Source organism: Panthera onca, chromosome X (assembly GCF_046562875.1).
Source record: "Panthera onca isolate mPanOnc1 chromosome X, mPanOnc1 haplotype 2, whole genome shotgun sequence".
Classification (NCBI taxonomy): domain Eukaryota; kingdom Metazoa; phylum Chordata; class Mammalia; order Carnivora; family Felidae; genus Panthera; species Panthera onca.
This window is the reverse complement of record NC_138357.1, coordinates 87,881,312-88,012,994: the sequence shown is the minus strand read 5'-3', so window position 1 is coordinate 88,012,994 and position 131,683 is coordinate 87,881,312. Positions and strand designations below refer to the sequence as shown.

The 131,683-nt window shown below is 39.8% G+C and overlaps 1 protein-coding gene across 3 annotated transcripts; it reads left to right on the top strand.

The window, feature by feature from the left end:
* Positions 1-10,155: 10,155 nt before the first annotated feature.
* Positions 10,156-94,103, top strand: ZNF81 (zinc finger protein 81). Of its 3 annotated transcripts, none has more exons than XM_081793193.1 (6): positions 10,156-10,267; positions 11,754-11,781; positions 16,065-16,303; positions 70,941-71,067; positions 79,659-79,754; positions 91,234-94,103. In XM_081793193.1, the coding sequence occupies exons 3-6, from the start codon at positions 16,232-16,234 to the stop codon at positions 92,940-92,942; spliced, it is 2,004 nt and encodes a 667-aa protein (XP_081649319.1). In that variant the 5' UTR covers positions 10,156-10,267; positions 11,754-11,781; positions 16,065-16,231; the 3' UTR covers positions 92,943-94,103. The 3 variants fall into 3 exon arrangements, with proteins under 3 accessions (XP_081649319.1, XP_081649321.1, XP_081649320.1); XM_081793194.1 differs by lacking the exon at positions 10,156-10,267 and adding an exon at positions 10,274-10,394; XM_081793195.1 differs by lacking the exon at positions 11,754-11,781.
* The last annotated feature ends 37,580 nt before the right edge of the window (positions 94,104-131,683 follow it).

Below are 131,683 nucleotides of genomic sequence, written 5' to 3'. Positions count from 1 at the left end.
ACAATGTAATACTATGCAGCAATAAAAAGTAAGTGACACACAGAACAACCTGAATGATTTCAAAATAATTATGCTGGATGAAAGAAGCCAGAGACAGAAGAGAAACACTGTATTATTCCATTTCTATAATATCCTAGAAAATGCACATGAATCTCTAATGACAGAAAACACATCAGTGGTTATTTGGAAGTGAGGATGGAGGAACTTATGAAGAAATTTGGTGGGGGGCAGTGATAGAAATATTTGTTATCTTGATTGTAGTGATGTTAACATGTGTGTATATTGACTTGTAAAGTTCTGCAGAAAAATAAAAAATTTAGAGCATTCTAATTTAGAAACATCAAAGAAAAAAGTTCCTAAGTAAAACATTAGAAAACAGAATCCAACAGTACATTAAAAGAACATTATGTCATAACCAAATAAGGCTAAAGGAGGACTACAAGGGAGTTTAAAATTTTTGAGGAATATTAGTATGAATCATCATATTAATTGAACTAAACATGGACAAAAATCATTAAGAGAAAAACTAATACAGATGATTTTAAACATATGAAAAGATACTCAATCACTTTCATACTAAGAGAAATGAAAATTAAAACTATACTTGGGATATCATTTCTCACTTATCAGATTGGCAAAAATCTAAAAATTTAACAACTCTCTCTGTTGGTGAAGTTGTGGGAAAATGGACACTCTCATCTATAGTTGGGGGGTAGTCAAAGTGATACAATCCTATGGAGGTGAATATGAAAATATTCAGCAAATTCTAAATGCATTTAATTATGGCTCAGAAACTACATTTCTGGGACTCTATTCTAGGAATACACCTATACATATTTGGAAGGTATAGTACAAGGTGGTTCATTGTGGCATTGTTTGAAATAGAAAATACTGGAAAATCTAAGTGTTCATCAGTAGGACTCAAAGAAATCAATGAAATCAAATGATCAGCATGATTCCAGTCAACAGAATCAAGAAACATCTAGATGTAACATTAGAAGTAAGAATAAACACGGTTTCAGAGCAAGACAAAGAAAAATCAGGGGACTAGTATATATGACAAATTGCAGTTTGGGAGGGAAACTGGAATCTATGAGTACAGACTGTGTCCAGGAGTTCTAGTAGAATGTTATGATAGTACTTATTATTCATTAATTGCACTGATATTTCTTAAGCACTAATTGTGTATTATGTACACATTATGATGCAAATACATTATGATGGTGGCACATGAATATAATAATTCTCAACAAACAAACATGCAAGAGGAAGGAAAACTCTTTTTTTTTTAAGTAGACTCCACACTCAGCGTGGAGTCCAAAACAGAGCTTGAACTCACAACCCTGAGATCAAGACCTGAGCTGAGTCAAGAGACAGACGCTTAACCAACTGAGCCACCGAGGCACCCCAGGAAACTGTTTACAGAACAATGCCAACTAATAAATATAGAAAGATAAAGAATTAGAAAACCGCCATTTTGCAAACCCCAAGTTAATCATTGTTTAGGCAAAGATCATCAATGGATGATAAAACTATTTTGTGAATGCTTACTGAGTGTTGTGGGCTGAATTTTGTTCCCCCCAAATTTGTATGTTGAAGCCCTAACCCTCAGTATCCAAGAATATGACATATTTGGAAATAGGGTCTTTAAAGAGGTGATCCAATCTGACTGGTGTCTTTATATTTTAATGTTTATTTATTTTTGAGAGAGAGACAGAGACAGAGACAGAGACAGAGACAGAGTGAGAGTGAGGGAGGGGCAGAGAGAGAGGGAGACACAGAATCTGAAGCAGGTTCCAGGCTTTGAGCTGACAGCACAGAGCCTGATTTGGGGGCTTGAACTAACGGACCGTGAGATCATGACCTGAGCTGAAGTGGAACGTTTAACCAACTGAGCCACCCAAGTGCCCCAAGACTGGTGTCTTTATAAAAGGAGATTAGAATTTACAGAGAGATACCGGGTACACAGAGGAGCAACCTTGTGAGAATGTGGCAAGAGGGGGACCACATGCAAGCCAAGGAGAGAGGCCTCAGGAGAAACCAAACCTGCCAGCATCTTGATCTTGGATTTCCAGCCCCTGGAACTGTGAGAAAATGGATTTCTGTTATTTAAGCTACCCACTTTGTGGTGTTATGTTATGGCAGCCTTAGCAAACTAATACATTGAGGGAAAGGATTATTCACAGTGTCCCCAAAGAATCACCCCACGGGTAAGTAATTAAATACAAAAGAAAAAAGATTTCTTTGCAATGAAGAAGTTAAACTTAGCATTACCAAATACAGGATGCATGGACACACGTTTCCAGACATGACTCACTGAGAAGGACATATCACCCAAGCAGATTTCTTACCCAAGCTCTTTGACCTGAATCTATTCATGAGGAAACAATCAGAAATGCAGAACCATCTACAACACAATTGGCAAATGCTGGTCAAAAATATCAAGGTCATGACAGACAAAACAGGCTGGGAAAATCCTCTTGGATTAAAGAGACTAAAGAGGCATGATGCTATGCACAATGCCAAATGTCATGCATGAACCCTGTTTGGATTTGGGATTTTAAAAAGTTGGAAAGAAATTTGAGGATAATTAGAAAAATTTGAATTTGGGATGCATAATATTATTGTATCCTTGTTAAATTTCTTAGGCGTGATGAGGTGTTTGTAAGGAGTTGGGGGGAAGTGATGGAATTTTTCTGTATCCTGATGGCAGTGGTGGTTACACAAATCTATACATGTATTCAAATTAATGAACTAGACACCAAAAAGTTAATTTTGCTATATGATAATTTTTAAGTTAAATTGAAAATCATATCTTAAATTTCTTAGATGTGAGAATGGGCTCGTGGCTATGTAAAAAAAAAGTCTTTGTTCTTAGGAGCGTGGAAATATACAAAGATCACCGAAATGAGAACAGAAACTACACAGGTCTCTATAGCAAGGGAGTCAGTCACTATCACGTGGGAAAGTTTTATAGGGAAAGAAGGAAAGACTTCATGTATGCCTTGTGGAAATAAATGAAGACAGACCAAAAGAGAAAAGCAAAGGCCATGTATTCCAAGCTTGCTATAGCAAGGAAGTTCAACATTGTCACTTGCCTTTTGGCAGAGATTCAAAGGCAAACAGAAGAATGGGAAAAGTTTACAGTAAGAAAAGGGAAGGCTTCAGGTGTGCCCTAATTGCAAAGCCATTGGCATGGGGAAGCTGTAGGCAAGCTAACTAGAAGCGGGGCATCCTGGGTGATTGGTTTGGGGAGCAGATTTGGTTTTCTCTGGTTGGACCTGAGCCGGAAGTGGAGAGTGGAGGCAAAAAATAAGGAGGCTGGTGGTCATTGACCAGATCCTAACTATCTAGACCCATTGCTGCAGGGGTAGCGGTTTGGCTTCCCAGGTTTGTTGCTACAGAGCTCGTAGGTCAGAGTTCTATTGTCATATACAGTTGACCCTTTAACAACGCAGGAGTTAGAGGCACCGACCTCCCTTCCCCCAACACAGTGGAATAACTTTTGATTTGCCCCAAATGTAACTACTAGTAGCCTACTGTTGACTAGATGCCTTACCAATAACACAGTCGATTAATACATATTTTGTATGTGCTTTGTATTATATACTGTATTCTTACAATAAAGTCAGCTAGAGAAGAGAATGATATTAAGAAAGTCATAAGAGAAAATACATTTACAATACCGTAGTTATTGAAAAAATTCTGCCTGTAAGTGGACCTCCGCAGTTAAAACTCCCATTGTTCAAGGATCAACTGTATATGGTCTAGCCATTATCTGTTTGTGTATTCAGTCCCTCAGGAGATACATGCTGAGTATTTAGCCTTTAGGGAGCATGATGTCCACAGTTTACTGTAGAAAGGTATTATAAAACAAACATGCCAGAGTCCTTCCCTTCCCTTTCCTTCCTCTTTCTTTCTTCCTCCCTTTCTTTCTTTTTCTTTCTTTCTTTCTTTCTTTCTTTCTTTCTTTCTTTCTTTTTCTTCCTTTCGTTATCTATCCCTTCCCCTCCAGCATGAACTTTGACTAGCAGATAAGCCACAAAGCTTACAAAAATAATTCTCAGAAAGTGCTGTTCTTCTGGTATGTGGCTCTCATCGAGAGAGGGGAACAAAAACAAGAGCAACCCTCTAACTGTGAGTTTCCCTTAAAGTACATAAAACTATCACCTAAGCCCAAACCGCAAAGATACATATTCAACTTTCCCCTATAAAAACCCTAATCCTGCTTCAATCAGGGTGTTACCTAATGCCCATCAGCTGAATACAACCTTCAATGCCTTAAATAATTTTCTTTGGAAATTATTTTTATTTATTTATTTATAAAAGTTTATTTATTTGAGGGGGGCAGGAGCAGAGAGAGAGAGAGAGAGAGAGAGAGAGAGAACCCCAGCTCTGAGCTGTCAGCTTCCACCCTGACATGGGGCTTGAACTTATGAACCGTGAGATCATGACTTGAGCCCAAACTAAGAGTCGGATGCTGACCCACCCAGGCTCCCCTGGACATTATTTTTAAATGATATGGGGCCTGTATGTATGTACGTATGTATAAAAAGATAAAGCAAATGTGGCAAAAGGTAACAGTTATTATATCCAGGTGGAGGGCATTTGAATGTTCATAGCACAATTCTTTCAACTTTTGTGTAATGTAAAAATTTTCCATTAAAAAGCTGAGTGTAGGGGAGTGCCTGGGTGGCTCAGTTGGTTAAGCATCCGACTTTGGCTCAGGTCATGATCTCATGGTTCATGAGTTCAAGCCCTGCATCAGGCTCTGAGCTGTCAGCTAGCTCAGAGCCTGGAGCCTGTCTTCAGATTCTGTGTCTCCCTCTCCCTCTGTCCCTCCCCTGCTTTCTCTCTCTCTCTCTCTCTCTCTCTCTCTCTCTCTCTCAAAAATAAATAAAACAAAACATTTTTTCTTAAGTTGGGTGTAGGGGCACCAGGCTGGCTCAGTTGGTAGAGTGTGTAACTCTTGATCTCAGGGTTGTGAGTTTGAACCCCACATTGGTCGAAGAGATTACTTAAAAATTAAAAAAAAAAAAACTTAAAGGGGCGTCTGGGTGGCTCAGTCAGTTGAGCGTCCGACTTCGGCTCAGGTCATGATCTCACGGTTCATGAGTTTGAGCCCCGCATCAGCCTCTGTGCTGACAGCTCTGAGCCTGGAGCCTGCTTCAGATCTTGTGTCTCCCTCTCTCTCTGCCCCTCCCCTGCTTGCACTCTCTTCCTCTCTCTCCTCTCTCTCTCTCTCTCTCAAAAATAAAAATTAAAAAAAATTTAAAAAACCTAAAAAATAAAAATTAAAAGCTGGGTGTAGAATAAGTAAGCTGAGGTTCCTGCTTAGCCATTGAACCTGATGCTTTCATGAAGTGTTCTATCTCTGCCAGTGGGAGACAGATGATATGTTACAATGTTGTGAAATATTTTTCATCTACTAAAAGAAAGTGTGCAAGACAAGACTGATCAGAAGCCTGATCTTTGTATTTACTGTAGGACAAAGAGGTGCTCATCATTATGTCCTTAGCTGCAGATGTGAAAATATTCTGACCTTGCATTCTTACTTGTTTTCAACTGGACGTTGGCATAAATGGGAAGATTCACAACTGGCCTGCTCCAGGATTCAAGACAGTCATTTGTAGAGTTTAAAAGGAAACTCCGATCTCTAGGGGCTCCTGGGTGACTCAGTCAGTTGAGTGTCCAACTCCTCATTTTGGCTCAGGTCATGATCCCAGGGTCATGGGATCCAGCCCCATATAGGGCTCCGTGCTAAGCGTGGATCCTGCTTAATATTTTCTCTCTCTCCCTCTGCCCCTCTTCCCTTCCTCACGCTGTCTCTGAAATTAAAAAAAAAAAAAAGGAGACTGATCTATTTGACGTGGCAACTCCCCTCCCTCCCACATTTCTAACTCATGTCACTGTCCCATCCATCCCCTTTAGCAATTATCAACTTTTGATAAACAATGTTTATTGCCCTCTTTCCCACTAGGATGCTGGGCTCATGAAGCTAGGAATTTAGGGCCTGTTTTGTTTTGCCAAACATCAAGCATCAAGAGCAGTGACTGGTGATCAACAGATATTTTATGGAAGAACAAATAGGGTCTTATATATACTTATACGTTCTGCATCTTTTTACTGTTTCCTGCATTACTCCTACCAAGTCAATTTTGTAACTAGTTGTGTCATTCAGAGATGCTTGCAGAGTCTTTTGAAGGGAATAAGTAATCTTTTAAGACGATGAACCTGGTTGTGTTTTACTGCTCTCTGCATGTGTGGTGGAGATACCAAAAATAAAGTAGTTGATTACTCCACATACGTGAGAAGCAGAAATCACTTCATTATCAGCGTGAACAAGTAAAGGAGCAAACAGCACACGAATACAATCATTTCCGGTAAAAAGGAAGGGTAGGGGCATCTGGGTGGCTGGGTCAGTTAAGCGTCCAACTCATGATCTCTGTGAGATGGAGCCCCGCATCAGGCTCTGCGCTGACAGTGGGGAAACTACTTGGGATCTTCTCTCTCTCCCTCTCTCTCTGCCCCTCCCCTCCTTGCTCTCTCAATCTCTCTCTGTCTCAAAATAATAATAAAAAAACATTAAAAATGTTTTAAAGGAAGGCTATGAAGAAAACAAAAGCATGGTGAGGAGCTAGAGAGTAGTGGGGTAGGTCAGGAAAGAAAGACATCTAAAGAAAAGACACTTGAGCAGGTGGAATGGAACCAGAGCATCTCTGTCAGGGGCTACAGTAAGTGTCAAGGTCTGGAGTTCCTGCCTCTCTGCTCATCCTACCACTGGATGGCATCTCTTGGCTGGGGCCAAAGATTTTCTTGCCCCATTCAAGGAAAGGACAGCACTTTTCTCCATGCCGACTTTCTCTTTTTATATTTAGATTTTTATCTAACAGTTTAATTTTCCCAATTAATTTAAATAGTTTTAATAATAAGGTTAGTACTTAATGTGCCTACAACCCATTGTATGGCCTTGACAATAACCCCCATCTGTCCATGTGGTCCCCCAATTCATTGCCCTGCCTCCCCTTAACTGAGGTAAACATCATCCTGAATCCCAAGTTCATCAATCTTTTATTTTTTAATATGATTTTATCACAACTACACACAATCCTAAATAATTTATGTTCTTTATACTAGTAGCTTTTAATTTTGTGAAAGTGTGTTATTCTTTATGTAATCTTTTGGGAATTACAGGGCTCTTTTCCTTTAATATTCATCCATATTGTTGAGCATTGTTCTGGTTTATTCATTTTGACTCCTGTTGATGAGCATCCATTTTTGTTTCCTGGTTTTGCTGTTGTGGACAGATTGTCATGCATATCTTAGGTTTGTGCAGAGTGTTTCTTTTGGGTATATTCCTAAGAGTGGACTGGTTGGATTGTGAGATATGTAAATATTCACTGTAGGAGGGAATGCCTACTTTCTAAAGCTGTTACACTGATTCACATTCCTTCAACAGGGCAAAAAGATCCTGTGGGTGCACATCCTCTTGGTATTTACGGAATGAAATTTTTGTAAATTGAATGGGTGTAAAACATAACCTCATTATGTCTTGATTTGCATTTCTCTGATCTCTAATGACTTTGAACATCTCTTCATATGTTTATTGGCTCTATCTTTCCTTCTCTGGAATGGTCTAACAGATGACCTATTATTTTTTTAAACATAACCGTAGTACTATTAGGATGTTCAACAACATTAACAGTGATTCTTTTTTAGTGTTTTTTTATTTTTGAGAGAGAGAGAGAGAGAGAGAAGGCAGGGGGAGGGGCGGGGGGGGCAGAAGATCTGAAGGGGGCTATGCGCTGACAGCAGGAAGCCCAATGTGGGGTTCAAACTCAAGAACCATGAGACCATGACCTGAGCCAAAAGTTGGAGGCCTAACCGACTGACCCAGCCAGGCCCCCATGTAAACACAACTTTTATATGCACAGGGAATCCAAAAAATTCATTTGATTCACTTTATTGCAATATTTATTTTATTGCAATGGTATGGATCCAAACCTGAGATATCTTCAAGGTATCCCTGTAGATCACCACTGAAATGTTTTATATATCAGGAAATCATTTTAATATGATTATCTTTCTTACAAGCCATGAGATCATGACCTGAGCTGAAGTCGGAGGCTTAACCAAATGAGCCATTCAGGCACTGCCTCCCCCTTTTTTCATTAACACTGATTCTTGGAGCTCTGTATAGAAGTGTCTGCATGCCAGACATGCTACCCTTGATTCAATTTCTTCTTCGTTTATTCATTCAATAAACTCTCAGACCAGGCTTATAGATGTAGAAAGAGAATTTGGAATAATTAGAGAGTCCAACACTGTAAAAAGCAAAAATTATCTCAGACTATAAAAACCTGCCCTGCCATTCATCAGGCTGGGAGAACAATCACAGATGCAAAATTAACAGGAAACATTATTTCTCCCAAGGACTGCAGCTGTAATGTCACACAGAGCTCTATTTTGAGTGACTACTACTTTCTTAGTTGCCAGGAAACTTCCTTCTCTACAATCGTAGACTATCAAAAAACTGCCATTCAAAACGGTATCAGTACTAATGAAACATCCTACTCTTGCTGGAGACTCTAAGTCACTTAGACCCAAAAATGCAGCCAAGATTTTCAAACCTGAACAGAGATAAGGGTACTTAGACACAACACTCTACATCTATCTTAATTTTATCGTTTCCAAAAAAACAGGACTCGGTTCACTTTGCAGTTCACATACGGCCTTGTTTTGCTTTCATGTTACCAAAACACTTTCATTTATATTTCATCTGAACTTCACCAGTTTTCAGAATCCTATAACTCTATCTTTTCCTTTGATTAGTGAAATAATCCGTGGTTCCTCTGGTGTGTGGTCTCCCTCATTGATTGATGGATCTTTCAGACCACAAATTAGTCCCAGATGGTCTTAGGCTGAGTAGGACACCCTTACATTCCAGATTGTTAAACTGAGACCCAGAGGGGATGTGACTGGACTGAGAGCATCCAGCAAGTTCATACCTGAGACTGTGTCAGTTCCTCTCAAAACATCTTCCTCACCTGACGATTCAGAAAGGCCTTCAGCGGGACGATTCAGAAAGGCCTTCAGCGGGGCACAGAAAGGCCTTCTACCTCGATCAGGAGGATTCCCTGGAGGAGGAGATATCTGAACTTGGTTTTGAAGGAAAAGTATGCATTCCCAGGTAATGGCAATGGGACTTCTTCTCTTTCTGCCCAGTGACATCTCCTAGAAGGGTATAGGCATCTCCAGAATTTCTATATGAGAAGTACTATTAGGGACAACAAACTGGCTGAAGTCAGGCAGAATCGGTCTTGTCTTAAAACTACATTTTCAAAGAGACTATCACTATGCAGATTTTATTTTATGTGGAAATAAAAATAATGGTTCCCTAAAGATGCTTTTATTGCCATATTGCTTTAGATTAAGAAAAAATCAAAAGATATATTATTTTATACCTTTTATTTTATCTGGGTTTGCTGGAGTGGGAGATAATGTAGACTAATGGGAGCATTCAGACCTCCACAGCCAACCCCCACAAGCACAGCAGAGGGGAATCTAACACTGACTTCTCCCCTTTTCCCCCCAGTGCTACATCCTAATAGGGTTTGCACACCCCCAATTTCTTCCCCTTCTTCCTTCGTGGTATGTTCCAGGAGGGGACTGTAAACCTGTCTGACTTCTCCCCCTGCTCATCCTGTGGTATCTGCCAGGAGAGAACAGCCACTGGCACGTCTGCGTCTTTCCAGAGGCCCTTCAACTTCTCTGAACATTATTGCATAGATCCAGAATACAGATGCAAAGACCCCCTCCCCCAGGAAGACCGCCCAGAATAACGTTCGCACCCATGCTCTGCGCCATCTGTGAGATGGCTCCACTGCTCTGCCTCGTGAGTTTAGAGGCTTCCCCACCCTCCTTACGGAATGATCACTCCCCCAACATGGCGCACCCCACAGGGAAGCGCGACCTGGGCGCGGCCATTTTCCCCGCTTGATAACTCGGGCGAGGGGCACTGAATGCGCCAAAGCACCGACTCCGTAACGTCCCCACGTTGACTTTGGGCTGACAGTGGCTTCGAATGTGGTTTTGCGCGTGTGCAGAACCACGCCCCCTTCGTTCCTCGCCCCAAACCCTGAGAAGGGGCGGTGCTAGGGTTGGTGACCGGAAGCAGCTACGGTTCTCAGCAGTGGTTCAATAGTTGTCGGGAGGATCTCTTTGCACTGTGTCGGAGGGATGTGGAGGTGATGGGTCCCCAGGGAGGGTGAGTGTTGGGGAGTTCTGTGTGGTCAGTGGTAGAGTCGGTTGTCTAACCGTAGTTGGATGATTCGATCATTATTTTCCTCTTCTGTCAACGTTAAGATCCTGAACTTCACTCCAAGACCCACAAGGTTTGGTGCATTATGTTCTGAGTGTTCCCTAAGAGTTGATTTTTCTTCTGCCCACGAGTTACTTAGAAGTGCGTTTTTAGTTTCCAAAAGTTTATCTTTTTAATAGATTTCTAACCTTAGTCTTCTGTGGTAAGAAAAGTGGCTACGTGAAGCTCCCTCCTTGAAATAGGAAGACACTCATGGTCTAGGCCATAGTTAATTTTTATAAATGTTCCGTATTTTAATCAGAAATAATATTTAGTTGTTTAGTTGTCAACTGTGTCATACAAAATTTGCACTCTTTGTTGTCTTTTTCTCCTGTTACTGACAGAGAGGGAAACTCTCCAGTGTGATGGTGATTGGTGCATTTCTCTTTCCTGCTGTCCATGATGCATTTTGAGTTAATAATGTATAAAGTGTGAGACTTAGATTGAAGCTCATCTGTTTGGATGTCCAATTACTCAAGCACCATTTGTTGAAAACTAGCCTTACTTCCTTGACTTGTGTTGTGCCTTTGTCAAAAATAAATTGGCCATACTTGTGTGGGGCTATTTTTAGGTTCTTTATTCTTTATTTTGGAATGTTGAACCAGCCTTACATTCCAGGAATAATTCTCACTTGGTTTTGGTGTATAGTTCTTTTTATATGTTGCAGGAATTGATTAGCTAATGCTTTTTTTCTGAGGAATTTTTGAGACTCAGTTTATGACAGATACTGGTCTATAGTTTTGTTTTTTGTTTTTTGTTTTTTTTTTGTTCTGTCTTTGTCTGGTTTTAGAATTAGGGTAATACACAACTCATAGAATGAGTTGGGAAGTATTCTTTTGTTTTGTATTTTCTGGAAGAGATTGTGTAGAGTTATGCTAATTTTCCTTTAAGTGTTTGGTAGCATTCTCCAGTGAAACCATCTGGGCTCGAACATTTCCTTTTGGAAGCTGTTTCATTATGGCTCCAACTTCTATAGTAGTTATAGGACTATTGAGATTATTTTTTTCAGAGTATCTATTTAATAGTGGGTGAGTTGTGGGAGTTTGTGTTTTGTGGAGAATTGGACTATTTCATCCAAATTGTTGGATATATGTGCATTTAAGTTGGTTATGGTATTCCCTCACTTTCCGTTTAATGGAAAGTTTAGCGTCTGTAGTTATATCTTCTGTTTCAGTTCTGATATTGGTAATTTGTATCTTCTTTTTATATTTTTCAGTCTTACTAGAGGATTACCAATTTTATCAATCTTTTCAAAGAACCAGCTTTTGGTTTCATTGATTGTTCTCTATTGTTTTTCTGTTTTCAATTTCTTTCTTTCTTTCTTTCTTTCTTTCTTTCTTTCTTCCTGTGTTTACATATATATTTTTTTCTCAACTATTTTTGTTTATTTCAGGTGTACTATAGAGTGATTCAACAATTTGGTAAGTGTTTTAAATTTATTGATTTATGCTCTTTTATTTATTACTTCCTTCCTTTGGCTTGCTTTGAGTTTTCTTTGTTAGTTTTCTAGTTTCTTGAGATGGGAGCTTAAATTATTGATTTAAGACCTTAATTCTTTTCTTTTAAAAATTTTTTAAAACATTTATTCATTTTTGAGAGAAAGAGAGACAGAACACGAGCATGGGAGGGACAGAGAGAGAGGGAGACACAGAATCTGAAACAGGCTCCAGGCTCTGAGCTGTCAGCACAGAGCCCGACGCAGGGCTTGAACCCAGGAACCATGAGATCATGACCTGAGCCGAAGTCGGACACCCAACCAACTGAGCCACCCACACACCCCATCTTAATTCTTTTCTAATATAAACATTTAGTACTATAAATTTCCCTCTCAACACTGCTTTATCTGCATCCAAAAAATTATGATATGTTGTGTTTTTAGTTTCAATTCATTACTTTTTAATTTCCATTGATCCATGGATTATATAGAAATTATTGGGGTGCCTGGGTGGCTCAGTCGGTTAAGCGTCCAACTTCGGCTCAGGTCACGATCTCACTGTCCGTGGGTTCGAGCCCCGCGTCGGGCTCTGTGCTGATTGCTCAGAGCCTGGAGCCTGTTTCAGATTCTGTGTCTCCCTCTCTCTCTGACCCTCCCCCGTTCATCCTCTGTCTCTCTCTGTCTCAAAAATAAATAAATGTTAAAAAAAAATTAAAAAAAAAAGAAATTATTGTTTGATTTCCAAGTGTTTAGACACTTTCCTGTTATCTTTCTGTATTGATTTCCAGTTTGATGATATTAGAGAACATACACTATATGATTTCAATTTACTGAGGTTTGTTTAATGACCCTGGGTGTGGTAGGTATTGGAGAATATTGCATGGGTGCTTGAAGAGAAAGTGTATTCTGTTAGTATTTGGCTGGAATGGGATGGATATGTTTAGTTAGTCCACCCTTTTCTTGGTCCTTTGATTAAGGGAAGTAGGCTTTTCTCAGAGTTTCTGTCTCTGTATCTGTTGACAGTTCTGAGTTATAAGCTTCTCCAGTGCCCTGTTTGTGATATATGGGAGGAAAAGGAAACCTAGGGAACTCACCACTGTGTTGTTCCTCAGACCCTGAGATCCATGGGCTATCTGCCTTTCCTTTCTACATCTCAGAGTCTTACTATTTGTATTTGTTGTGTGATGTCATTTTTTTTCCTGGTCTCTTATACATTTATTGTTCTCTTTTGTTTTTTCCCTGTATTAACTTTGTTAATTTACACCTTGCTAGGGAAGCACCTGTTTCACATCAATATGAAAATATGTTGCTATACATTTATGCATAATATCCCACAATAAGTAGTTTGAAACACTGCCTTATCTGGGAAAGATATCTATATCTATATCTACATCTATATCTATACCTATTATATGTTTTAAGCTATCCTCCTTTATCTGGTTTGCCATGGGGTTATCTCTGACATTGGTCATTTCAAAGGACTAGCTCTTTGTTTTCTTTAAACCCCCTATTATATTTATTTGAATTATTTAAGATTTAATTTTTATTAGCAACTACTTTATTTTTTTGGTGGAGGGGGCTTTGCCTAGTTTTGTTTTTTCTAATTCTAATGTTTTAGGCTGAACACATAGTTCTTTTGTTGTTATATTTATTTTTAATTAAAATCAACCATTTAAAGGTGTAAATTTCATTCTATATGACTTTAGTGTGTCCCATGACTTCTGGTAAAAATTGTGTGGCTTCTGTATTGACTTCCCACTTACCCTGGATTATTTAGAAATGCCTTCCTTTTCTTTTAAAACAGATTTATTTTAAAAAGTACAAATTAAAAAATAAATCAGATTTATTTAGCTATACAAAATAGATTTAGATATATTCCAGTAACATAAAATTCATCCATTTAATGTATACAGTTCAGTGGTTTTTAGTACATTCACAGAGTTGTGAAATCATTATCACAGTCTAATTTTAGAGCATTTTCAATAGCCCAGAAAGAAACCTGGTACACATTAGCAGATATTCACCATTCACGCCACCCCACACTCCCAGCCTAGGCAACTACTAATCAAGTTTCTGTGTCTATGTATTTGCTTATTCTGAATATTTTACATAAGTGGAATCATAAAATCTGTGGTCTTGTGTGACTGGCTTCTTTCAAGTAAGATAGTGATTTCATGGTTTATTCATGTTGTAGCATGTATTAATACTTCTTTTTTATTGCCACATGATATTCCATTGTATGGCTATACTAAACTTTGGTTATCCATTTTCAGATGATGGACATTTATATGGTTTCCAGACTTTGGCTACTGTGACTAATACTGCTGTGAATAGTTGTGTATATAAGTTTTGGAGCAGACGTGTGTTTCCATTTCTCTTGGCTAGGTACCTAGGAGTGGCATTGCTGGATCATATGGTGACTCTATGAGTAACATTTTGAGGAACTGCCAAACTGTTCTTCAGGGTGGCTATCCCATTTTACAATTCCACTGACAATATATGATCCAATTGATTTGCATCTCACCAATGCCTGTTACTACTGTCTTTTTCCCCCCCTTATTTTAGCCATCCTGATGGATGTGAAGCAGTCTCCTAATGAATAGAATATTTTGGTTTTGCTTTGCATTTCCCTAATGACTAATGATATTGAACATCTTAAAAAAATTTTATAATGTTTATTTAGTTTTGAGAGAGAGAGAGAGAGAGCGTGAACATGGGAGGGGCAGAGAGAGAGGGAGACACAGAATCCAAAGCAGGCTCCAGGCTCTGAGCTGTCAGCACAGAGCCCAATGTGGGGCTTGAACTCACGAACAGCGAGATCGTGACCTGAGCTGAAGTTGGACACTTCATCAACTGAACCACCCAGGCGCCCCTATATTGAACATCTTATACTATGATCAGACAATGTAGCCTGTCAATTCCCAGTATAAAAACATCTACCAGATTTCCTTCCTGGCCAAACTATTTGGTGGAATTTTATAAAAGTTAATGCGCATAAGAAAAGAAAGCATAGTCCCTCTTTCTTTGGTATAACATGTTTATGTATTTAAAATTCAACTTGATCATGCCTTTTATTTTACTCCTTATTTACTTTCTTGTTGCCTCTTTATCCCATTTCTTATTTTTGTTGTCTTTCTTACTTCTGTTCCTCTTCATTTTATAAAGGATACTTTCCCTTTCCTACCAAGAATGACTAAATCTATAGTGCTTCCATTAGTTGATCAGAATAAAATTGTTCCTCAACATAGACACAGAGACATCCTCTCCTCCCTAGACCCCGTAAAAGGAGAAACAGTTTTACCTCTGAATATTTTGAAGTAATTAAAACATTACAGTCCCAGGCTATTAATATTTTCCTTATGGCGTATCTCTTCTGTTTTAAGAAACTTTCCTCTTTTTTTATTCCAAACCGCAGTCATGTTTTCAACATCTGTTAAACAGAACCCTGTTTATTTTAAGCCAACCACACAAAAGGTACTGTGTTGTAGTGTTGAGAATGTGAGCTTTGAAGCCAGGTAGACTGGGTTTGACTTAACATCACTAAATCCCTGTTTCTGTGTGCATAAAATGAAATAATAATGATTATGGCAACATGTAGGGGACAGGATTGTTGTGCAAATTCAGGGAGGTACCAGCTTTTGCATATTCCATGATTCCGTGTAATCACAATGCTTGCTAATATGAATTAAATGTTTACTTGGGCCAGCCTGGTGCTGTGTCTTATGAACAGCACTGCATTTAATTTTCACAGCCTCATGAGGTAGTTTTGACTCATTTTGAAAAGAAAATGAAGAAACATTTTTTGACATGTTTATTTTTGAGAGAGTGCAAGTGGAGGAGGGGCAGAGAGTGGGGGACAGAGGATCTGAAGCGGGCTCCCCGCTGACAGCAGTAGGCTAGCCCGATGTGGGGCTCAAACCCACAAACTGCATGATCATGACCGGAGCCGAAGTCGGACACTCAACCGACTGAGCTACCCAGGTGCCCCTTTTAATTTTTTAAAAATATTTTTGAGAGAGAGAAAATGAAGAAACATTTTTATGCTCTTGTAGCTAAAAGTTGGCAGAGCTAGAATGTAAGCCTTTATTAATTTTAATCTAAATCTCATGGTCTTGCTCATATTCCATTTTGACGAATAACCAGAATCGATATTGACTGGACTTTGTCTACCCCGCAGTATCCAGTGCCAGGAACTGTACTTGGGTGCCTCCAGGAAGTGTTCGTGGGGTGACTGCTGAATGACTGACTATGTGGACACTGTCTTTCCAGGTTTCTTGGAGTCTCTGTTGAGCCCGCGGGCCAGACCCCATAGCGGAGGCTGCAGAAACTTCCTTCCGGCCCCAGCAGCTCTGTTTGAGTCCGCGGACCCCACCTGGCTTCCGGCTCTTGGGAGGAGCATCAGGAAGAGAGCTAGAGGGCTGAGGCCCAGCGGGAACATGCCAGCCAACCAGAGCTCTCCCGGGCCATCCCTGGCTCTGGCTGTGGGGAGATGTGACAACTCGTGTGAGGTGAGGAGGAAAGGGTGCCCAGGGGCAGGAACTCATCCAGAATGAAAGATAGTATCTGATTATTTTAATTTGTACAACTTGTATTTTAATCAAGCAGCATAATGAGGGAATTTTTATTGGTCATTCCTTTCCCTTGTGTGAATTTCCTTCTCTTGTCTATTGCTGTTTTATTTATCTTAGCTTATGGACTTTTTTAAATTGAGCTATAATTAACATAGGATGTTCTATTAGTTTCAGATGTACAACATATTGATTGGAAAGTTTTATACATTACTAGATACCATAAGTGTACTCACCATCTGTCACCATACAATGTTATTACAGTATTACTGACTCTATTCCCTATGCTGTACTTTTCATCCCTGTGACTTATTTATTTTATATCTAGAGGTTTGTACCTCTTACTCCCCCTTATCTATTTTGCTCCTTCCCCCATTGACCTCTCCTCTGGCAACCACCAGTTTGTTCTCTGTCTTTAAGAATCTGTTTGTTTTGGTTTTTGGGTTGTTCGTTTTGTTTTGTTCTTAAGATTCCACAGATAAGTGAAATCCTATGGTATTTGACTTTCTCTGTCTGACTTATTTCACTTAGCATAATAGCCTCTAGGTCCATTCGTGTTGTCATAAATGGTGAGATTTCATTCTTTTTTAAAAGATTTTATTTTTAAGTAATCTCTACACCCAGTGTGGGGCTCAAACCCACAGCCCCGAGATCGAGAGTCACACACGCCACTGACTGAGCCAGCTAGGTGCATCAAGATTTCATTCGTTTTTATGGCTGAGTAATATTCCATTGTTTATGGTGTGTGTGTGTGTGTGTGTGTGTGTGTGTGTGTGTGTACCACATCTTCTTTATCCATTCATCTATTGACAGACACTTGGGTTGCTTCCTTATCTTGACTATTGTAAATAATGCTGCAATAAACATAGGGGTGCGTATATCTTTTTGAATAAGTATTTTCATTGTCTTTGGGTAAATACACAGTAGTGGAATCAGTGGATCATATGGTAATTCTATTTTTAATTTTCTGAGTAATTACTGTCTTCCAAAGTGGTAGTACCCATTTACATTCCCACTAACGGCGCACGAAGGTTCCCTTTTCTCCACATCATCACCGACACTTATTATTTGATTCTAGCCATTCTGACTGGTGTCAGGTTACATCTCATTGTGGTTTTGATTTGCACTTTCCTGATGATTAGTGATGTTGAGCATCTTTTCATGTGCCTGTTGGCCATCTGGATGTCTTTTTTGGGAAGATGTCTATGTAGGTCCTCTGCCTAGATTTGAATCAGATTATTTGGACCTTTTTGGTGTTGAATTGTATAAGTCCTTTATATATTTTGGATATTAACCCCTTATTGGATATATATTTTTAAGTATCCTCTCCTATTCGCTAGGTTGCCTTCTTGTTTTGTTGATGGTTTCCTTTGCTGTGCAAAACCTTTTTATTTTGGTATAGTCCCAGTAGTTTATTTTTGCTTTTGTTTCTTTTGCCTCAGGAGAAATATCCATAAATATGGATTAGTGCCTGTGTTTTCTTTTAGAAGTTTTATGGTTTCAGGTCTTACATTTAGGTTTTCAATCCATTTTGAGTTTATTTTGCATATATTGTAAGAAAGTGGCCCATTTTCGTTCTTTTGCATGTAGCTGTCCAGTTTTCCCAGTACCATTTACTGAAAAAGACAGTCTTTTCCCTATTCTATATTCTTACCTCCCTTTGTTATAGACCAATTGACCGTATACATGTGGGTTTATTTTTGGGCTCTCTTTCCTGTTCCATTGATCTGTGTGTCAGGTTTTCTGTCAGTACTATGATATTTTGATTATTACAGCTTTGTAGTAGATCTTGAAATCCAGGACTGTGAAACCTCCAGCTTAGTTCTTCTTTCTCAAGGCTGCTTTGGCTATTTGGTGTCTTGTGGTTCTGTACAAATTTTAGGAATATTTATTCTAGTTCTGTGGAAATTGTTGCTATTTTGAAGGGATTGTGTTGAATCTATAGCTAACTTTGGGTAATATGGACATTTAAAAAATATTAATTCTTCCAAACCATGATCTGAGTGTATCTTTCCTTTTGTTTGTGTCATTTTCTTTTTTCAATTTTTTCAAGTTTACTTATTTATTTGAGAGAGACAGAGACAACATGAATGGGGAAGGGGCAGAGAGAGAGGATGAGAGAGAATCCCAAGCAGGCTCCATGCTGCCAGCGCAGAACTCGATGTGGGGCTTGAACTCATGAAACTGTGAGGTCATGACCTGAGCCAAAATAAGAGTCAGATGCTTAACCTTCTGAGCTACCTGGCGCCCCTGGTGGTGTTATTTTCTTTTTTCTTTTTTTTTTTTTTTTTTATCATCAATGTTTTATAGTTTGCAGAGTACAGATCATTTACCTCCTTGGTAAAATTTTTTCCTAGGTATTTTATTCTTTTTTGGTACAATTGTAAATGGGATTGTTTTCTCAATTTCTTTTTTGGCTACTTCATTATTAGTATATAGAGATGCAACAGATTTCTATATATGGATTTTGTATTCTGTAGCTTTACTGAATTTATTTTTCAGTTCTACTGGTTTTTTGGTGAAGTCTTTATAGAGTTTTCTATATAGAGCATCATGTCATCTGCAAATAGTGATATTTTATTTCTTCTTTACTCATTTGGCTGCCTTTTATATCTTTTTTCTTGTCTGATTGCTGTGGTTAGGACTTTCAGTACTATGTTGAATAAAAGTGGTGAGAGTGGACATCCCTGTCTTGTTCCTGATCTTAGAGGAAAAGCTTTCAGTTTCTTACCATTAACTATGATGTTAGCTGTGGGTTTTTCATGTATGGCCTTTATTATGTTGAAGCATGTTTCCTCTAAACCCACTTTATTGAGAGTTTTTATTATGAATGAATACTGTATTTTGTCAAATGCTTTTTCTGCATTTATTGAAATGATCATATAGTTTTTATCTTTTCTCTTGTTAATGTGATATATGGAATAAATTTCACTTGATTATGGGTTAGGATTTTAATATATTGTTGGATTCCATTTGCTAATATTTTGTTGAGGATTTTTGCATCTATGTTCATCAGAAGTATTGGCCTGTATTTTTCTTTTTTTGTAGTGTCCTTGTCTGGTTTTGGTATCAGGGAAATGCTGGCCTTGTAGGATGAACTTGGAAGTTTTCTTCCCCCTTCTATTTTTTGGAATAGTTTGAGAATAGGTAGTAACTCTTTTTTAAACATTTCACCTGTGAAGCCATCTGGTCCTGGACTTTTGTTTGTTGGGTGTTTTTTGATTACTGATTCAGTTTAATTGCTGATAATTAGTCTGTTCAAATTTTCTGTTTCTTTTGGATCCAATTTTGGGAGATCATATGTTTCTAGGAATGTATCTAGTTCTTCTTGCTTGTCCAATTTGTTGGAATGTAATTTTTGATAATATTCTCTTACGATTCTTTGTATTTCTGTGATGTCGCTTGTTATTTCTTCTTTTTCTTTTCTGGTTTTATTTATTTGAATATTCTTTTTTCTTGATGAGTCTGATTCAAGGTTTATAAATTTTGTTGATCTTTTCAAAGAACCAGCTCTTGGTTTCATTGATCTTTTCTATTGGGTTGTTTTTTTTTTTTTTTTTTTTTTTTTTTTTTTGGTCTTTATCCCATTTATTTCAGGTCTAATATTTATTATTTCCTTCCTTCCTTAGCTTTGGGCTTTGTTTGTTCTTCTTTCTCTAGCTCCTTTAGATGTAAGGTTAGGTTGTTTACTTGAAATTTTTCTTGCTTCTTGAGATAGGCTTGTATCTCTATAAACTTCCCTCTTAGAGGTGCTTTTGCTGAGTCCCAAAGATTTTGGACCATTGTGTTTTCATTTTCATCTGTCTGTATGTATTTTTTGATTTTCTCTTTGATTTCTTGGTTGAACTATTTGTGGCTTAGTAGCATGTTGTTTAGCCTCCATGTGTTTGTGTTCTTTCCAGAGTGTTTCTACTTGATTTCTAGTTTCATAGCTTATGGTTTTTTTAAAGTTTTTTTTTAATATTAAGTTTCATGACCCTTTATGGTTCTTGTATATTTTTGTGAATGTTTTTTGCCACTTTGTAATTTGAAATTAGTTTTTTGTTTTATTTACAAGTGGTAAAGGGTGTCAAACAGTTCTGTAAGTCGTATTTTATTTTATTTCATTTTTAATGTTTATTTTTTCTCTTATTTTTTTAATGTTTATTTTTGAGAGAGAGAGAGGGAGAGGGAGAGAGAGAGAAAGAGAGTGTGAGTGGGGGACGGGCAGAGAGAGAGGGGGACACAGAATGTGAAGCAGGCTCCAGGCTCTGAGCTGTCAGCACAAGGTCCTACGTGGGGCTCTAACTCATGAACCATGAGATCATGACCTGAGCTGAAGTCGAATGCTTAACTGACTGAGCCACCCAGGTACCCCTACTTACATGTTTTTAACTTTTTTTTTTCCATTATAACCCAGTACAGTTACTATAATGACCTGGATTTTGTAGTTTAAGTTCCTCTGGAGTTTGATGGGTTTTTTTGTATACTGTGATTCCCTCTTTACTGCCAGCCAGTTGGCTCCAGAATACTGTTCCTTTCAGGAACAAGCTTTTTTTATTTTTTTTAAATGTTTGTTTATTTTTGAGAGAGAGAAAGAGAGAGTGAGAGCATGAGCATGAGTAGGGGAGGAGCAGAGAGAGAGGGAGACAGAATCTGAAGCAGGCTCTGCGCTGGCAGCAGAGAGCCTGAGGTGGAGCTCAAACTCATGAACCCCGTGAGATCATGACCTAAGCCAAAGTCAGAAGCTTAACCCACTGAGCCAACCAGGCGCCCCAAATGTTTGTTTATTTTAGAGAAAGAGAGACAGACAGAGCATGAGTGGGGGAGGGACAGAGAGAGAGGGAGACACAAAATCCGAAGCAGGCTCCAGGCTCTGAGCTGTCAGCACAGAGCCCAATGCGGGCTCAAATTCACGAACTGCAAGAACATAACCTGAGCCATCGGTTCCTTAACTGACTGAGCCACTCAGGTCTAAATTGACTTTTAGAATGGTTCTTTCCTGCTTTGTTTCTGCCAGATTCCAGCTTGCTGGAGGCAAACATTCTTAATCTTTTCAATGGATTCAATTTTTTTTTTTTAATTTTGGCTTAAATTATCTGTTGACTTTCCATTATGGAAGGTGGAGATTTAGCTTTTCCATACACCCCCACCAACATAAACGTTTGCCTATAAATATTGTTTTGATCAGATTCATCATAAGTGTTTATTACTGTGACTATTTAGAGTTGGATCACATAGTGTCTATGCTGTGATTACTGTTTCCGCACAACTCTTTCTTTTCCCTGGGATTAATAATTTTCTGGTTTAGTCATTTCTTTGCTTTACTAGATACATATCAATGATTCAAGTCCAGATTCTTCACAGTTGTTTAAATCTCCTCTCTGCATATTCAAACATATTAGGTAATAATCATAATGACAATAATTATAAACACTCATATCATGTTTACCATGTGCCAGCAGTGTTATATGCACACAACATATACTAACGCATCTTCATAACAACCTCCTGGAGCTGGTTGACTTGCTGAAGACTGGTCAGGTAGCTCTCAGCTTCACCCGCAGCTATTACCTTGGTAATACATTTGCCATCCCCTAAACAATCTTTCTTACCTCTGTCTTGTGTCCTATCCCCTTTCCCGGGGATCCTCTGCCTTCTTTCCTGTTTCCTGGGTCCTGTGTCTTCCTCTTTCTTGATTTACCCCCTCATTTTGTGGGAGTACATTCTTCAGTCTATCCCTGAGAATGGATGCATGACAGGTAGATTTTATGAAACTTTGTATGTTTGACAATTTCATGCAAGAATATATTATTTACTATCTATAATTGTATAAGTACATTTATAGAAATAAAAAAGTAATACATGCCATGGAAATATACTTACTTGACCTTGACACTAAATATATCTTTTTGGCTGATTATAGAATTCTAGGTTGGAAATCATTTTTGTGCAGAATTTTATTGTTAAATTTTTTTAAATGTTTATTCATTTTTGAGAGACAGGGAGCATGAGTGGGGGTGGGGAGGTACAGAGAGAGGGAGACACAGAATCTGAAGCAGGCTCCAGGCTCCGAGGTGTTAGCACAGAGCTCAAAGCAGGGCTCTGACCCACACACAAACCACAAGATCATGACCTGAGCCGAAGTCAGATGCTTAACTTAACTGACTGAGCTACCCAGGTGCCACAATTGTGCAGAGTTTTAAAAGCCTAGTTTCCAGTCTACTCCTTTTCTATTCATGCACACATTTTTCTCAGCTTTACAGAAAAACGGTTATTTGGTTGTTGATTCTCCATTTCAAAAAATTCTTTGTTCTGATTTTCATTTCTTTTTCTTTTGTTCTCTTTTCTAGTAGTTTTTTTTTTTTTAATTATCTTCCAGGTCTTCTGTGTTGCTCATTAATACTTATATTTTTATTTCAAATAGCTCTTTTTATTTTCAGAATTTAAAAAAAAAATTTTTTTTAATGTTTATTTATTTTTGAGACAGAGAGAGACAGAGCATGAATGGGGGAGGGGCAGAGAGAGAGGGAGACACAGAATCGGAAGCAGGCTCCAGGCTCTGAGCCATCAGCCCAGAGCCTGACGCGGGGCTTAAACTCACAAACCGTGAGATCGTGACCTGAGCTAAAGTCGGACGCTCAACCGACTGAGCCACCCAGGCACCCCCAGAATATTTTTAATTTAAGAGAGAGAGAAAGAGAGCAGGGGAGAGGGGCAGAGGGCAAGAGAGAGAGAGAGAGAGCACGCATCTTAAGCAGACTCCACGCTCAGCATGGAGCCCAACACAGGGCTCGATCCCATGACCCTGGGATCATGACCTGAGCTGAAATCGAGAGTCGATGCTCAACCAACTGAGCCACCCAGGTGCCCCCTGTTTTCAGAATTTTATAATAGCTTTATGGGTGTAGTGTCTTATCAGTCTAAGGATATTAGTAATAGTTTTTTAGTTTAATTTTTTGAATAATGATATGGACACATGGCTCAAAAGTTAAAAAATATAAAACTGTATAAAATTTAAAAATGTAAAAGTGTACAGTCTAAATTCTCTTACCGTCTTTCTTCTCTCAGCTTTGTTTTCTCTAATATATTCTAACCAATTTAGTTACTTTTCTCTGAATGATTAGGGTTTTTTATGTAAATAAAAGCAGCTGTGAACACATTCTTACTTTATCCTTTTTATTTCATGAATGGTGGCCTACTAAACATATCATTTTTATTAATTTTAAGTCTTTTGGTGAAATACAGTATGAATTACAAACAATGCTGCCATGAACACTTTTTATCATGTCTCCTCATGTACATGTATACCCGTCTCTTAACTATATATATAGGGGTGGAGTTAATGGGTCATAGTTTAAGCCTATATGTAAAATTTTTTATTGTAGAATACATCTTACATACATACAGAAAAGTGTACAAAACACACATGTATAGCTCAGTGATTTTTCATGATAGGTCTAGAAAGTATCCTTAGTCAGCATTCCAGGATCTCCCTACTCCCAAAGATAACTACTACCCTGACTTTTACAATAATCACTTCCATTAAGAGGATCACAAGCCTCAGGGTAGGAGAAGAAATAGACAAGACAGGACTTATATAAGAATATATAAAGACTTGTATAAGAATATATAAAGAACAACAAAACAGTAAGAAAAAGCAGACTATCCAGTTCAGAGACTTTATTTGAACAGACACGTAACCAAAGAAGATGCACAAATAGCTAATAAACACCTGAGAAGGGGCTCAATCTCATTAGTCATTAGGGAAATGCACAATTTCAACCACAATGTAATACCACTACACTGTCACCAGAATGGCTAAGATTAAGAAGACTGACAGTGACAAGTGTTGAGTGGATAAAGAGCCATATCAGTGTCTCATATGCTCGTGTCAGCGCACACAGCTGTTGATACATTAGCTTTTATCTGCAGTTCTATGCTGCTGGTGGGGCTATAAATTGGCACAGTCTCTTTGGAAGACATATTAGCCTTCTTCCTCCAAGCATGTGTAGACCATATGAGGAAACAATTCTCCCAGGAAAATGTGCAACAGAAACCCTTGGCTGATGTACCAGGACTCGTGTACAAATGCTTCCTGTAGCATTACTTGCAACAGCCAGAACCTAGAAATAGCTTAAACGTCCATTAACAGTAGACTGGTTAAATAAAGTGAATGTAATATTGAGTAAAAGAAGCCAGACACAAACAAATTTGTGTTATTTCAATTTGCATAAAGTTTAAGGCAGGCCAAAAAAATCTGTATTGTACAGGGGTGTATGGTGAGGTTGTCAAACTAGAAAGTAAATCAAGGAAGTGGTTACCATCAGAAGTAGGACAGTGGTTTTCTTGATTGGCGGGAGTTAGGGGTCGGGGAGAGGAAAGAGGCATGAGGAACGCTTCTGGGCAAGGAACTAGCCCTGTTCTGTTTCCACACTAGGGTGAGAATTAGTCGGTATTTGCCTTGAATAATCAGTAAGCCAAATATTTATGTTTCATATATTTTTACATGAATATTATATTTCATAATAAAATCTTTTGAAAATAAAAATTTTTTTAACTTTTTAACTTTAATTCCAGTATCATTAATATACATATTAGTTTCAGCTGTACAATATATGATTCAGCAATTCTGTACATTACTCAGGATCAGGATCATCAGGATAAGTGTACTCTTTAAACCTCTTCACCTATTTAACCCAACCCCTCACCCACCTCCCCTCTGGTAACCATTGGTTTGTTCTCTATAGTTGAGAGTCTCTTTCTTGATTTGTCTCTCTTTCTCTTCTTTTTTCCTGTGCGCATTTGTTTTGTTTCTTAAATTCCACATATAAGTGAAATCATACGGTATTTGTCTTTCTCTGACTGGGTTATTTCACTTAGCATTATACTTTCTAGATCCATCCATGTTGTTGCAAATGGCAAGATTTCATTCTTTTTTATGGCTGAGTAATATTCCAGTGTGTGTGTGTGTGTGTGTGTGTGTGTACCACATCTTTTTTATCCATTCATCTATGGGTGGACACTTGGGCTGCTTCCATAATTTGGCTATTGTAGATAATGCTGCTATAAACAGAGGGGTGCCTGTATCCCTTTGAATTAGTGTTTTTGTATTTTGGGGGGAAATATCCAGTAGTGCAATTACTGGATCATAGGGTAGTTCTATGAGGAACTTTTACACTCTTTCCCACAGTGGCTGTACCAGTTTGCATTCCCACCAACAGTGTATGACTATACCCTCTAATTTTGACCCCAGTCTCCCATATACCCTTTGCAAAGGCAGATGCACACACACGCACACACACACTCACACACTCACACCTCTATATCCATTTTTGAGTTTTCAATATTTGCTTTTCCTACTTAATAAATCTTGGTGATCATTCAGTGTTAGTAGATGTAATGAGTTACATATTCTTTTTAAAGACTGAATTGAAATCCTACTCTAATATGTGGATATGTCAAAATATAACCAGTCTCCTCTTTATGGACATTTAAGATATGTCCAATCTTTTGCTATTACAAACAGTGCTGCAATGAAAATCCTTATACATATTTCACTTGACACAAAAGGGAGTATGTTTAAAGAGAAATATCTGCAAATGGAATTCTCAGAACACATTAATAATGCATTTTCATTTTTTTATTTTTGGAGAGAGAGAGCATGCATGAGTGAGTGAGAGGGGCAGAGGGAGAGAGAGAGAGAGAGAGAGAGAGAGAGAGAGAGAGAGAGAGAGAGAATCTTAAGCAGGTTCCACACTCAGCACAGAGCTCAGCTTGGGGCTTGATCCCATGACACTCGGATCATGACCTGAGCTGAAGTCAAGAGTCGAACACTCAGCTGACCAAGCCACCCAGGCACCCTGGCATTTTGGCCTTCCTTGTGGTTTCTATCAGTTACAGAAGAGTGCCTGTTTTTACCATACCCGGTGGAGTACAGTGTCTTGTCATATTTGTTTTTTCTTTTGGGCACATTAGATAGATGAAAACATGGTGTCTCCGTATGGATCAAATTTGCATTATGGATCTAATTTGCATTACTCTCAGTATGGCCAAAGTTAAATATATTTGACTGTGTTAAAAGAGCCATTTATATTATTTTTCCTGTGCTGTTTTTAAATTTTCTTTGCCCATTTTTCTATTAGGTTGTTGCCATTTTTTAAATGTTTATTTATTTTGAGAGAGAGAGACAGAGAGACAGAGAGAGAGAGAAAGAATGCGAGCAGGGAATGGGCAGGGAGAGAGGGAGAGAGAATGCCAAGCAGTCTCCTTTCTGTCAGCATAGAGCCTGATGCAGGCTCGATCTCACAACCACGAGATCATGACCTGTGCCAAAATAAAAAGTTGGACACTTAACCAACTGAGCTACCCAGGCACCCCTAGGTTGTTGCTATTTGTATCTTAAGGAGAGTAGCTCTTTGTCTTTTATAGGAGACCCAAATATTTGTCCTCATTTGTCTCTTAAATGAAAATTTTGGTGTTTTATCCAGGTATTGTACGTAATTGTGTTTATGAATCTTTTATGTCCTCCAAGTTTTGTATCATAACTAGGAAGGCTTTCCCCAATGCTCAGCTATGCTTGAGCAGTTTTTTTTTCAGTACTTTAATGTTTTTACCTTTAACCTCTACTTCTCTGACTATCTAGATTTTCGGTGGTTGTTTTAAAGCCTTAGGTAGGAATCCATTTTTTTAAAACATTTATTTATTATTGAGAGACAGAGAGAGGCAGACCGTGAGCAGGGGAGGGGCAGAGAGAGAGGGAGACACAGAATCTGAAGCAGGCTCCAGGCACAGAGCCCGGTGTGGGGCTCAGACCCACGAACCATGAGATCATGACCTGAACTAAAGTCAGACGCTTAACTGAGCCACCCAGGCACCCCAAGGTAGAGATCCATTTTCATTTTCTTCAAGATGCCTATTGATCTGTCCCAACACCATTTATTGAATGACCTATATTTTCCCCACTAACATACAATACTACATTAGTGTATGTATATATTCTACTATGTAACTCTGGGTGTATTTATGGACCTTATTCTGTTCCATTGATCTAATAATAGTCATAATCTTTGTGATTCTAATTCCCCTATATTTATAATTTATTCTAATAGATTGTAGGACTAAGTCTCTGATTACCCTTCTTTATCAGAACTATACTGTACTCTTGATTGTTTTAATTTCTGTACACAATTTATAATCAGCTTGCCAAATTTAAAAACAAATCTCTTTGCTGTTGTCAATGAGCTTGCATTACATTTATATTTTAAGGTAGAATCATTTGTCCCTTTATGACGATTCAGATTTCCTGCTAAAGAATAAGGTATGTCATCTATATTTTTTCAAGTAATGTTTGCATTTCCCATTAGTGTGTTAATATTTTCTTCAAATATATTCTTGACATCAGTTTTTGTTTCTATTATCTGAAGGAAAAATAACAATGCAAATATATGAGTGTATATCATCACAAATTGGACCTGAAATTATAATTCTATACACAAGAGGTAGTTGGAGAGTGGGTAAAAGGAAAAACAAAGAATACTGTGGTTCTCTTATTCTTTTGTTTTTTTGTTTTAATGTTTGTTTATTTTTGAGAGAGAGAAAGTGTAAGTCAGGGAGGTGCAGAGAGAGAGGAGGACAGTGGATCTGAATTGGGCCCTGATGTGGGGCTCGAACTCATGAACTATGAGATCCTAACCTGAGCCAAAGTCAGATGCTCAACTGACTGAGCCACCTAGGTGCCCCTCTGTTATTCTTATTATGAGAAAGATATAGATATTGCTAGAGCTTGTTAGAGAAACATACATATATACTATGGTCTTATGCTGGAATAAGTGAGCAGAAAAATGAAAATAGAATGAGTAATTTTCATATGAGCATTAAATAGGGAAACACCCAAAAGTTGATTTGTCAAGGAGATTAAAAGAAATGAAAAGAACTATATAAATAGCAGAAATCAGTCCTAGTGTTATAGTAATCACATATTATGAATGCATTAAAATCATTCCTTAAAAGAAAGAGATTCTCAGACTGGATGGGAAAAAAAAGCAAAAACCGTCCAAGGTCAAGCATTATTTTATAAACTCTAGTTACACTTAAAATGAAAAGATGGAGGAAATGTGAAAATAAAGGAATAGAAAACGATAGACTTGGCAAATAAGAACGAGTAGAAACCTGGAGCTGCATTTTTAATATCAGACCAGAGGGAATGAAAGGTGAAATATATCACAAGGGATGAAGGTAAATGGTTCAAACTATTAAATGCTAAGAAATATAAAAATGATCAACACCCTTAAAGCTGATGATATATATCCTTAAAGTATGTAAAATTGAAACTAGCAGAAGTAGTTGGGGCGCCTGGGTGGCTCAGTCGGTTGGGCATCTGACTTCAGCTCATGTCATGATCTCGTGGTCTGTGAGTTCGAGCCCCACATTGGGCTCTGTGCTGACAGCTCAGAGCCTGGAGCCTGCTTCAGATTCTGTGCCTCCCTCTTTCTCTCTCGTCTCCCGCTCATGCTCTGTCTCTCTCTTCTCAAAAATAAATAAACGTTAAAAAAAAAAGAAACTAGCAGAAGTAGTTAATTCTACCCTTAGCCATTTTAACCTACCCTTGATCACACAAAGCAAAATAATCTAAAGCTTTGCTATAATGTAGGTGGTAATATTCTACAACCACAGAGAAGTAAAAATAAAAAGCAAAAAGCTAGCAAAAATAAATAATATCTGCAAACATTAAAATATTTTACATGAATATGTTTTTAATTTTTTTTAACATTTATTTATTTTTTGAGAGACTGAGGAAGACAGAGTGCGAGCAGGGGAGAGGCAGAGAGAGAGGGAGACACAGAATCCGAAGCAGGCTCTGAGCTGTCAGCACAGAGGCTGACGTGGGGCTTAAACCCGTGAACTGTGGGATCATGATCTGAGCCGAAGTCAGATATTTAACTGACTGAGCCACCCAGGAGCTTCTACATGAATATGTTTTAAATAGAAAACAATTTTACAAAAGACATAGAGGGTGTCTTAGCTCAAGCTGTCATAATAAAATACCTTAGACCGGGTGGCTTAAGCAACAATATTTTTTCCCTTACAATTCTGAAGACTGGAAGTCGGAGATTCTGATGCCAGCAGGGTTGGGTTCTAGTGAGGACCCGGCATGTAGGTAACCATCATCTCACTTTCTTCATGTGATCTCTTCTTTGTGTGCACGCGGATGGGAATTGCAGAGAGCCAACAGGTTCTCTGGTGTTTCTTCCTATAAGGGCAGTCATATTAAAGGCCCCAGTCTAATCCCATCATTAGGGCCCCATCCTCATAAGGTCATGTGTTCATTACTTTCCAAAGGCCATATCTCTGCATACCAAGTCATTGGGATTCCTTCAACATAGGAATTTTAGGGGGACACAAGCATCCAGTCCATAACAGGTGAGCTTCAAGTGGCACATTTTTAAGTTTATGCAGTAAAGCAAAACTTGCAGGTAGAGGGAAAATGATAGGGTTGAATGCCTTTACATTTGCCCTCCCTGTGCCCATGAATTTTCCTTTCTGTTAAAAAGAAATGAGCTCTCCACTGAACCCCTTCCCACCCCCCATATAGGTATCTCCTCTCTTTCCTATATCATCACCTTTCCTCTTCTGTGCTGGTACCTTCCCAAAGCATATAACGTGCAGTCACATTTGTCATGTCAAAAATTCTCCCCTCGACTCCTGATCCACTTCCAGCCAAGGTGTTTCACCAGATAAGTAATTCCTGTAAGCTCACAGACAAGACCTTCTGCTCTATATATGTTTAATGTCCTCTCCTGTTGGTTAGGTTTTTGGCCAGGGACTTGGTTCCTCGAACTGGGGTTGGGGGTGTCACTCCCCCTATAGCCCTCCCCCATTGTACCGTTCCTCTCTGCCCATCCTAGGATTCTCAGTTAACCCAACCTCCCAGCCCTCAACTCTTTGTTTCTTGGGCTCCAAGCCTCCATTCTCCCTACATACTCTATATCCCTGTGAGAATCCTGCTTTCCCTAGGGTCTCTAATACTTTCTGTTTAATGTTTTGGTACAGAAACCTGACCAAGGGAACATTTTTGCTATACAACATATGAACAGTGTGTTTTATATGTCTTCTAATTTTAAAAAAATGTTTATTTATTTTTGAGATAGAGAGAGAGAGGGAGAGAGAGAATCCCAAGCAGGCTCCACATTGTGAGCATAGAGCCCAATGCAGGGCTTGCACCTGCAGACTGTAAGAGCATGACCTGAGCCGAAATTAAGAGTCAGATGCTTTACTGACTGAGCCCACCCAGGTGCCCCTGACGTCTTCTAATTTTAATGCTGCTTTTTAAAATATCTTTCACTACATGGTCTGTTTTGCTTTGTTTTGAGTTCCTTCTAGTAATTTGGGAGGGTTGAATTCTTTTTTGGTTCTTTAAGTGGTTACTATTATAAAAATATAATTAATATTCCAATTATTGAAACAGTGTCTACTAACTGTTCAGTATGAGTAATGACAAGATTTGTATACTGCTATTTCAAGAGTTCTTTTATTTGTTGTAAGCTTTCCTTGAATTTTATTTGAGAGCTTGTCTGTTCAATTTGTTTGGGTCAGTCTAGGGACACAAATTATATGTATATTGAATTTCCTGTCTTCCCTGTTTTTGTTTTTTTTCTCTAGCAGATTTTAAAGTCTTCATTTCCACCTCACTTTGTTTACTAGTCATAATTCTTTCTCTGTCCCTGTTCTCCGGGCAGGAATTGTTCTAGACATCATTTCTATATTATTTCTTGTTTGTTTGTTTTTTCACTTTTTTTTTATTGAGGTCTGCCAATATATTACACCAATTTAAAACAAATTTTTAATGTTTATTTTTTTTGAGAGAGAGAGACAAAGACCGAGCATGAGCAGGGGAGGGGCAGAGAGAGAGGGGGACACGGAATCCAAAGCAGGCTCCAGGCTCTGAGCTGTCAGCACACAGCCCGACGTGGGGCTCGAACTCACGAACTGTGAGATCATGACCTGAGCCGAAGTCAGATGCTTCACTGACTGAGCCACCCAGATGCCCCAATATTACACCAATTTTTAACGCAGCTGAAGCAAGTGTCTTTTCAAAGTTGGTTACTTCAGAATCCACGTGAAGTGCACACATTGCATTTTTTTTTCAGTTTTTATTTTCATTCCAGTTAGTTAACATACAGTGTTATATTAGGTTCAGCTGTGCAACATAGTGATTTGAACACTTCCATTCATCACTCGGTGCTCCTCAGGACGAGTGCACTCCTGAATCCCCATCCCTTATTTCACCCATTCCCCGCCCCCCCACCTCCCTTCTGGTAACCAGAAGTTTGTTTTCTATAGTTAAGAGTCTGTTTCTTGATTTCTCTCTGTCTCTCTCTGTCTCTCTCTCCCCCTTTGCTCATTTGTCTTGTTTCTTAAATTCCACATAGGAGAGAAATAATATGGTATTTATCTTTCTCTGACTTATTTCACTTAGCGTGCTACTCCCTAGCTCCATCCGTGCCATTGCATTTTGTTCCTGTGTCTCTGTCAAGAATGGGAAGGGTCTGAGATTTTATCTACTTGCAAGCTAACAAACAAGCCTGCCACAGTGGCCTGAATGCTGGCAGAAAACGTGAGACTTCTGGGTCAGAGAAAGAGGACTTAATACCCTTGGCATTTGTGCCAGTTCCCTAAGTCCCAGTTCCTACAGGGTGACACGAAGAGGACCACGTGACACTTGCACACACAGTGGGTTACTTAGATTACCCGAATCTTTTTTTTTAATGTTTATTTTTGAGAGAGCAAGGGAGCGTGCATGTGTGCGCAAGCAGAGGAGAAGCTGAGAGAGGGGGACAGAGGATCCAAAGTGGGTTCTGCGCTAAAAGCAGCGAGCCCGATGCGGGGCTCGAACCCTCAAACTGCGGGATCATGACCTGAGCCAAAGTTGGGCACTTAACCCACTGAGCCACTTACGCGTCCCCATCTGAGTCTTTTATAACGAGTAGTAAGCAAACCTATCCTTTGCCCTGGAGCGGGGCACACACATGTTCCAAGGCTGTTTGCAATGAGAACATCCTTGAAGTGATAGTCCAGAGCAAAAGGGCAGTCTGTGCTTGTGCCCACAAGACATGTAGAAGTGTGAGAGTCCCATGGAGAATTGTCTCCCAACAGTGTCCACCCCTCATTTCTATATTGTCTTGCCTTCTGCAAATTTTCTCATGAGTACACTATTCCATTGGCCACTCTGATTAATCTGACTGAGGGAGGCTAGAGCCAAATCTGTTGTCTCATGCAGCACTTAGTTGAAGTTATTATCAACAGGACCCGAAGTGGCAGAATGAGGCCGTTGTACACTATTTTGCTCAACCATGACCTCCAGGGTTCCAGACTCCATCAGCTGAACATACCCCATAAGTCCTTAAGGTTTACCTTTCAAAGCCAGGTGCTTTTCTCCTTAAGTTTCTGTATTAACCTTTCTGCTTGGCCTGAGACACTAATCCAGGTGCCACAGCATGTATTAGCAATTGCACAGATTCTGCCTTGGCAATTTCATCATCTGTGACAACCCTGGACAGTAAGCTGAGGCTGACCAGAACACCCTCCGAGGCCAAGGTAGTATGATTGATCACCTCAGCTAAAATCAAGGACAAATTTCTTAACCACCTTTTCTTTTTCTTTTAATTTTTTTTGATGTTTTATTTATTTTTGAGAGAGAGAGAGAGAGAGAACACAAGCAGGGGAGGAGCAGAGAGAGAGAGGGAGACACAGAATCCAAAGCAGGGTCCAGGCTCTGAGCTGCCAGCACAGAGCCCAACGCGGGACTCGAACCCAAGAACTGGGACATCATGACCTGAGCTGAAGTCAGATGCTTAACCGACTGAGCCACTCAGGTGCCCTTCTTAACCACCTTTTCTATGGATGATTCCTGTTATAGGAACAACTTCCCTCAGTGTGCACGTAAATACCAAGGCATCGGGGCACCTGGGTGGCTCAGTCAGTTGAGCATCCGACTTTAGCTCAGGTCATGATCTCACACCTCGTGGGTTCAAGCCCTGCGTCGGGCTCTGTGCTGACAGCTCAGAGCCTGGAGCTTGCTTCGGATTCTGTGTCTCCCTCTATCTCTGCCCCTAACCTACTCACGTTCTGTCTCTGTCTCTCTCAAAAATAAATAAACATTGGGGCGCCTGGGTGGCTTGGTCGGTTAAGCTTCCGACTTCAGCTCAGGTCATGATCTCACGGTCTGTGAGTTCGAGCCCCGCGTCGGGCTCTGTGCTGACAGCTCAGAGCCTGGAGCCTGTTTCAGATTCTGTGTTTCCCTCTCTCTCTGCTCCTCCCCCGTTCATGCTCTGTCTCTCTCTGTCTCAAAAATAAAAAAATAAAAAAATTAAAAAAAAAAAAAAAATAAATAAACATTAAAAAATTTAAAAAAAAAACCACTAAGCCATTTATCCCTCTAGGAAGCTCCTCCTAGCAAACTAAGAGTAGCCTCCTTTTGGAGAGATCTCCAGAATCATTTAAGGGGTACCTGAACCACCAGTCCCTACCGTAAACACTTGCAGGTCACTTATGACCACCCCTAAGATGCAAAGCACTATGTTTTTTTTGGGGGGGGGGAAGGCAAGTTAATGTCTGGCTTCCACACATAAAGTACAGTTCCAGGGTGTCCCTCCTGAATGAAAGTGGCATTTACAACAGGTGGAGCCCTCTAAGTAGGACCCCTAGCAGTCAGGGGACACAGGTTGAGATTGCTTCCAATGTGACCTGTCAGCCAGCCGATAGCCTTTACCTGTTAAAGACAAAACCGAACAAGAAAGGAGATTGATTTCTGTTCAGGCTGTTGTAGTAAGGAGAGCCCCCCAGATCTGAAGATCAGACTGTCTCAGTAGGGTGGTTTTACCTTTTACTCTCATAGGGAGAAATAGACAAGTTATAGGAGGGCGATTTACAGGTGGGATTGTTTCTGCATTGGGGGAAGTCTCAGCTGAAAAGAAAATGTTTATCTCTGTGTCTAGCTAGTTTAAATTTTTTTTTTTTAACATTTTTATTTATTTTTGAGACAGAGAGAGACAGAGCATGAATGGGGGAGGGGCAGAGAGAGAGGGAGACACAGGATCAGAAGCAGGCTCCAGGCTCTGAGCCATCAGCCCAGAGCCCGACGCGGGGCTCAAACTCACAGACTGTGAGATCGTGACCTGAGCCGAAGTCGGACGCTTAACCGACTGAGCCACCCAGGCGCCCCTGTGTCTAGCTAGTTTAAGTGGGACAGACTGCCAATCTCAGTTAATCATTCATGAGACAAAGAATGGGGAATTGGAAGGTCTGTGTTTGGCCTTTCAGCAGATTCAACAAAAGGAGAAACGTCTGTGTTTGGCTTTGTCACAGGTAAACTCAGGAGTCTTTTTTTTTTTTAATTTTTTTTTAACGTTTATTTATTTTTGAGACAGAGAGAGACAGAGTATGAATGGGAGAGGGTCAGAGAGAGAGAGAGACACAGAATCCGAAACAGGCTCCAGGCTCTGAGCGGTCAGCACAGAACCCGACACGGGGCTCGAACTCACGGACCGCGAGATCATGACCTGAGCTGAAGTCGGACGCTTAACCGACTGAGCCACCCAGGCGCCCCTAAACTCAGCAGTCTTATGGAAGTTATGAGAACAGGTGGACAGCAAGTCTTATCTAAAGTATATGGGGCAAGGTATTATTTGCCATAAGTTATTTCCAAGAATACAAAAGGGTGAGATGATTTCTTAACTGTTGCTATTTTCAGGGCTCAGGTGGAATTCAGCATTCAACATTGTCAGACCCCCTCTTGTTCAAGATAACCATAAGGTTGTCCTTAAGCAACTTTGTCTGGAAACAAGGCGATGTGAGCAATGCCCGGGTCTATATGATTTTCAGTCCAGATTTGGTCTCCACAGGTAAAATTGTCAGTTCAAATTTAGCCTCTATATGCAAAGTCAGTTGGAGGAGTAGTTATTCCTAGGTCTGTTGTTGTTGAATCATTTGTCAAGACTGGCTGAATAGTAGCATTTAAGACTCTGGGAAGGATGCATTCCCAACCGCAAGGGGTAAGATTATAAACAGTAGCCTTCTTGAATTTAGTGATTATTTGGCTTGTGGTGCGTATCCAAGTGCAATGAGATGTGTTGTTGGCTGTGGCACGGATGCCTCCCTGACTAGGAAGGAGGTCAAGAGCTACACCATTCTCCATAATGACTTGGGCCAGTGAGTTTAAATGTACTCACTGTGCTCCTAAGGTAGAAGTGGTATCATTTATTACTTCGGCAAGGGTTGAGTAGGGAGTTTTTTTTCTAGTGGTATAATTCCTTTGGTGGGTGAAATGGCTCTCATAAAGAGATGGTTCCCAGGGGCGCCTGGGTGGCTCAGTCGGTTAAGCGTCTGAATTTGGCTCAGGTCATGATCTCACCATTCGTGAGTTTGAGCCCCGCGTTGGGCTTTCTGCTCTCAGCACAGCCTGCTTCAGATCCTCTGTCCCCCTTTCTCTCTGTCCCTCCCATGCTTGCGTGCTCTCTCTTTCTCAAAAATAAACATTTAAATAAAGAGATGGTGCATAGAGAATTGCTGATTTCCCAGGGAAGTTCAAGGACACCCTATAGTCACCTCATTTTGGAGTGATTGTTTAAGTCTCCAAAGGGACATGTGGTCAGCAGGTAGAGTGGTAGTTTTCAACATTTGAAGGTCCCAGACAAGGATTATAAAGACACAGGAAAGATCCATGTGAGGAAGGCAGGGGTAGGCTGGCAGCTATAAAAAAAAGTAGTTTCATAGGGGTCACAGACAGTGTTTGTGTTGTGGGAACTGTTACTTTTTTTTTTAATGTTTCTTTATTTTTGAGAGAGAGAGAGACAGAGAGACAGAGTGCGAGTGAGGGGGGAGGGGCAGAGAGAGAGGGAGATAAAGAATCCAAAGCAGGCTCCAAGCTCCGAGTTGTCAGCACAGAGCCTGACGCCAGGCTTGAACTCATGAATTGTGAGATCATGACCTGAGCCGAAGTCAGACGCTTAACCGACTGAGCCACCCAGGTACCCCTGGGAACCATTATTAATAAATGGCTGTGGTTAACCTTGGCATGGCCCTTCAGGACAGAAGAGTCTTTAGGGAGAACTAAGCCAAGTCTGTAAGGCTGATCGGAAAGTGGTAGAGGAGAAAATGGTGGTTATCAGGGATGAAGAGGGCTCCTATATATTTTTTTATACCCGATCCTGAGGAAGTGAGTTGTGGAGTTGGGAGATTTCAAGAGAAGCATTAATTATGTTGGGGAATAAGGTATAGTTAGCATATACCGAAAGGTTGGGGTTGATGGTGTGGGGTGGTTTAAATACCAGTATGGACCACTAAGGGCAGACAGGATGTGCTGAAGGGAATGGTTGATTAGATTGTTGGTCCTGAGGGTCTGATGAAGGATGAGACATGCTTGAGTGCAGTATAACAGTTGAAAATCGAACAAGAGATTTCATCTTCTTTGTTCATACGGTGGGGATGTAAAGGGGAGAGGACCACCATGAGGGGCCAATTCACCTTACAGGGTTGGATCGAGAGATGGTTGGGTTAGAGGTCAATGGAAGAGAAGGAGAGATACAGAAAGATGCATAATGCCAGAGGTTAATTTTGACTGAAACAAACCCAAATTTTAATTTTGCTTAAGTGTAATATTTGATGCTAAAACTTCTTAAACAACCTATACATAAACTTTTTAAACCTCAGCCAACTTTGATTACAGCAAATAAAATTCCCTTTCTGTGAACTTTCTACAACTTTTGGTGTCCATTCAGGTTTTGTCCTGCGTTTTCCTCTTTCTCATTCTGGAACAACCAGTCATTTTACTTTAGGAAAAAACTGCTTGCTTTTTCCTTAACAGAAACATACCCTGCATACCTTGCATACAGAATTATCCCTCTCTGCCACTTTTGCTCCTAGCAGAATCTCATTCACATATTATTGATTATGACTTTTTTCTTTTTGAGAGAAAGGGCACAAGTGAGCAAGGGGCAGAGAGAGAGAGAATCCCACAATGGGGCAGAGAGAAAGAGAGAGAGAGAGGGAGAAAGAGAAGTGGGGAAAAAAAGAGAGGCAAACCAGAAAACAGACTCTCAACTATACAGAACAAACTGAGGGTTGCTGGAGGGGAGGTGGGTGGGGGGATGGGCTAAATGGATGATGGGGATTAAGGAGGGCACTTGTTATGATGAGCACTGGGTGTTATATGTAAGTGATGAATCACTAAATTCTACACCTGAAACTAATATTACACTGTATGTTAATGAACTGGAATTTAAATAAAAACTTGGAAAAAGAAAGAGTGGACATGGCTATAGCATTAAAAAGCTGAAATCCATCAGTAATCTAAGAGCTTCCTTTCAAATGATTCTCTACATCAAAAAATTGAGATTGAACAGGAACAAACATACATTTTTATTCTGCTTGGGTAATTCTTTCTAAATTTTCCCAGGTTTACTGCGTAACCTTTGAGCTCACCTGATGTGGGGCTCATGCTTACCCAATGCAGGGCAGGAGATGACCTGATGTGGGACTTGAACTCATGAACTGTGAGATCATGACCTGAGTCGAAGTCAGATGCTTAACGACTGAGCCACCCAGACGCCCTGTTTACAACTTTTAACTGCAATAGCTTCTATTTCACAGAGAAAACCAGGGGCTGTGAATAACTGTGAATTGTCTGCCTGCATCAACATTTTGTAGCCAACCAGCAGGTCTTATGAATATACATCTCACAGTTTTTCATAGCCATTCACATCCTTGGTAGTACAACTTCTCACAGTGGCAAAACCAAACATGTTCATTGACAGAATCAATATATGTAACCTCCCTGTACCATATAAAAATAAGTTGCAAAAGGTATATAAACTTAAAATTAATCTTAATGTTTCAGTTTTATGTCTTATCTAGAAATGATACAGGTGTCTAACGAATATCCATTAACATAAGTCCAAGGTTACAATAAGTTACCTAAAGATATTGGAAACTATCTTTAAGCTAACACACTACAAAACATAATTACTGTTGAAATACAGTTTGTCAGAAAGGTGGTTCAGTTTGGTTAAATACAGATTTACATATTTCATAACCTTAAACCTCTGATAGATGTGATGCTAGCTTATGCACTCAGTAAACGTGGGAAAATTTAGAAAGAATTACCCAAGCAGAATAAAAATGTATGTTTATTCCTTTTCAATCTCGATTTTTGATGTAGGGAATCGTTTGAAAGGAAGCTCTTAGATCATTCATGGATTTCAGCTTTTTAATGTTATAGCCATGTCCACTGTTTTTTTTTTTTTTTTTCCTTTTTCAAGTTTTTGTTTAAATTCCAGTTTGTTAACATACAGTGTAATTTCATACAGTGTAGTTTCAGGTGTAGAATTTAGTGATTCATCACTTACATATAACACCCGGTGCTCATCATAACAAGTGCCCTCCTTAATCCCCATCACCCATTTAGCCCATCCCCCACCCACCTCCCCTCCAGCAACCCTCATTTTGTTCTCTATAGTTGAGAGTCTGTTTTCTGGTTTGCCTCCCTTCCCCGCCCCCCGCCATGTTCATGTGTTTTGTTTCTTAAATTCCACATATGAGTGAAATCATATAGTGTTTGTCTTTGACTTAATTATTTCATTCAACATTATACTCTCTAATTCTATTCACATTGTTGCAAATGACAATATTTCATTCTTTTTTATGGCTAAGTAATATTCCATTATATATATACCACATCTTCTTTATCCATTCATCAGTCAATGGACACTTGGGCTCTTTCCATAATTTGGCTATTGTTGATAGTGCTGCTATAAACATCGGGGTGCATGTACCCCTTCAAAGCAGTATTTTTGTATCCTTTGGGTAAATACAAGTGCGATTTCTGGATCATAGAGTAGTTCTAGTTTTAACTTTTTGAGGAAACTCTATACTGTTCTCCAGAGTGGCTGTAGCAGTTTGCATTCCTACCAGCAGTGCAAGAGGGTTCCCCTTTTTCCACATTCTTGCCAGTGGACCTGTTGTTTCCTGTGTTGTTGATTTTAGCTATTCTGACAGGTGTGAGGTGGTATCTCATTGTACTTTTGATTTGTATTTCCCTGATGAGTGATGTTGAGCATATTTTCATGAATCTGTTAGCCATCTGGATGTCTTCTTTGGAAAAATGTCTATTCATGTCTTCTGCCTAGCCATGTCCATTCTTTTTTTTTTTAAGTTTATTTATTTATCTTTGAGAGAGAGAGAGAGCGAGCACATAAGCAGGGGAGGGGCAGAGAGAGAGAGGGAGACACAGAATCTGAAGCAGGCTCCAGGCTCTGCGCTGTCAGCACAGAGCCTGATGCGGGGCTCGAACTCAACGGTAAGGTCGTGACCCGAGCTGAAGTTGGATGCTCAACTGACTGAGCCACCCAGGCACTCCGCTATGTCCATTCTTAACAGAAGTAATAGTCACTTAGCCTGCAGGGGACTACAGAGAAGTCGGTGATCCAGTGATTGACGGTCATTTGGAATGAAAAGCAAGATGGCAGTTTTCCAGGAAGCACTGATGTGCTGAGAACCTCCCCAGTAATGCTGCCTGATGGACAGAGCTTTCTCTGTCCACTGAGTTCATGCTTATTTTGTAGACTTCAATCAGACATTCTGGATTCTTCAGGCAAATATTTTATCTAATGGAAAATGACATTGCGATCTGTTGCTTTGCTTGTCCTTCAAGGCAATCTGGCACATAGAGCAGAGGCTTTCAAACATGTTTTTAAAAGGTCATTGAGCCTTTTTGCACACATTTTGAACTGTGAGGCAAGGGGAGAAGTACATTTTACATGGTGACTGGTATATACATCCTGACTGTATATATACACATGCTCACACTGTACACACACACATATAATAAACCAAAGTTTTAGAAGCAGTACCCTTTAGAAATAATGTGCTGGGATATTTTCTCTCCTTTTCTCCTTTACTCTATTTCATTAAAAATAAAAGCTGCTTGCAATTTTAGACAAGTATGCTTGTATTATACTTGATGCTGGTAATGCAGAAGACATGGCTGTTTTTTATTAACCAACAATATTAAACTAGTTCCATTTGCCCAAGATTTACCTCAGTTATTTGAACTTGAGTTCTTAAAATATTTGAGTTAGTTTCTGTAAGAATACCTTGTTGTAAGCACATTGAAAGTATTAGAAGTTCAAAGGTATTTAATTTGGTGGAATTTTAGGACTCTTCATTTTTCCCTCGAGGTAGGAATGCATTACTTCCTCATAGACATGTAAACACACATACAGACACAAATAGAGGGCTGATAGCTCACTGGTTCATGTGAAACAGCTATTTTTTCCCCAGGGGGCTTACTGGGGTAGTGGAGCTAAACAGAACCCTGTGCTGGGTACTGAGAGAACCCAGTAAGACAGAAGGAGGTTTAGATGGAAAAAAGTCATGTGGTGGGTTATCCAGATCCACCACAGGTATGGTGTGTATATCCTGAGGGAAGGTGGTAGGAAAATAAGAGGTGTTAGTAGTGGAATTTGTTGCCTTGCGTCCACTAGCAAGGTGATGGGATGTCCATGGCTTGGGGATGATTATTTCCACTCGCACATTGAGTCAGGTGTGGGCACAAGTGGGAGGGTCCCTTTGGAGAAAAAGCCGTTGAGGAGATGGAATTTTAGACTTGTTCCCTTTTTTTAAAAAAAAAATGTTTATCTATTTATTTTTAGAGAGAGAGGGAGAAAGAGAGCAAGCAAAGGAAGGGCAGAGAGAGAGGGAGAGAGAGAATCCCAAGCAGGCTCCACACTGTCAGTGCACAGCCCAATGCAGGATCGGACTCCCAAACCACGAGATCATGACCTGAGCCAAAATAAGAGTCGGGTGCTTAACGGTCTGAGCCACGCAGGTGCCCCTAGACTCTTGTTCCCTTTTGTATTTTTAGGCCAAGAAATCCCAAGTCTGGTGCCCCTTTCCTTTTTAAAAATAATGTGGAGGTTTTGGGTGGAGCAGATTGACCTGGCTTGTTTTCTTCTAATTATTTAAGTTGAAAAGTCTTGGGTTTGCATTGTGTTGACTAGGGGAATCCTTATGGTGTTGAGCTAGTTAGTGTATATATTCAGGAGAGAAGAGTAGTTCGCCAGTTTACATTATGTTTTTGGATAATGTCTTTAATTTCTGGTTGTAAGCCATCAACAGTTAGCGACCAAGGTGGATGCAATTTGATGGTTGAGAGTGAGAGTGGAGTAATTTTTTCAAATGTTTTCTAATCTGTCTGTAGTTAGAGATCAACTCACCTCTCTGTTGTCTGCAGTGTTGTATCTTTGACCAATAAATTTTTGAGGGGACTTCAGTGGGAATGGATTGCAAAAGGCTCTCCCCAACATTGTGATTCAACTTCTCTATACAGTATGCTGAGCTCACCACAAGTGTAGCGACCATCTGTCACCATGCAGTGTTATTACAATACTATGGACTATATCCCCCATGCTGTGCCTTTTATTCCTGTGACTTATTCATTCCATAACTGGAAGCCTGCATCTCCTACTCCCCTTCTCCCATTTTGCCCATCCCCTCACTCTCCTCCCCTCTGGCAACCATCTGTTCTCTGTATTTATGGATCTGATTCTGCCTCTTGTTTATTCATTTTTTTTTAAGATTCCACATGAGTGAAAGCATGTGGTATTTGTCTTTCTCTGACTTATTTCACTTAGCATAACAATACCCTCTGTGTCCACCCATGTTGTTGCAAATGGCATAATCTCATCTTTTTTATAGCTGTATAATATTCCTGTGTGTGTGTGTGTGTGTGTGTGTGTGTGTGTGTGTATTTATTTATACACCACATCTTCCTTATCCATTTGTTTATCAGTGGACGTTTAGGTTGCTTCCATATCTTGGCTATTGTAAATAATGCTACAGTAAACATAGGGGTGCATACATCTTTTCGAATTAGTGTTTTTGTTTTTTTGGGGTAAACGCCCAGTAGTGGAATTAATGGATCATATGGTATTTCTTTTTTGTTTAATGTTTGTTTATTTTTGAGAGAGAGCACAAGCAGGGAATGGGGGTGCAGAGAGAGGAGAAACAGAGAGAGGGAGACACGGAATCCAAAGCAGGCTCCAGACTCTGAGCTGTGTCAGCACAGAGCCCAATGTGGGGCTCAAACCCATGGACTGCAAGATCATGACTCAAGCTGAAGTCGGACTCTTAACTGACTGAGCCACCCAGGTGCCCCTGTGGTATTTCTATTTTTAATTTTTTGAGGAACCTCCACGAAGTTTTCCACAGTGGCTGCACCAGCTTGCATTTCCACCGGTAGTGCGTGAGGGTTCTTTTTTCTTCATATCCTTGCCAACACCTGTTATTTCTTTTGATTCTAAACATTTTGGCAAGTATAAGGTGATAACTCATTGTGATTTTGGTTTGCATTTCTAGGATGATTAGTGATGCTGAGTATCTTTTCATGTGTCTGTTGGCCATCTGTATGTCTTCTATTCAGGTTCTCAGCCCAGTTTTTAATTGGACTCTGTTTTGTTTTTTTTTTTTTTTGATGTTGACTTATATATGTTCTGTATGTTTTCTGATATTAACCCCTCATTGGATAAATCATTTATGAATACCTTCTCCCATTCAGTAGGTTACCTTTATGTTTTGTTGATGGTTTCCTCTGCTGTGCAAAAGCTTTTTATTTTGGTGTAGTCCCAAAAGTTTTTGTTTTTGTCTCCCTTACCTAAGGAGACATACCTAGAAAAATATTGCTACAGCTGATGTTAGAGAAATTATTGCCTGTGTTCTCTTCTAGAGTTTTTATGGTTTCAGGTCTTACATTTATAAAGGGCTTTAATCCATCTTGAGTTTTTTTTCTGAATGATGTCAGAAAATGGTCCAGTTTCATTCTTTTGCATGTACCTGTTTAGTTTTCCCAACACCGTTTATTGAAGAGACTGTCTTTTGACCCTTGTATATTCTTGCCTCCTTCACTGTAAACTAATTGGCCATATAATCATGGGTTTGTTTCTGGGCTCTCTAGTTTGTTCCACTATTCTGTGTGTCTATTTATGTGCCAGTGCCATACTGTTTTGATTACTGAGGCTTTGTAGTAAATCTTGAAATCTGGGATTGTGATCCCTCCAGCTTTATTCTTCTTTCTCAAGATTGCTTTGGCCATTCAGGGTCTTTTGTGATTCTATATGAATTTTGGGATTGTTTATTCTAGTTTTGTGAGAAGTGCGGTTGGTACTTTGCTCTCCCTTATGGTTTTGACTTGCATGCTAGCCTCAGAGGAGGTGTTGTGATTTTTTGAAGGTCCATCGTTGGGGCCCATTAGCAGTTGTATTAGTTGACATAAACCAGGGAGCCCAGGAGACTATGCCCCAAAGGCCAGTCTGAATAGATGGCTAAATTCCTCTTTGTTGTTACAGGAGTCTGGAAAATCTTTAACAATTGTATGTAAAGCTGAACGAGACCAGGCCTTGTTCAGCTAGGCACTCAGGTTGTTGACCTTCCATCATAGTTGGAGAATGGCAGTAATCCAGGTGAGGGTAGGTGTTTGGGAGCAGTAAAGTATAATGAGCCACAGAAGGTAGAAGAGGGGGAGTAGGGGCTAAAGGCGGGATAAAAGGAATCTACAGAATAAGGAGTAATCATAAGTAGGGGAAAGGACTAGGGTGGCACACAAGGAGGGTTCTGGTGAGGAAAGGGTTGTAAGGAGGTGAAGGAAGAGCAGGAGGGGTAGGCTGGTGGTGAGAGAGATAGTCCTTAAGGGACTATACAGTTTGGGATAGATTGAAGGCATTTTCTCATTTTTCAGCCTCTTTGTGCCAAACAAAGAAGCTGACCATTGGTAAAAAGAGATCTTAGAGCCCTAAGATTTGAGGGTACTTCATAAATGAACCGGTTTAGGGAGATCTCAAATGCCCCAAAGGGGACAATGGAGTTCTAAGTTGTCCTTAGTTATCAAAATGTGCTATCTTTGGAGGCATTGAATTGTCGCCATAGTGGCGAGGCATGTAATCAGCAGGAGTTTTTTGAAGGAGTTGAGAACTGGATGGAGAGTTTCCAATGGATACCAACATTAAACAAAATCCAGCAACACGATAAAACCAGAAGAGCATTCAAAGAATGAAAATCGCATCCTTACTGTACTACCATGGACAGTGTCCAAGCACAGAGATCAGAAGTTGAACTCGTCATGGGATCCCCGAATCACCAGTCAGGGAAGGAGCACAGTGTGCTGCAGGGACCTCAGTACCTGGGTGGGGAAGATGGGGTTCCCGGGGTGGGCTTTCCAGTCCTAATTCAAGTCATGGCACCATACTGTCCAAGACAAAAACTGAATAAGCAAGAAGACTGATTTTATTCAGGCTATTGCAATCAAGAGAGCACTTGAAATCTGAAAACTGGAGTGCTTGGGCAGGGCAGTTTTGTCTTTTACTTTCACAGGGGGGAGTAAGCAAGTTGTAGTGGGGAGATTTATGGGTGGTATTGTTTTAGCAATCAGGAAAAGTCTCAAATCAGCTGAAAAAGAAATGTTTTTTTTTTTTTTGAAAAAGAAATGTTTGTCTCTGTATCTGCCTAGTTTAAGAGGGACAAATTTCTTTTATTTTTCTTTACTTTCTTTTTTTAATTATTTTTTAATTTATATCCAAGTTAGTTAACATAATGCTGTAATAATTTCAGGAGTAGATTGCAGTGATTCATTCCCTATGTATAACACCTAGTGCTCATCCCAACAAGTGTCTTCCCTAATACCCCTTACCCATTTAGCCCATCCCTCTACCCACAACCCCTCCAGCAACCCTCAGTTTGTTCTCTTGTATTTAAGAGTGAGAGGGACAAATTTCTCATCTCACTTAATCATTCATGAGACAAAGAACAGGGAGTTGGAGGGTCAGTGTCTGGCCTTGTCTGCAATTTCAGGCCAAAGGGGAAAGGTTTGCATTTGGCCTTGTCACAGGTAAATAAGGGAGGTGTTTGAAACTCTTATGGGAGTCATGAGGAAGAGGAAGAGTGGATAGCCAGGCTTATTTAAGTTCTATGGGAAGAATGATTCTTTGTGGCGAGCCATTTCTTGAGGAAGAACACAAACAGGTGGGGGTATTTCTTAACTGTCACTATTTCCAGGGCTCAGGTGACGTTCAGCATTATCAAGCATTCTCAGTTCTGTTTGGAGGCTGGAGTCTAGTCCTATATGTCTGTGCCACCAGCCACCTGGCATTCTTCTGCCTCTCAGAATGGCTGACTGGTGGCTAAGGGAAGTGGTTCAAGGAGACATTTAGAGGTGTTGACAGCTGTTCTGCTTGTGAGATGCAGGAGCTGGGGCCCCTTCCTGCCGTTTCTGATAGACTTCTCGGCAACATGAAGGGGAAGGGTGATAACATCCTGGTTGCATGTATTGGCAGACCCGATCATCGTTAAATTTAAGGCCCTTGCAACAGTTTGGGGGAGGTGCACCAAGACACTTTCCTTTGTGAGGAAGTCTCCAGGGGCAGTTATGAAAGACCAAGATCATTAACGTCCCTCCTTTTTCTGACCTCTTGGGATCAAAGGTGTTTCTTCTTCAGGTTCTGTGTTGATCCTCACCCTCTACCGACAAAAAAAAAATTGTTATGGCCTATGCTAGTAACTGTAAAAATGCCCACCCCCAAGTCGTCTCCTACTAGTTCCCAGACCTTTCCTCTGACTGGGTCAGATGCAAGAGGAGCAAGGGTGTTTTTATAAATTTACAGAGATCGTTACATTCTGCACTTTAGCCCATGTGGGTCACTGTAAGGGGGTACAGTGAATAATGTTCTAAACCAAGTAGTAATTGTCCTTATGATCTAGGACAATGTCAATCCAACCAGAGAGTTCAAGTGGCTGAACCAGAATTAAATTTATTGTATCTTTTTAATGTATATTTATTTATTTTGAGAGAGAGAGAGAGAGCATGCATGAGCAGGGAGGGGCAGAGAGAGAGAGAGAGAGACAGGGAGAGGTAGAATCCCAAGCAGGCTTCCTACCGTCAGCGCTGAGCCTGATGTGGGACTCAAACTCACGAACCGTGAGATCATGACCTGAGCCAAAATCAAGAGTTGGGCGCTTAACTCACTAAGCCACCCAGGCACCCCCAGAATTAAATTTAAACTTTAGGCTCCCTCCCTTCTGGCTGGGCTGCCACCCAGTGGGTTAGCGAAGTCTGGGGTTGCTCTTAGGTGAAAGAAAGAGGATTATACTCAGGAACTTTTAAGACAGCATCCCAGACTGTCAAAATATGTTCATATAACCCCTAACACCTTTTGTTCTTATCATTACCCAGGGAATGGCTGAAAGATTATTCTGGGGACAGCCATATTCATTGATCAAACTTCCTTGCTAGGGTATATGGACCAGGAAGAGGTGGGGGAGGTAGAGTCTGAAGTTCTTTTGGGCCCATTTTTGAGGAGGCCATTCCAGTGCTCAACAATACCAGATGCCAGTGTAGATGTCCATTGAATACCTTGACTATCAGCCCACAGTTACATGGCTTTTTTGTAATAAAAGAAGAACCATCTTCAGGCTGCAAATAGTCCAGAAAGCTGACAACCTGACGCACATTAATTCTAAGTGCCACAATTGTGTGGCTGGAGCCAGATGAGCAGACCGAAACAGTCACACTTTCACCTGAAAAAAATGTCAACAGGGGTGCAACACCAGTGAAAGCCCTAAGAGGGGGCTTGAGGTGTGATACAGTCAGTTTGTCATGAGTAGGTGGGGCCATATTTCATGCAACATGTCCTTCCTCCTTACAATGAATGGGTCATCTTTGGGAAGGAGTGACAAGTGCATACCCACTGGCATGCAATGGTTAACTTCTGCGTCAGAAAGGTAGAGTCTTGACATTTGTGCCCAGTCTGTGTTGATGGATGTGTTGCCATGTCCAATATGATGATGGATGCAGAAAGCAGTGGCAGTAAGCTGGGCAGAGAAGGCTCAGTCAGCAGCTTTATTCTAGTCAGTGTCATCAGAGAATGGCCCTTTACCATAGGCATCTATCTGGGTGACCCAGACTGTTGCAGTTACAAGCTGCGATTTGTTTCCACAGTCCATGATACCAAAGAGGGCTGTCCAGTCTCTCAGTCTATAGTCTTCCAAGTGGGAGACTGAATAGCTGGACATTGGCAATAGCTCAAGGATCAAAAAATACCAAAGGAGGGTGCACCTGGTTGGCTCAGTTGGTTAAGCGTCCGACTTTGGCTCAGGTCATGATCTCGTAGTTCATGAGTTCGAGCCTCGCGTCAGGCACTGTGCTGACAGCTCAGAGTCTGGAACCTGCTTTGGATTCTGGATCTCCTTTTCTCTCTGCCCCTCCCCCCTCAAAACCAAATAAACATTAGACAATTTAAAGTAAGCAAATTCTTAAGAAAAAAATACATCAAAGGAAATATTGGCTATGTCATGAGAATGGCCTTGACTTCTGCCTTCTGAGTGGAGTGTCCACATCTCGTCTCAGTTCTGCTGAGATAGAATAGCTACAGAGCCTAGTGGAAAACATTAGATTCCAACTTGGCCAAACCATCAGTGGATCAGGTCCACGCATTTGGGGAAACCTCTGTGAATCAAGGCCCTCATTAAGCCCAGCAGCCTTGCTCTCCTTGGCAGAGCGGGAAATACATTTCCTCCAAAGGAATAGCTGTCCTGTTTTCATATAAAGCTAATATGCTGGGGTGCCTAGGTGGCTCAGTTGGTTGAGCATCCAACTTCGGCTCAAGTCATGATCTCACAGCTCTTGAGTTTGAGCCTCACGTCCAGCTCTGTGCTGGCAGCTCGGAGCCTGGAGCCCGCTTTGGATTCTGTGTCTCCATCTCCCTCTGCTCCTCCCCCACTCATGATCTCTCTCTCTCTCTCTCTTTCTCTCTTTCTCTGTCGCTCTGTCTCAAAACAAATAAACTTTAAAAAAGAAATAATTTGCATAATTCCTGAACAACAGTGGAAATAAAGTGACTTCCTCTGTCTGATTCCGTGTGCTCTAGTATCCCCAAAGTGGGAATTATATATTTTTTTAAGCTTATTTATTTTATTTTGAGAGATAGTGTGAGTGGGTGAGGGGCAGAGAGAGAGAGAGAGAGAGAGACAGAGAGAGAGAGAATCCCAAACAGGCTCCACAGTGTCAGCACAGAGCCTGACACAGGGCTTGAACCCAAGGAACTGCGAGATCATGACCTGAGCCAAAATCTAGAGTTGGACATTTAACCCACTGGGCCACCCAGGCGCCCCAGGAGTTATATTTATTAAAGAATGTTTACCATCGCCTGAGCATTGGTTTTGGAGAAAGGAAAACTTCAGACCCTCCTCACATCATATATACCATATCTAGACAAAACCTCTTACCTTCTGCAAGCATCAGTGTATGAAATCCCACTGCCACCAGGTCCTGGTAAAGTTGGTTGGGGAAAACCTCTGGCACTTACCTTGAGAATGGCCTGGAAAGAACTCGGCTGACAAATAGCACATCTCTTTAATATGTTTTGAGTACATTCATCTTTTTGTGAGCAGAGTAAGAGTCTCATGCCTTTAAAATCCCTCTCTGGCTTAGCTGATTTTGTTGATGACCCAGCAATACCCTCCAAGTATGGTAGAGACCATGGACCAGGAATTATATTGTCAGGTAATTCCCATGGTACAGTTGAATTTCTTTTTTGCCCCTTTCTTAATCTGTTTGTCCATTTCCTTTTGGCAGGCATCTTTTTAAAAAAGAAGGAAGGTTTCCTGTTGTATTAGAAGTGGGGCTTCTAAGCCGAGTCTGCCACGTTTTAACAGTGACTTTTGCAGCTCGGGCAGCAAAATCCTTGCCTTTAGAAATGTAGTCATTCTGTCCTATATGTGCTCTGCAATGGAGTACTGATATCTGGGCAGGCAGTTGTGAACCCACTGACAACTCAGATATTAATTTGTCATGAGACATTTTAGTTCTCATTGAAGTCAAGGACCCCCTAGTTTTTCACATTTTCCCTGTTACATAACAGACACCAAACACATATTTACTATCAGTATATAGACTCGCTTTAAGTCCTAAGCCAAGCATTGTAGCCCTAACATTGCTATTAACTTGGCTGCTGCTCATTTAATTTCAGGCAAAGCATAAGCTGCCAAGATTTCCTGAGCAGTCGCCACAATGTTTGAAGCCTCAAGGTGGCCCTTTTCCTCCCGGGTAAATGACCCACCCAACAGTAAATATTTATCAGATACACATTTTGAACAGGAATATCGGAAAAATCAGGTTGCTGCCCAGTGTCTTCTGTTACCATTATACACTCATGATCATCTGTTTGGTCAGGATCCAGTAAAAGAGCAGCAGGGTTTAGGAGATTACATCTTCCAAGCACAAGATTAGGACTGGATAATAATGCTTATTTATGGTCAGATGGGGTACCAATAAATGCTGGCTCTTATGTACTTGGAAGATAGCTGGCATAGCATGTGGGACATGCAGATAAGTCAAGTGACCCAAGGTAAGGGCTTGTGTCTTTTCACTAAGTGTGGTGGCTGCTTCCACCACTCCAGGGCATCCAGAACTGAGAAATATGCCATTGGTCTATAGTTTTAACCCATCTGTTTTTTCTTATGTTTTAAATGACACTTTTTATTTGTATAATAATAAAACAAAAATAATATTTTATTGCATAGGTAACATACTGAAAACTACAATGGGAAGCGAGTGTGCCAATATCTTATACAAATGATATACTTCATAAAGTAATGCACATCTAAAATTGGATTATTAAAAATTTCGCAAAATAGATGTTGCAAAATTTTGTTACTTCAAAAAGCATATTCATCTGATTTTTTTGCAAATGGCAAGATTTTATTCTTTTTCATTGTGGTTTTTCTTATTTTTAATGTTTTATTTATTTTTTGAGAGAGAGAGACAGAGCGTGAGTGGGGGAAGGGGCAGAGAGAGAGAGAGAGACACAGAATCCGAGGCAGGCTCCAGGCTCTGAGCTATTAGCACAGAGCCCAACGCAGGGCTTGAACCGACGAACTGTGGGGTCATGACCTGAGCCAAAGTCGGATGCTTAACCAAGTGAGCCCCCCCGGCACCCTGCACCCCATCTTTTGAGTGAAAATTCCACGAAACAAGTGGGAAGGTTTTTTAAGATTTGGAATCCCCAAAGATGGGGGGAGCCTATAGCCAATTTCAGTTGTTCACAAGCCTCTTCAGGTTCTAGGGACCAAATCAGAATCTCTGAAGACTCACTATGTAAGTGCTCCACTAAAGGTTATGTCCTCTCTGCGGAAGCTGGGATCCACTGTGTATAGTACCCTACCAGTCCCTCAAGTTGTCTGAATGTCTTAGTGTAATAGAACCTTCCATCTGTTAAATTACAGCCTTCCCCCGTCAACAGATTCCCTAAATGTCTTACTTCAGCATGGCAATATTAGAATTTGTCCAAGGAGGCCTTGTGCCTCAGAGAAGCAAGGAATTGTAACAAAGCCAAAGTCCCAGCCTTGTATTATTCTTCAGGTTTCAGAGGCTGCTAGCACATAACCTACATATTGAATAATTGTAGATTCCTCCAGTGGGACAGATTTCACTAAGCTTTCCTGTGAATGGCTAGAGAAAGTAGTAGGAGAGTCCCTTGCCATAAATACTGGAGTCCTTAATGAGTAAAATCAGACAAGAATTTAGACTCATAAGCTAGAGGAACAGAAAAAAAAGCAAGACACAGATACACTACAGAAACACACTTTGTAGACTCTGGTACCAAAGTCAGAATAGTTGCAGGGTTAGGAACTATAGGGGTTAATGGAACAACAAATTTATTTACTTCTCTAAACTCTTGTACAAATCTATATAGCGATTGTCCGTTGTCATCAAATTTTATCTTCCTTCTTTACTGGAAGTGTGGGGGTATTAGAGGGTGAATTCCCTTTTTAAATTATCCCTGGTTTTTCCAATTCTCTTATAACCGATTTTATTCTCTCTAATTGGGCTCTCTGCAAAGAATATTGATTTATACATGGCCACAGCTCATCCTTTTGGAAGGCTACTTCTATCGATTTCTCTGTCTTCAATTGAACCAATATTATTATTTTCTAGGGCCCGAAGCAATGCATTGATTTGTCTCAGTTTGGGGTATTTTTCCAGCACGGTGTGAGACTGCCGCTCTCTCCCACACCCCTTTTCTTTCTGAAGGCACATAGCCACCAAATCAGGTGTCTTTTCTGTAGGCAGCGCCAGAGCAGTCTGTCCAGGGTACAGAATATGGTGGCTTTTATTTTACACAGCAAATTTGCAAGTGGGTCTCTTGCCAGTAGGTTTACAGGAGAAAGTAAGAAAGCATATTCTTCATCAGATGGCCTATCTTTATGGAAACTATGGAAGAAAAGGAACAAGTAGAAAACATCAACAACCTGTGTGGACCTACCACTAGATGAAAGTGGCAGATTTCTGAGGGAATTTCAGAATAAGTAGCATCAATATTTACCAGAAAAGGCAAGCATAGTTTAGCCTGCGGGAAAGTTATTGAACTTGTGGTTCACCAGGACCCACCTCCAAGACTTCCTCGATCTGTCAGGGTTTTTTTTTTTAAGTTTATTTATTTATTTTTGAGAGAGAGCAAGCGGGGGAGGGGCAGAGAGAGAGAGAGAGAGGGAAAGTGAGAATCCCAAGCAGGCTTTGTGCTGTCAGTGCAGAGCAAGATGTGGGGCTCAATCTCACAAACCCCTCCCCCGCTCGTGCTCTGTCTGTTGCTCTCAAAAATAAACATTAAAAAAAAAAAAGAAGGGACTCTTGGAGGTGAAAGCTAGCATAAGCATGAGATGGAATCGGACACAAATCTCACACAGGGCAAATAACTCATTACTGGCTCCAAAAGCTGTGCCCCTGCTCCTCTTTGCAGGGAAATCTGCTAATTAACAGAACTGCCTGTCTCAAAGATCATAGCTTCCTTCTTACCAGGAGTCAGTGGAGACAGGAAGGAATAAAGAGATCCAGCAGAAGAAGGGGAGCAAGGGAGTGGGACAGCAGAGAAAGGAGGAGAGTTTAGTAAAGAAAAAGTGACTTTAATGCTCTCATTTCTTCTTCCATTTTGTCATTCTTTCTAAATAACTTTTAACTTTTTCCCTGGAATGATGTTTATCCCATGAGCACAAGTAATTCATTTGCTCAGGGTGAGGTCCTTCTAAAAACCAACACAGATAAGTTAATTCACTCAAACCAAAGGCATTGTCCTCAGGCCACTGTGATACTGGCTTTTCATTTCAAATAGATTCCATTCCAAATGTTCTCTAGAGATACAAGAGCTCTTTTAGAAAAACACGTGCAGGCAACATTCGTGGCTTACCATATTTTTCCACCATCAAAGCTGGTGGTGGTCCTGATGGATTTTAGGTCCTGTATTTTGCATGTTTACTCAAGAATAAAATCTAGAATTCGAAAAGCATGGTTCATCCAGCTAGTATTTGAAAAGAGCACAGAGCTAGAAGGGAGACATGTTATAGTTCGCCTTCAGCTGGTCTGCTTAGTTCAGGAACTTTAAGGCTATGCCATCCTCAGCAGATTGTTGGGGAAAATTAAAAACAAAATCTCCTGGCAACCCCATGGGTAATCTGCTAAAAAGATTGCAGAGAGAGGGGCGCCTGGGTGGCTCATTCAGTTAAGCGTCTGACTCTTGATTTCGGCTCAGGTCATGATCTCATGGTTCGTGAGTTTGGGCCTCCCATCGAGCTCTGCACTGACAGTGCAAAGTCTGCTTGGGATTCTCTCTCTCTCTCTCCCTCTCTCTCTCTCTGCCCCTCCCAAGCTTGTTCTCTCTCCCTCTCTAAATAAATAAATAAATAAATAAATAAATAAATAAATAAACTTTTTAAAAAGAGAGACAGAGGCAGATTGCAGAAATGGAAGGAAATCTCACCCTCTTTTGTAGCTGAGCAGATACAGTCCATTATATGCACGTTTTCAAGATAAATGGTAACCAGTCCTCATGGAGATTACTTGGTAGCACCATTTGCTCCACATTCTTTCATAGTTCATCCTAAATTCACCTGGTCATTGGAGTGGCCATCTGTGCTAGTTCATTGCATAGAAAGGCAAAATCAAATTTCCCCTGCCTCTGTGACAAGCAGGTAGTACAGTTTAGAGCCAGGCACCTAGGCTAAGCTCCCAACCTGACAGGGAAATAGGGATGCCATCGTCCTTTACATTCAAAGAGATGGCTTCCAGGCCCTTAAGAAAAACCTCCCTGGGTTGTAATGCTGACAAAAGGCTTATTTAGCCTTTTTAAAGATTTGCATACATATCCAAGGGGCAGAGAAAAGATTTACAAATACCAGGGTTTTTTTTAAGTTTTTTTTAATGTTTATTTATTTTTGAGAGAGAGAGAGAGGTACAGAATGTGAGCAGGGGAGGAGCAGAGAGACAGGGAGACACAGAATCTGAAGCAGGCTCCAGGCTCTAAGCTGTCAGCACAGAGCCCGATGCGGGGCTCAAACCCACGAGCTGTGAGATCATGACCCGAGCCGAAGTCGGACACCCAACTGACCGCCCAACTGACCGAGCTACCCAGACTCCCCACAAATGCCAGTTTTCTTAAGGAAATGCTCTAAGGGAAGGGGGTGGGGGGGAAGGGTCTCTATTTGGGCTACAGGGAAAGTTCCCTGTTTTTAACCTTCCAGGCTGTTGGTACCCTAAGCTGCAGTCCCCCCAGGGGCGACTCAGGTTGTCCTTGACAGCTGCCTGCACAGGCAGTGAGTTGCATGACAGAAAATGAACACGGAGCCTGAATAATCGGCTGCTTACCAGCAGCCTGCAAGGCGGCCTCAAGGCTGCTTGCTGCAAACACAAACCTGAAAAATGCCAAGGAACGAGTGTTCAGGGCCTTGCTTTCTTGTCCTACCCAGCAGGCTGTATGGGAGCACAAGAGACCCATGGAGGAGTGTCTTCCAACCCACTGGAACAGAAAAGAAAACTTAAGGCAGTGTCTAACCCAGCATCCCAAATGCCATCGGTCTGTGCAGTATATTTAGTTATAGTCACCATGTCTGGAAGAGCCAGGGCCATGGGACTGACAGCTGAATTCCATTGGCAGAAATCCATAGTGAGCTGCAGCTTCTGCTAGTATTTTTTTTTAAGTTTATTTATTTTGAGAGAGAGAGAGAGAGCAGGGGAGGGGCAGAGAGAGAGGGAGAAGGAGGATTCCAAGCAGGCTCCCCCCGCTGTCAGCACAGAGTCCGATGTGGGGCGCTCAAACTCATGAACCGTGAGATCATGACCTGAGCCGAAACCGAGAGTCTGACACTTAATTAACTGACTGAGCCACCCGGGTACCCCTCTGCTAGTCTTTTTCACTGGCCATATAGGGCTGTTTTATTGATGTGTTCCTTATCTTATTGTACCTGCTGCATATTAGTCTTAATCAAGGCTGTGACTTGCCTTTGTCCTCCAGGGATTCTCTGTTATTTCTGTTGGGCCATGGGGGAGAGGCTAGGGAGATAAGTTGGGGAGTAGTGTGCATGCCTCACTACCATGTCTCTACATATGGCAGTCCCTGAACAGGTGAACCCCCTTCAGACTTTATGAACATTCACAGAACAAGCATGTAAAACACCATACCAGTGATGCATTTAGTCACGGAAGCCGCAATGACAGTACATTGAATTGGCCTAAAGCCACCTCCCCCCACCCCAGTCCCTTTAGCTTCCTTTCCTTGCTAATCCATGCCAAAACCCTATCAGTTGAATTTGGGTGCCCCCTTGTTCCCTTGAGATCAGATAGTTTGGTTTCGGGCAACTCTCCCCAACAGAGCCTTAAAAAATCTGAGCTCTGGGGCGCCTGGGTGGCTCATTCATTTAAGCATCCAACTTCAGCTCAGGTCATGATCTCGTGGTTTATGAGTTTAAACCCCGTATCAGGTTCTGTGCCAACAGCTCAGAGCCTGCTTGGGGTTCTCTCTCTCCCTTTCTCTCTGCCCCTCCCCCGCTCATGCTTTTTCTCTCCCTCTCTCTGTCTCTCTCAAAATAAATAAATAAACTTAAAAAAAAATCTGAGCTCTCCCATCCCTGAAGGGGTGTCTATGGCCTTTGGTCTCTCTTGGGAACAGGGAGCCTCTGTCCCATTCCTAGTCATTTCTTCACAGCAGCTGTTTTCAGGGTAGACAGAGAGAAAGGGATGAGACATGGAGTGAGAGGGCGGATGCACGCCATCCGGCAAGTCCTTATGTTTACTTTTGGGTTCGAACAATAAAGCGGCTACTCAGAGCTCACCCAAATGAACATCTTATGTTTTCAGGATGTGCAGAGCTGTCTATAAGGTGGCTAAGTCTTCATGACTGGCACCATCTATTTCAACTTTGGGGATGCCCCAATTCTACAACCACAGCCACATTGCTTACCAGCTGTGCCCATTGACTCAGGCTTTATGAGGACAGTAGCAACTTTTATTCAAGGATATCCACTTAAAATTTTTTTAATGTTTATTTATTTTAGAGAGAGAGAGAGAGCACAAGCGAGGGCGGGGAGAGCAGAGAGAGAGGGAGACACAGAATCCGAAGCAGGCTCTAGGCTTCAAGCTCTCAGCACAGAACCCGATGCGGGGCTCGAACCCATGAACTGTGAGATCATGACCTGAGCCGGTTAGGATATCCACTTTAATCGGGGGCACTCACTGGTCATTTTAATGACAGTGTAGGGGAGGAAAAATTTTGACCTTGACCTTCTTCGGGTCCCTGGCTGGGTCTGAAAATTAAACTGACAAAAGACAGATTCATGAGAGAAGAGCATACAGATTTAGTTAACATAAGTTTTATGTGTCAGAGGAGCCTTCATAAGGTGAACATCGACATATTCATTTCTGGTTCCCATGGGCTTCCCTCAGATCCCCTTAATTGGCCCATGTATTACTTCTATCACTTCTGTAACAAATGGCCACAACTTTAGTGGCTTGAGACAAGCAAAATATGTTATTTTCTAGTACTGTAGTTCAGAAGTCAGAAATAACTCTCACTGAGCTAAAATCAGGGTGCCAGGCAAGCTGCACTCTTTTCTGAAGGCTCAAGAGGAGAATCCATTTGCCCTTCCCAGCTTCTGGAGGCCACTCACATTCCTTGGCTTGTGGCCCTCTTCTTTCATCTTTAAAGCCAACAACAACAGCATATGGATTCTTCTCATATTGTATCACTCTGACCTTATGTTTCTAAGGACCCTTGTGATTACATTGGCCTCACCCAGATAATCCCAAATACTCTCCCTGTTTCAGGGGCGGCTAATTAGCAATCTTAATTCCATCTCTAACCTTAACGCCCTTTTGCCATGTAGTATCATGTAGTCACATGTCCCAGGGATTAGGATGTGAACATCTTTGTGGCAGTGGTGAGCGGCAGGGGGTGGGGGGTGGTCATCATTCTGCCTACCAGAGGCCCACAAAGCCCTCATTCTTCTTTTTCCAGAAAGCCACATCTCTGTGCGCAACCATTCCTAATCACCAGAAACTTCCAAGAACTGTGAAGGGTCTGAAATTTTATCCTATTTGCAAGCTATAACAACTTACCTGCCACCATTTTATGGAGTCTGGCAGAAGAGACAAGACTCCTGAGTCAGAGACAAAGGACTTTAATACTCACAACAGTAGTGGGAGCCAGAGTGTGAACATTTGTGCCAATTCTCTAAGCCTCGATTGCCACAGGGTGACACGAAGAGGGCCAGATGGTACTTGCCCGTGCAGTGGGTTCCATTAGATGAAAGGAACCCGAAAGCTTTTGGACCCCAAATCTTTCATAATGAGCAGTAAGCCTGCCTGATCTTTGCCTGGAGGGAGAAATTATCTTGAGTGAAATTTCTTACATTACCTATCCCATAGCTCTGGAGTTGGGGGACTCTATCTTATAAGGCTGTTTGCTGTATAAACATGTTTGAAAAGATGGCTTGGAAAAAAGGCAGTCAGTGAGGGTGCTTGCAAGGCATGCAGAAATGTGAGAGACCCCTGGAGAGTTGTCTCTCAAGTCTCTTTTAATCTGTAACAGATCTGCCACATTCTCCTCCTTTGCATTTCCCCCTTGCTATTTGTTTCTTGAAGAAACTGGGCCATTTTTCCTCAACCGTGTCCCACATTTCGGGAATTGGCTAGTTGTATTCTTGTGGTTGTTTATTTAACAGTTCCTGTATCTCCATTTTAATTTGAACTGATAAATCTCAAGGCTTGATCAATTCAGATTTAATTTTTTAGTCAGAATACTTCGTAGGTGGTGGTGAATGCTTGCTAATTCATCCCTCCGGCAGCCACATAATGCCTGGTTATCTCTCTCAGTGTGTTCAGGGGTGTCAACCTGAGCCATAGATGGTGAAGTTCCTTCAGTCTTTGACCCTAATGGTTTTCCACCCACTGAAGATCTCTGCTTTTATTAGCACCAATTAGCTCGAAAGCTTCTGCAAAGAAAAGATTTCCATAATCAACTATTTATCTTAAAATGCAGTACTTAGGGGAAAAATAATCATTTTAGAGGATATCTTTTTTCTTTAAGTTTATTTATTTATTTTGACAGAGAGAGAGAGGGAGAGAGAGAGAGAGAGAGAAAGGGAGCCCACAAGCAAGGGAGGGACAGAAAGAGAGAGAGAGAGAGAGAGAGAGAGAGAGAGAGAGAATCCCAAGCAGGCTCTGTGCTGCCAGTGCAGAGCCCTGTGCAGGGCCCGAACCGTGAGATCATGACCTGAGCTGAAACCAAGAGTTGGACACTTAACCAACTGAGCCACCCAGATGCCCCACGAAAGATAATCGTATTAAAATGATTTCCTGATATATAAAATGCTTCAGTGGTGATCTATAGACATACCTTGAAGATATCTCAGGTTTGGATCCATAGCATTGCAATAAAGTGAATACTGCAGTAAAGCGAATTGAATGAATTTTTTGGATTCCCTGTGCATATAAAAGTTATGTTTACATGGGGGCCCGGGTGGCTCAGTTGGTTAAGCCTCCAACTTTTGGCTCAGGTCATGATCCCGTGGTTCATTAGTTCAAGCCCCACATCAGGCTGTCTGCTGTCAACACAGAGCCTGCTTCAGATCCTCTGTCTCCTCTCTCTGCCCCTCCCCCCCCCCCCCCCCCCCGCTCTCTGACATGCGCTCTTTGTCTCTCTCTCTCTCTCTCTCAAAAATAAACATTTTTTAAAAAGTTATGTTTACACTATACCATAGTCTATAAAGTATGCAATACCATTCTGTCTAAAAAAACGTCCATGCCTTAATTAAAAAACACTTTATTGCTAAAAAATGCTAACCATCACCTAAGCTTTCAGCAAGTCAGAATCTTTTTGCTGGCAGAGGATCTTGCCTCAGTTTCGATGGCCGTTGACTGATCAGGGTGGTGTATGCTGAAGGTCGGGGTGACTGTGGCAATTTCTTAAAGTAAGACAACAGTGAAGTTTAACTGCATTGATTAGCTCTTCTTTTCACAAATGATTTCTCTGTGGCATGTGATGCTGTTTGATAGCATTTTACCCACAGTAACATTTCTTTCAAAATTGGAGCCAATCCTCTCAAACCCTGTCACTGATTTATCAATTAAGTTTATGTAATATTCTAAATCCTTTGCTGTCATTTCAACAATCTTCACAGCATCTTCACCTTCTAGGGCACCTGGATGGCTCAGTAGGTAGCGGATGTGACTCTTGATCTTGAAGTCATGAGTACAAGCCCCATGTTTGAGATAGAACTTACTTAAAAAAAAAAAAAAAAGAAACCATTTTCGGGGCTCCTGGGTGGCTCAGTCTGTTAAATGTCCAACTTCGGCTCAGGTCATGATCTCACAGGTTGTGGGTGTAAGCCCCGCGTCGGGCTCTGTACTGACAGCTTGGAGCCTGGAGCCTGGAGCCTGCTTCGGATTCTGTGTCTCCCTCTCTCTCTGCCTCTCCTTCACTTGCACTCTGTCTCTCTCTCTCTCTCTCTGTCTCTCAAAAAATAAGTAAACAGTGGGGCGCCTGGGTGCCTCAGTCAGTTGTGCGTCCAACTCCAGCTCAGGTCATGATCTCGAGGTCCATGAGTTCGAGCCCCGCGTCAGGCTCTGTGCTGACAGCTCGGAGCCTGGAGCCTGCTTCAGATTCTGTGTCTCCCTCTCTTTCTTTGCCTCTCCCCTGCTCATGCTCTGTCTCTCTCTGTCTCAAAAATGAATAAAAACATTAAAAAATTTTTTAAAAAGTAAGCATTAAAAAAATTAAAGAGGCGTCTGGGTGGCTCGATCGGTTGGGCGTCTGACTTCAGCTCAGGTCATGATCTCGCAGTCTGTGAGTGTGAGCCCCACGTCGGGCTCTGCGCTGACAGCTCAGAGCCTGGAGCCTGCTTCAGATTCTGTCTCCATCTCTCTCTGCCTCTCCCCCTCTCTCACTCTGTCTCTCTCTCAAAAATAAAATAAAAACATAAAAAAAAATTTTTTTTTTTAAAAAGCCACTTTCTTTGCTCATCCATAAGAAGCAACTCCTGATTCAGTAAAGTTCATCGTGAGACTGCAGCAGTTCAGTTCCATCTTCAGGCTCCACTTCTAATTCTAGTTCTCTTGCTATTTCCCCCACATCTGCACTTACTTCTCTACTGAAGTCTTGACCCCCCCCCCCAAAATCGTCCGTGATGGTTGGTTGGAATCAACTTCTTCTAAACTCCTGTTAATGTTGATATTTTGACCTCTTCCCGTGAATCATGAATGTTCTTAATGGCATCTAGAATGGTGAATCCTTTTCAGAAGGTTTTCAATTTACTTTGCCCACATCCATCAGAGGAATCTGTGGCAGCTATAGTCTTACAAAATGGGCTTCTTAAGTAGACTTGAGAGTTGAAGTTACTCCTTGATCCATGGGCTGCAGAACGAATGTGATGTTAGCAGGCATGAGAACGACATTAATCTCATTGTACATCTCCATCAGAGCTCTTGGGTGACCAGGTGCATTGTCAATGAGCAGTAATATTTTGAAAGGAATCTTTTTTTTTTCTGAACAGCGGGTCTCAACAGTAGGCTTAATATATTCAGTAAACCATGTTGTAAACAGGTGTGCTGCCATCCAGACTATGTTGTTCCATTTATAGAGCACAGGCAGAGTAGATTCAGCATAATTCTTAAGGGCCCTAGGATTTTCAGAATGGCAAATAAGCGTTGGCTTCAGCTTAAAGTTACCAGTTGAATTAGCCCCTAACAAGAGAGTCCTTTGAGGCTTTGAAACCAGGCATTGACTTCTTTCTAGCTCTGAAAGTCCTAGATGGCATCTTCTCCCAATAAAAACCTGTTTCATCTGCATTAAAAATATGTTGTTTAATGTGGCCCCCTTCATTAATTATCTTAGCTAGATCTTCTGAACACCTTGCTCCAGCTTCTACATCAGCGGTTGCTTTTTTCACCTTGTACTTTTTAAAATAATTTTTTAAATGTTTTTATTTTTAAGAGAGAGACAGAGCACCAGCAAGGGTGGGACAGAGAGAGAGGGAGACAGAATCGGAAGCAGGCTCCAGGCTCTGAGCTCTCATCACAGAGCCCGACGTGGGGCTGGAACCCATGAACTGTGAGATCATGACCTGAGCCGAAGTCGGATGCTTAACCGACTGAGCCACCCAGGCGCCCCAACCTTGCACTTTTATGTTAGCGATACAGCTTCTTTCCTTACGCCTCATGAACCAACCTCTGCTAGCTTCAGCCTTTGTTCTGTGGCTTCCTCACCTCTCTCAATCTTCGCAGAGTTGAGAAGAGTTAGGGCCTTGCTTTGGATTGGGCTTTGGCTTCAGGGAATGTTTTTGCTGATTTGGTATCTTCTGTCCAGACCACTCAGACTTTCTCCATATCAGCAAGAAGGTTGTTTCACTTCCTTATCATTAGTGTGTTCACTGGAGAAGCACTTTTAATTTCCTTCAAGAACTAGGCTAACTGGTTCAAGAGGCCTGGCTTTTGGTTTATCTCAGCTTTTGACATGCCTTCCTCACTCACTAAGCTTAATCATTTCTAGCTTTTGGTCTAAAGTGAGCAACCGGCCATGTGACTTTTCCTTTCACTTAAACACTTAAGAGGCCATTGCAGGGTTATTAATCGGTCCAATTTCAATATTGCTGTGTCTCAGGGAATAGGGAGTCCTGCCCAAAGAGAGGGAGGGGGATGGGGGGATCGGCTGGTCAAGCGAACAGTCAGAACACACACAACATTTATCAATTAAGTTCATGGTCTTATGTGGGTGCAGTTCGTGGCACTACCAAACCAATTGCAATAGTACCATCAAAGATCACTGATCTGAGATCACCATAACAAATAAAATAATAATGAAAGAGATTGAAATATTGCGAGAATTACCAAAATGTGACACAAAGACACAAAAGGAGCAAATGCTGTTGGAAACATGGCACTGATAGACGTGCTTCAAGGCAAGATCTCAACAGACCTTCCATTTGTAAAAAATGCAGTGTCTGCAAAATGCAATAAAGTGAAGCACAGTAAAACAAGGTATGCCTGTGTTATGAAAAGAATGCATGTTACTTTCATGATCAGACCCTAGCGTACTTCCTTAGATTTTTTTTTTCTTGTAATCACCTGCCTGACATACTGTATAGTCTTCTCTCCTTTTTTTACGGAGCCATTCGTTCTTTCATTAATCACCATGCGTTTTCCTTTTTCCATACCTTTCCCTTTGTCTTTTCTAGAAAATACTTTCCCCCATTTGTCTCCATCACACTTACTTTTTCCCCAAGATCCTATATAAACTGTACCAACTCTAAGCACTCGAGTAGACTTACTTTTTCTGTGGAGCCCACAGTGTACCTGAAATATATTTCTAACATACACTTTTTGTGTGTGTGTGTTTTGAAACTGAGTTATATTTGAAAGACATTGAATTATATATAGTTTGATGAGTTTTGACAAATATATATATATATATATATATATATATATATATATAAAATTGACCAATATATTTATATATGTAACCATCACTCAAACTGAAATACAGAATGTGTCCATCACCCTTGCAAGTTCCCTTTTGACTAGTCAATTTCTTACCCCTGAGGCAACCAGTTTTAAGATTTTTAATCCCTATAGATTAGCCCTGCTTGTTCTTGATTGTCACATAAATAGAATCATTTGTTCTGTGTTTGGCTTCTATTTATAAAATGAAATATATTTGGGGCACCTCAGTAGCTCAGTTGATTAAGTGTCCAACTTCGGTTCCAGTCATGATCTCACGGTTCTTGAGTTCAAGCCCCGCGTCAGGCTCTGTGCTGACAGCTCAGAGCCTGGAGCCTGCTTCAGATTCTGTGTCTCCCTCTCTCTCTGCCCTTCCTCTGCTTGTACTCTGTCTCTCTCTGTCTCAAAAATAAATAAACATTAAAAATTTTTAAAAATAAAATATTTTTAATGCTTATTTAAATTCAAGTTAGTTGACATACAGTGTAGTCTTAGTTTCAGGAGTAGAGTCCAGTGATTCATCTCTTGCCTATGACATCCAGTGCTCATCCCAAAAAGTGCCCTCCTTAATGCCTGTCACCCATAAAATAAAATATTTTTGAGAGTCATTCAGGTTGTATCTGTCACCAGCTCTTTCCTTTTTATCACTGAGTATTCCATTGTATGAATATACCATATTTTGTTTATGCAGTCACCTGCTGATGAACATTTTGAATGTCTTCTAGTATTTGGTTATCATGAGTAAAGCCTGCTATAAACACTCTTGTAGAATTTTTCTGAGGATATATGTTTGCATTTTATTTTAGTAACTACAGAGGAATGGAAACACTAGATTATAGGGTGGGTGTATGTTTAACTTTATTAGAAACTGCCACACAGGGTTCCAAAGTGATGATTCAGTTTACATTCCTTCCAGCAATTTTTTAGTTTATTATAAATTTTAGCTTTTCTAGTGAGTGTACAGTGCTATTTCAGTGTAATTTAAATTGCATTTTCCTCATATTCTTTGAGTAAATATACAGTAGTGCAATTACTAAATCATATAGTAATTCTATTTTTAATTTTTTGAACAGTCTCCATACTGTTTTCCACAGTTATGCACCTTTATGTTTATTGCAGCATTAATGACAATAGCCAAATTATGGAAGCAACCAAAGTGTCTATTGATAGATGAATGAATAAGGAAGAAGTGGTATATATACATACACAATAGAATATTACTCAGCCATAAAAAAGAATCTTACCATTTGCAACAACATGGATGGATCTAGAGACTATAATGATAAGTGAAATAAGCAAGTTAGAGAAAGACAAATACCGTATAATTTCACTCATATGTGGAATTTAAGAAACAAAACAAACAAAAGAAAAAGAGACAAACCAAAAACCAAACTCTTAGCTATAGAGAACAAACAGATGGTTAGCAGAGGAAAGGTGGGTTGGGAGATGTGTGAAACAGGTGATGGGGATTAAGAGTATACTTACCTTGGGGCACCTGGGTGGCTCAGTCAGTTAAGCATCCAACTTCAGCTCAGGTCATGATCTCGAGGTGAGTTCAAGCCCTGCATCCGGCTCTGTGCTGACCGCTCAGAGCCTGGAGCCTGCTTCAGATTCTGTGTCTCCTTCTCTCTCTGCCCCTCCCATGCTCATGCTCTGTCTCTCTCTGTGTCAAAAATAAATAAAAACATTAAAAAAGGAGAGAGTACACTTATCTTAACAAGCACTGGGTGATGTATAGAATTGTTGAATCACTATAGTGTATACCTGAAACTAACTGTATGTTAATTGCACTGGAATTAAAATAAATTTTTTACAAAATAAATAAATTGCATTTTCCTCATAACAAATGGTATTGAACAACTTTTCATATGCTTCATTGGCCATTTGTATCTTTTTTGGTGTCTGTTTAAGTTTTTTCCCATTTAAAAAAGTTGGGTTATGTGTCTTTTTGTTATTACTTTGTAGAAGTTCTTTCTACATTTTTACTGTGGGTATTTTGTATATGTATGTATGTATATATATATATATATATATATATATATATATATTGCAAATTTTTTCTCCCAGTCCATGTCTTGACTTTTCATTTTCTTAATGAAATCTTTTCTGAACAGAAATTTTAATTTTTGTAAGCTCCTATTTATCAAAATTTTCTTTTATATTTGTTGCTTTTTGCACTATGTCAAGAAATCCTTGCTTGACCCAGTGTTGCAAAGATACCCTTATGTTTTCTTCTAGAGCATTTTTAGTTTTGTTTTTTTTTTCCTTTTTAAAATTATAATTTAACTAACATGAAATGTCATATTGGTTTTAGGTGTACAACATCTTGATTCAACAATTTTACGTTAGTGCTTGGAACAATAAATGTCGTCAACATACGTTATTACAGTGTCATTGACTGTATTTCCTCTGCTGTACTTTCCGTCTCATGACTTATCTATTTTATAACTATAAGTTTGTACCTTTTAATCTCCTTTACCTATTTCACCCATCCTCCCTCCCACCTCCCCTCTGGCAATCACCAGTTTGTTCTCTGTATTTAAGAGTCTGCTTTTTCTTCTCTCCCTCTTTTTTTTTTAAATGTTTATTTATTTTTGAGAGAGACAGAGACAGAGTATGAGCAGGGGAGGGGCAGAGAGAGGGACACAGAATCTGAAGCAGGCTTCAGGCTCTGAGCTGTCAGCACAGAGCCCAATGTGAGGCTCGAACTCACAGACCTAACAGACTGAGCCACCCAGGCACCCCAAGAGTCTGATTTTTCATTTGTTTCTTCATTTGTTTTGTTTTTTAGATTCCACATAAAGTGAAATCATACGGTATTTATCTTCTCTGACTTATTTTACTTAGCATAATACCCTCTAGGTCCATCCATGTTGTCACAAATGGCAAGATCTCATTCTTTCTTATGGCTGAGTAATATTTCATCACACACACACACACACGTATATAATTCATATATATATATACACGTGTATATATATTTTTTTATCCATTTTCTTTATCCGTTCATCTATGGATGGACACTTGGGTTGCTTCTACAATTTGGCTATTGTAAATGTCATGCTGCAATAAACATAGGGGTGCATATATCTTTTCGAATTAGTGTTTTCATTTTCTTTGGGTAGGTACCCAATAGTGGAATGCTGGATCATATGGTATTTTATTTTTAATGTTTTGAGGAACCTCCACACTGTTTTCCACAGTGGCTGTACCAACTAATTTACATTCCCACCGACAGTGCACGAATGTTCCTGTTTCTCCACATCCTCACCAACACTTATTATTTCTTTTTGATTGTAGCCATTCTGACAAGTGTAAGGTGATCTCTCACTGTGGTTTTGAGTTGCATTTCCCTGCTGATGAGTGATGTTGAGCATCTTTTCATGTATCTGTTGGCCATCTGTATGTCTTTTTTGGAAAAATGTCTATTCAGGTCTTCTGCCCATTGTTAAATCAGATTATTTGGGATTTTTTTTTTTTTTTTTGGTGTTGAGTTGTATAAGTTCTGTATGTATTTTGGATACTAACCCCTTATTGGATATATCATTTGCCAATATCTTCTTTCATTTACTAGGTTGCTTTTTTGGTTTGTTGATCATTTCTTTGCTGTGCAGAAGCTTTTTATTTTGGTGTAGTCCTAATAGTTTATGTTTGCTTTTGTTTCCCTTGCCTGAGGAGACATATCTACAAAAATGGTGCTAAGACTGATGTCAAGGAAATTACTGCCTATGTTTTCCTCTAAGAGCTTTATGGCTTCAGGTCTCACATTCAAATCTTTAATCCATGTGAGTTTATGTTTATGTATGATGTAAGAAGGTGGTCCAGTTTCGTTCTTTTGCATGTAGCTGTCCAGTTTTCCCAACACCATTTATTAAAGAGGTTGTCCTTTCCCCATTGTGTATATTTTTTCTCTTTTGTTGTAAATTAATTGACCATATATGGCTGGGTTTGTTTCTTGCCTCTCTCTTCTTTCTATTGATCTAAGTATCAGTTTTTATGCTAATACCATAAGGTTTTGATTACTAGAGCTTTGGAAAATAGTTTGAAATCAGGGTTATGATATCCCCAACTTTGTTCTTTCTCAAGATTGCTTTGGCTATTCAGAGTCTTTTGTGGTTCCATACATATTTTAGGTTTGTTCTATTTCTGTGAAAAATGCCATTGGAATTTTGAGAGGGATTGCAGTGAATCTGTAGATTGCTTTTGGTAATATGGACATTTTAACAATATTAATTCTTCCAACCCGTGAACACAGAATATCTTTCTATTTACATATCTTATTTAGTTTCTTTCATCAGTGTGTTATAATTTTCAATGTATAGGTCTTTCACCACCTTGGTTAAATTTATTGGTAGGTATTTTTCTTGATGCAGTTATAAATTTGGGGGATTGTTTTCTTAATTTCTTCTTCTGGTAATTTATTATTAGTGTACACAAACACAACAGGTTTTCGCATATTGATTTTGTGTCCTTGCCACTTTATTAAATTCATTTTTTAGTTCTAACAGGTTTATTTTTGGGGGAGTCTTTAGGGTTTTCTATATATAATGTGATGTCCTCTGCGAATAGTGATAGTTTTCCTTCTTCCTTTTCAATTTGGATGCCTTTTATTTCTTTTTCTTGTCTATTTGCTCTAGTTAGGAGTTGCAATACTCTGTTGAATAAAAGTGGCAAGAATGGACATCTTTGTCTTGTTTCTGATCCTAGAAAAGCTTTCAGCTTCCCACTGTTGATTATGATGTTAGCTGTGGGCTCATCATATATGGTTTTTATTGTGTTGTGATACCTTCTGTCTATACCTGCTTTGTTGAGAGTTTTTATCATAAATGGATGTTGAACTACGGCACCTGGGTGGCCCAGTCAGTTAAGTGTCATACTTTGGCTCAGGTCATGATCTCACGGTTCGTGGGTTCGAGCCCCATGTGGGCTCTGTGCTGTCAGCCTGGAGCCTGGAGCCTGTTTCGGATTCTGTGTCTCTCTTGCTTTCTGCCCCTCCCCTACTCGTGCTCTATCTCTCTCTCAAAAATAAATAAATGTTTTAAAAAATTAAAATAAATAAATGGATGTTGAACTTTGTTAAATTCTTTTTTTGCATCTATTGAGATGATCATATGATTTTTATCCATTTTGTTGGTGTGGTGTGTCATATTTATTGATTTGCAGATGTTGAACCATCTTTATGTCACTGGAATAAATCCCACTTGATCATTTTGTACGATTCTTTTAATGTATTGTTGAATTCAGTTTGGTAATATTTTGTTGAGGATTTTTAAATCTGTATTCATCAGGGATAGTGACCTGTAACTTTCTTTTCATGGGGTAGCCTTGTCTGATTTTGGTATCAGGGTAATTTTGACCTTGTAAGATGAATTTAGAAGTGTTCCTTTCTCTTCTGTTTTTTGGAAGAATTTGAGAAGGATTGATATTCTTTGAATATTTGGTAGAATTCATCAGTGAAGCTGTTTGGTCCTGGACTTTTCTTTGTTGGGAGGTTTTTGATTACTGTTTCAGTCTCCTTTTTAGTATTCAGTCCGCTTAAATTTTCTATTTTCTCATGATTCAGGCTTGGTAGGTTGTGTGTTTCTAGGCATTTATCCATTTCTTCAAGGTTGTCCAGTTTGTTTGCATGTAATTGTACATAGTGGTCTAGTTGGTGATTTTTATAGTTTTTTCTCTGTTGAACCATCCTATTATTCTTTCACTGTGAGCATATTTTTGTTTATGTCTTGAGCATACTTACAGAAAGCTGGTTTAAAATCCTTTACTGCTACTTCCAGCACTTGAATCAGTTCAGGGTCAGTCTCTGCATTTCCTCTTAAACCTCTGTTATTTCTCTTGATACCTTTCTGTCTCTTTCTGTGTTGGTTATTTTCAATTGTATCTTGGTTGTTGGGAATCATATATTGTAGACATTTTTAATTCTGTTTAGTTCCCCTGAAGATTGCTGATTTTTTGTTTCATTTGGGTTAGCAAGTATTTAACTTGGCTTAACTAAAACTGGAAAACTGTCTCCTCTGTGGCTTGTGGTAACCCAAAATTTAGTTAATTTGTGTAGTCAACCAGAGATTAGGAGGAGTTCACATGCAGAACTTAGGCACCTTTTTCTGTCTGAATTCTCCCTTGACTTTCTGGTGCTCATGATGTCTGCAAAAACTCTCCTTTGATTCTTCAAGTCAATAATTAGATTTTTTTTAATGTTTATTTCTTTTTGAAAGAGACAGAGCACGAGCGCGGGAGGGGCAGAGAAAGAGAGACAGAGAATCCGAAGCAGGCTCCAGGCTCCAAGCTGTCAGCACAGAGCCCCACACGGGGCTCGAACTCAAGAAACTACAAGATCATAACCTGAGCTGAAGTCGGACACTTAACTGACTGAGCCACCCAGGTGCCCCTCAAGTCAGTTTGACTGAAGTTTTTCTAATGGAGTTTTAGTTACCCCCCCCCGCCATGGCAAGTGACTAGGTCTACGCACAAACTAAAGGCTGTAAATTTGGTAAACATATCCAGTGCTGTCCCTTTTTCTAATTGTCAATTCTCCTCCAGTAAATACCTGATTTTGTTGCTCTTCAGTATCTCCAGATAGTTTTTTTTTAATATTTTGTTCAGAGTATAGTTGTTATCTATGTGAAAGTTGGTCTGATAAAAGAAATTCAGTCTTTCTGGAACTTAATTATTGTTAATTTTTGGTTTTTTGTTTTTTTTAATATGAAATTTATTGTCAAATTGGTTTCAATACAACACCCAGTGCTCATCCCAACAGGTGCCCCCCCTCAATGCCCATCACCCACTTTCCCCTCCCTCCCCGCCCCATCAACCCTCAGTTTATTCTCAGTTTTTAAGAGTCTCTTATGGTTAGGCTCCCTCTCTCTCTTAAGTTTTTTTTTTTTTTCCCTTCCCCTCCCCCATGGTCTTCTGTTAAGTTTCTCAGGATCCACATAAGAGTGAAAACATATGGTGTCTGTCTTTCTCTGTATGACTTATTTCACTTAGCATAACACTCCAGTTCCATCCACGTTGCTACAAATGGCCAGATTTCATTCTTTCTCATTGCCAAGTAGTATTCCATTATATATATAAACCACATCTTTATCCATTCATCAGTTGATGGACATTTAGGCTCTTTCCATAATTTGGCTATTGCTGAAAGTGCTGGTATAAACATTGGGGTACAAGTGCCCCTATGCATCAGCACTCCTGTATCCCTTGGGTAAATTCCTAGCAGTGCTATTGCTGGGTCATGGGGTAGATCTGTTTTTAATTTTTTGAGGAACCTCCACACTGTTTTCCAGAGTGGCTGCAAATTATTGTTAACTTTTGTATGTGGTATAAGGTATGGGCCAAGGTTTGTTTTTTTCATCCAAAACTTACATCCATTGTTCCAGCACAATTTTTGAAAAGACCTTCCTTTTCCCCAATGAATCACTGTGGTGCCTTTGTCAAAAAGAGTTTGTCTGTATGGGTATGGTTCTGTTTCTTGACTCTGTTCTGTTCTATTGATATATCTGTCTGTACTTACATCAATACCACACTGTCTGAAGTATTGTAGCTTTATAGTAAGTCTTAACACTACATATAAATCCCTGCTTTGGCTATTCTAGGTTCTTTGCCTAGCCACATAAACATTAACATTTCCTTGCCAGTTTTTACCAAAAAGTTGACAAATAATTGATTGAACAAGTAGAAGACAAATGAGTATGGTGATAGCAAATTTCAATAACACTCAACCAATTTGATGTATATATTAATAGAATACTACAGCCATCAACAGCTGTATATATATTCTTTTCCAGGGACACATGAAACATTCTCCTAGATAGAGCATATGTAGAAATCATACAGAGTATATTTTCTGACAGTGTGGAATTAAGTTAGAAATGAATAACGAAAAAGCATCAAGAGAAAATGGCTGTATTTTTGACGAATAAATTAAAGCAATAGTAGAGGGAGCTATGTATAATTTAATTAAAAAAAGGTATACATGCTTCCTTCTAAAAGTTATAGAACACAAACTTCCCACTAAAATTAACAACAAAATAGGATCAAGGTCAAATCCTGTACAAAACTATTATTTTTAAAAATGTATGACTGACTGGGGTACCTGGGTGGCTCAGTTGGTTAAGTGCCTGACTTTGGCTCAGATCACGATCTCACGGTTCTTGAGCTCAAGCCCCGCATGGGGCTCTGTGCTGAGAGCTCAGAGCCTGGAGCCTGCTTCGGATTCTGTGTCTCCCTCTCTCTCTGCCCCTCCCCGGCTTGTGCTCTGTTTCTCTCTCTCAAAAACAAGTGGACATTAAAATTTTTTTAAATGTATGACTGACTGTTGTACCAATGAATAGCAAAAATTTACAATTCAATATTTGTATTCTACACATTATATATAACTAGGTATTTAATAGACACACCATATAGCATATTCTGGTGAAAGTCATTTAAAAAAATTCTTTGGGGTACCTGGGTGGCTCAGTCGGTTAAGCGTCTGACTCTTGATTTCGGATCAGGTCATGATCTCACAACTTGTGAGTTCGAACCCCACATAGGGCTGTCCGCCGACAGCACGGAGTCTGCTTGGAATTCTCTGTCTCCTTCTCTATCTGCCCCTCCCCCACGAATGCTCTCTCTCTGTCTCAAAAATAAATAAATAAACATTTAAATTAAAATAAAATAAAATAAAATAATCTCTTACTGATCTTCTCCCTATCACCCACTGCTGGCCATGTCGCCCTGAGCAGGATTGTGTTGTTACAGGGCTCCGTGTCGTTCGAGGATGTGACTGTGGACTTCAGCAGGGAGGAGTGGCAGCAGTTGGACTCTACACAGAGACGCCTGTACCAGGATGTGATGCTGGAAAACTACAGCCACCTGCTCTCATTGGGTAAGCACAGCCATTCTAAGAATCTACAAAGGAGCATGTAATGGATAAAATTGTATCCTCCCTGTAAAATATGTTGAAGTCCTGACCTCCAGTACCTCAGAATATGACCTCTTTTGGAATTAGGGCCTTTATAGAAGTAATCAAGCTTAAATGAGGTCATTAGGGTGGGTCCTAATCTGGTACGACTGGTGTACTTAAAATAAGGGAACTCTAGACAGAGAGACACATACACACGGAGGAAAGACCGTGTGAAGACACATAAAGAAAAGAAGATGGCCGCGTCACTAGAGTGATGCATCTGTAAGCCAAGAAATGCCCAAGACCACCAAGATGTTGGAGAGCAACATGAAACGGTTCCTTCCTGTTTTGAAGGTTCTACTTCAAAAAGAGCATGGCCTTACTGATACCTTGATTTTGGACTTCTGGCTTCCAGAACTGTGAGACAGGAAATTTCTGTTATTTCAAGCTGTCCAGCTTGTGGTATTTTATCATAGCAGCCCTAGGAAAGTAACATGAATTTTTATACTTGGGAAGTGGGTTGCTGCTGTAACAAATACTGAAAAAAAACATGGAAGTGGCTTTGGAATTGGGCAATGGGTAGAGGCTGGAAAGGTTTTAGGTACTTCACAGAAAAGGCCTAGATTGCTTTGAAGAGATTGCCGAAAGGAATGTTAAAGGGGCTTTTGGTGAGGTCTCAGAGTGAGGAGCATGGAAACTGGAGGAGAGGAGATCCTTGTTATAAGGTGGCCGAGAGCTTGACTGAATTCTGTTCTGTTGAGTGGAAAGTAGAAATTGTAAGTGACAAACTTGGAATTTTAGCTGAGGACATTTTTTTCCTTTAATGTTTATTTATTTTGAGAGCAAGAGAGCACGTGCTAGCAGAGGAGAGAGAGAGAGAGGAAGAGAGAGAATCCCAAGCAGGCTCCACACTGTCAGCGCAGAGCCTGATGCAGGGCTGAATCTCATGAAGTGTGAGATCATGACCTGAGTCAAAATCAAGAGTCGGACACTTAACTGACAACCACCCAGGTGCCCCTAGCTGAGGAAATTTCTAAGTAGTGTTAAAAGGCATGGCCTATGCTTTCCTTGCTGCTTATAGTAAAATGTAGGAGGAAAGAAAGACATTGAAGAGGAATTGTTAGTAAAAATGAAGCAGAACTTGAAGATATGGAAAATGTTTGGCCTATCCATATCACAAAAAAATGAGATGGACTCTGGAAAGAACACCAAAGGGGTGGACAACCAGTTGCTAAGCAGAACAGATGTATGCCTTGTGGATCCAGTCAACCCTGTCAGTAGAAATACTGCCAGCTTAGACTGAAGAGGACGGAGACAGGAAAAAATGAGCTGTCCAGGAAAATGAGGGAAGGCTGTAGGCTATCTGGGATTGTGCAGATAGGACGTAGGCTGGTAAAACCGTTTGGCTGTGTACACGCGTTTTCCTTCAAGAAGAGGGATGAATGACTCCAGGGATGGGTCAGAGGCCAACAGGGCTGCTGCCACCACCACAGGCCCAGAAGTCACTGTCTGGGAAAATGGCATGTGACAGACCATCACCTCCTCAGTTCCAGAGGGCAAGCCACCTGCTTGGTTCCAGGCCTGAAGGGGCAGAGCTCTCACCCAGGGTCAAGGGTGTGGAGTTGCCACATCTGATCTGAGGTCACACCTCATGACAACTTTCGGCTCTCTTGAATTGCTGCTCCAAAGTTCTTTTCGACTCTCCCTTATAGTACTTGTCGACTGTCACGTTTGTGCCATTATTTAGCCTTAGATGGAGTTTGCCACCCACCTTGGGAAGCATGCTCAAGCAGCACACTCCGGGAAGACCCAGGCTCGGTGCTCTAGGGGTTACTACTGACCTCTCACCATCTATAGGCTGGGGCTTGATCAGAAGGACTTGGGCCCCCTGTGAGTGGGGAGTGGGTCTCTCCTGCTGGCCACATTTCCTGTGTCCCACCACTGGGTGAGGATTCAGCACTGGACTCTTCCATGTTCACTGCCCATTACTAAAGGAGTCTTTGGTTCTTTTTTTAAAAATGTTTTAAATGTTCGTTTATTTTTGAGAGGGAGGGCAGGGAGAGGGGCAGAGAGAGAGGGAGGCACACAATCTAAAGGAGGCTCCAGGCTCTGAGCTGTCAGCACAGAGCCCGACATGGGGCTCGAACCCATGAACCTGGAGATCATGACTTGAGCCAAAGTCAGACGCTTAACCGACTGAGCCACCCAGGCGCCCTGAAGGAGTCCTTGTTAAGTGTCCTTTCTTCCACGTGCTAATAACGCTTAAATTCAGCAAGTAAGTAAGTTGAGACCAAGTAGGAAGCTAAAAGCTGTTTCTCTATAGAAGTGCAGTTATCCTCAGAGGATGGCAGGGCTTTGCTCCAAAATCCTAAGGTTTGCTCTGTGATTCTCCTGTGAGGGCCTGCCAAAAGCTTCATCCCTATCTGCCACGAACACTTCAAACACCACTGGATCTGCCAGATCATATGGCCCAGTGGCAGAGCAGCTTATATGGCAGTCTGGATCTGTAAAGAGCCTTCTTTCATTCTGGGCTTTGTTCAAAACTAGCAGTTTTTTGGATCACATGGTAAATGGGCCAGAATAGCACACCCAGATGAGGAATATATTGCCTCTGAAGTCTGTAGAGGCCCAGTAGGCATTATCCCTCTTTTACTTATAGCAAGAACCAGATGCAAAAACTTATTCTTCACTTGGAGATTTCTAGGGGTCCAGTGGCATGGAACTTTCCCTCAGGTAGATGGCCCCTAAATTTTTGTCAGATTTATGTCCTACCCTGTGACATACAAATATCTCACCAGTAAGTCAAGAGTCATTACTACCTCTCGTTCATAAGGTCCAGTCAGCATAATGTCATAAATGCAATGGGCCAACGTGATATCTTGTGGAAGGGAAAGGCAGTCAAGATCCCTGCAGACTGGGGCACTTGGGTGGCTCAGTCAGTTGAGCATCAGACTCTTGGTTTCAGCTTAGGTCATGATCTCGCAGTTTGTGAGTTCGAGCCCCTCATCAGGCTCCATGCTGGCGGTGCAGAGCCTGCTTGGGATTCTGTCTCTCTCCCCAACTCTCTGCTCTCCCCCTCCCATTCCCCCCACTCACTTGTTCTCTCTCTCAAAATAAATAAATAAACTTAAAAAAAAAAGATCCCTGCAGACTAAATTATGACATAGGACTGAAAGGCTGATATATTTCTGAGGTAGGACAGTAAAGGTATATATATAGTTGGTCCTAACAACTGAAAGCAAACTGTTTCTAGTAGTCTCTACTAACAGGTATTGCCAAAAAAAAAAAAAAACCCAACCCACACATTTGTCAGATCAATAGCTACCATACCAGGTACGAAGGGATGCGTTAATTTGCTTAAGCAGTGAACCTGTGTCTCGTACAGCAGCTGCTATTGGAATTACCACCTGGTTAAGCTTATGATGAGCGACTGTCATTCTCCAAGATCTATTTGTCCTCTGCACAGGCCAAATAGGTGAGTTGAATAGACATGTGGTGGAACTCACCGCCCTGGCATCCTTCAGGTTCTTGATGGTGGCCCTAATCTCTGCAATTCTTACAGGAATGCATATTTCCTTGGTTTACTATTTTCCTAGTAGAGGCAGTTCTAGTGGCTTCCACTGGTCCTTTCTCACTGTAATAGTCCTCACTGCACAGGTCAGGGAACCAGTATGGGGATTCTGTCAGTTGCTGGGTATCTGTATTCTAATTTTGCATTCCTGAACCAGGGAGATAACCACAGGATGGGTTTGGGGGACTGCTGGGCCCCCTGTGAGATGGAGCTGGGCTGAATCGCAATTGATCACTTTACTCTCATAAGCCCCTATGCTGTCTAGTGGGCCACAGTGACATCCTGCGTCTCCTGGAATTAGTGTCCATTTAGAACTGGTGTCCAATGATCTCTGAAAAGCCTCACTATGTCCTTTGCCTCAATGCACAGTCACCCTGACAAGGGGACTGTAAATCCCTTTAGAGAAGGCTGGGAGAGAGATTAGTAGTATAAATTTTGACAGTGTAGTGGGGGTCCTTCCTCAGGGGAGCTGTCTCCCCTTCATTCAGAGATTTCTGGGTCTGTAAACTGGCTCAAGTCTGAAAATTGATGGAGGAGCTGAGACTCTCTGTTTTTATGTTTCAAGTTAGACTTCTGTTCACTTGAGCTAGAACTCTTCTCTTTATACAGATCAAGTAAGAATTTAATAGATTGCTGGGGTGTCTGGGTGGCTCAGTCGATTAAACATCTAACTTCAGCTCAGGTCATGATCTCACAGTTCGTGAGTTCGAGCCCCACGCCGGGCTCTGTGCTGACAGCTCAGAGCCTAGAGTCTGCTTCAGATTTTCTCTCTCTCTCTCTCAAAGATAAATAAACATTAAAAAATTTTTAAAAGAATTTAGTAGATTGCTCATCTATTTTCTAGAGACATCATGATCAACTAGCCAACACCATGGGTCTCTCTGCAAGTCAGACTATTCTGATCACTGCTGTCCACTATAGTATCTGTCCACTATAGTATCACTTGACCCTTCTGTCCACTATAGTAACTGTGCCCACCTTGCATTTAGCAATTCAGTGCCTCCATGTGGCCCCTGCCACCCCAGGATCCAATTATGCCCATTGCATTTGGGTTTCCCAATTGAGTGGCAGCACTTCCACTATAATTGTGTGTCCTACAGAGAAGAAGCAATCACAGAAATCTTTAAGGATTCTGCCCCCTCCCCACACCCACCCAAATTTGTTTGTCACAGCCATGGTCACAGATATGTCCTCTGGATCCTCCCAGTGCGGGACAGAATGTCTTACATGATAAACCCACTCTAACATCCCAGTATCCCCAAGCCTTTGGATGCCTTTCTCTATAGTATAGAGAGTTCTTCCAAAGCAGTTCTCCATTTCAGCTGCATTTAGTACAGGCCATGTTTTGATCCACGTTTCTGCCAACTAAGCAAAATGTTCAAGCCCTCTCTAACCCAAGTGGCATCATTAAATTCAGAATCTGTTTAGTGTGCACATACCACTAAATCTGGCCTGATCCAACTTTATGTTCTTTCCATTATCCCGCACTCTTTTATTTATTTTGACAGAGAGAGAAAGAGAGAGTGGGGAAAGGGAAGACAGAGAAAGGGAGAGAGAATCCCAAGCACACTCCACACTGTCAGCACAGAACCCAATGCAGGGCTTGATCCCACAAACTGTGAGATCGTGACCTGAGCTGAAATCAAGGGTCGGATGCTCAGGTGACTGAGTCACCCAGGTGCCCCCATTATCCCACACTCTTCATACCCATTTTTACCCAGATTTCCCAGATTTCTGTCTATATAAATTAGACAAATAATGCAGTTCTTTTGCACCTTCTCATGAATTTACACTATATCTCACTCTTTGGGCCCTGATGAGACTTGAGTCTAGTTAGAGGTCTAGAAGCAAATAAGGGTATGTCCTGGGAGAACTCAGCAGTACCTTGCAAGGCAAGTACCTCAGAGGAGGCCATTGCAAGGTCCTCAGGCAAAGTAGGGTTAGTCTTCTCAGAGAGGGGTAGAAGGGCTACTTCTACTGGCAAAGAAGACTCATCAGAATGTAGAAGTTCAGCGTCCTCATATGTTTCCATTCCAATTTTTAGGTTTCCTTCCTTCTCAGTCAGTTCCCTCACCTGAATAGCAGACACCCTGTGAGGTTGGGAATTCAGTTTGTGTTGTAATGTAGCCATTCACAGGATGAGACTCTGGGTTTGGTTTTCAGCAATATCAACTCTGCAGCTATAGGAGGTAGGGGTTTCTTTCAGGAAAGACATAGAAATGTTCAGGTCATGTATGCAGTGCTTGAGCTGGGAAATCAAATCCCTGAGTGCATCCTTTAGTTTCCGGCCCCCCACTTTGACCAGCATAATTAAGAGCAACCAGGCAATCTTATACTTGTAAGTTTGACAAAAATGTCTAGGGTATCAAATATAAGGTCCTGCAGAAAGATGCCTCTCATCAGCATTTGATTAGGAATATCCAGGGGTGATATTTTGCATATCTCTTTTGCCACATCATGCCATGGACTATTAGTGCCCTCTTTACTACTGGAAATAGAGTCATTAGCGCATTCAAATCTAATCAGAATAGGGAACCAATTCTAGAAACCCCATAGCCAGTTCAGAAAACTCATTCTTACTATTCTTTTCCTCTAGAGTCACCCTCAAAATTTGTATTATGGCTCTCCAGAGAAATGGAACCAATAAGATACGGTTATATATGTATACAGAGTACACCCACACACTATACATACGTACATATACATAGAGACAGAGAGAATGAATACATGTACATATACACAGAATCTGGGAAAGAGGTTTATTTTAAGGAACTGGCTCACCTGACTGCAGGGACTGACAATTCTGAAATTTATAGGGCAGGCTGGAAATTCGGGTGAGCTGATACTGTAATCCTGAGTCTGGAATCTTCAGGGCAGGCCAGAACACTGAAAACCGAGGCAAGGTGTCTGTGTTGCAGTCTTGAGGTAGAATTCCTTCTTTCACTAGCCGTTCCTTGTTCCCTCTGCCCTCAGCAAACACCTCAGTGGGTTATGGTTCGTCACCTAGTGGGCTGACCTGAAAATTCATTCCTTGAAGGATCTGCCTGAATTGGATTGTTGTAGTCAATGTAGTTTCCATTGACTTTAATCACAGGACACAGTAGTACTAAGAGACCCCCCCCCCCAAGGGATTTCCTGTATTCCAGGCATGCTTCTTCCTCTTTTCCATTGTGGGGCAGGAGTCCAGTTCCCCTGAGTAACCAGGATCAGTCACCCAGGCCAGCACAGTAATTCCCTTCTTTGCCTTTTGATTCAGAGATGTGAGGGGCCCAAAATGTCAGGTGGCAGATAAGTCTCCCAGTTCCGTGGAATCACTATTGTGTCTCCCAGTGGAAGCATTCCTCCCTTTGGAACAGCAGAGCTTAAGGTCATAAGAACAGGAAGCAAATATTTTGCTAATGGACCAGGAGAGGTAATAGTGAATGGTGCCACTCCTGGGCTGGGGCCAACGGAGTGGGGCCACCGCCATTGTAGGCTTGGAGGGTAGAATATTGAGCCAATACGAATTACTCTCAAAACTTAAAATCTAGTGGAATTTGCCTTGTTAGGCTTTGGACTTTGTTGGGACCTGTGATCCCTTTTTTCATTCCAGTTTCTCCCTTTTGAAATGGGAATGTCTATCCTATGCCTGTCCTACCACGGTATTTTGGCAGATAAGTTGTCTGCTTTCACAGGTTCGCGTGGAGAGAAACTGCCCCAAGATGATTCACACTCCCAACTCATTCATAACCAATTTGGGTGATTTAGATAAGATTTGAGACTTTGAGTTGATATTTTGATAGATTTTGAACTTAAGACTTGATGCTGGAATGATTAAGACTTTGGGGGATATTGGGATGGAGTTAGTATATTTTGCACGTGGGAAGGACATGAATTTGGGGGGGTCAGAGGGCAGATTTTTATAGGTTGAATTGTGTGTCCCCTGAAAAAAAGATATGCAGAAGTCTGAACCCCCAGTACCCAAGAATGTGACCTTATTTGGAAATAGCGTCTTTATAGAGGTAATCAAGTTAAATTTTGTTAATGTTTATTTATTTTGAGAGACAGAAAGCATGAGAGGGGAGGAACAGAGAGAATCCCAAGCAGGCTCTGCGCTGACAGAGCTCACGACTGTGAGATCATGACCTGAGCCAAAATCAAGAGTTGGTTGCTTAACCAACTGACCCACCCAAGCACCCCTGAAGAAATCAAGTTAAAATGAGTTCATTGGGGTGGGCCCTAATCTAATATGACTGGTGTCCTGGGGCACCTGGGTGGCTCAGTTGGCTAAGCGTCCGACTTCAGCTCAGGTCATGATCTCAAGGTTCCTGGGTTCGAGCCCTGTGTCGGGCTTTGTGCTGACAGCTCAGAGCCTGGAACCTGTTTCAAATTCTGTTTCTCCCTCTCTCTCTGCCCCTCCCCTGCTTTCTCTCTCTCTCTCTCTCTCTCTCTCTCTCTCTCTGTCTCTCTCTCTCTCTTAAAAATAAATAAACATTAAAAAAGATTTTTTAATATGACTGGTGTCCTTATAAAAAAAGGGAAATTTGGGCATAGAAATAGACACACATAGAGGGAAGACGGCCATGTAACTGAAGTGATGCACTTACAAGCTTAGGAACATCAAAGAATGGAACGTCGTTGCTGGCAAAGAACAAGCTAGAAGAGTCAAGGAAGGATTCTCCCTTACATCTGTGAGAGAGGGCATGGCCCTGCTAAACACTTTGATTTCAGACTTGAGCCTCCAGAAGTGTGAGACAATGATGTTCTGCTGTTTTAAGTCACCCAGGTTTTGGTACTTTGTGAGAGCAGCCCTAGGAAACGAACACAGAGCCTCCATGAGAGTATTTCCATTCTCAGCTGCTGAGAACTCTGCAACATCTGATGTGTGTGCTGGTGGCATCCTTGATTGGTCTGAGATGCTTCAGTCCATTAACCTCTGTGATTATTGCTCTTTTCCCAGTGAAATGTGGTTACTTTTGGAAAGCAATTAGCTGGACCCAATTCTATCATGTCCTGTTAACAGGGTATGAAGTTCCCAAACCAGAAGTCATCTTCAAGTTGGAGCAAGGAGAGGAGCCATGGATTTTGGAGAGAAAAACCCCACATCAGAGCTGTTCGGGTGAGTGAGTGCAACCCAGGCAGATCTGGGGGCACAGAAACACTTTTCTTTTCCTAAGAGGTTGGTGCCTTTAAAATTCTATTATTTCTACCATCTTGAAGGTTCTAAACTTTGGAAGCTGCTTAAGGAAAAATAACATTGGCCTCTTAGGTACCAGACTGCTCTCTCCCTTTATTTCCCTTACTGTTGTCAACTGTCTTTTTGGCCTGACTTGCGTCCAGGAGAATTGCTACAGTTCCTACACTCTGGATCATATGCCAGGCTTCCTCCCTATAGATCTTGCTTTTTTGGATGTTCTGTCCTTCCATCACATTTTTATGCTTCATTATTTAAACCCCACCCCCAAGGTCTTAGATTCTTATCATACACTTTCAGGTTCTTTTTGTTGTTAATTTTTTAAATCTTTCTTTATTTTTGAGAGAGAGAGAGAGAAAGCAGGGGGTGCGCAGAGAGAGGGGAAGACACAGAATCTGAAGCAGGCTCCAGGCTCTGGGCTGTCAGCACAAAGCCCGACGTGGGGCTTGAACCTACGAACTGCGAGATCACGACCTGAGCCGAAGTCAGATGCTTGACTGACTGAGCCACCCAGGCGCCCCTATACTTTTAGGTTCTAATGAGTTTGCCTTCTTTGTAAACCAGCTTGTTGCCTCACTCCACCTTCTTTCTCCTAAGTTTTATCTTCTCACGTCTAAGATACCAATAAACTGTCATCATCTACAACCAGCCTCACCTCCTCCTCTCTCTGTAGGAATTGCTTTCATATTCCTTACTCCTCTCCACCTCCCCATCACAATGTATCTCTCCCATCTTCTGACCTTAGGATCATTGTCATTTAGCATTTTTTCTTTTAAATAAGTCAGCTGTATTCAGGTATAATTTACATACAATCAAATGTATCCATTTCAAGTACACAAAGAAGATACACACACAAAAATGAGCCTTTATGCCCCTAGTAGTTAGTATGTACCACCCCTTTAGCCCCAGGCAACCATTGACCTGCTTTCTGTCACTATAGATTAGATTTGTCTTTATTAGGGTTTCATATGAATAAAATCATACTATATATACCCTTTTGGGTCTGGCTTCATTTGTTTGGCATAATGATTTTGTGATTCATCCATGTTATTGAGTATATAACTAGTTTACTCCTTTTATTTTATTTTTTAATGTTTACTTTTGAGAGAGAGAGACATACAGACAGAGTACGAGTGGGGAGGGGCACAGAGAGAGGGAGACACAGAATCCAAAACAGGATCCAGGCTCTGAGCTGTCAGCAGAGCCCGACACGGGGCTCGAACTCACAGACTACGAGATCATGACCTGAGCCGAAGTCAACACTTAACTCACTGAGCCACCCAGGTGCCCTTAGCTTATTCCTTTTAAATGCTGAATACTATTCCCTGATATGAATAGATTGCCATGTTTATCTATACACCTGTTGATGACAGGTGGTTATTATTTGGTTATTGTGAATAAAGCTGTAGTGAACATTCTGGTATGTCTTTGTGTGACCATATGTTCACATTTCTCTTGGGTAAATACCTAGGAGTGGAGCTGGTGGGTGATATAATTGTGTAAGTATATGCTTGCCTTTATAAGACGTGGCCAGGGGCGCCTGGGTGGCTCATTTAGTTAAGCATCTGACTCTTGATTTCGGCCCAGGTCGTGATCTCACGGTTTGGGTGTTCAAGCCCACGTCGGGCTCTTCACCGATGGTGCGGAGCCTACATGGGATTCTCTCTCTCTCTGTCTCTCTCTGCCTACACTCGCTCTCTCGCTCTTGCTCTCTCTCTCTCTCTCTCAAAGTAAATAAACTTTTTTTTAATAAAATAAAATAAAAATAAAAATAAAAATAAGACATGGCCAAACTATCTTCCAAAGTGGCTGTGATTTTACACTTCCAGCAGCAACACACAAGAATTTCGGTTGCTCCACATTCTTGCCAACCCTCGCCACCATCAATCTCTTTCATTTTTGCTATTATCCTGGATGTGTAATGGCATCTCATTATGATTTTAAGTTGCATTCCTCTGATGAGTAATGAAAAGTATTTTTTCATGTGCTTAGTGACCTTTGTACATTTTTGTTTGAAGTGTCTGTTCAACTATCTTTCCCATTTTTTTTTATTGGGTTGTTTCCTTAATGAGTTTTCAGAGTTCTTTATATTTTCTGGCTATAACTCCTGTGCCAGATATATCCATTGTCAACATTTTGTTTTAATTTGTGGCTTTCACTTCTATCTTCCTACTGGTGTCTGTCAAAAAGCAAACATTTTTGGGGCACCTGGGTGGCTCAGTTGGTTAAGCGTCCAACTCTTGGTTTCTGCTCAGGTCATGATCTCATGGTTTCATGAGTTCGAGCCCCACACTGGGCTGTGCACTGACAGCATGGAGCCTGCTTGGGATTCTCTCTCTCTCCCCTTCTCTCTGCGCCTACCCCACTCACTCTTTGTCTCTCTCAAAATAAATAAGTAAACTTCAAAAAGAAAAGATAGTTTGTAACTCACAGTTCCCAAGAAGAGGAGACATGCCACACCGGGAAGCCCCAGGGTCAGTCAGAAGGCCAAAGTCATGAGGGGAAAGCACAGCAAGAGCCTTTATTGTTATTTTCCTGGGAAAGAATGGGTAAGGCAGAGTGAGCAGGCTGGGAAGGTTTACCATTGGCTAGTTTGAGTAATTTCAGCAGGGCTTCTGGGGTGTAGGGACTGTCTGTAGTTACCTGGTATCTGGTACTGAGGTGATTAGGGCAGCGGGATAGTGGCTCAACCTGTGAGAACTTAATAAAGGAGATAGTTGGTGGACATGGGCTCTGGATTGGTTGGTTTGCATATGAAAGTTATGCTTACAGGGAAGTCATTTGCTATCTCTGGGCATGAACTAGCACTGGGAGAGGCATTCTCTCCAGGATGAGCAAGGCACCAGATGGCAGAGCATCAAGAATACAGAAAATAAGGGGTGCCTGGGTGGCTCAGTCAGTTAAGCATTCTGACTTTGGCTCAGGTCATGATCTCACGGTTCGTGAGTTTGAGCCCCACATCGGGCTCTGTGCTGACAGCTCAGAGCCTGGAGCCTGCTTCGGACTCTGTGTCTCCCTCTGTCTTTGCTCCTCCCTCGCTTGTGCTCTCTCTCTCTCTCTCTCTCTCTCTCTCTCTCTCTCTCTCTGTGTCTGTCTCTCTCAAAAATAAATAAACATTAAAAATAAATTTTAAAAAAGAATACAGAAAATAAGATAAAGAAGATATGATACACACACGCACACATGCTGGAATACCATTCGGGCATAAAAAAGAATGAAATCTTGCCATTTGCAACAACATGGATGGATCTAGAGAATATAATACTAAGCGAAATAAGTTAGAGAAAGACAGATACCATATGATTTCACTCATATGTGGTATTTAAGAGATAAAATAAATGAACAAAGGAAAAAAAGAGAAAGAGAAACAAACCAAGAAACACACTCTCAACTACAGAGGACAGACTGATGGTTACCAGAGGGGGGGGGGGGGGAGGAGGGATGGGTGAAAATAGGTGAAGAAGATTAAGAGTACACTTCTCATGATAAGCACTGAGCAATGTATAGGGTTGTTGAATCAGTATACTGTGCACCTGAAACTAATATAGCATGTACATTAACTATAGTGGACTTAAAGTTAAAAACTTAAAAAAAAACAAAATAAGAAAATATAATTAATATACTGTCCTTTTGGCAAACCCACACTTGCTTTATTACTGTAGCTTTTATAATGAGTCTTGAACTCAGGTAGTCTGCTGGGATTTTATTTGGAGTTGAGTTGACTCTATGGACCAATTTTACGAGAAATGATATCTTCACAATATTGAGCCTTCTAATCCATGAGCATGGCATACTTTCTGCATTTATTTGGGTGTTTGATTGCTTTCAGCAATGTTTTATGGTTGTCAGTGTAGAAGTCTTATGCATCCTTCATTAAATTTATCCCTAAATATTTGATGCTTTTTGACACTATTGTAAAACGGCATTTTTTTTTTAATTTTATTTTCAGATTGTTCATTGCTAGTATGTATAAATTGCTCATGATTGATTTTTGTACATTGACTTTGTATCCTGAGGCATTCCTACATCCACCTATTAGTTTTCTTGTAAGTTCCTTGGGGTTTTTCATGTAAGCAATCATTATCACTTTAGAAACACTTTTACGGGATGCCTGGGCAGCTCAGTCGGTTGAGCATCCGACTCCGGCTCAGGTCATGGTCTCAGGGTCTGTGAGTTCAAGCCCCACGTCGGGTTCTCTGCTGTCAGCACAGAGCCCACTTCAGATCCTCTGTCTCCCTCTCTCTCTGCCCCTTCCCCTACTTACTGTCTTTCTCAAAAATAATAAACATTTTTTTTAAAAAAAAGAAACATTTTTACTTTTTCCTTTCCAATTTCATGCTTTTTCTTACTTTTCCTTATTTCACTAAGACCTTCAATTTGATGTTGAGTAGAAGTGGTGAGTGTGGGCACGCTTGCCTTGTTCCTGATATTAGGGATAAAAAATTCATACCATTGTGTATGATGTTTTTTGAAGCTGCCCTTTATCGAGTTATAGGAGTTCTTTTTTAAAATTTTTTATTAACATTTATTTATTTTCAAGGGGGGGGGGAGGGGCGGAAAGAGAGGGAGACACAGAATCTGAAGCAGGCTCCAGGCGCTGAGCTGTTAGCACAGAGCCTAATGCAGGGCTTGAACCCACGAACTGTGAGATCATGACCTGAACTGAAGTTGGACGCTCAGGGAACTGAGCCACCTAGGTACCCTTATAGAAGTTCTTTTTAAATCCTAGCTTGTTTAAGAGTTTTTTAAAATCATGGTTACATGTTGAATTTTGTCAAATGTTTTTTTACTCATTAATCATATGAGTTGTTGTTTTTATTTTGTTAATATGTGAGTTATTTATTTTCATATGTTAAATTAACCTTATATTTCTGAGATAGATACTAGTTGTTTATGATATATAACCCTTAATATATATTGTTGAGTTATATTAACTGATATTTTGTTTTAAATATTTTCATTTTCATAAGTGATTTTGGTTGTAGTTTTCCTTTTTTTCAATGTTGTCAGGTTTTGGTATTAGGATTATGCTGGCCACATAAATGAGTTGTGAAGTGTTCCCTTTTCTATTTTCTGAAATAGTCTGTGGAAGATTGTTATTCTTGGGGCGCCTGGGTGGCTCAATTGGCTGAGCATCCAACTTTGGCTCACGTCATGATCTCACTGTTTGTGAGTTCAAGCCCCACATCGGGCTCTGTGCTGACAGTTCAGAGCCTGGAGCCTGCTTCAGATATCTCCCTCTCTCTCTGCCCCTCCCTCCCCCCCCCCCCCCCCCGCACTCTGTTTTTTTCTCTCTCTCTCAAAAGTAAATAAACATTTAAAAAGGCTTTAAAAAGGTTTACTGCTTGTGCATTATGTTCTATCATAATAGAAATCTATTAAAATAATTAGCAAAATGAATCGCACAGAAGGTGTCTGCTTTTGGAATTTGGAAAAAGTCTTGCTAGCAATATGATCAGATTAATGTTCAAAGTAAAAGGCTCAAACTGCTTAATGAAGCATAAACATGTTTCTTTTATCCTTTGTTGTCTAATTTATTTTTCTTTTCAAATTTTTATTTAAATCCTAGTTAAGGGCGCCTGGGTGGCTCAGTCGGTTAAGCGTCTGACTTCGGCTCAGGTCATGATCTCACAGTTTGTGAGTTCAAGTCCTGCGTCAGGCTCTGTGTTGACAGCTTGGAGCCTGGAGCCTGCTTCAGAATCTGTCTCCCTCTCTCTCTCTGCCCCTCCCCTACTCACACTCTGTCTCTCTCTCTCTCTCTCTCAAAAATAAATAAACATTAAAAATTAAAAAAAAAAAATCCTAGTTAACATATAGTACAATATTGGTTTCAGGAATAGAATTCAGTGATTCATCACTTACATACAACACCCAGTGCTCATCATAACAAGTGCCCTATTTAGTACCCATCACCCATGTAGCCCATCCCTGCACCCACATCCCCTCCAAGAACCCTCAGTTTGTTCTCTATTGTTAAGAATCTCTTATTGTTTCCCTCTCTCTTTTTTTTACACTCCCATATGTTCATCCGTTTTGTTTTCTTAAATTCCACACATGAGTGAAAACATATGGCATTTTTGTCTTTCTTTGCCTAACTTATTTCGCTTAGCATATGTACTCCAGCTCCATCCACATCATTGCAAATGGCAAGATTTCATTCTTTTTGATGGATGGGTAATATTTGTGTGTGTGTGTGTGTGTGTGTGTGTGGTGTGTGTGTATACATGCCATATCTTCTTTATCCATTCATCATTCAATGGACATTTGGGCTCTCTCCATAGTTTGGCTGTTGTTGATAATGCTGTTATAAACACGGTGCATGTACCCCTTTGAATCTGTATTTTTGTATCCTTTTGGTAAATACCTAGAAGTGCAACTGCTGGATTGTAGGGTAGTTCTACTTTTAGTTTTTTGAGGAGCCTCCGTACTGTTTTCAGAGCAGCTACACCAGTTTGTATTCCCACCAGCAGTGCAAGAGGGTTCTGCTTTCTCCACATCTTCGCCAACACCTTGTTGTTTCCTGTGTTGTTAATTTTAGCCATTCTGACAGGTATCTCATCAAGTGGTATCTCATCATGGTTTTGATTTGTATTTTCCTGGTGATGACTGATGTTGAGCATCTTTTCATGTGTCTGTTAGCCATTTGGATGTCTTCTTTGGAAAAATATCTATTCATGTCTTTTGCCTGTTTCTTTTTTTTTAATGTTTTTATTTATTTTTGAGACAGAGGAGGGGCAGAGAGAGAAAGGGAGACACAGAATCTGAAGCAGGCTCCAGGTTCCGAGCTGTCGGCACAGAGCCCGACACAGGGCTCAAACTCACAGACTGTGAGATCATGACCTGAGCTGAAGTCAGATGCTTAACCGACTGAGCCACCCAGGCGCCCCATCTTTTTCCTATTTCTTAACTGGAGTATTTGTTTTTTGGGTGTTAAGTTTGAGAAGTTCTTTATACATTTTGGTTTCTAACCCTTCATCAGATATGTCATTTGCAAATATCTTCTCCTATTCCATAGGCTACCTTTTAGTTTTGTTGATTGTTTCCTTCACTGTACAGGAGATTTTATCTTCATGAAGTCCCAGTAGTTCATTTTTGCTTTTGTTTCCCTTGCCTCCAGTGATGTGTCTAGTAAGAAGTTGCTGTGGCCGAGGTCAAAGAGGTTGCTGTCTACATTCTCTTCTAGGGTTTTGATGGTTTGCTTTCTCTCACATTTAGGTCCTTCATCCATTTGGAATTTGCTTTTGTATATGGTATAAGAAAGTGATCCAGTTTCATTCTTCTGCATGTTGCTGTCCAGTTTTCCCAACACCATTTGCTGAAGAGACTGTATTTCTTTATATTGGATATTCTTTCCTGCTTTGTCGAAGATTAGTTGACCATATAGTTGTGGGTCTATTTCTGGATTTTCTATTTTGTTCTATTGATCTATGTGTCTGTTTTTGTACCAGTACCATACTGTCTTGATGACTAGAACTTTGTTATATAGCTTGAAGTCTGGAATCATGATATCTCCAGCTTTGCTTTTCTTTTTCAAGATTGCTTTGGCTATTCAGGGTCTTTTGTAGTTCCATGCAAACTTTAGGATTGTTTGTTCTAGCTCTTGAAAAATGCTGGTGGTATTTTGATAGGGATTGCAGTAAATATGTAGATTGCTTTAGGGAGTATAGACATTTTAACAATGTTAGTTCTTCCAATCCAGGAGCATGGAATATTTTTCCTTTTTTTTTGTGTCCTCTCCAATTTCTTTCATAAGCTTTCTATAGTTTTCAGAGATCTTGTATCTCTTTGGTTAGGTTTATTCCTAGGTATCTTGTAGTTTTTTGGTGCAGTTGCAAATGGGATCAATTCCTTGATTCCTTTTTCTGTTTCATAAGTGGTGTATAGAAATGCAACAGATTTCTGAGCATTGATTTAATATCCTGCAACTTTGCTGAATTCATGTATTAGTTCTAACAACATTTTGGTGGTCTTTCAGGTTTTCTACATAGAGTATCATGTCATCTGCAAATAGTGAAGTTTGACTTCTTCCTTGCCAATTTGGGTACCTTTTATTATTTTTTTAATTTTATTTTTAATTTTTTAAAATTTACATCCAAATTAGTTAGCATATGGTGCAACAATGATTTCAGGAGTAGATTCCTTAATGCCCCTTACCCATTTAGCCCATCCCCCCTCCCACAACCCCTCCCGTAACCCTCAGTTTGTTCTCCATATTTATGAGTCTCTTCTGTTTTGTCCCCTCCCTGTTTTTATATTATTTTTGTTTCCCTTCCCTTATGTTCATCTGTTTTGTCTCTTAAACCTTTTATTTCTTTTTGTTATCTGATTGCTGAAGCTAAGACTTCAGCGCTATGTTAAATAGTAATGATGAGAGTGGACATCCCTGTCTTATTCCTGACTAGAGAGGAAGAGCTCTCGGCATAAATATGTTTTCCAGTGGCACAAAAGAAATTAAGTGCTAAGCAGGCTAAATGGAGGAAGAAGGTATAAATGTGTCTTTTGATTTAAGAATAAACTGGACTTCTTGAGGCATTTTTATGAGTGGCAAATAGAATGCAAGCTTGCACCACAGGTTTTATCTAGACCGTCGACTCTTCATTTATGTACTGTTCATTGAGTCTGTGGGCTCAGGAAAAGTGTAGGGAAGCTTTTTATTGCAGATTTTTTGCACTAAAAATTGGTACTGGTGATGTAAATATTGTCCAATACAGCAGGGGTTTAGAAGCTAACTTAATTATTTATAAGTTTTATATTTATACTCATTACATATATTATATTAGTATATAATATAATAATATATAATTATATATATAATTTAAAGTGAAAAGCAGAACCTCTTCTGTATATTAATATGTATAATATTATAATTATATATATATATACACATATATATATAATATATATAATTTAAAGTGAAAAACAGAACCACTTCTAAAACCATGACTCGGAATCCAGTGCTTAATATCTCCAGAATACATTAAAGCCAAGCGTGTGAGAATAAAAACACGACGTAAGAATAAAAGGATGAGATTTTTGGCTGGGATATGTATCCAGAATACAGCATCAAAGTGACCAACGGGGTAAAACTGAACTTGATGACTCAGAGCATTCTCACAATCTAAAATCTCTTGCTGAGGAAATAATGTATAATTTTTCCATTTTAAAATTATCAAGAATCTCATATGTCTCATGCACTATACTGGTCATGGAAACATCTGTGATTCCCACTCTGGGTGAAAATAGTGTATTAATTATGTTAACGCTGGGGCACCTGGGTGGCTCAGTCGGTTGAGCGTCTGACTTCAGCTCAGGTCATGATCTCACAGTCCATGAGTTCGAGCCCTGCATCAGGCTCTGTGCTGACCGCTTGCTCAGAGCCTGGAGCCTGCTTCAGATTCTGTGTCTCCTTCTCTCTCTGCCCCTCCCCCACTCATGCTTTGTCTCACTCTGTTTCTCAAAAATAAATAAATAAATGTAGAAAATTTTTTTAAATTATATTAAAGCTTATTTGCACTAACAAAGAGATTATAAGGTAAAGTGACTTAAATACTGAAGAATTTTATTCCTCTCTCAGATAAAGTTGCTAATATCACAGCCCTTTGGAAAACCTTGTTGCTCATGTTTATTCGGGAATCCAGGTTCCTTCCATTACATAACCCGGCCATCTCTTGGGTTTGTCCGTGTGTGTGTGTGTGTGCGTGCCACCTGCACGTTTGTATCTGTGTTGCTGCCAAGGCCAGGTTTTAGTAAAGCAAGAAGGCCGAAGAGGGTATAGAGGAAACATGCCTACTGTCACAGTGCGCTGACTTGAAAGTGGCAGCTATCGTATTCTCTCACGTTCTGTTGATGAGAACATTGTCACATGGCCAAACCAATTTTCTCAAAGGAGGCTGAGAAATGCTATCATGACTGGGCAGCCATATGCCTGGCTACTTTCCTCTTATTGCAAAAGAATGCTGAAATAGGTTCTAGTGGACAGCTTTCAGTCTACCACAGATAGCTGATCTTCTCTCTGATTTTATGCTTCTTGTTAGATGTGTATGATTTTAGGGCCAACAAAACAGTTATACCTAGATGGAGAGTTGGAGTGTGGATATCTACTTATTCTTTTATATAGGCCAGAATAGCTATCACCCCCAGTATTTTTCCTATAGGCGTAAGTTTTTCTCGATTTTATGGAGATTGACATACATCACTGTATAGATTTAAGGTGTACTGCATCATGATCTAACTTAAATACATCGTGGAAGATCAGCACAATAAGTTTAGTTAAAACCCATTGCATAAGATACCCAAAAAAAAGGTTTTTTTTTTCCTTATGATGAGAACTTTAATGATCTACTCTGTTGGCAAATTAAATTGGCTTTTTGATCACATTAATTTGGTCTTGTTGCTAATAAACAAAAAGGAACAAGACGAGTGAGGATTTAGAATCAAAAGCTAATGAGGACTTAGACTCTGAATCACCTCCTCCAAAACTACTCTATCCACAGATTATTTTCCCTTAAAACCTTTGTCTTTTAAAACTTCAGTCCACCCTACTTTATATCCGAGCCTCCTACCAAAATAGAGCTAGATTGGTTATGTTGAACTCCGATCTCCAATGCTTAATAACTTATGTTTAGTGCAAATTATTCTGAGCTTTACTTTCCTTATCTACGATAGGTAGATAATAATAGAAATACCTAATAATAGAAAATACCTCAAAGGGCTTTTGAAAGGATTAAGTGAGTGAGTGTGTGTGTTTCTTTCTTTTTATTTTTTACTTTTTTTAATGTTTACTTTTGAGAGAGAGAGAGAGAGAGAGACAAAGTGTGAGTGGGGGAGGGGCAGAGAGAGAGGGAGACACAGAATCCGAAGCAGGCTCCAGGCTCTGAGCTGTCAGCAAAGAGCCTGAGGCAAGACTGGAACCCACAAACTGTGAGATTATGACCTGAGCTGAAGCCTGACGCTTAACTGACTGAGCCACCCAGGCGCCCCACTGTCTTGAAATTCTCAATAATGTGAAATTTTGACGTTTTTAATGTTTATTTATTTTTGAGAGTTGGGGCGGAGGGGGAGAGCAGGCTCCAGGATCCAAGGTGTCAGCACAGAGCCTGACGCGGGGCTTGAACTTAGGAGCCACAAGATCATGACCTGAGCTTAAGTCGTACGCTTAACCTACTGAGCCACCCAGGCACCCCAATGTGTGTATGTATTTCTCAGAACAATGCTTGGAACATCATAAGTGTCATGCAGGAACTTGGCACATAATAAGTGCTATATGTGTATTTCTTGTTATCACTGTCATTATCATCATCATATATACTGGTTTCCCTGTGTTCAATTTGGATTAGCTTATGTGTACCTTTTAATACCCTGCTATCTATTCTTTGTGTCAATTTTACTTTCTTTCTCTTTTTAGATGGGAGGCTTGGGATTAAGACCCCACAAAGAAGAATTTCTGGAAAAGCTTCATTTCATAGTGAAATGGAGGGTGAAGATACAACAGATGATTCATTGTATTCCATTTTAGAAGAACTGTGGCAAGATTCTGAACAGATTAAAAGATATCAGGAAAAACAGAGCAAACCTCTGAGTCATGCTGTTTTCATCAATAAGAAAATATTGAATACAGAGTGGGACTTTGAATATAAAGACAGTGGACAATTTGTGCCTTCAAGCCCAAATCGTATTCCTTCACAGAAAAGACCGCATAAACGTGACTCATTTGGAAAGAGTTTTAAGCAGAATTTAGACTTACATACTCCTAGTAAAAACATTGCAACAAAGAATTTTGATAAAAATATTGGACGTGGTCAAGTTTTCACTCAGAGCTCTTCTTATACTAGCCATGCAAATACTCCTACAGGAGGGCAATTCTGTGAAAGTAATCAGTGTGGAAAAGTCCTCAGCCTTAAACAAGCATTCAGTCACAATCTGAAATTTCCTGCTGGGGAGAAAACAAATGTGTGTACTGAGTTTGGGAAGATCTTCACCCAGAAGTCGCACCTCTTTGCACCCCAGAGAATCCATACTATGGAAAAACCTCATGAACTTGGCAAATGTGTAAATGTTTTTACACAGAAGCCACTACTCAGTATATATCTGAGAGTTCATAGAGACGAAAAATTGTACATATGTCCTGACTGTGGGAAGGCATTCATCCATAATTCAGAATTAATTATGCATAAGAAAACTCATACTAGAGAAAAACCCTATAAATGCAGCGAATGTGGAAAATCATTTTTCCAGGTGTCATCTCTACTTAGGCATCAGACCACTCATACTGGAGAAAAACTCTATGAATGCAGTGAATGTGGGAAAGGCTTCTCCCTGAACTCAGCCCTCAATGTGCATCAGAAAATTCATACTGGGGAGAGACACCACAAATGTAGTGAGTGTGGGAAAGCCTTTACCCAAAAATCGACACTCAGGATGCATCAGAGAATTCACACAGGAGAGAGATCTTATATATGTACTGAATGTGGGCAGGCCTTCATCCAGAAAGCACACTTGATTGCCCATCAAAGAATTCATACTGGAGAGAAGCCTTATGAATGCAGTGACTGTGGGAAGTCTTTCCCTTCTAAGTCACAACTCCAGATGCATAAGCGAATTCACACAGGAGAGAAACCCTATATATGCACTGAATGTGGGAAGGCCTTTACCAACAGATCAAATCTCAATACTCACCAGAAATCTCATACTGGAGAGAAGTCTTACATATGTGCTGAATGTGGAAAAGCCTTCACTGACCGGTCAAATTTCAATAAACACCAGACCATTCATACTGGAGAGAAACCCTATGTTTGTGCTGACTGTGGCAGGGCCTTCATCCAGAAGTCAGAGTTAATTACACATCAGAGAATTCATACTACAGAGAAGCCTTATAAATGTCCTGAATGTGAGAAATCCTTCTCCAAGAAACCACATCTCAAAGTACATCAGCGAATTCACACAGGAGAGAAACCTTACATGTGTGCCGAATGTGGGAAGGCCTTCACTGACCGGTCAAATTTCAATAAGCACCAGACAATTCATACTGGAGAGAAACCCTATAAATGCAGTGACTGTGGAAAGGGCTTCACTCAGAAATCAGTTCTGAGTATGCATCGCAATATTCATACATGAAAGTAACCCTGTTTCTTAAAAATGAGAAAACCTTATCACAGAAGTCAGGTCTACATGTGTATTATGAAATCTATCCAAGACAGACCCTACATGAATACACTGCATAATAAAAAGCAGTTTTCAGGCTCTTGCCCCTGAGATGAGAAAAACTATTCAAGAGACCCTCTAAGAATGCATTGATTCAAAGGGACTTTTCATATTTGCATGGCTTCACAAAATAGAATCGAATCCTGTCAGTTTGGGGAAAATGCTGTCAGTTTGATGCATTAGGTAAAGCCTTCCTGTAGAAAGTGTGATAAGGCAAATTGTTACCCAATTCTTTATAGATGGAGTGAGCAAAATTATGTAAATGACAGTCATGTTTACTGTGTTATATTAGGCAATTTAAAGTGGCAACAAAGTGAAAGGAAGAACAACAAAATAATGTATTTGATGTGTAGACCTACACTCAGTTCTGTAGGGTGTTTGTGGCAGAACACATTGCACAACAGAAGGAATAATTGAATTGAAATTCTTTTTTGAATTTAATATAATTGTGTCTGTCAAACATGTTTCCTATTGAATCCTCCCGCGAATCCACAGTTTTAATGTCATTATGGTTTTATATATACCCATATCTGCAGATATACTCTTACATGAACACATAAATATAATCCTATCATTCATACTGGTTTCCACAACATTCTATTTTTATCTTCTTTAATTGTGGTACAATGCAAAATAGCCACAGACCTCTCCCATCCTTTTATGCACACCCCTTTGCAATGTTACTCTTTTTTTCTTTTATTAAGAGGTAGAACTCTGTCTACTCCTTGACTCTCGGCTTGGCCATGTGATTTGCTTTGGCCAATATACATTAGCAAAGAGATTCAAGAAGAGGCCTGGAGAAAAGTCTGCCTTGAGGCTTATCTTCTCTTGCTGCTCTTTGGAATTCTGAGACCTTCCTGTGAAGAAACTCAAGAGTACTCAGCCGGAGGGTGAGAAACCACATGGAACAGAAATGAGCCAGCACAGATGAGGCCTCTTAGACCAACTGCCAGACAGGAGAGTGAGGCCTTCCTCAACCTCCAGCCCCAGCCAAACTGGCCCACACCAAAAGAGCCATACCAGTTAACCAGGCCAACCAGAATTGGGGGATAAATAAAATGATTCTTGTTTTAAGCTGCTAAGTTTTTGGTAGTTTGTTGCACAGAAAATGCTAAGCAATACCTAAAAGTGTATGCTTGCGGAGGTATTGTACCAAAACCTAAGACATGTGGCATTAGCTTTGGGCCTGGGCGGCAGGTGGAGACTGGAAAAACAATGAGGAAAACTGTTAAGAAAGGCTGAAAAAGATGGCAGCTTATGTTATTTACTAAGGAAAAGAATAACAAAACAGTTACCATGCTGTGTGAGAAGATAGAGAATACACCAGATGAACTTGTGGATCTGGCTAAGGAGATTTCCAACAGAATGTTGGAAATATCAATTGGCTTCTTTTTAGCTGCATGTGGTAAGGTACAAAAAGAGATGAACTAAGGAAATAACTGTTCCATTTGCAAGCAGAATTCAGAAGAAATATTAAAAAAGCCAGGACTTGCTGGGTTGGAAAATAACTATTTCTCACATCTCCAGTCTCTCCGGACATCAAAATATTCTCAAGGTGAAAAGTGGCCTCAGGGTAGAGATCAAATCATGGGTGTGGCTATAAGACCCTTTGTTAAAATGTGTGAAATATTTAAGTTGGTGTTTGGGAAACTCTCTCAGCTAAACCAGATGGCTTCTAAAAACTTCATGACATCGTCCAGTAACCTGACATATTGATAAAGTAGAGAAGGGGCCTGTCTTAAAAAGAATGGTCAGTGTGGCATTTGGGGCATGGAGTAAATACAAACCAGATTCATAGAACACCTATAAAGTTTCTAATAGAGTTTTACTACCTCCAGGTTGGACTTAAAGGAATTGAAACAGTCCAAAATGAAAAGTGGTCTCTGGACTACCTTTTCTAACTTCTATGAACATGAAGCAAGCAGAGAAAGTTATTCAGCTGCCATTTCTTATGGAAAAAGAAGGATGTCTCAGAAAGGAGACCCAAGAACAATATATTAAAATGGACTGGGAAGCTGTTCCCAGGTAGAACTGTGACCCAATCAAGAAACATCCTGCCCCTGGAGCAGGGAGATCTGACAACATTTGCTCTGTGGGATTTCAGAATTATTATGGAACAGTGACTAATATGTGCCTCTTGTTCCTCCCTTCTTTTAAATGAAAGTGTCTATTGCAGTTCTCCAGTCCCTACCCTATCTTTCCATTTGTGTGTGTGTGTTTTGAGTGTGTGTGTGTGGAGGGGGGGGTGGGGGTGATGGTCATATAACCTACCATTTAGCTCACAGGTCTCTGGATCAAGAAACAAATTGCACCCAAGGAGCTTCAGCCACATCTGAACCTGATACAGAAGACTTGAGGTCCTGGATTTGATGCCATAATTTGGGATAAGACATTTGGAGGTCTTGGAATGAGGATGAACATATTTTGCATGGTGTGATATATAAATAGTGACCAGAAGATAGATTGTGTTAGATAGAAAAACGTTACAAATTTCTACCATCCCTATATGTGTGTCCCTTTACAATCTTTATTTTGCTTTGTGTTTCAGTTGGGATAACTTCTATTAACCTATCTTCAAGTTCACTAATTTTAACCCCTTCCCTGTTAGGTCTGTTTAACCCCTACTTCTGTTAGGTCTACTGATGAACCCATGAAAGGCATTCTTCATCTCAGTTATATTTTCTTTTTTATTTCTATCATTTCCATTTGACTCTTCTAGTTTTCATTTTTCTGCTGAAATTCCCCATCTGTTCATACCTGTTGTTCACACTTCCCACCATCCTCTCTAACATATGAATCATTGTTATTTTAAATTCCCTATTTGATAGTACTAACAACTGGGTCAGCTGAGTCTAGATTTATTTTTATTTCTCTGTCTCTTAACAGCAGATTGTTTATCCTGTTTTGCATCTAATAATTTTTGGCTGAATGTAAGATATTGTATGTAGGAGAGTAGAAACTGAGATAAATAATATTTATTCCTGGAAATAATCACGGCTGCTCTTTTGATAAATCAGAGAGGAAGGGGGGGAGGTCCATCTAGTCAGAATTTGGGCTGGATTTAGGTTTTGTTGTTGGCTGTGGTTATCTTCATTGTACCATAGACTTCAAATTTCTCTAGTATTACCTTGGGCTTAATGTAGGCATTGGTTTTACAGATCATTTTTCTCAATATTCTTGCACCACCCTTGCCTTTAGACCTTTCCTGTGTGCCTGCATCTCAGGGAGGATCTCTCTCCATGCCCATGTCTCTCCCTTAGTAGTAGACTACTGTTATTACTTGGATCGTAGTGACCCGATGAGTAGGGGGCAGGAGTTGTCCTAAACCAACCTTAGTTTTAGGCAGGCCCTGTATCCCTAGGTCTTGAGGGTGGTGCTTTTTCAGTGATCCTGCACCTCCCCATTGGTAAAATGCCTTTAATGGTCTGAGCTCAGGATGATTACCTGCCCTTCCCCCAAGAATGGAAGTTTTTTTTCCCTTTTCCCTTTTCCCTTTTCTCTAGCCACAGTGGATCTGCACCTGTATCTGGGAACAACAGGGTTTGCATCACTTCTCTTTAAGTGGCTTAAGGCTTTTGTTCATTAAGGAAATAGGGTCCCATTGGGGCTTCGTGCCATTTCTGTATCAGCAGCTTTGCCCTTGCAGGCCTATACCACTGAGAGAGGCTTTCTCCAGTCTCCTTCCCTACCCCCATTATTTCTTGTGAGGATCCAGTGGAGGTTTGTAGGGAAGAGCTTGCAAGTGAAGGCCAACTACCTTTAGGTCTCCAGCCCTCAGTGCTTCTATATTCTCATATTATCCCACACTCAGCCTTTAGAACTTCATTAAAATTTCTTGCTGAAATTTTAACTGCTGGCATGGTGGGCCCATATTCCTTCTTGCTTTGCCACAGGTGATCCAGGGACAACTTCGTGTCTCCCTTGAGGCACTTGTCTTATATATAAGCTAGTTGGTTGCTCTATGATCTTCGTTCTCTGGTGAGTTCAAGAAAAGTTATGATTTTATAGATTACCCATATTTTCTTCTTATTATAAGAATGGGAGCTATGCTCTTTCCAGATGTCTATATCCTAGGCAGAAGCCAGAAATCTGGACGGTCTCCTTTGGCCACTAGCAGCAGAATATATGCCCCCCCCCCTTTCAATGTGACTCTTCCACTTCACCCATCAAGAGAGAGAGTCTATTTCTCCATCCCTTGAAACTGGGATGGCCATTTCTTTGGCCAATGGGACATTAGCAAATATGACATAAGCAGAGGTTTGATAAGTGCTTGCATATTGAGGTTTGCCCATTCTTGCTCCTCTTTGGAATCCTAAGGACAAGGGTTGTGCTATTAGATGATGAGAGACTTCATGGAGCAGTGATGGAACAGAGATGACCCATCCCAGTTAAGGTTCCCTACACCAACCAGATTTTCATCTGCCAGACATGCAAATGAAGCTATACTAGCCACCCAACCCTAGCCACCCACAAGCCCACTGTGGTCAGTGTCATCTGAGCTGACCCTGCATGATCCACACTTCCTGGTATCCACGCCTTTTTATAATCTCCTCCTCAAGCTTGGGCTGGATTTAGTGACTTGATTCTAATAAATAGAATGAGGCTGAGGTAATGGGATGTTACTTCCAAGGTGAGGTTACAGAGGGATGTGGCTTCTGTTTTGGATACTCTCTCAGATGGCTCACCCTAGGGGAAGCTAGTTGCCATCTCATGAGGCAGATCTATGGAGAGACCCATGTGAGTGAGTTTGGGAACATATCCTCCCAGCATAGCCTTCAGATGAGAGCCCCAAATGACAGTCTTTTGAAGACCTTCAGCCAGAGGCACCCTTCTGAGCCTCACTTGAATTCCTGACCCACAGAAACTGTGAGATAAATATTTGTTGTTTTAAGCTGCTAAATTTTAGGGTAACTTGTAACATATTAATAGATTAATAATACACTGACCCAGACTAGAAAAACTCTGCCATCCATCTCACCCATCCCAGACAACTCACAGAATCATGGATTAAGTATTGATTGTTTTAAGCCACTAAGTTTTGGGTGGCTTGTTACCCAGAAAAAGGTAACTAATACATTTACTATTTACTGAATTTCCTTCTCCACTCTTCATCTCCAACAGATAAACAGTACTAATCAACTACTATGAACACTTTTCATGTTTTAATCTGTGCTCTTAATTATATTAAGCATGTATGTTACCATGCTTATAATCAGAGAGAAGCTATGTAAGAATTGTTTTTTTCCTTGATTTTCAAATATGGGATCTTCTCATACAACTGTCTCTGCATCTTGCTTTATTCCCCAATAATAACTATTTTGAATGGTTGCATGATAGTTCATAGGGATGAATATAAAATAGTTTATTCAATCTTTTTCTTATTAAGGTTTATACACCTGTCACTTCTCAGCCTTTTGGCTAAGATCAAGTGAAGATTTAGATACACACACACACATCCTTTTTTCAACCTTTTGTTACTAGGAACAATGCGGTTAAAAATATTAAGAGTTAGTTTGTATAGTGGTTAGGTAGATGGGCTCAAGAACCTGTCTGCTAGGGTTTTAATCCTGGCTCTACTAGTTAATGGCTGTGTTACCGTAGTCAGGTTAGTTAACCTTTTTGTCCTATTTTCTTCAGCTTTAAAGGATGTTCACACTAGTACCTATCTTAAAGATTTGACATGAGAAGTGTATTAGCTTCTTAGGGCTGCTGTAACAAATTGAGTGGCTTAAAACGACAGAAATTGTTTGGTCTTACAGTTATGGAGGCCAGAAGTCTGAAATCAAAGTGTCAGCAGGGCCATGTTCCCTCTGAAATCCCTGGGAAAGGAACTGTTCCATACCTGTCTCCTGGTTTCTGGTAGCCTCAGGCATTCCTTGGCATTAGATAACATTAATCACATGGCCATTTTCTCCCCATGTATCTTCACATTATATTCCCTTTGCATGTCTGTCTCTGTGTCTAATCTTCTTCTGGTAAGGACACAAGTCATATTGAATTAAGCCCACTCTAATGTTAACTTGATTGCTTTCTATAAAGACTTTTTCCAAACAAGTTTACATTGTGAGGTGCTGGGGGTTAGAACTTGGACATATCTTTTCGGGGAGACATGATTACCCATAACAAGAAGTTAATGCACTTACCTGTATAAAGCACTTAGAACTATGCATGGAGAGTTCTTGATGAATATTAGATATACCCCACTTCCTGTACCTGCTCGAGTCCCCCTATAATTCTCTGTGCCTGGGCAGGATATGAGAGCTTCTCTGTGGTGTCTTAGTCTCATCCAGTTACCTACAGAAAATGTATTGGGTAACTGGAAAAGTAGGCCTCAGACCAAGGTTTTTGCTTCCAACGTTTGAGGACCAGGCCAAGAGGGATTCATCTATAGATAACAGGAAGGAGCAGCCAGAGGTAAAAACATACCAGGTGAGGAAGGGGCTGACAGAAGACAGTGTTGGAAACACTGTGGAAGCAGTGCTTCAGCGGGGAAATTGTCCAGACTGGAGGTCAACTCATATGAGGATGGAAAACTGCTTCTTGAAATTTGTGACAAGGAGGTCATTGTTAACTTAGATGAGTGTTATTTAAATTTTTTTTAATGTTTACTTTTATTTTTGAGAGAGAGAGACGGAGCACAAGCGGGGGAGGGGCAGAGAGAGAGAGGGAGACACAGAATCCGAAGCAGGCTCCAGGCTCTGAGCTGTCAGCACAGAGCCCCACGAGGGGCTTGAACTCACGAACCATGAGATCATGACCTGAGCCGAAGTCAGACGCTTAACCTACTGAGCCACCCAGGCGCCCCAATGAGTGTTATTTTAAAAGTGAATTTAACTAAAGGGAAAAAACTTAGCAAACCTGAAGGAATTTCTGAACTCAGGTAATGTTACTTCACCACAAAACTTTTCCAGTAGAAAAATAATTAGGTCATTGGGCTGTACTGCTCTGTTGTCTGGGTTATACTAAGAAATGCATTTTTCAAAAGTCCTATTTGGCTCCAGATTAGAATTGTCCAGAAGTAAAAATTGCATGAGGTTTGGGAGGTCAAAGTGAAGGAATAACCATTACTCTACAAGTCTGAGATTAGATACAGTAGAGGACAGATGCAGAGGTACCCAGAAAGTTTTAATTTTTCCTCTCTCTCTTCCATTCTATATTCCATCCTTCTTTGTATCTCCCAGCCCTGCTGACCACCAGTGATCCCAGGTCTACCACCAGATGCTTGGTTGAGGCCCATAAAGGCAACAGCTTTTCATAGACTTCTCTTTAAGTTCTCCCTTGACAATCTCACTGTGGCAGCTGGATGTGCCTGGCTTCTCAGATTTTCCTGCAAGCTCTGCCTTATCCTCCCATGCCAGCATTTCAAAAGGGCTGTTTTAGTGACTTCTCTAATCTTCCATCTCCCCTTTCCATACCTTTACTTTCCCAGCTACTCTCACAATTGTGCATGGTCGAATTCATATTAAAAAACTCCTTATTCCATAATAATTATAGTGAATCCACTCCCTAATTGAACCCTGACTGCTAAGTTACTTCCTTTTCCTGAAAACTTAGTGAGTGTTGCTTTTCTAAAATTGGGTGATGCCATTGAGAAGTCTTAGGCTAATCTCTCTTTTTGTCTTGTACCTTTCTGCCTTATGATTCTTTTATATAGTCAAAGTTAATGATCTTTAGAAGCATATGCCTTGGTCTTGATTTTTGTGAATTAATTTTAGTTACAAAGAGCAGTTTCAATCATGATTCAAGCCTTTCATTTCAGTGAAGTTTTAATTTACCTAAATTTTTTTCTGATCCATTTCTTTTCTTCTTCAAGGATATCAATTATGCATATATAATATGTCTTTGTCATCTTCTCCATCCATTTCATACCAGTCTACATTCATTTAATATCATTATTTATTTTAGTTGTGCGTGATTATCTCTAGCCTCCTGTTCAAAGATAGATCTCCATGAATCTCTCATATTTCTTATTGTCTGCTTATTAACAGCCAGTGTGTTCAGATTTATTTATATTCCAGGACAGTAAAGATAGAAAATGTCTTTCTCCCTGGAGAAATTCCCAGAAAAGATCTGCCTACATTCCAGTACGATAGTGTCAGTGTCTCTCTCTCTCTCTCTGAAGAGGAGGATGGGCAATAAAACAATATAGCAATATTGGTTTTCCCCCACATTTTAATTATTCAAATTTCCAATCATATAGAAATACTGAAAGAACAGTACAGTGAACACACATAACTTTCACCTAGATTCAACAGTGTATATGTAAATTTTTTTCTGAAAAGTCGATGGTAAGTTATAGACATAGCATTACACTCATAAATACTTGAGCATCCATTTCCTAAAAATAAGGACATTCTCCCACATAACTGGATTATCATTATCAACCTAATTCAATGATACTTCATATCTAGCCTATTTTCAGATTTCTTCCATTGACCCCCAAATATATTTTACAGCTTTATTGAGGTATAATTAGCACATGGTAAATAGAATTTGATGAGTTTTGACATATACATGCACCTTTAAAACCATCATTACAATGACAAGCATGTCCCTTGTCATCCAACTGTCCCTCCCCACACCCTTCCCCATCCACAGGCAACCACTGATCTGTTTTCAGTCATTATAGATTAGTTGCATTTTCTACAATTTTGTATAAATGGAATCATACAATAGGCACTCTTGTTTGGCTTCTTGCATTTACCGTAATTATTTTGTGATTTATTTGTGTTGTTACATGTATCTATATACATTCCTTTTTATTGCTAAGTGGTATTTCATTGTATAGATATACCAAATTTGTTTATCCGTTCATGTGTTGATTAACATGTTATTTCTAATTACAAATAAATTACAATAAAGCTGATATGAACATTTATGTACAAGTCTTTGTGTGGACATAGCTTTCATTTATCTTGTATAAATATCTGGGAATGAATGGTTTGGTCATATGGTGAGTGTATATTTAACTTTTTAAGAAACTGCTAAACTGTTTTCCAAAGTGGTGTACCAATCTTGTATTCCAGCGGTATATAAGTGTTTCATTTGCTTCACATCTTTGTCCTCATTGGGCATGATGATTCCTATTAATTTAAGCCATTTTAGTGGGAGTGAAGTGGTATCTCACTGTGGTTTTAATGTACACTCTCCTAATAACTAATGTTGTTGAGAATCTTGTGCTTGTTTGTCATTTATATATCATCTTGGTTGATGTTTCCCTGAAAATATTTCGCCCATTTTTAAATTGGGCTGTTTGTCTTATTATTGAATTGTAAGAGTCCTTTATGTATCCTAGATAATAAGTCCTTTGTTAGGTATATATTTTGCAAACATTTTTCTCCCAGGTTTGCCTTTTCATCTCAATAACAGAAGAGAAAAAACTTTTAATTTTAATGATTCCAATTCATTTATACTTTCTTTTATAGCTCATGCTTTTTGAGTAATGGTTAAGAAATTTTTGCAGAACTCAAAGTCACTAAGATTTTATCTTATGCTTTCATCTAGGTGTGTTATAATATTGGCTCCTCTATTTATTTTTAAAGATTTTATTTTTAAGTTATCTCCACATGGACCCAACTTGGAGCTCAAACTCACAACCCCAAGACCAAGAGTCACTTACTCTACCGACTGAGCCAGCCAGGCACCCCAATATTGGCTCTTTTAGTTCTGTGATCCATTTTTATTTACTTTTCTATATGGTCTTACTTAGGAAAATATTTAAGTTCATTTTGTTTTGCATATGTCTGTTCAATTGTTCTAGAACCATTTGTTGAAAAAAATTATTCTTGCTCCACTGAATTGCCTTGTCATCTTTGTAAAAAATCAGTTGGCAGTATTATTTCTTGAAGTACTTCAGTTCTGTTTTTCTCTTTGTCCATTTTTTTTTTTTACATTTATTTATTTTTTGAGAGACATAGAGAGACAGAGCACAAGTTGGGGAGGGGCAGAGAGAGAAGGAGACACAGAATCTGAAGCAGTCTCCAGGCTCCGTGCTGTCAGCACAGAACCTGACGCAGGGCTCGAACTCACAAACCGCGAGATGCTGACCTGAGCCGAAGTCGGACGCTTAATCGACTGAGCCACCCAGACACCCCTCTTTGTCCATCTTAATGCCAACACCACTACTGGTATTGCTGTAGATTCTGTATTACTATAGCATTACTGCTTACTGTAGCTTCCTGAAGTCAGTTGGTATAAGTCCTCCAAGTTTACTTTTCTACAGTCGTTTTGACTATTGTAGGTCTTTTGAAATTCCATATGAATTTTAGAATCAGTTTGTTGGTTACTATAAAACTATAAAATAGCCTGTTTGAGTTTTGATTGAGATTGAATTGAATCTATAGATCTATTTGTAAATAATTGACATTTTAACAATATTGAGTTTTCAGGTCCATGAACAGGATATATCTTTCCATTTATTTTATTATGAAATTACTCTATCCTGGCTTAAAAAAATTATACAATAATAGCCACTCCATTTTTTCTTTTGATTAATTTTAGCAAGTATATATTTTTATGTATATATAAATATATATAATCTCTAGCCCTCCAGAGACTGTGCTGATACCACATGGCCCAAAGCCCCTACCATAAATTATACTGTTAGTGTAGACTGTCCAGCATGGCTCAAGCCTTCAGGTAAACAGATTCTCTTATCAAACAAGACACTCCAAAGGCTTAGAAGTTACCTCCTAGAAGCCAGGGCAAAGGACCAAACCTTTCTTTGGACAAGGTTAATCCTTTACTGTACACTAAGCTTTTTCTGTTTCAGAATCCAATCCAGGATATCACTTTCCTTTTAGATGTCACGTTTCTTTAGTCTCCTCCAGTCTGTGACAGCCTCTTGGTATTTCTTGGGCTTCCATGAGCTTGACACTTTTGAAGAGTAGTCATGTATCTTGTAGATTGTCTCTCAGTTTTTGTCTGTTTTATCATGAACAGATGAGGTTATATATTTGAGGGATGGATATCACAGAGATCATGTGCCCTTCTCATTGCATTGTTTCAGGGAACAGTTGATATCAACATGACTTATTACTGGTGATATTAACCTTGGTTACTTTGTTATAGTGGTATCTCCCAAGTTTCTCTGTTATAAAGTTATTATTTTTCATCTTTCCATAATCTTCATTAGAAATGAGTCAAAGTCCTCAGTATTAAAGGAGAAGGGGATTAAACTCCACTTTCTGGTTAGAGAGGTAGCAAAGAGTTTATGGTCATATTTTAAAACCACCACAAGGGAATTACTTTGAGGTTATGCAAATATCCTGTTTCTCCTTAAAGTTTTACCCAGTAATTTTAGCATTCATCAGTGGATCTTACCTTAGGCAATACTGCTGTCTTGTTCTAATAGTAATTTTCTGTTTCCCTCGTTGCTTCTGCATTTATTAATTGAGATTCTTCTGTAAGAAAGATTTGCCCTTTCCATCTTCTATTTATTTACTTATTCATTCAGTTATTTGTTTATAGCAATATGAATTAATGGACATTTATTTTATTCTTTGTGTTATAATCCAATACTGCATTTTTTAAATATATGGCACAAATTGTTACAGATTTGGCCATTGTTAGGTCTTTGAAGTTGGTTCCTGCATCCCTCTGACATGCCCCCATCCTTTTATTGTAGAAGAGGGAACTTCCTTATCTACTAGAACTATAGGATGGTCCAGGGTCATCTTGAATTTTCCCTATTCCAGATCTACAGTCAGCTATTAATTTCTCCAATGAGATCTGATTCCTTTGCTGGAAATTGGCATTAGAAACCAAACCCTTGGTATTAGTTGTGTTCATTGCTACTGGTGTATTACTGCTAATAGTGTCGAAGAGCAAAGAAATACATACAGATATTCTAACCCATGTACACATACATATTTATTTTTATTTCTTTAGCTGTGTATATCTTTAAATAAACAAGAGTTTATACTGATATTTTTGACTCAAACCCAGTACCAAAGGGTTCCTTTAGCCTTCTCCCTGTTCTTGTTTATTTGTACTTTTTTCTCTGACAGGAAAGAAAAACAGTTGATTCCATTTGTGTGAGCCAATTTTAGGATTCTCTATATTGTTCTCCATTCTCTATTCTATTCCATTAATCTATGCTTCTTATGCTTTGTCAATACTACACTGTTTTGATAACTGAGTCTCTACAGTGAGTCGTAAAATTTAGTAATGCAAATATTCCAACTTTGTTTTATTTTTCAGAATTGTTTTGGCTATTCTTGCCCCTTTATTTTTTTTTTCTTTTTCAAATTTCTATTTAAATTCTAGTTAGTTAACATATAGTGTAATATTGTTTTCAGGAGTAGAAGTTAGTGACTCATCACTTACATACAACACCCCGCGCTCAACAAGTGCCTTCCTTAATACCCATCACCCATTTAGCCCATCCCCCACCCACATCCCTCCATCAACCCTCAGTTTATTCTCTATCATAAAGAGTCTCTTATGGTTTGTTTCCCTCTCGTTTTTTCCCCTTCACACATGTTCATCTGTTTTGTTTCTTAACTTCCACATATGAGTGAAATCATATGACATTTGTCTTTCTCTGCCTGACTTATTTCACTTAGCATAATATACTCAAGCTCCATCCACATCATTACAAATGGCAATATTTCATTCCTCTACAAGGCTGAGTAATGGATTATAGGGTAGTTCTATTTTTAGTTTTTTGAGGACCCGCCATACTGTTTTCCACAGTGGCTGCACCAGTTTGCATTCCCACCAGCAGTGCACAAGGTTTCCTTTTTCTCTGCACCCTCCCAACACCTGTTGTTTCTTGTGATCTTAATTTTAGCTATTCTGACAGGTGTGAGGTGGTATCTCATTATGATTTTGATTTATATTTCTCTGATGATGAGTGATGTTGAACATCTTTTCATGTGTCTGTTAGCCATCTGGATGTCTTCTGTGGAAAAGTGTCTATTCATGTCTTCTGCCCATTACTTCACTGGATTATTTGGTTTTTGGGTGCTGATTTTGATAAGTTTTTTATAGATTTTGGATACTAACCCTTTATCAGATATATCATGTGTAAATATCTTCTCCCATTCTGTAGTCTTGCTCCTTTATTTTACCACATTAATTTTTGAATTTGTTTGTATCTAAAAAACAAAGGCTTGCTGGGAATTTGACTGGGATTACCTTGTATCTATAGATCAAATTGAAGAGAATTGTCATCTTAATTTTTTGAGTATGGTCCTTCTTCCCATTTATTTAGATGATGTTTGATTTCTCTCACTGATTTTTTTTTTTTACTTTCAGTATACAGATCCCATACAAATTTTGTTAGGTATCTACCTAAGTAGTTCATTTTTGTGTTTTGTGGTGATATTGTATGTGTTATATTTTTAAATTTCAAATTCCTATTGTTCATAACTGGTATATAGGAAATAAATGACTTTCGTATATTGACAGTATATCCTGAGACTTTACTAAACTCCCTAGTTCTAGTTGTAGATTTTTAAATTATCCCTATGTGGACAACAATGTCTGGAAATAGAGTTTTCTTTCTTTCTTTCTAATATGAATGCCTCTTATTTCTTTTTCTTATCTGACAGCACTATCTAGGACTTGCAGCAGAATGTTGAATAGTCAGAGAGGGCATCCTTGCCTTTTTTCTGATCTTAGGAAGAAAGCATGCAATATTTCACCATTCAGTATGATGTAGGGTTTGTGTAGATGCTATTTAAGTTAAGGAATCTCCATTATATTCCTAGCTTGCTTTGAACTTTTATAATAAATAGATATTTAATTTCATAAACTGCTTTCTTTGCATCTACTGAGATAATTATATGGCATGACTTACTTAGTCTGTTAATATGGTGAATTAAAATGATTGATTTTCATATGTTGAAACACCCTTGCATTCCTGGCATGAACCCTCATTGTTGTGATGTGTAAGATATATAAATATGTGTGTGTGTGTGTGGGTGATCTCCTTTATAAAATCTCCTGTATGTTTTCTATATCTTTTAATAAATGTAAGTATATAAAATATATTTACATATTTATATATGGCTAATATTTTAATGAAGACTTTCGTGTCATGTTCATGAGAGATATTGGTCTTCAGATTTCTTTTTCTGTCATATCTTTTTCTAACTGTAGTATCTGGATAAAGCTTGCCTAATAAAATGAGTTGGGAAGTGTCCCCTCCTCTTTTTCTGAAAGAAGTTATGTACTCCGAAATGTTGGCAAGGATATGGAGAAATTGGAACTTACACACATTTCTTATGGGAATGTAAAATTGAACCACCTCCATGGAGAATAGTTTGGCAGTTCCTCAATAAGTTAAACATAGAATTACCACATGATTCATTGATTCTACTTATAGGTATATATCCTAAATAGTTGAAAACATGTGTTCAAATAAAAACTTGTACACAAATATTCAGAGGCACTATTCACAATAGCTGAAAGGTGGAAATAACCCAAGTGTCTGTCAGCTGATGAGTGGATAAAGAAAATGTGGTATATTCACACAGCCATAAAAACAAATGAAGCATGGTTGCATGCTGCAACATAAACTTTGAAAACATTATGCTACGTGAAAGTAGCCAGATGCAAAAGGCCACATATTGTATGATTCCATTTATTTTAATTTATTTATTTTGAGAAAGAGAGAGAGAGCACAAACAGGGGAGAGGCAGAGAGAGGGAGAGAGAGAATCCCAGGCCAGCTCCACGCTGCCAGCACAGAGCCCAATGCAGGGCTCAGTTTCACAAACTGTGAGATCATGACCTGAGCTGAGATTAAGAGTCAGTCACTTAACTGATGCACAGGGACACTTGTACCCCAATGTTTATAGCAGCACTCTCAACAATAGCCAAATTATGGAAAGAGCCTAAATGTCCATCAACTGATGAATGGATAAACAAATTGTGGTTTATATACACAATGGAGTACTACGTGGCAATGAAAAAGAATGAAATATGGCCCTTTGTAGCAACATGGATGGAACTGGAGAGTGTGATGCCAAGTGAAATAAGCCATACAGAGAAAGACAGATACCATATGGTTTCACTCTTATGTGGATCCTGAGAAACTTAACAGAAACCCATGGGGGAGGGGAAGGAAAAAAAAAAAGAGGTTAGAGTGGAAGAGAGCCAAAACATAAGAGACTGTTAAAAACTGAGAACAAACTGAGGGTTGATGGGGGGTGGGAGGGAGGGGAGGGTGGGTGATGGGTATTGAGGAGGGCACCTTTTGGGATGAGCACTGGGTGTTGTATGGAAACCAGTTTGACAATAAACTTCATATATTGAAAAAAAAAAGAGTCAGTCACTTAACCAACTGAGCCACCCAAGTGCCCCGTATGTTTCCATTTAAAGGAAATACCCAGAATAGGCGAATCTGTAGAGACAGACAGTAGTAGTTGTTGCCAGAGGCTGGTGGGAGAGTGGGATGACAGGTGACTGCTTAATGGATTGGTTTCCTTTTGGGGTGATGGAAATATTCTGGAACTAGATAGTGGTGATGGTTGCTGAACATTGTGAATATACTAAATGCTACCAAATTGTACATTTTAAAGTGGATAAAGCATGAATTTTGGAGGGGCTGCCCCTAGAGTGAGGGTGTCCGCGACGGGACAGCTGCTTGGCCTGCCCCTCCTTTCAGTGATGACCATTGTCCTCCAGAACAAGGATGGAGGAAATATCAGCCCATGAATCAGCAGGATCACCAATTGTCCAGTTTCAGTCTTTGGAGAGCCAGTCTGAGGGTCTGTCCCCAGAGCCTCAGTTCGCACAGGGCACTGACATAGAACAGGAGCTCAACGGGGCTCCACCTGTTCCCCAGGTGCCTGCTCTTCCCCATGAGGGAAGCCCAGGAGACCAGGCAGCCACGCTCCTGCCAGCCAGGTACCAGGAGTTTGTGACATTTGAGGATGTGGCTGTGCACCCTACTCGAGAGGAATGGGGATGCCTGGACCCTGTTCGGAGGAATCTCTACAGAGAAGTGATGTTAGAGAATTATGGGAACGTGGTCTCCTGGGCTACTTCTCCGCCTTCCTCCAGCCGGTTTCATAGTGTGAATTCCTGCCCGGCCCTGAGTCGTACCCAGGCAAGTGCTTTCTCTGGAGAAACACTTGGCAGTTCTTTCAGCTGGAATCTCCAAGAGATGGCCCAGGTATCGACTTCCCATCGATATTGCTCGGCCCCGCTTGGAAACTCCTTTTCCACGATTGTAAGATATTAACACTTGATCGATGCTCTCAGGATGCCACCACTATGTAAAATTGCAGCTCCTCAGATGACCTTTGTTAAATTTCTGAAGGGCCAAGGAGGCCCTCCGTTGCAGCCAGATGCATTTTGAACCTGAGTTCTGAGTTCATTCATAAGCCACGGTTGGTGGTCATCTACTTGTGTTCTGTGAAACTACAAAGTTCAACTCCAGATCTTCAGTTATGATCTTTTCATGTTATTTTAGAATGTGGGACATATGCTGTGCACTGTTCTTTTCTGAGTGAACGTGACCCTGCCATTTCTGTTGCCTAATTTGCCTACAACCCCTGTCCTTTCTTCATATTTAACACTCTAGTCTTCTCCTTTACATCCCTGTGGCCCCTTCCAAAGCCGTGCCTTTGTCTCCTTTACTCTTTGTGGTGCTATACAGATTGATGCATTTATATGACCTTTCCTGATCAAGTTTTCCTTAGCTCTGTCCTTCATGGATGGGAGATGGGAGGGCAAAAGAATTGAATTTCCTTATTTCAGGGTATTAAACTGAATGTATATTTAACAACTTTGTAAACTGTAAAGTGACATGTAATTGTAAACTACTGTTAATTTTATCTAATAATTACATAATTTCCAACAGTTAAAAAAAAGATGAATTTTGTGTTATGTATATTTTACCACAAAAAAGTGTATCATAGACCTAAATGTAAAACATAAAAATATAAAACTTCTAGACGAAAACATGGAAGATGGAAGAAGAGCTTGTGATCTTGGGTTAGCAAAGATTTCTTAGATATGATGTGAAAAAGTACAATCCATTTAAAAAAAATCAATAAATTGGGAGTGCCTGTGTGCCTCAGTCAGTTAAGCAGCTGACTTGATTTTGGCTCAGGTCATGGTCTCACAATTCATAAGTTTGAGCCCCGGGTCAGGCTGTGCACTGACAGTGTGGAGCCTACTTGGGATTCTCTCCCTCTCTTTCTCTCTCTCTCTCTCTGCCCCTCCCCTCCTTGCACTTGCTCTCTCTCTCTCTCAAAAATAAATAAACATATTTTAAAAATCTATAAATTAAAAATTAAAAATTAAATTCAATTAATTAAATTCAATTAATTAAAAATTAAAAATCTATAAATTAGACTTCATTCATGTCTGTGGTGGTGGATACATGACTCTGCATTTGTCGGAACCCATAGAAATGTATATGATAAAATGTGAATTTTATAATATATAATTTTTTTAATATTTATTTTTTGAGAGAGAGAAACAGAGCATGAACAGGGGAGGGGCAGAGAGAGAGAGGGAGAGACAGAATTGAAGCAGGCTCCAGGCTCTGAGCTGTCAGCACAGAGCCTGAAGCGGGGCTCAAACTCACAAACCTTGAAATCATGACCTGAGCAGAAGTTGGACACTTAACCGACTGAGCTACCCAGGTGCCCCAATATATAATTTTTTTAAAAGGGATATGGAGGTGATGGGCATTGAGGAGAGCACTTGTTGGGATGAGCACTGGCTGGGTGTTGTATAGAAGTCAATTTGACAATAAATTATATTTTTAAAAAATAAATAAAATAAAATAAAAGGGATATGGGGGGGGGGGAACTAAAATGGAACAAAAACTTTAAAAAATGAACCTAATTGGTTTACAAATCACTAAGACTACACTGAAGGGGTGGGGAAGAAAAGACATAACCTACATAATTTGGAAAATAGCATTTCTGCTGGATATTAGTGAAAAGAACTGAACATAAATAGTGTACTATAATTAATAAATTTTTTTTCTCCCAGGGGTATGGGTTGGCAATTTTGAATTTTTTTAATGTGAATACAATAGTTGAACAAATAAGTAAATTTACTGTAGTTAATGAGAGCCAGATTTCTCACTGTGAGTGAAAGATGTTAAAATTAAGGAAAAGGGTAAGGTTGGAATGAGCCCTGTGGTGTTGGGTTGGAATCAGAGGCGGGTAGGTAGGTAGAGAGGTAAGTAGGTAGGCAGGTAGGTAGATGGAAGACAGAGATGGAGAGAGACAAAGAAAAGAGAGTAGGAGAATGGAGGGAGAAAAAAAAAGAAAAAAGAAGGAAAGAAAGAAAGAAGAAAGAAAGAGAGAGAGAAAGGGAGAAAGGGGTAAAGAGACAGTGAGAAAGGAAGAAAGAAAAAAGACAAAATGTGTGCGACATGGGATAATAATACATTCATATATCTCCAAGTCTCCAAGTTACCTAAGATAGTGTAGAAGCAATAATAGCCCAATGAGTACCAGTGAACATAGGTGGTAGTCAGAAGGAAACAGAGTTCCTTGAAGAAGTATTTGAACTGGGACAGGGAAAATACAAGATGAGTTGGAGCATCTTGTAGTCCCAGAAATTAAGGAAGTACTCAAAAAAATAATTTAAAAAATGTGGGCATATCAAACAAGCACTATAGCCAACCTGAAAGAGCTTGTGAATGGCCATAGGTGGAACAATTTGAACCAGAAAATAATGATACTATTAGATTATAACCCATAGAATAAAATAAATGAGTCCAAATTGATGTAAATAACTAATTGAATAAATAAATGAGGGGAAAGAGGCAACTTTTACTTACAGAATAATTCTAATTAATAAATGTGAAAAGAATGAGATCAGAAAAGCACTATTAGAATAGCACTGTAATAATTGTTGCAGACAAGATCCATACATAGGTACTAAAATTAGTAGGTGAAAGTTTGATGAGAAACAATGTATTTGCATAGTCTCAACATATCTTCCCCAAGATATTTATTAATTACAAAGGGAAAATAGTAACTTTATGGTTTAGAAACCTGGCAGATACGCCTGGGTTAACCAACTGATCAAAGTCAACATCACCAGTAAAATGCCCTTGGTGTTACATGTGTCCTAATATGCAGCACTAAGAAGGGCACATAACTTCTGTAGTATTCTTGTCAAAAATGTGTAGCCTCAGGGCACCTGAGTGCCTTAGTCCAGTGAGTGTCGACTTCAGCTCAGGTCATGATCTCACAGTCTGTGGGTTCGAGCCCCCCGTCAGGCTCTGTGCTGACAGCTCAGAGCCTGGAGCCCATGTGGGATTCTGTATCTTCCTCTCTCTCTGCCCCTCCCCTGTTCACGTTCTCTCTCTCTCTGTCTTTCAAAATGAGTAAAACATAAAAAAATTTAAAAATGTGTAGCCTCAGTAAAGGCCATACATGAAAAACTCACAGCCAACATCATCCTTAATGGAGAAAAACTGAGGGCTTTTCTTCTAAGGTCAAAAACAAGACAAAGATGTCCATTCTCACTACTTTTATTTAACATAGTCCTGAAAGTCCTAGCAACAGCAATCAGAAAACAAAAAGAAATGAAAGGATGTAAGGCAGAAGTAAAACTGTCACTATTTGCAGATGACATGATACTATGTATAGAAAACCCTAAAGACTCCACCAAAAAACTGCTAAAACTGATAAATGAAATCAGCAAAGTTGCAGGATATAAAATCAATGTGCAGAAATCTGTTGCATTTCTATACACCAATAATGAATCAGCAGAAAGAGAAATTAAGAAAACAATCCCATTTGCAATTGTACCTAAAATAATAGGGTACCTAGGAATAAATCTAACCAAAGAGGTGAAAAACCTATACTCGTAAAAGCATAAAACATTGATGAAAGAAATTGAAGATGACACAAAGACATAGAAAGAATTTTTATGCTTGTGGATTGGAAAAACAAATATTATTAAAGTGTCTATACTACCCAAAGCAATCTACAGATTTAATGCAATCCTTATCAAAATACCAACAGCAGTTTTCAGAGAACTAGAACAAAAAATCCTATAATTTGTATGAAACCACAAAAGACCCCAAATAGCCAAAGCAATCTTGAAAAAGAAAAGTGAAGCTGGTGGCATCACAATTCCAGACTTCAAGTTATATTACAAAGCTGTAGTAATATAAACAGTATGGTACTCCACAAAAGTAGAACAGAATAGAAAATCCAGAAAATCCAGAAATAAGCCCACAATTAATGTAATGTAATTAATGTAATTAATGGTCAATTAATCTTCAACAGAGCAAGAAAGAATATCCAAAGGTGCTGGGAAAACTGGGCAGCACCATGCAAAAGAATGAATCTGGACCATTTCTTTGGCAGTAGCTTCTTTGACATTGGCTATAGTAACTTCTTTCTATATATGTCTCCAGAGGCAAGGGAAACAAACGCAGAAATAAGCTATTGGGACTTCAAAATAAAAGGCTTCTGCACAGCGAAGGAAACAATCAACAAAACTAAAAGGCACGTTTAGAATGGGAGAAGATATTTGCAAATGACATATCTGATAAAGGGTTAGTATCCAAACTCTATAAAGAACTTCTCAAACTCCGACACCAAATAAACAGATAATTCAGTTTAAAAAATGGGCAGAAGACACGAATGGACATTTTTTCAAAGAAGACATCCAGATGGCTAACAGACACATGAAAAGACGCTCAACATCACTCATCATCAGGGAAATACAAATCAAAAGTACAATAAGATATCACCTCACACCTGCCAGAATGGCTAAAAATCAACAACACAAGAAACAACAGGTATTGGTGAAGATGTGGAGGAAAAAGAACACTCATGCACTGTTGGTGAGAATGCAAACTAGTGAAGCCACTGTTGAAAACAGTATGGAGTTCCTCAAAAAGTTAAAAATACAACTACCTAATGATCCAGCAATTGTACTACTGGGTATTTACCCAAAGAATAAAACAACACTAATTCAAAGAGATACATGCATCCCTATGTTTATAGCAGCATTATTTACAACAGCCACGATATGGAAGCAGACCAAATGCCTAGATGAATGGATAAAAAAGATATGGTATGTATGGGTGTGTGTGTGTGTGTGTGTGTGTGTGTGTGTGTGTGTGTGTAATATTATTCAGCCATAAAAAGAATGAAATCTTGCCATTTGCAATGACATGGATGGAGCTAGTGAGTATAATGCCAAGTGAAATAAACCAGTCAGACAAAGACAAATACCAAATGACTTCACTCATACATGGAATTTAAGAAACAAAACAAAAAGAAAAGAGGAAAAGAGAGACAAATCAAGAAACAGACTCATTTCTTTTGCTTTGTTTTAGAGAGAGAGAGAGAATCTTAAGCAGGCTCCATGCTCAGCATGGAGCCCAATGTGGGGCTTGATCTCATGACCATGAAATCATGACCTGAGCTGAAATCAACAGTCAGATGCTTGACTGAACCACCCAGGTGCCCCAAGAAGTGGACTCTTAACTATAGAGAACAAACTGATGATTACCAGAGGTGAGGTGGGGGGGGGGATGTGTTAAATAGGTGATGGGGATTAAGGAATGTACTTGTGATGAGCACACAATGAGGTATGTAAGTGTTGAATTAGTATACTGTACACCTGAAACTAATATAACACTGTATGTTAACTAACTGGAATTAAAATATAAGCAAAAAAATTGTAGCTTCAACCTAATAATAAGAAAACATAAAACCAACCCAAACTGAGGGACATCCTGCAAAATAGCTGACCAGTACTCTTCAAAAGTGTCAAGGCCATGAAAGACAATTAAAGACTAAGGGGCTGTACAGAGTGGATGACACAATAAAGCTGTGAAAACTAAATTACCATGTGGTGTCTTGGATTGTTTCCTGGAACTGAAAAGGAACGTTAGTGGAAGAACTGGTGAAATCTGAATAAAGTCTTTAGGTCAAGTAATGATATTGTTCTAACGTTGATTTCTAGTTTTGATAATTATATCAATGATTATATAAAATGATTATGCAATGTGTTAACATGAGCAATATGGAATATGTTAATATGAAAGGAAACTAGATGAAGGGAATAGAAGAACTCTCTGTACTATTTTTTTCAACTTTTGTCTGTCTAAAATTATTTCAGGGGTGCCTAAATGGCTCAGTTGGTTAAGTGTCTAGCTCTTGATTTCAGCTCAGGTCATGACCCTGCAGTTTGTGAGATCCAGCCCCACGTTGGGCTCTCAGAGTATAATGCTAAGTGAAATAAGCCATTCAGAGAAAAACAAATACCATATGATTTCACTCATAAGAAACAAAATAAACAGAAGGGAAAAGAAAAGACAAACCAAAACCCAGACTCTTAACTACAGAGAACAAATAAATGGTTACCAGAGGTGAGGTTAGTGGGGGGATGGGTGAAATAGGTGAAAGAGATTGAGTACACTTATATTGATAAGTAATGAATACTATATGGAATTGATAAATCAGTATATTGTATACCTGAAACTAATATAACACTGTATATTAACTACACATAAATAAATAAGTTAATAAGTAAGTAAGTAAATAAATAAATAAATAACAGTTTCAGTAGAAACAGGAAAAAAAAATTTTTTAAAGTGTTTGGGATGCCTGGGTGGCTCAGTCGGTTAAGTGTCTGATTCTTGATTTCAGCTCAGATCATGATCTCACGATTTGTGACATCGAGCCCCGCATCAGGCTCTGTGCTGAAAGTGAGGAGGCTGTTTGGGATTCTCTCTCCACCTCTCACTGCCCCTCCCTCACTTGTGCATGAACTCTCTCTCTCTCTCAAAATAAATAAACATTTATAAAAACAATAAAATATTTCAAAATAAATGGTTAAATAAAAGTTTATGAATGACCATGATCAAAAAAGTAAAAGATGTAGAATTGTTGGTCTCATAGTAAGTATATGGTTAACTTTATAAGAAACTGTGGAACTAGTTTCCAAGGTGGTTATACCATTTCACACTCCCACCAGGAACTTATGGGAGTTCCAGCTGCTCCACATCTTCACCAACAGTGGCTATATCAATGTATATTGTGGTAGTCAGCTTCTAAGATGGCCCCAATGATACCACCTTCTAGTATTTACTCCCTTGTATAATCCTCTCCCCCTGAGTGAGGCTAGACTCATCACTTCTAATGAAGAGAATTCAGCAAAAGTGATGGAATGTCACTTCCAAGATTAAGTTATAAAAGATTGTGGCATCCATTTTGGGCACTCTATCTTGTATCACTTATACTGACAAAAGAAAAATTCCATGTTTTGAGCAGTCCTATGTTTTAAGCTGCTGAATTATGGGTAATTTGTTACTCAGCTATAAATAACTAACACACATATCCAAACCACATTAAGGTATTATCCTTCAACTGTGATATGGTGAGGGGAGGGGGAAGGTTGATGATGGAATGGGGACACAGGCACTCTCATACAGTGATGTTATAAGTATAAAATAAAAATAGTAGAGCTCTTATGGGGCTCATTTAGTACTTTAAAAATGGAGAAGTATTTACCTTTGAGAAATTCCACTTCTAATAATTTATTAGAGACATATGATGTAAAACATATGTTTATATACATATGATCATGTAAATGTGTGTGTGTGTGTGTGTGTGTGTGTGTGTGTGAAGAAATGAGAAGATAAGCTACAGGCTGGACTGGGAGAAAATATTTCCGAAGGATACCTGATAAAGGATTATTATCCAAAATATACAAAGAACTCTTAAACTCAGCAATAAGAAAACAAAGAACCCAATTAAAAAAAAAAGGTTAGAGAGGGAGGGAGCCAAAACATAAGAGATTCTTAAAAACTGAGAACAAACTGAGGGTTGATGGGGGGTGGGAGGGAGAGGAGGGTGGATGATGGGTATTGAGGAGGGCACCTGTGGGGATGAGCACTGGGTGTTGTATAGAAACCAATTTGACAATAAATTTCAGATTTAAAAAAAATAAATAAAAATGGGCAGAAGAGCTCTTTCTCTCCCTTTCCCCCTACATGCATAGCATCCCCTACTATCAACATCCCCCATCAGAGTAGTACCTTTGTTAAAATTGATGAACCTACATTAACATCATCACCCCATAGTTTATGTTTGAGTTCACTCTTGGTGTTGTACATTCTATGGGTTTTGAAAAATGTATAATGGCATGGATCTGCTATTACAGTATCATACAAAATAGTTTTGGTGTCTCAAAAGTCTTCTGTGCTCCACCTATTTATGATTTCCTACCTCCTATCCCCTGGCAACCACTGTTTTTTGTTTGCTTTTTTTGTCTTGTTTTTTGTTGTTGTTGCTGTTTGTTTGTTTGTTTTTGCTGCTTTCATAGTTTCCCTTTTTCCAGAATGTCATAGAGTTGGAATAATACAGTATGTGGCCTTTTCAGATTGATTTCTGTCACTTAGTAATATGCAGTTAAGGTCTTCCCATGTCTTTTCATGCTTTTTAGCTTATTTCTTTTTCATAGTAAATAATATCCCAATGGGGTGCCTGGGTGGCTCAGTCGGTTAAGCGTCCGACTTTGGCTCAGGTCACGATCTCATAGTTTGTGGGTTTCAGCCCCATGTCGGGCACTGTGCTGACAGCTCAGAGCCTGGAGCCTGCTTTGGATTCTGTGTCTCCCTCTCTCTCTCTGCCCCTTCCCTGCTCACGCTCTCTCTCTCAAAAATAAACATTTTTTTAAAAATGCAAATAAATAAATAAATAAATAAAATCCCATTGTCTAGATATACCACAGTTTACCTACCCATTCACCTACTGAAAGACATCTTGGTTGCTTCCAAGTTTTGACACTTGTAAATAAGGCTGCTACAAACAACTATGTATAGGTTTTCATATGGATACAAGTTTTCAAGTTATTTGGATAAATAGCAAGGAGTGCAATTTTTGGATCGTGTGGTAAGAGTATGTTCAGTTTTATAAGAAACCACCAAACTGTCTTCCAAAGTGGCTGTACCATTTGCATTCCTACCACTAATAAATGAGAGTTCATGTTGCTCACCAACATTTCATGTTGTCAGTGATTTGGATTTTTACCATTTTGATGGGTGTGTAATTATATCCCATTGTTGTTTTAATTTGTAATTCCCTAATGACATATGACATGGAGTATTTTGTCATGCTTATTTATCATCTGTGTATATTCTTTGGTGAGGTGTCTATTCAGGTCTTTTGCCCATTTTTCTTTTTTTTATTATTCCTTTGCTCATTTTTTTTTAATGTTTATTTTTGAGAGAGACAGAGACAGAATGCGAGTGGGTTGGGGCAGAGAGAGAGGGAGGCACAGAATCCGAAGCAGGCTCCAGGCTCTGAGCTGTCAGCACAGGGCCTGATGCGGGGCTCGAACTCACAAGCTGTGAGATCATGACCTGAGCCGAAGTCAGACGCTCAACCGTCTGAGCCACCCAGGCGCCCCATCCTTTGCCCATTTTTAAGTTTATTTATTTATTTTGAGAGAGCTAGAGATAGAACGGGGGAGGGGCATGGAGAGAGGGGGGAGAGAGAATCCCAAGCAGGCTCCTCACTTTCAGCACAGAGTCCGATGCAGGGCTCAATGTCACAAACCATGAGATCATGACCTGAGCTGAAATCAAGAATCAGACAACCGACAGAGCCACCCAGGCACCCCTCACACTGTTAAGAAAAGTTTTTTTTCTGTTTCTAATGAAACTGCTTTATTTATCTATTTATTTATTTACTTATTTATTTATGTGTGGTTAATATACAGTGTTATGTTAGTTTCAAGTATACAATATGCTGATTCAACAATTCTATATATTATTCATTACTCATCAAGATAAGTGTACTCTTAATCCCCTCCACCTATTTCACCCATCCCCCCACTAACCTCACCTCTGGTAACCATTTATTTGTTCTCTGTAGTTAAGAGTCTGGGTTTTGGTTTGTCTCTTCTTTTCCCTTTTGTTTATTTTCTTTCTTAAATTCTACATATGAGTAAAATATATGGTATTTGCCTTTCTCTACCTGGCTTATTCACTTAGCATATACTCCTAGTTCCATCTATGTTGTTGCAAATGGCAAGATTTCATTCTTTTTTAAGCCTGAATAATATTCCATTGAATATATATACCACTTCTTCTTTATCCATTCATCTATCAATGGACACTTGGGCTGTTTCCATAATTTGGCTATTGTAAATAATGCTGCAATAAATTCAGGGGTGTATGTATCCTTTCAAAGTAGTGTTTCATTTTCTTTAGGTAAATACCCAGTAGTGTGATTACTGAATCATAGGGTAGTTCTATTTTTAATTTTTTGAGGAACCCTGTCAACAGTTGCACAAAGGTTCTCTTTTCTTCACATCCTTGCCAACACTTGTTGTTTCTTGTGTTTTTGATTTTAACATTTCTGACAGGTGTGAGGTATATAAAAACAGTAAGGGAGGCAAACCATAAGAGACTCTTAAATGCAGAGAACAAACTGAGGGTTGCTGGAGGGAGGTGGGTGAGGGGATGGGTTAAATGGGTGATGGACATTAAGGAGGGCACTTTTGGGGATGAACGTTGCGTATCCTATGTAAGAGATGAGACACTGGGTTCTACTCCTGGAGCCAAGACTACATTGTATGTTAACTCACTTTGAATTTAAATTCAAAAAAGAAACAACCTTATAAAAATAGACTTTTTAAAATGCAGTTTTATGTTCACAACAAAACTTAGAGGAAGCTACAGATTTCTCTGTAGCCCATTCTCTGTCTCCTCTCTCTCTGCCCCTCCTCCCTCTCTCTCTCTCAAGAATAAACTATAAAAAAGTGTGCATGTGGACTGAAAAAATAAAAAATAATTATTAAATAATAACATATGGAAACAGTTATGTTGTAGTATTGTCTGTACTACTAGAAGACTAGTAATAACTCAATTGTTCATCAATAGAAATAAAATATGGTGATATGCACACTGGAATACATTGAAATAACAAAACCATGTATATATTCATAGGCAGATCTTTAGAATATACTGAGAATAGAAGACCTAACTAGGTATAGAACAGTATATATAGCATGCTAAATTATGTGTGAGAAAAGGGGTTAAGTAAAAATATATATTGGTATTGCTTATATTTGCAAAAAGAAAACCAAGTAAACCAACAAGCGAATTAAATAAATTTTTGCTAAAACCTAGACATGTGTGTGAAAGTGTGCACACACACTCACACACATGGGTGGGAGTGGGACTTCTTAATTTATATATTGTTTTATCACTTTGATTTCTGAACCATGTAAATTTATTACCAAATCTTAAATAGGTATATTTATGAAAAATAAAATAAAAACATAACCCTGGAGGAGAGAAGAAGCTGTTTGAGTTCTGAATACACTCCCTACTGTCAGTTTCCCACTCAGGTAGGTTATACACATACGTTCTAGAGATAATTAAACCGCAAGAATGGTTCACATGAGCAGCCCCACCCAGGCCACAATTCCGTGTTGTTGGATTGCCTGATGTTTGTGGAGAAACAAGGCTCTAACAGAGAGGGGGCCATTGTATCTAAGGCACCAGACTCAGTGTTCCTTCTTCCACTTGAGCAGTTTCAATCCCCTCCCCATCCTATATGCCTCTGAGAAGTAACAGATGTAAATGTTCCCTGAAATGCAGCCTTGTCTCCTACTGGAGGTAGATGCAAGCTGGGCTGAAGGAAGTCATTCCTCGACTTCCTCACTTTGTTCCTCCAAAGCCCTCAATATGGACCACACATTCTTTCTGACCTCTGCTTTGCTCCTGGTTCTGTCCATTAGCACTCATGCACCCCAAGTCCCTTTAATATGACTTGGACTTGTGTAATTCTGGATAAACTCCTGAAAATTCCCTACCATGGGTATCACAACAAGGGGTTCTAGAAGGGCCATAAATACCATCTCGATGTGGCTGCATGGGAGGAGTTTGGGAAGTGGTTCTATACACTATCTTCTGGAGATTTTGAAATGAAGAAATCTTGAATCTGTGAATGCTTGATCCATTTCTGCCTCTACAGTGTTGTGGCTTGTTTGTTGGTCAAACCCTCCATCACTCAGGCAATATGGTATTACCCTATAAACTTCAACAGAGCTATTTACATACTTTCTTCATACATATCTCCCACCAGAACACAGTCAACTCAACTCTGTTCTTGTGGAGGGAGTAAGGTGGATCCCTGGGGCTTAATAGGTCCTGGTGAACTGCAAGCATTCAGTCCCTCACCCCATAAACTCTCTTCAGTTCCAATGTTCCTCATTCCCTTGAAAACAATCAAGGCCCCTCAAGGGACTAGACCTCTGGTTTGTGGAAACACCTGAAAATAAAGAGAAATGTGATCATGTCTATAAAAGGACATACCCCAGCACGATACTTCTCATTGCAGATGAGTCCACAAATTCCATTCACTTGCCCTCCGTTGTCTCTGTAAACAACTCTCCCACTTGCCCCACTGCACCAGTATAAGTACCTGGGATGCCCTTTTAGGCATTCTCTCCAGATCCCAGGACAGAGTTCGAAGGACCAGCCAACCATGGCTATATTTACACCCATCCACACCCCTGGATATTCTGATCAGCATAGCCAGGCTCCGAAGTTGAACCTTCAGAGACAGACACTTTGTGCTGACCATTGGGATATAGCCTCTGTTCCCTTCAGACTCTTTTAGGAATAAGGTTTCAACTCCTTTCTATTATCCTTTTTGTAATCCTAAATTTTATTTGGGAATATCTATATGAAGTAATGATACACCTTCTCTTAAAATGTATACTTCTTCACTTTGTTCCACCTAAAAAGAACTGGAAATGATGACCAATCCAGAGCCATGAAAACACCTAGCAACCCAGATTGTGGGCTCAAATGCCATCTCCCACCTAAAGGAACAGCTCCTGGAGAAATGTCTGATTTTCAGGTCTGGGGTAGCAAAGATATATATGATAAACCTTGAACCTGAAACATCAGAAAGCAGAGAAGCTCTCAAAGAGTGCTAATTCATGCCAAACAGACCCAGGAGCCAACCCAAACAGGCTCCTATTGGCCAAAGATGGGACACCTATGTAGCAGTAAATAACTGCAATGGATTGAAATATATCAAATATGGTTTTTTATTATTTAAAAATTTTTTAATGTTTTTATTTATTTTTTAGATTGTAATTTTTATTTATTTTTTAAACACAACTTATTAACAAATTGCCTTTCATACAACACCCAGTGCTCATCCCAAGTGCCCTCCTCAATGCCCATCACCCATTTTGCCCTCTCCCCCACCCCAGCTCCAAAGTTGAACAGTCAGAGACACGCTCAGTTTGTTGTCTGTATTTAAGAGTCTCTTGTGGTTTGCTTCCCTCCCTCTCTGTTTGTAACTATTTTTCCCCTTCTCTTCCCCCATGGTCTTCTGTTAAGTTAGTATTACATCTTTAGAGGACACAAGATAATCATCTCATTATTTGATAATTGACCAAAAAAAGAATCAAACATTTATCCTGACCTTTTTATGTGAACTGTACTTCAGCATAGCCAGATAAAGAAAAAAAGATAGAATTGAAATTCACCATTGTCAACTTCTAACGAATTAATGGATCTAGGAAACAATCATCAACAGGTGATACTATTACAACAAGAGAAAAACTGGTCAACATGTTCCTTCTGTAATGGTCTTCTGTGTTGTGGTCTTGCCAAAAAAAGAAAAATATAATTTGCATGTGATCAACCCCTAAATATAACTATCAATTTATAGGAAATTAAAAATAAAAAATAATACGTTTGACAACATCATGGGGATATAATCAGCAAAATCCAGACTATTGGAAATAGTACAGGATAAATGACCCGGGTTTTTCAATAACAACAATTAAAATGTAAGAAAAGCTATTTTAGAGGAGACTCTATAGATTAAATGCACATAAAAATTATTAGACATTTACAATATATACCCCTTGTAGGGTGTAGACCCTATGATGACCTTATGATTCCTGACACCTGGTATTCATGCCCTTTATAATTTGTGAGTGTGGACAGGACCTGTGACTTGCTTCTAGTCAATAGAATATGTTAAAGGTGGGGCGCCTGGGTGGCTCAATTGGTTAAGTGTCTGACTCTTGATTTCAGCTCAGGTCATGACTGACACAGGATTGAGCCCTGTGTCATGCTCTGCACTGACAGCACGGAGACTTCTTGGAATTCTCTCTCCCTTTCTCTCTGCCTCTCCCTCACTCTCCCTCAAAATAAATGAATAAACACTTAAAAAAGAATATGGCTTTACAACGTTGTATTAGAGGCTAAAGTCTGGGATTGTGATGCCTCCCGCTTTGGTTTTTTTCTTCAATATTACTTTGGCTATTGGGGTCTTTTGTAGTTCCATAAAAATTTTAGGATTGTTTGTTCCAGCTTTGAGAAGAATGCTGGTGCAATTTTGATTGGGATTGCATTGAATGGGTAGATTGCTTTGGGTAGTATTGACATTTTAACAATATTTATTCTTCCAATCCATGAGCATGGAATGTTTTTCCATTTCTTTGTGTCTTCTTCAGTTTCCTTCATAAGCTTTCTATAGTTTTCAGCATACAGAACTCATCAAGACAGTATGGTATTGGCACAAAAAAAGACACATAGACCAATGGAATAGAATAGAGAACCAAGAATTGGGCTCACAAATGTATGGCCAACTAATCTTTGACAAAGCAGGAAAGGGTACCCAATGGAAAAAAGACAGTCTCTTTAGCAAATGGTGCCGGGAGAACTGGACAGCAAAATGCAGAAGAATGAAACTAGACCACTTTATTACACCATATACAAAAATAAACTCAAAATGGATGAAAGACCTAAATGTGAGACAGGAAACCATCAAAACCCTAGAGAAGAAAACAGGCAACAACCTGTTTTACCTCAGCCACAGCAATTTCCTTCTCGACACATCTCTTTGCAAAGGCAGGGAATTAAAAGCAAAAATGAACTATTGGGACCTCATCAAGATAAAAATCTTCTGCACTGCAAAGGAAACAATCAACAAAACTAAACGGCAACTTACGGAATGGGAAAAGATATTTGCAAATGACATATCAGATAAAAGGTTAGTATCCAAAATCTATAAAGAACTTACCAAACTCAACACCTGAAAAACAAATAATCCAGTGAAGAAATGGGCAGAAGACATGAATAGACACTTTTCCAAAGAAGACATCCAGATGGCCAACAGGCACATGAAAAGATGCTCAACGTCTCTCCTCATCAGGGAAATACAAATCAAAGCCACACTGAGATACCACCTCACACTGGTCAGAGTGGCTAAAATGAACAAATCAGGAAACTACAGATGCTGGTGAGGATGTGGAGAAACGGGAACCCCCTTGCACTGTTGGTGCGAATGCAAACTGCTGCAGCTGCTCTGGAAAACAGTGTGGAGGTTATTCAAAAAATTAAAAATAGAACTATCTTATGACCCAGCAATAGCACTACTAGGAATTTACCCAAGGAATACAGGAGTGCTGATGCATAGGGGCATATGTACCCCAATGTTTATAGCAGCGCTTTCAACAATAGCCAAATTATGGAAAGAACTTAAATGTCTTTCAACTGATGAATGGATAAAGAAGATGTGGCTTGTGGATAAAGATTGTGGAATACTACTTGGCAATGAGAAAGAATGAAGTCATGCCATTTGTAGCAACGTGGATGGAACTGAAAGGTACTATGCTCAGTGCAATAAGTTAGTCAGAGAAGGATAGATATCATGTTTTCACTCATATGTGGATATTGAGAAACTTAACAGAAGACCATGGGGGAAGTGAAGGGGAAAAATAGTTACAAACAGAGAGGGAGGGAGGCAAACCACAAGACTGCTAAATACAGAAAACAAACTGAGGGTGGATGGGGGCGTGGGGGAGAGGGAAAATGGGTGATGGGCATTGAGGAGGGCACTTGTTAGGATGAGCACTGGGTGTTGTATGTAAGCCAATTTGACAATAAATTATATTTAAAAAAGAATATGGCAAAGGAGAGGGGATTTTGCACATGTAGATCAATTGATTTTTAGTTAATAAGGGCATATTACCCCATCTGTGCCTGCTTAATCATGTTAAAAATTCTAAAAGGGGGACTGGGCCCTCCTGAGGTCAGAGACTCTCTAACTATGGGTAGCTTTGAAGAAATAAATGTCATAAAGTGACTATAATAGAGAAGCCCACATGGCAAGGAAATATGGGCAGCCACTAGGAGCTGAGGTAAAGGGAGAAATACATAATTCAACAATAATAAGTGGAGATTTCAATGCCTCACTTTCAATAATGGACAAAACAAGTAAGAAGAAGATCAACAAGGAAACAGAAGACATGAAGAACAATAAAAATCAATTAGATCAAAAGATATCTATAGAGCACTCCACTCAACAGTCTTAAACTACATGTTACACATGAAACATTCTCCAGAAGAGAGCATATGCTAGGCCATAAAGTAATCATCAGTGAAGTTTAAACAAGTGAAATCATACAAAGTATTTACTGTGACCACAATGGAAAAAAATGGAAATCAATAGAAGAAACACTGGAAAATTCATAAATATGTGGAAATTACACAACACACTCTTAAACAATCAATGGGTCAAAGTAAAAAAATAAAAGTGAACTTAGAAAGTACTTTTAGGCAAATGAAAATAAAAACAAAATTTATGGGATGCAGTTAAGCAGTGCTTAGAGGGAAATGTACAAGCTGTAAATTCCTCTATTAAAAAATAAGAAAGATCTCAAATCAATAATCTAACCTTCCATCCTAACAAACTACAAAAAGAAGAACAAACACCAGAGCAACCAGAAGGAAGGAAATAAAAAACAAGAGGGGAAATGAATGAAATGGAGAATGAAAAACAGTAAAAAAAAAATACCTCGACAAAACCAAAAATTGTTCTTTAAAAAGGTCAAAAAACTTGAGAAGTTTCTAGCTAGATTGATTAAGAAAAAAAGAGAAAATATTCAAATTACTAAAATCAGGAATGAAATAAGGGGTATCATTATTGACCCCACAATAATAAAAAGGATCATAAGACACCACCGCTATGGACTGAATGTCCATATTGAAAGTCCAACAAAATTCATATGTTGAAATCCATTGCCCAATGTGATGGTATTTGGAGGTGGGGCATTTGGGAGGTGATGAGAGCATGAAGGCAGAGCCCTCGTAAATGGAATTAGTGCCTTTATAAAAGAGACCCCACAGAGATCTCTAGTCCCTTCCACCATGTGAGGTTACAATGAGAAAGCAAGGGCTCACCAGACACCAAATCTTTTGGTATCATGATCTTGGACTTCTCAGCCTCCAGAGCTTTGAGAAATAAATGTTTGTTGTTTATAAGCCACCCAGTTTATGGTATTTTGGTTATAGTAGCCTGAAGGGATTAGGACACCTATTAATAACTGTATGTCAACAAATGAGATAATTTAGATGAAATAGCTTAATTTCAAGAAAGACAGAAACTACCAAGATTGGTTCAATAAATAAACCAGGGGCACCTGGGTGGCTCAGTCAGTTAAGAATCTGACTTCAGCCCAGGTCATGATCTCACATTTTGCAAGTTCGAGCCCCGCTTCGGGCTCTGTGCTGACAGTGCAGAGCCTGAAGCTGGTTTCAAATTCTGAATGTCCCCATCTCTCTTCTGCCCCTCCCTCACTCTCTCTCTCTCTCTTTCTCTCTCTCTCTCTCTCAAAAATAAACATTAATAAATAAATAAATGAATAAATAAAATAGACCATAGCAGTATTAACTATAATAGCCAAATTATGGAAATAGCCCAAGTGTCCATCAACTGATGAATGGATAAAGATGTGGCATATATATATATATATATATATATATATATATATATTACTCAGCCATACAAAAGAATGAAATCTTGCCATTTGCAACAACGTGGATGGAGCTAGAGTGTATTATAAGTGAAAGAAATCAGTCAGAGAAAGACAAATACCATGATTTCATTCATACATGGAATTTACAAACGAGCAAGGGTAAAAAAAGAGAAAGAGAGGCCAACCAAGAAACAGACTTTAAACTACTGAGAAGAAACTGATGGTTACCAGAGGGGAGGTGGGTGTGGGGATGGACTAAATAGGTGATGGGGATTAAGGATGCACTTGTGATGAGTGCCAGGTGTTGTATGGAAGTGTTGAATCACTATATTGTACACTGAAAACTAATAATATACTGTACGTTAACGAACTGGAATTTAAATGGAAACCTTAAAAAAAGAAATAGACCATCTAGATTGGCCTATAACAAGCAAAATGATAGAATTTGTAATTTTAAAACTTCCAACAAAGGAAACCCCAAGCCCAGATGGTCTCATTGGTGAATTCTTGCAAACATTTAAAGAATTGTTACCAAAGTTCACAAGCTCATCCAAAAAATAGAAGAAGGGAAACACTTCCCAACTCATTCTATAAGGCTAGTATTACACTAATATCAAAACTAGATAAAGATACCACAAGAAAATAAAACTACAGACCAATAAACTTTATGAACATGCAAAAAATTGTCAACAAAATACTAGCAAAACAAATCCAGCAACATAAAAAAAGGATTATATACCATTGGGCAGGTGGGATTTTATGCAAGAAATGCAAGGTTGATTTAACATGTGAAAATCAATGTAACAAATACACAAAATTAATAAAATAAAAGATTAAAAACCATATGGTCATCTCAGTAGACACAGAAAAAGCATTTGACAAAATCCAATACCCTTTCAGGATAAAAACACTGAAAAACTAGGATCAGAAGTAACTTTCTCAGTGTAATAAGACCATCTACAAAAAATCCACAGTTAACATCACATTTAATGGTGAAAGACTGCTTTCTTCTCACTAAGATCAGGAACAAGACAAGGGTGTCTGTTCTCACCACTTAAATTGAACATTGTACTGGAAGTTATAGCCAGGGAAATTAGGCAAGAAAAAGAAATAAAATGCAGCCAGGTTGGAAAGGAATAAGTAAAAATCTTTACTTTCATATGACATGATTTTTTATATAAAATCCAAAGGGATCCACAAAAATCTTGTTGGAACTAATAATTTTTCTTTCAGCGGCAAGATACAACTTTATCTTATTATTGACAGCTCCCTGTGGTCTCCCTCTACTGCCTAAGTAAAAACAAATGTCTCTTGTATACTTTTACTTGAACATAGCTATTGCTCTGAATTTAATCAATTGCTGGATCCGTCATCTTCCACTCAACTCTTTCAATAGAATTCAATAGCTGTTCCTTTGAAAACTTCAGAAGGTCATATTCCTCTAACAAGTCCGTTCTGGTACTTAAGGTTCCCGTTATTAATCGAAACCTTCAGGCTTATAAGGATTGTACCCTAACCCCAAGTCAACAAAATGTTGCTTCTTAGGTCACTACAAATATTGGCACATTCTAGTCCACCCAGAGCAGGACAGAGCATTGAGAGTAGGCCAGATATGATAGCCAAGTTACTATCATCAAAGGCACTCCAGCCTGCTTTGCAGAAACTGTTTAATTCAACTGAGTTTGTCTACCATAAGGGACACAAAATTGGCTTATTCCTGTTCTAATAAATGATACTTACACTACACTTATGCCCCAGTAGGGTACTACTTCTAACACAGACATTAGGCCTATATTTGCCTGCCACACACAAACCAGTATAAACTCTGGTATGACTGGGGGTGGAAAATATCATTGCCCTTGATTCCTTAACGGCCACCCTAAGGCAGGCTGTATGAGGTTGCCAACACCTCTTGCTGAACCTGGATTAATGACATAGCTGGCTTGGATCCAGACTAGGAGTCTGGCTGCTGTCCATCCTCCAGTGGGTCTGATTATTCTATTTGGAGTCATAACCATGGTCACTCCTATCTTATGTCTCCTAAGACAAATAGAAAAGACTTCATCCAAGCCCTTATCAGTACAAATAACTGGGGCAACTGATGGGATGGCTTATGATTCTAAAAAAAAAAAAAATCCCTAGCTTGATACATGAAAGGTCAGGCAGTACACTTGGGGGGGAACAGCTTTGCCATGGCAGCATGGTCAACTTGCACAGCTCCACATAGGCCACACAGGAAAATGCTAGGCTGAAGTTTGACATGAGTCTTGGCAGAATGTCCTGCAGTTTTACCTGGAACATAGCAAGACAAGCAGTTTCATGAAAAGCTGCTGTGAAGCAGTTTCCCATCTGCCTCTCTACTTTATGGGAGACCATCACAAGGCCATTTCTCATCCATCTCCCTGGTGTACTTGAGCACAGGACTTTGCTGTAACCTTCTGCATAAGTCTATAAAACTTCTTGGCTGTAGTTTAGAGTTGGGACTTCAATGGAAGAATGTTTTTAATGTACCCAGGATTTGTTTTAATCATGCAAACATGGAGATTACTATCATGAAGAAAGATTTCTATATTCACAGATCCCTAGAAACAAGAGGCAGGGTATACCATGCAGGACCACATGGGGAAGCATCAGGGTCAGCCAGGAGGCAGAAGGAGTGAGAAGAAAATGTGGGAAAAAGCTTTTATTGTCGTTTCTGAGCGAAGTAACAGGCAAGGCAGGTGAAGCAGTCTTGCAATTGGCTAGCTTGAACAATTTCAGTGAGCAATGGGGCTTAAAAGCTGTCCCTAGCTGTCTGGTACCTGGCCATGGGGTGATCAGGGCAGGTGGAGAGAGCCAGGAGTGTGAGAACCCAATAAAGAAGGTGGTTGGGGGTATGGACTCTGGATTGGTTGGTTTGGATATGACAGGTACACTTGCAGATCAGTTTTTTGCTATCTCCAGGAATTAGTTAACCGTTGGAGGGACAGGCCCTTCAGGGTCAGCAAGGCCCCAGGTGTCCAAACAACTACAGAAATGAAAAAATCGGTTGTTACACAGAGCTACCCATGCTGCCTGTCATCTGGCTCCTCCCATTTGGTATCATTCTGTGGGACAAGAGATATGGAGAGCTGACACCAAGCTGATCTTGCTTTTGCTGTGTCTATAAGTAATAAACTATGAGAATGAATTTGGGTTTGTTGTCTACTTACTGGCTTAATATGAAAGTATGATGAGCCAACCTAACAGCTGCAGTAGTGATCCTTGTGGCCCTGTTAGCCACTGCACTACTGTTAATGGGCTTATTAATTCACAGAAGTTTTCCAACAAATGAAGCAGCTCATCACCTGATGGTATCTACTGATTGACAAGCCTCATCCATGCCATGGAGTTTCCAATCAGCTTTATATTGAGTCATAATGAAAGGACCTCTAGACATTTGAGAAACATTTCCAACATGGAATACAGAGAGCAAATAGACATTTTTAAAAGGAACTCAGAGGAAATAGAGACAATATAAAGAGCAGAAACAGGAATAAGGAACTATGAACAAAAATAAGAGAATTTGGGTAATTAAATACATGTAAAATCAAATATAAAATTAGTCAATAGAATGAATGAAAGATTCTATGATTGAATGATTGAAAGATTGAGAATACAGAGCAAAAAATCAAAGAAAGAGACAATAAAAAGAAAAGAAATTAGAGGACCCATCCATAAGTTCAATATCTGAGTTTCCAGAAAGAGGAAACAAAAAAATGCATTGGGGGGTTCACAATAAAACAAAACAAGGTTTTTAAATTTTTTTTAAAGTTTATTTCTTTATTTTGAGAGAGAGAAAGTGTGAGTGGGGGAGGGGCAGACAGAGAGGAAGTGAGAGAGAATCCCAAGCAGGCTCTGCACTGTCAGCATGAAGCCCAACGAGGATCCCAAACCCATGAACCGTGAGATCACGACCTGAGCCAAAGCCAGATGCTTAACTGACTGAGCCACCCAGGTTCCCCAAAACAAGTTTTTAAAAAATTTTCCAGAACTGAGGAAAATAGTATCTAAGGAATGCATGAAAAATAAAACTATACAGAGTGAAATTTCAGAATGAGGCCAAATCTCAAGACTACCTGCTGCTTTGGCTGATACTTGAGGTCTTAAAAGTTATTTCCTAGGGCTTATACTCTGATCTTTCCTGTAGACAGGCCTCCTCAATAGTAAGAGAGTAATGCCGGTGTTAAATGCAACATAATGTTTTGAAGAGTTATGAGATACCAGCTGTGTACTGGCAGATAATTACAGATCCTAAAGATAGTTTAAAAGAGTCTGGGAACATGTTAAAATATAAAACATACTTAGTTCATGAGTTTCTTTGTCTACTCACTGGCAGAGCCACCACGAACAGCTGTGCATGTTGCATACTGCAGAACTCCAGGGAGTGCCATTCATCTAGACTATAACGTGAATAGTTCCCCTGGAGTTGTATAATGAGGTGGCCCTTCTCACTCAAGTCCAAATCCTTGACTACCTTAACTTCTTTTTTGTAATTTTTTATTCATTTTTGAGAGAGAGACAGACAGACACAGAGCACAAGTGGGGACAGGACAGAGAGAAGGAGACACAGAAACCGAAGCAGGCTCCAGGCTCTGAGCTGTCAGCACAGATCCCGATGCGGGGGTTGAACATACAACCCCTGAGATCATGACCTGAGCCGAAGTCAGATGCTTAACTGTCTGAGCCACCCAGGCGCCCCTCAACTTCTTTTTTATTCATTCAGCCTTCAACAATTGATCTGCAAGAGGGGGGACTTGGTCTAGATAATGTGACTGCCCCATTCCAGCACTATATATGAATTTAATTCTACTGGAAGAGTAGCAGCTGAACTCATGTCCAGAAGTCCTCTGCTCAGTGCAGTTGATTGGGTCTCCCACA

Bases quoted from the DNA above. Each gene is read 5' to 3' on its own strand.
- ZNF81 (XM_081793195.1), top strand. From the start codon at position 16,232: ATGCCAGCCAACCAGAGCTCTCCCGGGCCATCCCTGGCTCTGGCTGTG. The intron at 16,304-70,940 runs GTGAGGAGGAAA...GTGTTGTTACAG, and splicing joins GATGTGACAACTCGTGTGAG to GGCTCCGTGTCGTTCGAGGA. The intron at 71,068-79,658 runs GTAAGCACAGCC...TCCTGTTAACAG, and splicing joins CAGCCACCTGCTCTCATTGG to GGTATGAAGTTCCCAAACCA.